The sequence below is a fragment of the Coregonus clupeaformis genome, chromosome 15, assembly GCF_020615455.1.
Source record: "Coregonus clupeaformis isolate EN_2021a chromosome 15, ASM2061545v1, whole genome shotgun sequence".
Classification (NCBI taxonomy): Eukaryota; Metazoa; Chordata; class Actinopteri; order Salmoniformes; family Salmonidae; genus Coregonus; species Coregonus clupeaformis.
In genome coordinates, this window is record NC_059206.1 from 10,219,713 (window position 1) to 10,363,891 (window position 144,179).

The following is a 144,179-nucleotide window of genomic DNA, read 5'->3' on the forward strand; positions in this document are numbered from 1 at the left end:
ATAGGTTAATATCTGGTTAGGCTTGAGTTAACTGGATAGGTTAATATCTGGTCAGATTTGAGTTAACTGGATAGGTTAATATCTGGTTAGGCTTGAGTTAACTGGATAGGTTAATATCTGGTCAGATTTGAGTTAACTGGATAGGTTAATATCTGGTTAGGCTTGAGTTAACTGGATAGGACATCATCTGGATACGTTTGGGTTAAAGGAGTCATGCCTTGTATGTTGGGAATATCATTTTAGATAATTTGGTAAATTGATGAAAAAAGGAATCATTGATAATTTTGCCAGTGATGTGATGAGGGATTGTCCTCTTTCTGCCTTGTAATTTCTATATAATATCTATTATGTAAGTATTATATTATATTATATAGTATATTATATAGTATATTATATAGTAAATAATAAAAATAATAAAAAATATATAGTATATAGTATTATATTAATATTATCTAGTATATTATCTAGTATTATATTAATATCTAACCTATTATAATACCTTATAATATCTCCCCATGTTTGGTTTGAATGGGAAAGCTATTATTAAAGTATCGTCTATCACCATGGCGATGTATTGTTACATTAATGTGTGATATGTGGTGTGGATTTACAGTTTAATTGGCTGTTGTTGTTGATATGGTTAACTTTTCTGTTCCCTATATCATTCTATAGGCATATTTTCATAAGATGATCATGTCAACATTTCAAGTTGAGCGGATCAAGTCCTGTAATTTAATGAGATATATATAAACTCAGCAAGAAAAGAAACGTCCTCTCACCGTCAACTGCGTTTATTTTCAGCAAACTTAACATGTGTAAATATTTGTATGAACATAACAAGATTCAACAACTGAGACATAAACTGAACAAGTTCCACAGACATGTGACTAACAGAAATTGAATAATGTGTCCCTGAACAAAGGGGGGGGTCAAAAGTAACAGTCAGTATCTGGTGTGGCCACCAGCTGCATTAAGTACTGCAGTGCATCTCCTCCTCATGGACTGCACCAGATTTGCCAGTTCTTGCTGTGAGATGTTACCCCACTCTTCCACCAAGGCACCTGCAAGTTCCCGGATATTTCTGGGGGGAATGGCCCTAGCCCTCACCCTCCGATCCAACAGGTCCTAGACGTGTTCAATGGGATTGAGATCCGGGCTCTTCGCTGGCCATGGCAGAACACTGACATTCCTGTCTTGCAGGAAATCACGCACAGAACGAGCAGTATGGCTGATGGCATTGTCATGCTGGAGGGTCATGTCAGGATGAGCCTGCAGGAAGGGTACTACATGAGGGAAGAGGATGTCTTCCCTGTAACGCACAGCGTTGAGATTCCCTGCAATGACAACAAGCTCAGTCCGATGATGCTGTGACACACCGCCCCAGACCATGACGGACCCTCCACCTCCAAATCGATCCCGCTCCAGAGTACAGGCCTCGGTGTAATGCTCATTCCTTCGACGATAAACGCGAATCCGACCATCACCCCTGGTGAGACAAAACCGCGACTCGTCAGTGAAGAGCACTTTTTGCCAGTCCTGTCTGGTCCAGCGACGGTGGGTTTGTGCCCATAGGTGACGTTGTTGCCGGTGATGTCTGGTGAGGACCTGCCTTACAACAGGCCTACAAGCCCCAAGTTCAGCCTTTCTCAGCCTGTTGCGGACAGTCTGAGCACTGATGGAGGGATTGTGCGTTCCTGGTGTAACTCGGGCAGTTGTTGTTGCCATCCTGTACCTGTCCCGCAGGTGTGATGTTCGGATGTACCGATCCTGTGCAGGTGTTGTTACACGTGGTCTGCCACTGCGAGGACGATCAGCTGTCCGTCCTGTCTCCCTGTAGCGCTGTCTTAGGCGTCTCACAGTACGGACATTGCAATTTATTGCCCTGGCCACATCTGCAGTCTTCATGCCTCCTTGCAGCATGCCTAAGGCACGCAGATGAGCAAGGACCCTGGGCATCTTTCTTTTGGTGTTTTCCAGAGTCAGTAGAAAGGCCTCTTTAGTGTCCTAAGTTTTCATAACTGTGACCTTAATTGCCCACCGTCTGTAAGCTGTTAGTGTCTTAACGACCGTTCCACAGGAGCATGTTCATTAATTGTTTATGGTTCATTGAACAAGCATGGGAAACAGTGTTTTAAACCCTTTACAATGAAGATCTGTGAAGTTATTTGGATTTTTACCAATTCTCTTTGAAAGACAGGGTCCTGAAAAAGGGACGTTTCTTTTTTTCCGAGTTTATATGGACACATAATATACAGTAGGATTTTCACATATAATATAAGGGGCATGGAGTTGTCGTATTTGCCTTTAAAAAGTGGATATTAATAATTAGTGTCGAATAACCGAACCAGAACCCAAGACATGATTCATATTTTCATAAAATGATCATGTCAACATTTCAAGTTGAGCGGATCAAGTCCTGTAATTTAATGAGAAATATATACAGTATATGGACACATAATACACAGTAGGATTTTCACATATAATATAAGGAGCATCGAGTTGTTGTGTTTGCCTTTAAAAGGTGGAATAACCAAACCAGAACCCAAGACATGATGCTCACCATTCTATTCTCATTAGGCCTACATATAGCCTGTGTTGCACAACTTTGATATGCAATACTCTTAGAAAATAATTAAACAAATTCATGTTTGATTCAAAAAGCTACAATAAGCAACTTCAAAACATGCCAAAATTGATATCCAGGGCCGCTCCTGGCTGTTCCGCCGCCCTAGGCGAGACAACAAAATGGCCGCCCCCTGCAAAACTAGAGTAGTCCCAGTAAGCAAAATGACATTGAAAATATGTGGACACTTGTCTCCCGAGTGGCGCAGTGGTCTAAGGCACTGCATCGCAGTGTTAGCTGTGTCACTAGAGATCCTGGTTTGAATCCAGGCTCTGTCGTATCTGGCTGCGACCGGGAGACTCATGGGGTGGCGCACAATTGGTCAAGGGTAGGGGAGGGAATGGCCGGCAGGGATGTAGCTCAGTTGGTAGAGCATGGTGTTTGCAACACCAGGGTTGTGGGTTTGTTTCCCATGGGGGGCCAGTATTAAAAATAAAAGGTATGCACTCACTAACTGTAAGTCACTCTGGATAAGAGTGTCTGCTAAATGTAAATGTCTAAAATATTTATTTTCCAGACATTGAAGTTAGGTTCTATTTAGGTTCTGAATGAAAGGTGAAAATACATATTTTCCGGACGTTGAAATCAGGTTCATTTTCATGTCCATCTATGTGGTAGGCCCACCGTTTGTAAAACAGCAAAAAAAGACGTGGAAAAGACGTCGGTGTCGGTCCGTGCTTACTGGGGTGTAGCCTACCATGTCAGCCCACAGTGGAATGTTACGAATGCCCATCCACGTGGTAGGTCCACTGGAATGTTACGAATGCCCATCCACGTGGTAGGTCCACTGGAATGTTACGAATGCCCATCCACGTGGTAGGTCCACTGGAATGTTACGAATGCCCATCCACGTGGTAGGTCCACTGGAATGTTACGAATGCCCATCCACGTGGTAGGTCCACCGTTTGGAAAACAGGCCGTTACATTGGCTTTACTAGTCCTGATTCCTGTAACTAATCAATTTGGCTATTTAAGCTCTGAATACCAGCTACCCAACTTTATCAGGAGGAGTTATCCTGAGCATATTTGCAATGTGTTTACACAGCGGGAAATGCAGGAGTATTTAATTTTTTACTATGATCAGCTCGTAAGAAATGTACGGATACAAACTTGAAACCACTGATCATGACAATTTAGCCCACTGGATGAATCTCCTGGACAGCAGTTGTGAGTAGCCTGATTGCCCATCCCATACTGCCCATGTTACTTTGACCTGTCCTGTTTTTAGGATATGGTGTTAACATGTCAGCGCTTTTTTTATTTGATTGGACGCCATTTATGTTAGGCTATTTGATCGGCAAAACCGTAAAAAGTTTCTGTCTCATTACATTGTCATACATTTTATCTCCAGCCCGTAGGCTTCAGAAAAGGCCACATACTCTTTCTACCATATCCTAGATATGCTACATGATTTATGTTAGAAGATTTATTTTGACGGAATGTTAGTGGAGCGCCGCAGCAATGAATCTCTCCAACAGCACCCTGGAGAGGCGTGCTGGGAATGGATAAGATACATATTTTGTGTCCCTGCCTTTGACAAAGTGGGCACTGCTTATCACAGGGCGGCATCAGTGCTCACCTAAAAAGCCCATATGCCACTGGTTGAGAGAAATTGTCAATGTTTTTGGGCAGAATTATGTGAGGCTTTATGTGTTGTTGGAGGTGCGTCTCGTCAGTTTAGCTCAGAAAATGCCGCCCTCGTCAATCTGCTGCCACAGGCAGCCGCCTAATCCTGCCTAACGAGCTGGCCGGCCCTGCTGACAGCTCTGCTGCCTAATAAGTGGGCCGGCCCTGCTGACATCTCTGCTGCCTACCGAGCTGGCCGGCCCTGCTGACAGCTCTGCTGCCTAACGAGCTGGCCGGTCCTGCTGACAGCTCTGCTGCCTAACGAGTGGGCCGGCCCTGCTGACAGCTCTGCTGCCTAACGAGCGGGCCGGCCCTGCTGACAGCTCTGCTGCCTAACGGGAGGACCGGCCCTGCTGACAGCTCTGCTGCCTAACGAGCGGGCCGGCCCTGTTGACAGCTCTGCTGCCTAACGAGCGGACCGGCCCTGCTGACAGCTCTGCTGCCTAACGAGCTGGCCGACCCTGCTGACAGCTCTGCTGCCTAACGAGCTGGCCGGTCCTGCTGACAGCTCTGCTGCCTAACGAGCTGGCCGGCCCTGCTGACAGCTCTGCTGCCTAACGAGCGGACCGGCCCTGCTGACAGCTCTGCTGCCTAATAAGTGGGCCGGCCCTGCTGACAGCTCTGCTGCCTAATGAGCTGGCCGGTCCTGCTGACAGCTCTGCTGCCTAACGAGCTGGCCGGCCCTGCTGACAGCTCTGCTGCCTAACGAGCGGGCCGGCCCTGCTGACAGCTCTGCTGCCTAACGAGCTGGCTGGCCCTGCTGACAGCTCTGCTGCCTAACGAGCTGGCCGGCCCTGCTGACAGCTCTGCTGCCTAACGAGCTGGCCGGCCCTGCTGACAGCTCTGCTGCCTAATGAACTGGCCGGCCCTGCTGACAGCTCTGCTGCCTAACGAGCTGGCCGGCCCTGCTGACAGCTCTGCTGCCTAACGGGAGGACCGGCCCTGCTGACAGCTCTGCTGCCTAACGGGAGGACCGGCCCTGCTGACAGCTCTGCTGCCTAACGGGAGGACCAGCCCTGCTGACAGCTCTGCTGCCTAATGAGCTGGCCGGCCCTGCTGACAGCTCTGCTGCCTAACGAGCTGGCCGGCCCTGCTGACAGTTCTGCTGCCTAACGGGAGGACCAGCCCTGCTGACAGCTCTGCTGCCTAACGAGCGGGCCGGCCCTGCTGACAGCTCTGCTGCCTAACGAGCTGGCCGGCCCTGCTGACAGCTCTGCTGCCTAACGAGCTGGCCGGCCCTGCTGACAGCTCTGCTGCCTAACGGGAGGACCGGCCCTGCTGACAGCTCTGCTGCCTAATAAGTGGGCCGGCCCTGCTGACAGCTCTGCTGCCTAACGAGCTGGCCGGCCCTGCTGACAGCTCTGCTGCCTAATGAACTGGCCGGCCCTGCTGACAGCTCTGCTGCCTAACGAGCTGGCCGGCCCTGCTGACAGCTCTGCTGCCTAACGGGAGGACCGGCCCTGCTGACAGCTCTGCTGCCTAACGGGAGGACCGGCCCTGCTGACAGCTCTGCTGCCTAACGGGAGGACCAGCCCTGCTGACAGCTCTGCTGCCTAACGAGCTGGCCGGCCCTGCTGACAGCTCTGCTGCCTAACGGGAGGACCGGCCCTGCTGACAGCTCTGCTGCCTAACGGGAGGACCAGCCCTGCTGACAGCTCTGCTGCCTAACGAGCTGGCCGGCCCTGCTGACAGCTCTGCTGCCTAACGAGCTGGCCGGCCCTGCTGACAGTTCTGCTGCCTAACGGGAGGACCGGCCCTGCTGACAGCTCTGCTGCCTAACGGGAGGACCGGCCCTGCTGACAGCTCTGCTGCCTAATGGGAGGACCAGCCCTGCTGACAGCTCTGCTGCCTAACGAGCTGGCCGGCCCTGCTGACAGCTCTGCTGCCTAATGAGCGGACAGGCCCTGCTGACAGCTCTGCTGCCTAACGGGAGGACCAGCCCTGCTGACAGTTCTGCTGCCTAACGGGAGGACCAGCCCTGCTGACAGTTCTGCTGTGCAGTTAATGCATTCCAACTTCCAACGGGTGCATCTCCCTATGCGCTTGGCAGTGTGCCAGTAGAAATGCATCACATCCTGATGTACACTGACTGTACAAAACCTTAAGAACCCCTGCTCTTTCCATGATGTAGACTGACCAGGTGAATCCAGGTGAAAGCTATGATCCCTTATTGATGTCACCTGTTAAATCCACTTCAATCAGTGTAGGTGAAGGGGAGGAGACGGGGTTAAAGAAGGATTTTTATGCCTTGAGACAATTGAGACATGGATTGTGTATGTGTGCCATTCAGAGGGTGAATGGGCAAGACAAAAGATTTAAGTGCCTTTAAACGGGGTATGGTAGTAGGTGCCAGGAACACCGGTTTGAGGGTGTCAAGAACTGCAACGCTGCTGAGTGTTTCACGCTCAACAGTTTCCCGTGTGTATCAAGAATGGTCCACCACCCAAAGGACATCCAGCCAACTTGTGGGAAGCATTGGAGTCAACATGGGCCAGCATCCCTATGGAACGCTTTCGACACCTTGTAGAGTCCATGCCCCGACGAATTGAGGCTGTTCTGAGGGTGCAACTCAGTAATAGGAAGGTGTTCTTAACCATGGATTAGAAGGGCTGTTATCCCTCTGATAAAAGAGAGGGGGAAGCCTACTTTATCGATCGTAGGCTATTGATTGAACCTTATAAAGAACCCCCCCAAAGTTAACTCCTCCTTTCCCTCTCCTCTGGAAACGGAAAATCCTCCTCTGAATAATATAATTGGGTGTTTGATACTACTGTAACCTGTCCTTTGTGGAAAGAAACCTTGATTGAATCACTGGAGCGTGGACTTTCATTGTCAGGGGAGATTGCTCCTTTTACATGTAGATGTGTAGGCAGTTTTTATGCGTCCTGGGTTAGCGATTGCTCTGGGGGGGTTTCGGCGACTGTAGCCTAAGTATAATAGAAAAGTATGAGAGATAATTTCATCATCACACGAAGGTGTTGGCCTTGATGTTGTGGTTATATCAGGAAGCCTTGTTGATGTTGTTTTTATCAGTAATCTGAAGGAAATCTAGCCAATAGTAGCCTCTTGTAGTAACATCGTTCATGTGACATCATTTATGGCCATGAAATTTAAATGGAGATTTGTTTGATGGGATAGTTAGAATAGCAATAACCAATAGGCTACGGTCCCATTTCTAATATTTAAGATTAATTATAATGACGAAATGTTGCAGCCACAGTGTGAATAGCGTTTGTAAAAAGGAAGTGAAAGCCTTGACGCTCGTCAGGCAGTGGCGTGTATTCATGGATGCCAAGGGAAGCCAGGCTTCCCCAAAATATTGCCCAAGAAAAATATATTTTATCCTTCGTCTGTCTGTGTTTCATAATTTTCCTTCAATTCGCAAGAGGCTGTATGTCTCTCACAAGAGAAAGCATCTGAGCGAACGAAACAGCGCGGCTCTGTCTCTCTACGTGTAGGCCATCTATCTGACGCTGTCTGGTAATAGCGCCGCTCCGTCTCTCTACGTGTAGGCCATCTATCTGACGCTGTCTGGTAACAGCGCCGCTCCTTCTCTCTACGTGTAGGCCATCTATCTGACGCTGTCTGGTAACAGCGCCGCTCCGTCTCTCTACGTGTAGGCCATCTATCTGACGCTGTCTGGTAACAGCGCCGCTCCGTCTCTCTACGTGTAGGCCATCTATCTGACGCTGTCTGGTAACAGCGTCTCTCTACGTGTAGGCCATCTATCTGACGCTGTCTGGTAACAGCGCCGCTCCGTCTCTCTACGTGTAGGCCATCTATCTGACGCTGTCTGGTAACAGCGCCGCTCCGTCTCTCTACGTGTAGGCCATCTATCTGATGCTGTCTGGTAACAGCACCTCTCTACGTGTAGGCCAACTATCTGATGCTGTCTGGTCCAAAAAGTGTCAAGGGAAGCCAGCTTGGATTTGGCGTCACTCCTATCAAATCCCATTGAGAGCAAACGTCATTGACAGAAAAACTTGAATTGTTACATCAAGTTGTGGTGTTGTCCTCCGGTGGCTAGCTAGCCTGCTAGCTAAAACTGGCCTTTTCCTAAATTAGACATGGATGGAGATAGGGATTTGGACTTGTGGTTTTACTTAATTATCCTTACTGGCCAATGATTATAACAGCGATTCTGATCCAACCATTAATTCATACATTGTTGTGCCGCTGGCCTGAGAGGATGGAAGTTCAATATGTAGCTAGATGTAGAAGGCTAATGTTAATTATCTAACGTTGCCCATGAATGGAAGTTAGGCTAGGAGCAAGTATTTTAGCCGGGTAGCCTGAGACAACAACAAACTAAAAGCGTGTACTGTATGACAGAGTGATAGTTAGTAGGATGGCATTGGCGTTTCTCTACAAGTAGGGCGAGTCAACATGTTTTTCTACTTGCACGAACGTGCACGCACACACACAGAAATCAGAACCATGGACAGCCACATCATATTTAGCTTACGTTGATTGGACTAAATTGTTTTTGGTATCTTTTAGTTGTCACTGTATTAGACTAAGCAGAGGTGATTTGATGATGTTGAAATGGTGCTGGAATAGTGGAGGCAGCTCCTGTTTTCTTTGCGACTTGCGGTAACTCTCCATGGTTCTAAATCAATAGTTGTTTAGTGGTCCGAAAATGTCGGAAACATTAACTTGCTTGACCCTGCTGTAGGTCATGTAACTGTCTGTTACTGTACATGCAATATGCGTTGTGGACTTCACTGGACAGAGGTTGCTATCCGGTTTTGTCATTTAAAAAAAGGTGATTTTACACACGCACCGTTACTGTCGTCATGTTATGTGCAGCTTTATATAACAAATTATAAACTAAACTGCAACTCTGCACAAAAAGATGTAGATTGAATACAACAAAAAAATTTTATTTTTTTATTTTTTATTTTTATTTTTTTTCGGGGGGAATGGATCAGCTTAATATTGCAGATAGATTGTATCTTCTATCAATGTAATTGTCTGCATCACTTCCAATCCCCCATGTTTTATTTTTTATTTTTTATATATATATATTCCCCTTTATTACTTTTCAACCCCACCATCCTTTCCCTACTTGGAGTAAATTAGTGAACAACAACGCCCAGGCCTCTACTTCCGGTCTATACTTACTATCTACACCTTATGGACAGAGTTAATTTTACAATAATTCTATATATATATATATATATATATTTATTTATTTTTTTGCTCCTGAACTTCTTCTACTCTCAACCTCTCCGATCATTTTCATGATGTCCATCCGGTTTGCTTCTAAATGCCATATCTTTCTAACTGTGCTCTTTCCCAAAAGCTCCCAACATACAACCTATATACTTATTATGGACACAGTAATACAACAATTAAAGACAACAATCACTGCAACAAGCTTAATTGTTTTTATTCACTATTAGATATGTCAGTTTCTATATCCTGATAATATATATTGTCTGGACATTTTCTGTTATCGATTATAATTACTACCTTTCTTCTACCTAATAACTGGCCTAGGCTACCTACCCTAAATTGTGTTATTGTGAAACGTGAATGACGTCTAAAGATTGTGAAATAATCTATCATATCCAGATCGAATGGGGCGTTTGTTTTTTTATGTTTTAATGAAGCCCTCTAGGCAGAAGACCCGGTTAGCAAGAAGACACTCACTATTACGGTTGCAAGCATATCGCTGGTGTCAGTCTGAGAGAATATTGTCAGTGAATACTGCCACCTTCTGGTAGGATCTTGTAAGTTCCGTTTTTAGTTTCACATTTCACCGCAAGAGTGACGGGCGTGGAACAGACATACAGAGAGAGAGAGAGAGAGAGAGAGCCCGGTGGTCTGTCTCAAAGAATCGACATACGAATGTGTATTTCTATGAACGGTGTAATATGCTATCCCTTTGTAATAGACCTATTAAGTAAACTGGTATCATGTTGTTGTTTCTCATTCTTTAGTCGTGCTTTGTTTACATTTTAGTTTACATGTAAGTCGCTCTTATCCAGAGCGACTTACAGGAGCAATTAGGGTTAAGTGCCTTGCTCAAGGGCACATCGACAGATTTTTCACCTAGTCGGCTCGGGGATTAGAACCAGCGACCTTTCAGTTACTGGCACAACGCTCTTAACCACTAAGCTACCTGCCGCCTCAAGTTTAATAGCCTACTGTTTACTAGCTGTATATTCAGTGGGCCTACATACTTTTGCCATCGTGTGAGCAGTATACTAATGTCAAGAGCTAGGTATAAGCTAGGCTTATATGTTTGAGTTAACTCAGAACTAAGATGTGTTGCACATAGGGCCTACAAGTACAGAAATAAATCTGATTCCGGTGGTCGCTCAATGGTAGCCTTGTTTCAGCACAATGTACAGACAGAGCCACAGCGTTCTGAATGGGGCCGATGTTACCAGACAATCTGCTATAAACTTGACCAGTTTTTCAAATTGAAGAAAGACTTTCAGAAATATTAACATGCACAGATATGAGTATAGCCCTACGTGATCGTGTCATGGCAGCGGAGAGGGTGGTGGAGAGTATGTGACGTTGTTTGGTGCGTTTCAGAACAGGTGTAGCAGTGCCATATTATCAGTGTCCTCTTTTTAGGGTGTTACTTGTATTAATTCCTCAAAATGTGATTATTTAACTAGAGAAAGAGGACACTGATAATATTCTATCAAGGCCCTGGGCAGTCCATGTCTCCCTATGTGTTGGCGATAAGGATCGGAGGATAGGAGATGGGGATAGATGTTTTCGAGGAGGATAGAGATGCCGGATAGATGGGCAGTCATTAGGATCAGAGGATAGGAGATGCCGGGATAGACCTGGGCAGTCCATGTCTCCCTATGTGTTGGCGATAAGGATCGGAGGATAGGAGATGGCGGGATAGACCTGGGCAGTAGTGTTGGGAAAGGAGGATAGGAGATGCCGGGATAGACCTGGGCAGTCCATGTCTCCCTATGTGTTGGCGATAAGGATCGGAGGATAGGAGATGCCGGGATAGACCTGGGCAGTCCATGTCTCCCTATGTGTTGGCGATAAGGATCGGAGGATAGGAGATGGCGGGATAGACCCTGTGTTTATTTGCAATCAGCTCTCTTGGATAGTTTCCCCTTACAAAATAGGTTTTGTACTAAATTGAGTTCTTAACCTGATTCATATTGATCTCTCTGGGTCTCAATTGTGCATACTTAATTCAGGGAGGTAATCAAATCAACCCAGGCCGGCGGTGCTGAGTGCCAGGGATACAGTGCCAAACACGTACAGGGTCTCAATCCGTTTCTGTCTCCAATGGGAGGTTATATTGTATAAACAGATATATACAGAATAGTGGTTATATACAGAATAATGGTAAGATAATAATGGTTAGATACAAGAATAATGGTTATATACAGAATAATAAGCATGATGGTTATATGCAGAATAATGGCTATATACAGAATAATGGTTATATACAGAATAATGGTTATATACAGAATAATGGTTATATACAGAATAATGGTTATATACAGAATAATGGCTATATACAGAATAATGGTTATATACAGAATAATGGTTATATACAGAATAATGGTTATATACAGAATAATGGTTATATACAGAATAATGGTTATATACAGAATAATGGTTATATACAGAATAATGGCTATATACAGAATAATGGTTATATACAGAATAATGGTTATATAAAGAATAATTGTTATATACAGAATAATGGTTATATACAGAATAATGGCTATATACATAATAATGGTTATATACAGAATAATGGCTATATACAGAATAATGGTTATATACAGAATAATGGCTATATACAGAATAATGGTTATATACAGAATAATGGTTATATACAGAATAATGGTTATATACAGAATAATGGCTATATACAGAATAATGGTTATATACAGAATAATGGTTATATAAAGAATAATGGTTATATACAGAATAATGGTTATATACAGAATAATGGCTATATACAGAATAATGGTTATATACAGAATCATTGTTATATACAGAATGAAGGGCTATCAATGGATAAAGCACATGATTCATTCATGTCAGCAGGTCTATGAAAAAAAAAGAGCAAATACTACATTGAAATGATTTGTTCCATACGAAGCGTTGTGATTTCAGGCAGCATATTTAATGATAGTGTGTTGACGGCACATTATGAGTAATGATATGTGTGTTTTGTCTAGTGTCTGTCCACTAGTCTGCCTGTGCATTACGAGGTTGCATGGGTTCTAGAGAGCTGTGTGTGGGAGGCGCGGCAGCCATCTTGCAACGGAATGTTGACATTTGATGACATACTTCTTCTGTCAACAAAGAAGGGCTGTTTCTTTCTCCTTTATCCTCCACCTCATTCCCACTGACTGAAGACTACTGTGTGGTTACTGTGAGGGCAGAGTGACTTTTCCACAACAAATCTTGTAGCCCAGACAAATGGTTACTCTGAAAGTGTCTTGACACATTGGTCAAATATTGTTGTTGTTGGTGTGTACTACATTTAAAGGTGATTTTGACTTCAGATTTAATAATGATAGAAATATATATATTTTTTGACTCTGCAGGTTTTACGTCAATAATAATGTTGCTATTTATAGCACATACAGTGCATTCGGAAAGTATTCAGACCACTCAAGGACATTCAGAGACTTGTCTCGAAGCCACTCCTGCGTTGTCTTGGCTGTGTGCTTAGGGTCGTTGTCTTGTTGGAAGGTGAACCTTCGCCCCAGTCTGAGGTCCTGAGCGCTCTGGAGCAGGTTTTTATCAAGGATCTCTCTGTACTTTGCTCCGTTCATCTTTCCCTCGATCCTGACTAGTCTCCCAGTCCCTGCCGCTGAAAAACATCCCCACAGCATGATGCTGCCACCACCATGCTTCACCGTAGGGATGGTGCCAGGTTTCCTCCAGACGTGACGCTTGGCATTCAGGCCAAAGAGTTCAATCTTGGTTTCATCAGACCAGAGAATCTTATTTCTCATGGTCTGAGAGTCCTTTAGGTGCCTTTTGGCAAACTCCAAGCGGGGTCATGTGCCTTTTACTGAGGAGTGGCTTCCGTCTGGCCACTCTACCATAAAGGCCTGATTGGTGGAGTGCTGCAGAGATGGTTGTCCTTCTGGAAGGTTCTCCCATCTCCACAGAGGATCTCTGGAGCTCTGTCAGAGTGACCATCTGGTTCTTGGTCACCTCCCTGACCAAGGCCCTTCTCCCCCCGTTGATAAGTTTGTTCGGGCGGCCAGCTCTCGGAAGAGTCTTGGTGGTTCCAAACTTCTTCCATTTAAGAATGATGGAGGCCACTGTGTTCTTGGGGACCTTCAATGCTGCAGACATTTTTTGGTACCCTTCCCCAGATCTGTGCCTCGACACAATCCTGTCTCTGAGCTCTACGGACAATTCCTTCGACCTCATGGCTTGGTTTTTGCTCTGACATGCACTCTCAATTGTGGGACCTTACATAGACAGGTGTGTGCCTTTCCAAATCATGTCCAATCAATTCAATTTACCACATGTGGACTCCAATCAAGTTGTAGAAACATCTCAAGGATGATCAATGGAAACAGGACCTGAGCTCAATTTCTAGTCTCATAGCAAAGGGTGTGAATACTTATGTAAATAAGGTATATTATTTTATTTTATTTTGTATTCTATTTTATTTTTTGTGCAAACAAATCTAAAAACCTGTTTTCACTCTGTCATTATGGGGTATTGTGTGTAGATTGATGAGGGAAAAAAAACAATTTAATCCATTTTAGAATAAGGCTGTAACGTAATAAAATGTGGAAAAAGTCAAGGGGTCTGAATACTTTCCGAATGCCCTGTAGAAATGCTTGACTTGTATGGCACAAATTATGTAAACATGCAGAAAACCTTAACAAGACTGACACATGCACGCACACACATACACACACACACACACACACACACACACACACACACACACACACACACACATTAGTCATATAGGGTCTGTTGTAAGTTTATAAGTTGAGACTGACCTAAGACAGGTACACATGTTTACCTCACCCAAGATCACACTGCATCACATCTTCACCTCTCTCTCAGTAGGATCATTCCTATGTATGACTACTAACATATTCTCTCTCTTCTTCCTCACTCTACCCTGTCTCTCTGTGTTGTCTTCCCTCCCTCCCTCCCTCCCTCCCTCCCTCCCTCCCTCCCTCCCTCCCTCCCTCCTAAAGCGTGCAAAAGAAAAGAACAAGACCCAAGCAAGGAAAGGAACAATACACCAAAGAAATCCCGCCTGGTTTTTACTGACCTGCAGCGTCGCACCCTGCTGGCCATCTTCAAGGAGAACAAGCGTCCGTCCAAAGAGATGCAGATGACCATCTCTCAGCAGCTGGGACTGGAACTCACCACCGTTAGCAACTTCTTCATGAACGCCCGCAGGCGCAGCCTGGACAAATGGATGGACGAGGGGAGTCCAGGAGGAGCCTCCTCAGCCTCCAGCACTTGTACCAAAGTGTGATCGATGGGGGGGTGGGGTGGGGGGGGAGTTAGGGTTCGGGGAAGGTTAAGTGAGGGTTGGGGTTGACGGGTGGGGCGAGGGGATGAGGGAGGGGCGGGGCCAGCTGGTCAGTGCACCAAGGAGGGGCGTTTTACATTTTGCTTTTTGAGGATGAGTTAAAAAGGAAAGGGGCTGTTTACTGGCTGATTTAGCAAAAATTAATCAGATCCATTTATAGAACATTGATGCATTGATGAAGCACTATAGGGTAATCCAACCCCCTGCACACTGCCTGAATGATACCACCAGTCCAAGGATATTCATGACTAATGTCTATCTGAAAACTATAGCTTTATTATAATGACACACAGTTAATCTGCTCTAGTTTTATATAATGTCCCTCAAAACATTTAGCCCAAAAACCAAAGACCAAGTATAATATGCTAATATATATATATTATGTAAATTATCTATATGCGGTATTGTATTGAAACCACAGGGTTAGCTAACCCACCAAAGAATTAACCACAGAATGTCCTAGCAATCTCCCGGTGCAGGACTTCCTTGAGATCATCATATAGAATACTTACATTAACAATCAGAATTTGGCTCCAAATACCTAGTATTATCTTTTCTAAACTCCAATGATGCAGACAAGTTGTGATATATTTCGGATGAATGTTGTTGACACAAGTCCAGGTCAAAAATGCCAAAAGCAGAAAAGACTGACTATATACAGCTATTTATCTTACCCATTTCAAAGGAATAATAGTTAGGTCAATATCCATGTTTATATGCCAGCTTTACAATTTAGTTGTGCAATCCTTTCCCCAGGAACTCAGAACAGAAGCAGAGAAATCCTGTATAGATGTGATCTACCTCTAGTTAGTCTGCTAATTCCCTGTTTTTCCCAGAAAACCTGGTTAGAACTTCCCCTGAATCAGGAGGGAATTAGCAGGAAATCCGGAACCCTCCAACCAGGATTTCTGGAAAACCTGAGAACTTTGAGAAAGCAACCCTAGTCTGATTTTATAACTGGAGAACAGACCAATAGACAGCAGGTAGAGACATGATATTAGAGAGGATGCTGAAACATCATCAACATCATCAGATAATCTTATGAGGGGAGTATACGACTTAGAGAGACCTTTCCACAACCAGCTACTGGCAAGTATGCAAGCACAACACACGACAGACACACACACACACGACCGACTCACACACACACACACACACACACACACACACGACCGACTCACACACACACACACACACACACACACACACACACACACACACACCATTGACTCTTTACAGTGTAAAGCAACTACTACACGTAGCTCTCTCTCAACATTTGTAGCGGTCTGCAAAGTATGTGAGCACAATCTTGAAGCACATTTTCTTTGCAATAGAACTGGAGCTGCAGCTCAATGTAGAATGTTCTTCACATATTAGAAAACTCAGGATGCCATTTCTAAACAGCGGCTGATGAACACCGACTACTACTACTACTACTACTACTACTACTACTACTACTACTACTACTACTACTACTACTACTATACTACCCACTCTTGCACACACACAGTATAGTACTATGCTCTCTATAGTGTAATCACGACCAAACCACAGTAGGACAGTGGAACACACCCATGAGGAGCCATTTCCCCTGTTTCCTAACTTTGTATTATAGAAGGTTTCTGGTAAGACTAAAATTATTATTCTACCCTAGCTTAACATGGTTTATCTAAACATAGTAACCATCAATTCTATTTTAATGACAATATCAATCAGCTCCATGCAAGCCTCCACTAGCCTCCACTAGAGTCCACTAGTCTCCACTAGCCTCCACTAGCCTCCACTAGCCTCCACTAGAGTCCACTAGCCTTCACTAGCCTTCACTAGCCTCCACTAGCCTCCACTAGCCTCCACTAGAGTCCACTAGTCTCCACTAGCCTTCACTAGCCTCCACTAACCTCCACTAGTCTCCACTAGCCTCCACTAACCTCCACTAACCTCCACTAGTCTCCACTAGCCTCCACTAACCTCCACTAGCCTCCACTAGCCTCCACTAACCTCCACTAACCTCCACTAGCCTCCATTAGCCTCCACTAGCCTTCACTAGCCTCCACTAACCTCCACTAGCCTCCACTAACCTCCACTAGTCTCCACTAGCCTCCACTAGCCTCCACTAGTCTTCACTAGCCTCCACTAGTCTTCACTAGCCTCCACTAACCTCCACTAGTCTCCACTAGCCTCCACTAGTCTTCACTAGCCTCCACTAACCTCCACTAGTCTCCACTAGCCTCCACTAACCCCCACTAGTCTTCACTAGCCTCCACTAACCTCCACTAACCTCCACTAGCCTCCATTAGCCTCCACTAGCCTCCACTAGCCTCCACTAACCTCCACTAGTCTTCACTAGCCTCCACTAACCTCCACTAGCCTCCACTAGCCTCCACTAGCCTCCACTAACCTCCACTAGCCTCCACTAACCTCCACTAGCCTCCACTAACCTCCACTAGCCTCCACTCGCCTCCACTAGCCTCCACTAACCTCCACTAGCCTCCACTAGTCTCCACTAGCCTCCACTAACCTCCACTAGCCTCCACTAACCTCCACTAGCCTCCACTAGCCTCCACTAACCTCCACTAGCCTCCACTAACCTCCACTAGCCTCCACTAGTCTCCACTAGCCTCCACTAACCTCCACTAGCCTCCACTAACCTCCACTAGCCTCCACTAGTCTCCACCAGCCTCCACTAACCTCCACTAGCCTCCACTAGCCTCCACTAGCCTCCACTAACCTCCACTAGCCTCCACTAGCCTCCACTAGCCTCCACTAGCCTCCACTAGCCTCCACTAGCCTCCACTAGCCTCCACTAGCCTCCACTAACCCATGTCCTCATCACTAACATACTAGTAGGACTCTGGACCAGTCAGCGGTCTGTGACCTCTGTGAACCAGTCAGCAGTCTGTGACCTCTGTGAACCAGTCAGCGGTCCGTGACCTCTGTGAGATGAACTGGCTTGGCTGATCAGGGCCTTTGTAATAGAAAAAGAGGACAATCTCAAAGACGGTGCCTGTCGGTTCCATCTCTTGACAAGGTTCAGACGCTGATATGGAAGATGGATGCTCAGCATGTTATAGACGGCAGACAGACAACCTTAGCCTGGGTCCCAGATCAGATGGATGCTCAGCATGTTATAGACGGCAGACAGACAACCTTAGCCTGGGTCCCAGATCAGATGGATGCTCAGCATGTTATAGACGACAGACAGACAACCTTAGCCTGGGTCCCAGATCAGATGGATGCTCAGCATGTTATAGACGGCAGACAGACAACCTTAGCCTGGGTCCCAGATCAGATGGATGCTCAGCATGTTATAGACGACAGACAGACAACCTTAGCCTGGGTCCCAGATCAGATGGATGCTCAGCATGTTATAGACGACAGACAGACAACCTTAGCCTGGGTCCCAGATCAGATGGATGCTCAGCATGTTATAGACGGCAGACAGACAACCTTAGCCTGGGTCCCAGATCTGGTTGTGCTGTCTTGTACAGCCAACACCCTGGGAGCCAGGCTAAGAAAGAAACAGACCAGGAAGAGTGTGGCTTTGTCCCAATGGCACCCTATTCCCTACATAGTGCACTACTTTTAGTGTGCTATATAGGGAATAGGGTGCAGTTTGGGACACTGTCCAAGTCTGCTTCTTACCTGCTCTGCTGATCCTCCACCTGTATGGTACACCAATGATTATTATATACACATGCCTGTGTTGAGGACTCCATTCAACACACAATAGTAATCATGCATTATATTACACATTCTGTTAATATACAACCTCCTCCCTATCAAGTCAACCCCTTACATAAGATCTTTAGAGTTCAATCATGTCAAACTCGGCCATCGATCAAACAACCAAAGCTAAGAGTCCGGTGAGCAGCCCCTTGTCCCATAGAACACAGGTTTTCGTGATACAGAAGCAAGCCAAAGGCTTGAAGGACCATAAATGGACACTTGAGACTTTTTCTATTTATTGACAAATCAAACCAAAGAAACTTTTTCTGCACCTAACTGTTCTACAGAGGATGATAATTATAAATGTGAGCAGCGATGATGATGAGGAAGAAGAAGAAGGAAGAGGAGGAGGAGGAGGAGGACAGACATCAGGGGGGACGGAGAAGTAGCTTTGTTCTGTTCTGATTGGTCAGGACATTTTTTTTTAAGGGGAAGCAGGATAGGAGTGAAAGGGAAAGGTGTGGGAGCTATGCCGTCTCCCAAGGCAGCTGTCTCCCAAGGCAGAATGATGTGTCTCTGAAAGTTGAAGGTTGTCTTTAACGTGTGCCTATGCAGTTTTTCAACAAACAATGGAAAACAACAACGAAAACCTCATCAGCTACAAAACCAAAGATTCAGAATTATTCCCACAGAAGTTTTCCCCCCCAACGCTTATTTTCCCGACAATGTCTACCATATATACAGTCACATAGGTATACATGCATCCATACTGTATAGATTCCACTACCCAGTACATGCATGTATATTCCTGCATGTATGTATGATTTTTTTTTTGAGTACGCTCCTTCTCCAACATGAGACTGTGTGATTCAGTAGGTATGATACATTCTCTCCATCTCCCCCCTTCACTGGACACTGACTACCTCGGTTCTCAATCTGTCCACGCCACTAGGGAACGTCATGCCAGGGGGGGATTCAGGTGTACCTGGCACTGCAGTCTGTAGAGAAACATGATTCTGTGAAACTATGTGAAACTACACACCAAAGATAACTGCTGTACAGCACACCACAATCCTTCCAGTTACACTAACTACCATGCCGTTGTACTCAGATCCTTTCAGTTCCACTAACTACCATGCTGTTGTACTCAGATCCTTTCAGTTCCACTAACTACCATGCTGTTGTATTCAAGACTTACAATCAGTCACACTGCACACGTCTGTCTGTCTCTCTCCCTCTCTCTCTCATCTCATCTGTTCTCCTCTCTCTCCAGTCCACTGCTGAATCCCGGCGTCCATGTTAGTGAAGCAGGGTACATTAGGGGACCGAGGGATTGGGTGCTCATAGGCACATCCTGTATGACTTCACTTCTTTTTTGGGGAAAACAAACAAACTCTACTACTCCTCACAATAAGCAAAATCAAAAATACAAAACAGAATAGTAGTTCAACCTGTTGAGAGAAACTGCTCAAATATCGGTCAAATAGCTTTATCCTTTCCTAGTTGTCTCTCTGTAAGGCTTCTAGTACAAAGATGCTCCGCCACGGTCCTCGTGGTCCTGGTTCTAGCCCTGGTCTTGAGGCTTGGAGCCTGGCGGAGTCCACTTCCATACTCACTACAGTCTGGTCTTCAGAAACATGTACCAACCATGGGTATGAAACCAAAATCCAAAGAGGTTTTCATTGCTTGTCTTTAGTACTTACGTTCGTTTGCCAGTGCCTAATGTACAATTATGTTGTCTTTCCTAGGTTTATGTAATATATGATTTTATTTATGTAATTTATATTTGTTTTAATTAATTGAGAATTCATTTAAATTGCCAAATCTCCCGTGGAACCCTTTACCATGATTAGCTTGCCAAAGTTTACATTGTTTGTCCTGTTTTCGTTTGATGACGCTTGTCAAACTATTTATTTAAGAGGTGTGTTAGTACACATGACAGTTTTTTTTACTTAATGATTTAATGTTATTTAATTAGATGTAATTGTTTGGATGAATATTTATGGTATTTAAGAATGTTAGAGCATCAAAGATGCAGTGCTTATGTCTTACCCCCATTCATTTATGATTAGTTAGCGTGACTTTAAAAAGCCACAGAGGGTGTTTAATTGTTTAGTTGATAATGACAGAACAATGTTTAAAAAATGTAGTAATGTCAGTAGTTGTAATGATGAATATCGCCACTATATTATTATAACTAATTTAGTTAAATCTCTTTCCTATATAGATTTTTTTCTTTAACTTTATTCTTCCTGATGAAAACAATCTGTTGATGAAAAGATAATGAATGAGCACTGCATCGGTTTTTTCTTCTGTGATTTATTATTAATTATTTATTTGCATTATTCTGCTTACCATGATGGACAAGCAATGCATTTCAGACTGATGTTTGTGCCACTGATAGGACAGGGCCACACGTTGATTGAGACAGACAGACTCACCAAAGATAACTGGAACATTTGAGAGGTTGATCGTTGTTTTACTTGTTAGAAGGAAAACAGAGGATTCCCTTAAACAAGCTGCTTCCAAGACTGACTTGTGTGTGTGTAAAAATTGTTCTATTTCTATAGTGAGAACCAAAGAGGCTACCTCACTGACCTTTCCATTTGTCATTTTAATCGTCTTGATGAAACCAAAGATACCAAAGATTTTTTTTTCTCTAGTACGGTCTGCGCTTGGCTCATGCTTTCATTTTGATATTGTCTCTCGCTCTCTTTCTCCTTCCCTCTCCCGTCTTTTCTCTTGCTCTCTCCAGCGCATGCCTTCTCCTCCCATACACTAACAGGTGTAAGGGGGAAGGTGAAGGTGTGTGTTGTGGTTAGGGAAGGTGAGGGTGTGTGTTGGGGATGTATGATCAGTGCTGTGTTTCAGAAAGCCCTTCACCAGATCACAGTACACATGTGTCAAAACCAACGCCGTTTTGCACTAAAGCATTGAGGCAGCCTAGGGGCTGGTTACTCTGATGGACAAAATACATCTACATACTCTGCATAAAGAACATATATACACTACTATATTTCCCAGACATCTTGGGATTGACGTTTCGCCTTGATTTAAAAAAAATGTAACGACCAAATAAGCATTGCCGGAAAAACAAATGTTTCTGAATCTACAACCACAGAAGAGTCAGAATGATTAGCCAAAAACACGGTGTCCATCTTATCAAACTGAAATTATATATTAAGTTATATAATATTTAATAAATATTTCCTGTGAAATTCCTAGTTCCTGAGAAAAGAAGGTTACAGTCCATACGTTTGAAATGCTTCCCTCAATCCCCAAGTATCAATCCTAACAATCAGACTTAATGGAAATAAAGCAATGAAAATATACTGTAAATGGACATCCAAAGCCACAATCCTCCTCCCTGCCTATTGTTTCAGTGCAACGTTGTGATTTAAACCAAACCAAACCAAAGAAACCTCAATACAAAGAAACCAAAGGCACTGGTGAAAGGCCTCTCTGAAAGATGCATACCAAAATGTAACCCTGATGCATTCTGGTTCGACAAAACAGAACACCTGTAATAATAATTATAGCAGTAGTGTACTCCTTGGGACTAATTGTGTGTTCGTAACCAAGTGGGAGGTGGGAATTTACCAGTTGTTAAGTCGTAAATACCAGTTGGATGCGTTCACGTGCTTTGAACTCGTTGAGAAACGCAGATTGGCTAATGGCCAACAAGCTACGTAAATTATAGTGTTCAAAAACCATATTAATAGATAGCTTTTTATAAATAATGTTTTGTTGTTGCATTTAACTGCCGGAAATGCTGTTATAGAGGCCATTCTCTTAGTAGGTGATGTCAGAGGTCACCATGTGGGAGAAGTGTAAGTCGCTCTGGATAAGAGCGTCTGCTAAATGACTAAAATGTAAAATGTAAATGTAAGTGGGAACTCAGGGACGAGTTTGGTTCCCAATAGTAATTAACAGTTGGAAGGGGCCTTCAAATGGAGTTTTCCCAGTTGTATGTAAGAAAATTCCCACTTCCCACTTGGTTACGAACACAGCATTATACTAATCATTGTCTAGCTCCTGTTTGGAAAAAATAATATGGAGTAGAAATGAGAGAGAGAAATAATGTTCAATCTAGTTGGAACTTGGGACAATTGTCAGTTATGAAAGTACAGGAGGTCATCTACGTGTAGCCTATACAATGTAGCATATATTACATGATGACATCTATATATGCAAATAGACTTAAGAGATGGGAGTGGCAGCAGTTGATGTGAGACTCCTGGAACCATATGACAATACTGAGTCCAATGGATTCTCTCTCTAGAGTTGATATGATAGGCTTATAGGCCTATATTACTAATAGGGTTAGAGGCCTATATTCAGCCAGCTATATTACTTTTCCAAATGGGGCTGCTTTAACAAAGACGTAAAAACAGGCGTTTGTTGCAAAGTATGAGATAACCATGAGACGAGTGCCTTGCTTGAACCAAAGCGAAGTCTAGACTTTTATTCCTGTGAATACCTCAGCGTCTAGCCGGCCGTCACGTTGTTGACTAGTGGACAGTGTATTAGTCCGGCTCTGTGGTGCTTTGCAATGCAATCACTAAGCGAACGACAAAGAGAAATGATACCAAAGGCTTTCCAAATCTATCTGTTTCCCCTCCTCTTCTATCCTTCTTACTCTACCAAATGGTTGCAAAGCTTTAAATAAAAAATAAATAAAAAGTTGTGGCATGTCAACAGCGCAGACCGTGCTCTCCTTAATGTTCTCAGATATACCTCAGAGATACTAGTGGTTAGGGTAATGTTATTCTAGCGTATGTAATAAATTATTCACTTTGCTCTTCTTTTGGTTCTTTTCTGTGACTTTACGAGACAAACAAAACAAAAAAAGCTTTATACATTTTAAGTTGTGATTTTCGTAATAGTTGAAGAGGTGCGCTTACCAAAAACAAATGCTTGTCTTATGCTCTCTTGTTAAATGTGACCATTTTTTTCATCTTTTGTGGTTTGAGTTTTTAATTGTTTCTATTTTTATTTTTGTTGTTGGAGGGGCTCCGGTTATTCGCTCAGCTTTCTGGATTGGGGATAGTTGCAGAATGAGCCCACAGTTTACATGTTACAATGTAAAAAAAAAAGAAAAAAAAAAGAAAAACTGTTATTCTGTTCTAGTTTCTCACCACCATTTTGTAAATGTTTCCTTCTTTGTCTTATGACCTATTCTTCTGTGTTGAAGTGTAGCATTACAATTAGCAACTGCCAAACAACAGTGCTATAGCCCAGATTTTATGCATGAATATATTTACAATTAGTTAGCAGTGTAATGCATTGTGACTTAATTACTTTTTCAGTTCAGAATCCGTACCACTCTATGGACTGCATGTGGTTTCTGAGAGTGTGGCTCAGTTGTGTATATATCCCCCCCACCCCCACATAGAGGACCCTCTGGGTAATAGGTGAATAAGCTGAAGGGTCCATATTCAGAGTAGAAGGTTATGAACACAAGGCGAACTGTTAACATGCTGCACAAGGCTAACTGTTAACATACTGTAAGGGTGACAGATACATAGAATTTGTTAGAAACCTGTTTTGAGGCCGATTTGAGACAGTAGTCCACAACTCTGATATAGCCATGTGTAGCAACTTACACAGCGTAGAATTTGACATCGATGGACAAACCATGTAGTATTTAACCAACAACAACAGACCTGAAAACACAGCAGAATAATCATCTTTCAAACGATGTTACAGAAAAGCCTCAACTTCATGACGTCACAGAAGATACTGTGCCAGACAATCTATGCCTCTGTTTCAACTTCCGGCTTAGCTGACTGACAAATAAAACCCTATTATCCGACCACAAATGAGTTTAGGATGAAGTGATTATACTCTACTCTGGTCCTAACTGGGTAAAAACCACCACGTAGACAGATCAACAGCAAGGCCACTAGCCTACCTCAGGGGTCGGAGGTGAAGGGTCAGACAGTCTGATGACCGCAGGGGTTAGAGGTCAGAGGTCAGTCTACACTCGTTAATTTAGCAGAACATGAGAATGTTGAACAATAACTTTTCAGAACACTTTCGATCAATCAATCTCCCTGTCCACCGTTGGATTCTCTCTATGTATCTATGCGTGATGGAACGTAACATACATTGGCTCAGTAAGGGTCCTTTTGTAAGCATTTTCACACAACTGAGCCGAACCGAACTGAGCCCGAGTTGTACTGGCCTGGTTGGTTTAGGTCGGCGTGACAGTGTGAAAAGGGTACTAGAGAGCAGTGTGGTCAGACCAAAGGCATGGTGGTGTTACAATCTGATGATACCAGGAACTACACCTGGAAAGGATGACCTCACAGGAGGTGACTGAGAAGCCCGGTTCCAGGTCTGTTTGTGACAACCACCATAGGAGTTGAATATAGAACACAAACAGACCTGGAACCAGGCTAGCCTGAGTGGTAGTGGTTGAATATTCTAACTAAGCAAAAGCTTAATTCCAAAGATCAAAACAAAGCCAATATGCTGTCTATCCCAAAGTACAATTATACAGTATGCATTTTACATTTTCTGTAGATTTCTACTGATTTGTTTATGTTGGTGTTTTTGTTTTTGTAAAACAAAATCATGATTTTTTCTTTATTTTAATTGGTTGGAACACAAATGGGAACTGGTATTAAATTGTGGTGTTGTATTGGAGTCGTATGGATAACCTATTGATAAGCAATTAAATGATGATCAAAATGAAGGAAATATTCAGTTAATGTTGTTCCGCTTACCCTGTCTGTGTAAAGACAAAATAAACCCTGTCTGTGTAAAGACAAAATAAAGAAATCACAATGGTCTTATCCATATGATTTGTCCTCATGACTTGAAAACCAAAAAGCATTTTTCAGATGATAATTATTGTATACATGTTTTGTTCCATGTCTCAAATAGAGATGCTCAAATCAGACTGAAACGTTTCAGTTTACATTTTAGCAGACGCTCTGGGAGCGACTTACAGGAGCAATTAGGGGTAAGTGCCTTGCTCAAGGGCACATCGACATATTTTTCACCTAGTCGGCTTGGGGATTAGAACCAGCGACCTTTCGGTTACTGGCACAACGCTCTTAACCACTAAGCTACCTGCCGCCCAAATTCTGCAGTTTACTTCTCAAGACAAGGAGAAAAGATAAGACTGTTTAAAATAATCCATTAGTTTTCTTTCTTTCCTTTGAATTTAAGCATTTTGAACAAAGAGATAGCAAGAATGTATTGGGCCTGAATCACCGGACTACCGTAGAACAATTCAACTGCTTTAAAACACACATCATTCACTCCACCTGTGTCGATGAGACCACAGCATTTATAATAATCTGGTGTCATGGATACTGACAGATTGCTGGGCAGGGAGTGTCCTACTGCCTAATATTGCTAGAAGTGATTTCTGTAGTGGGACATAAAGACTGAGGCAGTGATCTCAAATCCATGCCCTTTGATACAGTACGGCCTAATGAAAAGGAACAACTAATGTGATATTAACAAGTCAAATAAATACTCTAGCATGATGTGCATTGACGGGGTAATATTTTGTTTTATACATTTATACCTTTATTTTACCAGGTAAGACTGAGATGAGTCGATGTGATGAAGACCAATACCAAAAAACCTAAATACATTATGGCTAAATTAATTTATATGGAGCAAGTCTGGAAGGTAACAGCACAGCTATCTTATAATATAATATGCCATTTAGCAGACGCTTTTATCCAAAGCGACTTACAGTCATGTGTGCATATATTTGTACGTATGGGTGGTCCCGGGGATCGAACCCACTACACTGGCGTTACAAGCGCCGTGCTCTATCAGCTGAGCTACAGAGGACCACAATCTTCACATTCACCTACAGATACTATACATTCATCTGGAGTTCTAGAGTTGTTTCATGTTCTCGATCATCTGACTGGTCACTCAACTCAACTCAACTCAAAATAACTTCCCAACACAGTTTAAATCTGTGAAATATTTACACAACTGAGAAGAGCCATACGTTCAGATTGTCATACTTATATCTGTTTGCATGTATTTCAGTAGTTTCCCTTTTCAATTTGAGCAAACAATACATATAGGGTCTGGATTCTTTCTGAACCTTGGTATATGATCCCTACCCTACAAAATAGGTAGGACTTCAAAATAGTATTTGTGCCTCTCATCTGTGCAATATTATTAGGTGTAAAAAAACAAAAAAACAAAAAACAGGTAAAAGGTAATGATGAAAATACCAACTATCCGTATCAGTGTCACGTGTACGACTGCATACATTGGAGCTTTAATCATGTTCAAGTTGTCGATGTAATGGGCACTTTAAAACATTTGACCAACATCCCAGTCCTTTCTCAGATGATTCATCTGTGTGTTTGTGTGCTGTTTATATTTGCTGCTTTACATTGCATTCGTGTTTTGTAGGCATCATGCTAAATACTTTTTTTTTTCTCCCGGTATCTCAGTTTTAGTTTTTTATCCCCACTATCATCAAATGGTAGTGTTGTATATTCTGCTATTAATATCAAATAAACTGCTTTGATTTCTTCACATTCAGTCTCTGCCGCCTGTCTTTGATTTCTTCACATTCAGTCTCTGCCGCCTGTCTTTCGTATATTCGTCTGAGTGTGCCAGAGCGCAAAATAACTGATGAATTTACGAACGCTCAACACCAGTCGGCAAAAAAGCGTAATTAAATTGTTGCCAGCAGCACAGTTATAGTCACCAACGCTCTGGATAACATGAAAACAGCTTAACCAGCTCTGCTTGGAAGAGTAAAATGATCAGAGTGAGGTGTTCTTTCTGGAAGTAGCTAGAAAGCTAGCCAACGTTAGCCAGTTAGCTTGTGTGCTTGACTGCCGTTGTGAGGTCAGAACGGCTCGGATCAACCCTACTCCTCCGCCAGAGCGTCCGGTAGCGCTCTGAACGCTCCGAGAGCGAAACGCTCTGAATTTATGAACGCCCTGAGAGCACTCTGAGCCACTCTGCCACTCCAGATTGAATTTACGAACACACCCTTTGATTTCTTCACATTCAGTCTCTGCCTCCTGTCTTTCTACGAGGGTCCATGGAGATCCACACACAGTACAATATGATATTATATCAACATATTATATATCATACATTAGTGTTCTATTTAATTCTTGTCCATGTGAGATGGCCTTTTGAAAACAGTTGAGGTCGTTAAGGGGACTATTATTAGGGTCTTTCCACCAATTGGGTGCCTTTTGATCAGTGTAACTTGGTGAGAAAAAAACGTTTTGTTTCACCTAATTTTAACACTGTCATGTTCAACTTAATAAAAAACATGTTTTCCCATCTCAAGAAGTTAAATAATGACTATAGTAAGAGCCAAGTAAAATAAGAGGGTTGACCATAACAGGGTTGACCGTAACAGTGTTGACAGTAACAGGGTTGACGATTTAATCTTAAATCAGCTATAAATCCCCTTGTGACAGGAGGAATGGAAGCTTGTTGTGTGCAACAGGATAGGGGCAATTGAATGCAAGCATCACCCCAAAAAAACTACATTGTTTAAACATTTCTAGCCAGTCTATCTAGAAATATAGCTATCTCAATTACCTCGTACCCCTGCACATGGACTCGGTACTGGTACTCCCTGTATATAGCCATGTTATTTTTTTACTCGTTATATTTATTAATTATTCACTGTGTGTTTATTCCTCGTGTCACTATTTCTATTGTATCTTTAACTCTGCAAAAAAGACCCGTACTGTAAGTCAGCATTTCACCGTTAGTCTACACCTGTAGTTTTACGAAGCACGTGACAAATAACATTTGATTTGATTGTGATTTCTATGGGTAACAGGGTTGACAATGTTAAGCTCGATTTTCCACCACAAACACCAGAAAATGGCCATAGAGAGTCAAACCAGCTCACCTGGTTTTACGCTAGGGGTTGAACTGTAAGACGTTCAATGTTTATTTTGAAACAAAAATCTTTAAAAAAGGAATAGTTTCACCGTATTAAAACGAGAGTTCAGTTCACGTAACAGGGTTGACTTTAAAATGAGGGACTTTTTTTGGGGGGATAAACCTTTAAATGAATCACTAATCACATTAAAATAAATCATAATCGCCAGAAATGACTTCAACATAATAACTAGGGCTTTACAATGATGGTGAAAACTTGGGAGAAATGTTGGGGTTAAGTCTTTCTCCATATGAAAAATCAGATTGATTGAATTTTCCATGTGATCTATGTTAAAGGGAACTTCATTTAATATAACAGGCTTTAAAATTCAATATTGATGAATCATTTCTACTTAAAATATCAAAGGGTGCAAAAGGCCCTCATTTCGTGGAATGACCCACACAGTACTGTATCTACAATGCACTTACATAAAAACGTATCCTCTCATCCAGACGGTGACCTGCATTGAACAAAAAATTACAACAGCAATGCCCAAGAATAGCACAACGAAAAAGGTCAAAGGTCAAGCACAAGCAGTTAAAAAACACCTGGCTGACTACGTGGGCACAGCACTGAGAGAACCTAGAACCATCTCTCTGTATCCTTTACGGCACCTCAAACATACAAATCTGCAACCTTTTCTTAAACTGACACATTGTTTTATTTGTTAATTTAATTATTTGTTTAGATGGACTGTACACTGCAATTCAGCCCTTAGCTGCCAATGTTGTACACAACTAAACCTTAAATATATACAGTGCATTCGGAAAGTATTCAGACCCCTTGACTTTTTCCACATTTTGTTACGTTACAGCCTTATTCTAAAATTGATTAAATTACTTTTTTTCCTCATCAATCTACACGCAATACCTCATAATGACGAAGCGAAAACAGGTTTTTAGAAATGTTTGAAAATGTATTAAAAATAAAAACCTGAAATACCTTATTTGCATAAGTATTCAGACCCTTTGCTATGAGACTCGAAATTGAGCTCAGGTGCATCCTGTTTCCGTTGATCATCCTTGAGATGTTTCTACAACTTGATTGGAGTCCACCTGTGGTCAATTCAATTGATTTGACATGATCTGGAAAGGCACACACCTGTCTATATAAAGTCCCACAGTTGGGAACTGGTATTAAATTGTGGTGTTGTATTGGAGTCGTATGGATAACCTATTGATAAGCAATTAAATGATTATCAAAATGAAGGAAATATTCAGAGTTAATGTTGTTCCGCTTCACCCTGTCCGTGTAAAGACAAAATAAACCTTGTCTGTGTAAAGACAAAATAAAGAAATCACAATGCAAAAACCAAGCCATTAATTCGAAGGAATTGTCTGTAGAGCTCAGAGACAGGATTGCGTCGAGGCACAGATCTGGGGAAGGGTACCAAAATATTTCTGCAGCATTGAAGGTCCCCAAGAACACAGTGGCCTCCCTCATTAAATGGAAGATGTTCGGAAACACCAAGACTCTTCATAGAGCTGGCCGCCCGACCGAACTGAGCAATCGGGGGAGAAGGGCCTTGGTCAGGGAGGTGACCAAGAACCAGATGGTCACTCTGACAGAGCTCCAGAGATCCTCTGTGGAGATGGGAGAACCTTCCAGAAGGACAACCATCTCTGCAGCACTCCACCAATCAGGCCTTTATGGTAGAGTGGCCAGACGGAAGCCACTTCTCAGTAAAAGGCACATGACAGCCCGCTTGGAGTTTGTCAAAAGGCACCTAAAGGACTCTCAGACCATGAGAAACAAGATCCTCTGGTCTGATGAAACCAAGATTTAACTCTTTGGCCTGAATGCCAAGCGTCACGTCTGGAGGAAACCTGGCACCATCTCTACGGTGAAGCATTGTGGTGACAGCATCATGCTGTGGGGATGTTTTTCAGCGGCAGGGACTGGGAGACTAGTTAGGAGCGAGGGAAAGATGAACGGAGCAAAGTACAGAGAGATCCTTGATGAAAACCTGCTCCAGAGCGCTCAGGACCGACTGGGGCGAAGGTTCACCTTCCAACAGGACAACTACCCTAAGCACACAGCCAAGACAACGCAGGAGTGGCTTCAGGACAAGTCTCTGAATGTCCTTGAGTGGCCCAGCCAGAGCCCGGACTTGAACCCGATCGAACATCTCTGGAGAGACCTGAAAATAACTGTGCAGCGACGCTCCCCATCCAACCTGACAGAGCTTGAGAGGATCTGCAGAGAAGAATGGGAGAACCTCCACAAAATACAGGTGTGCCAAGCTTGTAGCGTCATACCCAAGAAGACTCGAGGCTGTAATCGCTGCCAAAGGTGCTTCAACAAAGTACTGAGTAAAGGGTCTGAATACTTATGTAAATGTAATATTTCCGTTTTTTATTTTTTAATAAATTAGCAAACATTTCTAAAAACCTGTTTTTGCTCTTTCATTATGGGGTACTGTGTGTAGATTGATGAGAAGACAAAAATAAAAAATATATTTTAGAATAAGACTGTAACGTAACAAAATGTGGAAAAAGTCAAGGGGTCTGATTACTTTCTGAATGCACTGTATATTCCTGTCAATTCCACAATCACATTAGCTTAAGGCCTTGCTTCTAGGCTCCTGGTTACTAGGGCAACATCCACCCTTCACCTTATCAGGCGACATAGTCTTTTTATTACCTGATGGGTAGAACACAGGTAAGATGGGGTGGTAGGAAAATATGTATCTGTTTATACCAGGGCTCTCCAACCCTGTTCTTGGAGAGCTACGGTCCTGTAGGTTTTCACTCCAACCGTAATTTAGTGCACCTGATTCTAATAATTAGCTGGTTGGTAAGCTGAATCAGGTTAGTTACAACTGGGGTTGGAGTTATCTCTCAGGAACAGGGTTGGAGTTAAAACCTACAGGACCCTAATCTAGCACTCCTGATTCTAACAATTAGCTGGTTGATAAACTGAATCAGGTTAGTTACAACTGGGGTTGGAGTGAAAAGGAGGGTATCTCTCCAGGAACAGCGTTGGAGTTAAAAGCGACACAGTCATGTGGGTAGATTTTATATATGGGTAGTCCCAGGAATCAAACCCTCTCCCTCTCTCTCTCTCCCTCTCTGCCGCACCTGCTGTCTCGACCTCTGAACGTTTGGCTATGAAAAGCCAACTGACATTTACTCCTGAGGTACTGACCTGTTGCACCCTCTACAACCACTGTGATTATTATTTGACCCTGCTGGTCATCTATGAACATTTGAACATCTTGAAGAAGGATCTGGCCTTAATGGCCATGTACTCTTATAATCTCCACCGGCACAGCCAGAAGAGGACTGGCCACCCCTCAGTACCTGGTTCCTCTCTAGGTTTCTAAGTAGGTTCCTGCCTTTCTAGGGAGTTTTTCCTAGCAACCGTGCTCCTACAGTGGCTTGCGAAAGTATTCACCCCCCTTGGCATTTATCCTATTTTGTTGCCTTACAACCTGGAATTAAAATGGATTTTGGGGTGGTTTGTATCATTTGATTTACACAACATACCTACCACAAGAAATAAGACAAAAAAACAGAAAACTTGAGCGTGCATAACTATTCACCCCCCCCCCCAAAGTCAATACTTTGTAGAGCCACGTTTTGCAGCAATTACAGCTGCAAGTTCTTGGGGTATGCCTCCTGAGTGGCGCAGTGGTCTAAGGCACTGCATTGCAGTGCTAACTGTGCCACTAGAGATTCTGGTTCGAATCCAGGCTCTGTCGCAGCCGGCCGCGACCGGGAGACTCATGGGCGGCGCACAATTGGCCCAGGGTAGGGGAGGGAATGGCCGGCAGGGATGTAGCTCTGTTGATAGAGCATGGCGTTTGCAACGCCAGGGTTGTGGGTTCGATTCCCACGGGGGGCCAGTATAAATAAAAAAATTACAAAAATAATATGTATTCACTGTAAGTCGCTCTGGATAAGTGCGTCTGCTGAATGACTAAAATGTAAATGTATAAGCTTGGCACATCTGGCCACTGGAATTTTGCCCATTCTTCAAGGCAAAACTGCTCCAGCTCCTTCAAGTTGGATGGGTTCCACTGGTGTACAGCAATCTTTAAGTCATACCCCAGATTCTCAATTGGATTGAGGTCTGGGCTTTGACTAGGCCATTCCAAGACATTTAAATGTTTCCCCTTAAACCACTCAAGTGTTGCTTTAGCAGTGTGCTTAGGGTCATTGTCCTGCTGGAAGATGAACCTCCGTCCCAGTCTCAATTCTCTGGAAGACTGAAACAGGTTTCCCTCAAGAATTTCCTTTTATTTTGCGCCATCCATCATTCCTTCAATTCTGACCAGGTTCCCAGTCCCTGCTGATGAAAAACATCCCCACAGCATGATGCTGCCACCATCATGCTTCACTGTGGGGATGGTGTTCTTGGGGTGATGAGAGGTGTTGGATTTGCGCCAGACATAACGTTTTCCTTGATGGCCAGAAAGCTCAATTTTAGTCTCATCTGACCAGAGTACCTTCTTCCATATGTTTGGGGAGTCTCCCACATGCCTTTTGGCGAACACCAAACGTGTTTGCTTATTTTTTTCTTTAAGCAATGGCTTTTTTCTCGCCACTCTTCCGTAAAGCCCAGCTCTGTGGAGTGTACCGCTTAAAGTGGTCCTATGGACAGATACTCCAATCTCCGCTGTGGAGCTTTGCAGCTCCTTCAGGGTTATCTTTGGTCTCTTTGTTGCCTCTCTGATTAATGCCCTCCTTGCCTGGTCTGTGAGTTTTGGTGGGCGGCCCTCTCTTGGCAGGTTTGTTGTGGTGCCATATTCTTTCAATTTTTTAATAATGGATTTAATGGTGCTCCGTGGGATGTTCAAAGTTTCTGATCTTTTTTTATAACCCAACCCTGATCTGTACTTCTCCACAACTTCGTCCCTGACCTGTTTGGAGATCTCCTTGGTCATCATGGTGCTTCTTTCTTGGTGGTGCCTCTTGCATAGTGGTGTTGCAGACTCTGGGGCCTTTCAGAACAGGTGTATATATATACTGAGATCATGTGACAGATTTATTATTATTATTATTATTATTATTATCATGTGACACTTAGATTGCACACAGGTGGACTTTATTTATCTAATTATGTGACTTCTGAAGGTAATTGGTTGCACCAGATCTTATTTAGGGGCTTCATAGCAAAGGGGGTGAACACATATGCACGCACCACTTTTCCGTTATTTATTTTTTTGAAAAAAAAATTACTAGTTATTTTTTTCATTTCACTTCACCAATTTGGACTATTTTGCGTATGTCCATTACATGAAATCCAAATAAAAAACCATTTAAATTATAGGTTGTAATGCAACAAAATAGGAAATACGCCAAGGGAGATGAATACTTTTGCAAGGCACTGTACATCTGCATTGCTTGCTGTTTGGGGTTATAGGCTGGGTTTCTGTATAAGCACTTTGTGACATCTGCTGATGTAATATAATAATAATATATTCCATTTAGCAGACACTTTTATCCAATGTGACTTACAGTCGTGTGCATAGATTTTATATATGGGTGGTCCCAGGAATCAAGTCCACTACACTGGTGTTGCAAGCGCCATGCTCTACCAACTGAATTACAGAAGACTACGTAAAAAGGGCTTTATAAATACATTTGATTGATTGATCTGCATTGACCCTTCTATTTTATTTTTGTCTCTATGCACACTCACACACACACACACATTCATACTGCCTCTACACACACTCACATACAATCATCATATATGTTGCTGCTACTCTGTTTATCATATTTTCTGATGCCTAGTCACCTTACCCCTATACATACAGTATCTACCTCTATCACTCCAGTATCCCTGCACATTGTAAATATGGTTTTGGAACTGACCCCCGTATTTAACATCTTACATTCTCGTGTTCTTAATTCTATTTCTTGTGTTGTTCTACTTGACTTTACTATTATTTTTTTATAGTACTACTGATATTGATTACTGCATTGTTGGGAAAGAGCAAGCTAGAAGGGCATTTCACTGTCCTAGTGCACACGACAAAAACTTGAAACATTTGACAAATGCATCAAACATTTATTTTCAAATAAACATAGATAACACATGAATGAATGTCTACATATGTACCGAAACATCCATCAGAATAACTGAACAAATGTTAGCCCTGCCTGCTTCCTCCACGGTGACTCAGTCTGTACCCAGAGAAGAATCAACAGTCTCCAATCTGGCAATCAAGAGGCTCCAATCTGGCAACCAAGAGGCTCCAATCTGGCAATCAAGAGGCTCCAATCTAGCAATCAAGAGGCTCCAATCTGGCAATCAAGAGGCTCCAATCTAGCAATCAACAGTCTCCAATCTGGCAATCAAGAGGCTCCAATCTGGCAATCAAGAGGCTCCAATCTGGCAATCAAGAGGCTCCAATCTGGCAATCAAGAGGCTCCAATCTGGCAATCAAGAGGCTCCAATCTGGCAACATCCCTCCACTATTCACAGTCGAAAAAACGCCAAGAGAACTTGGAAATATTAGAGAAGCAGCTCTCTGTTCACAGTTGGAGGCTGTTCCGTTGTAAAGTCTTTATATGAACAATCCCTTATGGTTTCCAAGGCTACAGCAGATCCCAAAGTCTAGACGGTTAACAGCGATACTAGCATTTGTTGAGTCTATGGAAGTCCTGTTGAATACACTGTACAATGGACACACATTATTTAGAAGCTTGTTTGTCTCAGTGTCAGAGTGATGGTCAGTCCAGTGATGGTGAACCACTTCCATAGAACAGGAGAAGGATAGCTCCTTCTTAGCTCTGGTCCATGGGGTTTATGTGCAGCTCAGCATCACAAAGACACACCTAAACGCCCTGGACCAGAGCTAGACCATTGTTGCATAAAAGGTGACATGTTATTACAAGCATTCAATCTATCACGAAGAATCAATCCCATATGTTACGGGTGAAATGGAGAACCATGAAATGCATGTCTGGCACATCTTCTCCCTGTTATCGTTGTAACTCCTAATCTCATAACCTCCCCTCCTTTCCTCCCCTCCTTTCCTCCCCTCCTCGGCCGGGTCCACCTCCCCTCCTTTCCTCCCCTCCTCGGCCGGGTCCACCACCCCCTTTACTCCCCTACTCGGCCGGGTCCACCACCCCCTTTCCTCCCCTCCTCGGCCGGGTCCACCACCCCCTTTACTCCCCTACTCGGCCGGGTCCACCACCCCCTTTCCTCCCCTCTCGGCCGGGTCCACCACCCCCCTTCCTCCCTCCTCGGCCGGGTCCACCACCCCGTTTCCTCTCCCCTCCTCGGGCCGGGTCCACCACCCCCCTTTACTCCCTACTCGGCCGGGTCCACCACCCCCTTTCCTCCCCTCCTCGGCCGGGTCCACCACCCCCTTTCCTCCCCTACTCGGCCGGGTCCACCACCCCCTTTCCTCCCCTACTCGGCCGGGTCCACCACCCCCTTTCCTCCCCTACTCGGCCGGGTCCACCACCCCGTTTCCTCCCCCTACTCGGCCGGGTCCACCACCCTTTACTCCCCTACTCGGGCGGGTCCACCACCCCCTTTCTCCCCTCCTCGGCCGGGTCCACCACCCCCTTTACTCCCCTACTCGGCCGGGTCCACCACCCCCCTTTCCTCCCCTCCTCGGCCGGGTCCACCACCCCCTTTCCTCCCCTCCTCGGCCGGGTCCACCACCCCTTTACTCCCCTACTCGGCCGGGTCCACCTCCCCTCCTTTACTCCCCTACTCGGCCGGGTCCACCACCCCCTTTACTCCCCTCCTCGGCCGGGTCCACCTCCCCTCCTTTACTCCCCTACTCGGGCCGGGTCCACCACCCCCTTTCCTCCCCTACTCGGCCGGGTCCACCACCCCCTTTCCTCCCCTACTCGGCCGGGTCCACCACCCCCTTTCCTCCCCTCCTCGGCCGGGTCCACCACCCCCTTTCCTCCCCTACTCGGCCGGGTCCACCACCCCCTTTCCTCCCCTACTCGGCCGGGTCCACCACCTCCTTTACTCCCCTACTCGGCCGGGTCCACCACCCCCTTTACTCCCCTACTCGGCCGGGTCCACCACCCCGTTTTCTCCAATCCCACCTTAAGTCAATCCACTCTGGCCTGGACACTCATTCTCTCATTTCATTCCTCCTCACCTCTCAATACCCTGCTGCTGAACACACACACACACTTCCTCATCCACCTCTCCCCCCCTCTAATAGCCCATCCCCCCCTCCTCTAATAGCCCCCCCCCCTCCTCTAATAGCCCATCCCCCCCTCCCTCCTCTAATAGCCCATCCCCCCTCCCTCCTCTAATAGCCCATCCCCCTCCCTCCTCTAATAGCCCATCCCCCTCCCTCCTCTAATAGCCCATCCCCCCTCCCTCCTCTAATAGCCCATCCCCCTCCCCTCCTCTAATAGCCCATCCCCCCTCCCTCCTCTAATAGCCCACCCCCCTCCCTCCTCTAATAGCCCATCCCCCTCCCTCCTCTAATAGCCCACCCCCTCCCTCCTCTAATAGCCCATCCCCCTCCTCTAATAGCCCATCCCCTCCCTCCTCTAATAGCCCATCCCCCTCCCTCCTCTAATAGCCCATCCCCCCTCCCTCCTCTAATAGCCCATCCCCCCCTCCCTCCTCTAACAGCCCATCCCCCCTCCCTCCTCTAATAGCCCATCCCCCCTCCCTCCTCTAATAGCCCACCCCCGCCCTCCTCTAATAGCCCACCCCCTCCCTCCTCTAATAGCCCACCCCCTCCCTCCTCTAATAGCCCACCCCTCCCTCCTCTAATAGCCCATCCCCCTCCCTCCTCTAATAGCCCACCCCCTCCCTCCTCTAATAGCCCATCCCCTTCCCTCCTCTAATAGCCCCCCTCCCTCCTCTAATAGCCCATCCCCCTCCTCCTCTAATAGCCCACCCCCTCCTCTAATAGCCCACCCCCCTCCTCTAATAGCCCCACCCTCCTCTAATAGCCCATCCCCCCTCCTCTAATAGCCCATCCCCCTCCCTCCTCTAATAGCCCATCCCTCCCTCCTCTAATAGCCCACCCCCTCCTCTAATAGCCCATCCCCCCTCCCTCTTCTAATAGCCCATCCCTCCTCTAATAGCCCCCCTCCTCTAATAGCCCATCCCCCCCTCCTCTAATAGCCCACCCCCCTCCTCTAATAGCCCATCCCCACTCCCTCCTCTAATAGCCCATCCCCCCTCCTCTAATAGTCCATCCCCATCCCTCCTCTAATAGCCCCCCTCCCTCCTCTAATAGCCCATCCCCCCTCCTCTAATAGCCCACCCCCCTCCCTCTAATAGCCCCCCCTCTAATAGCCCACCCCCCCCCTTCTCTAATATCAATCAATTTCAATCAATTTTATTTTATATAGCCCTTCTTACATCAGCTAATATCTCGAAGTGCTGTACAGAAACCCAGCCTAAAACCCCAAACAGCTAGTAATGCAGGTGTAGAAGCACGGTGGCTAGGAAAAACTCCCTAGAAAGGCAAAACCTAGGAAGAAACCTAGAGAGGAACCAGGCTATGAGGGGTGGCCAGTCCTCTTCTGGCTGTGCCGAGTGGAGATTATAACAGAACCATGCCAAGATGTTCAAAAATGTTCATAAGTGACAAGCATGGTCAAATAATAATCAGGAATAAATCTCAGTTGGCTTTTCATAGCCGATCATTAGAGTTTAAAACAGCAGGTCTGGGACAGGTAGGGGTTCCATAACCGCAGGCAGAACAGTTTAAACTGGAATAGCAGCAAGGCCAGGCGGACTGGGGACAGCAAGGAGTCACCACGGCCGGTAGTCCCGACGTATGGTCCTAGGGCTCAGGTCTCTCAGTTGGCTTTTCATAGCCGATCATTTGGAGTTGAAAACAGCAGGTCTGGGACAGGTAGGGGTTTCGTAGCCGCAGGCAGAACAGTTGAAACTGGAATAGCAGCAAGGCCAGGCGGACTGGGGACAGCAAGGTGTCATCATGCCCGGTAGTCCTGACGTATGGTCCTAGGGCTCAGGTTCTCAGAGAGAAAGAGAGAACGAGAGAATTAGAGAGAGCATACTTAAATTCCCCCTCCCTCCTCTAATAGCCCACCCCCCTCCCTCCTCTAATAGCCCACCCCCCTCCCTCCTCTAATGGCCCACCCCCCTCCCTCCTCTAATAGCCCATCCCCCTCCCCTCCTCTAATAGCCCACCCCCCTCCCTCCTCTAATAGCCCATCCCCCTCCCTCCTCTAATAGCCCCCCCACCCCCCTCCCTCCTCTAATAGCCCATCCACCTCCCTCCTCTAATAGCCCATCCCTCCCTCCTCTAATAGCCCACCCCCTCCCTCCTCTAATAGCCCATCCCCCTCTCCTCTAATAGCCCACCCCCTCCCTCCTCTAATAGCCCCCCCCCCTCCCTCCTCTAATAGCCCACCCCCTCCCTCCTCTAATAGCCCACCCCCTCCCTCCTCTAATGGCCCACCCCCTCCCTCCTCTAATAGCCCATCCCCCCTCCCTCCCTCTAATAGCCCACCCCCCTCCCTCCTCTAATAGCCCATCCCCCTCCCTCCTCTAATAGCCCATCCCCCTCCCTCCTCTAATAGCCCACCCCACTCCCTCCTCTAATAGCCCATCCCCTCCCTCCTCTAATAGCCCATCCCCCTCCCTCCTCTAATAGCCCCCCCTCCTCTAATAGCCCATCCCCATCTCCTCTAATAGCCCATCCCCACCCTCCTCTAATAGCCCACCCTCCCTCCTCTAATAGCCCATCCCCCCACCCTCCTCTAATAGCCCACCCCTCCCTCCTCCAATAGCCCATCCCCCTCCCTCACCCTAATAGCCCACCCCCTCCTCTAATAGCCCCCCTCCCCTAATAGCCCACCCCCCTCCTCTAATAGCCCCCCCTCCTCTAATATCCCCCCTCCCCCTAATAGCCCATCCCCCTCCCTCCTCTAATAGCCCCCCACCCCTCCCTCCTCTAATAGCCCCCTCCCCCCCTCCTCTAATAGCCCCCCCTCCCTCCTCTAATAGCCCCCCCTCCCTCCTCTAATAGCCCATCCCCATCTCCTCTAATAGCCCATCCCCCTCCCTCCTCTAATAGCCCACCCCCTCCCTCCTATAATAGCCCATCCCCCTCCCTCCTCTAATAGCCCACCCCCTCCTCTAATAGCCCCCCTCCTCTAATAGCCCCCCCCTCCTCTAATAGCCCCTCCCCTAATAGCCCATCCCCCCTCCCTCCTCTAATAGCCCCCCCACCCCCTCCCTCCTCTAATAGCCCCCCCTCCCTCCTCTAATAGCCCCCCTCCCTCCTCTAATAGCCCATCCCCCCTCCTCTAATAGCCCACCCCCTCCCTCCTCTAATAGCCCATCCCCCCTCCCTCCTCTAATAGCCCATCCCCCTCCCTCCTCTAATAGCCCATCCCCCTCCCTCCTCTAATAGCCCACCCCCCCTCCTCTAATAGCCCATCCCCCTCCCTCCTCTAATAGCCCATCCCCCCTCCTCTAATAGCCCATCCCCCTCCCACTCCTCTAATAGCTCCCCCTCCTCTAATAGCCCACCCCCTCCTCTAATAGCCCACCCCCTCCTCTAATAGCCCACCCCCCTCCTCTAATAGCCCACCCCCTCCCTCCTCTAATAGCCCATCCCCCCTCCTCTAATAGCCCATCCCCCCTCCCTCCTCTAATAGCTCCCCCCCTCCTCTAATAGCCCACCCCCTCCTCTAATAGCCCACCCCCCTCCTCTAATAGCCCACCCCCCTCCCTCCTCTAATAGCCCATCACCCCCTCCCTCCTCTAATAGCCCATCACCCTCCCTCCTCTAATAGCCCATCCCCCCTCCCTCCTCTAATAGCCCCTCCCCCTCCCTCCTCTAATAGCCCATCCCCTCCCTCCTCTAATAGCCCCCCCTCCTCTAATAGCCCCCCCTCCCTCCTCTAATAGCCCACCCCTCCCTCCTCTAATAGCCCACCCCCCTCCCTCCTCTAATAGCCCACCCCCCTCCCTCCTCTAATAGCCCACCCCCTCCCTCCTCTAATAGCCCATCCCCCTCCCTCCTCTAATAGCCCATCCCCCCTCCCTCCTCTAATAGCCCGCCCCCCTCCCTCCTCTAATAGCCCATCCCCCTCCCTCCTCTAATAGCCCGCCCCCTCCCTCCTCTAATAGCCCATCCCCCTCCCTCCTCTAATAGCCCACCCCTCCCTCCTCTAATAGCCCATCCCCCTCCCTCCTCTAATAGCCCACCCCTCCCTCCTCTAATAGCCCACCCCCCCTCCCCCTAATAGCCCACCCCCCTCCCTCCTCTAATAGCCCATCCCCCCTCCCTCCTCTAATAGCCCATCATCCCCCTCCCTCCTCTAATAGCCCACCCCCCTCCCTCCTCTAATAGCCCACCCCCTCCCTCCTCTAATAGCCCATCCCCTCCCTCCTCTAATAGCCCACCCCCCTCCCTCCTCTAATAGCCCATCCCCCTCCCTCCTCTAATAGCCCATCCCCCCTCCCTCCTCTAATAGCCCACCCCCTCCCTCCTCTAATAGCCCACCCCCTCCCTCCTCTAATAGCCCATCCCCCCTCCCTCCTCTAATAGCCCATCCCCCTCCCTCCTCTAATAGCCCACCCCCCTCCCTCCTCTAATAGCCCACCCCTCCCTCCTCTAATAGCCCACCCCCTCTCAAAGCACCCTCCTCTAATAGCCCACCCCTCCCTCCTCACCCCCCCCTCTAATAGCCCATCCCCCCTCTAATAGCCCACCCCCCTCCTCTAATAGCCCACCCCCTCCCTCCTCTAATAGCCCATCCCCTCCCTCCTCTAATAGCCCATCCCCCCTCCCCTCCTCTAATAGCTCACCCCCTCCTCCTCTAATAGCCCATCCCCCTCCCTCCTCTAATAGTCCATCCCCCCTCCCTCCTCTAATAGCCCATCCCCCCTCCCTCCTCTAATAGCCCATCCCCCCTCCCTCCTCTAATAGCCCATCCCCCTCCCTCCTCTAATAGCCCATCCCCCTCCCTCCTCTAATAGCTCACCCCCTCCCTCCTCTAATAGCCCACCCCCTCCCTCCTCTAATAGTCCATCCCCCCTCCCTCCTCTAATAGCCCATCCCCCTCCCTCCTCTAATAGCCCATCCCCCCCCCTCCTCTAATAGCCCACCCCCCTCCTCTAATAGCCCATCCCCCTCCCTCCTCTAATAGCCCATCCCCCTCCCTCCTCTAATAGCCCATCCCCCTCCCTCCTCTAATAGCCCATCCCCTCCAGATGTAGGACTGGGTTGCTGAAGATCTTTGATGAAATGATGCAAATGTTTTCATGTTGTCCATTTTATTAGATTTGATGGAAGACTTGTTGTTAATGTTGTATTCCAGTAAAAATATATGACAAATAAATAAAACAACCACAAAAAAATGACAATGATGTAACATGAAGTGGCATCTCATACATATACACATCATATCTGTAAGGGATAATCAACGAGGGCTATGCGATCTACGGAAAATAATGACGTGGAAGGTGTGTTACAGTAGTTGCCGTGGTAACCAAACAAACAGACTTCCTCCTTTAGCTAACCAAACCATCAGTTCTAACTTGCTATTATGAAAATAGAATTCAACACTGCCAATGTTTTAAAATCGACTTTTGCTTTCAAAAGCAAACTCAAACATATAGAACATGTAAGAATGAACTAAAGCCATTGAATTCTACCGTGCTGATACGCCATGCGTTATAGGGAAATAATGCACGCTCTAGAATGTCCTTCAAGCCAAATCAGACACGAGTATTCAACAATGCCATTGTATAATGTCTTATTACACTATGGTATCCACACATCTAAAAACAAACCTCAATTCGTACACATCAAGATTCTTCAACATGGTTGATGACTTCTTAAATACATTAGAATCTGGATTGTGTTCAGCAGGCACGTTAACGGAAGAATATGCCCGAAACAGAGGCGTACTCTCCGAACTCGTCCAATATGAAACACTCATTTTCTTGTTTAGTTACGGTGTGCCCTGATGAACACGACCCTGGTAATTATCACATTTTAGTAAATTACATATAAAGCACAGAGTTGAATCCATAATGTTCAAAGAGAAAGTGTAAAAAGGCACGTTATGTCATGTTACTCTGAGTGCTTGACCGACCGAGGACAAAGGAGAAGCATGCTAGTCGCTAAGCATCTGTCTGTGTCTGTCTAAACAGCAGCAGCTATAACACAGTGCTATCAGCTCAGGTTAGGTGGACAAGGCCATGGAGACCATAGTTAGACTTTGACCGGTAGCAGGTTCAGAGCTGAGTGAGGCGAGGTGAGAGGCCGGCCGGGGAGAGACAGGGATGGGGGACCCTGCAGCACCGAAGCAGGGAGGTGAGAGGCCGGCCGGGGAGAGACAGGAATGGAGGACCCTGCAGCACCGAAGCAGGGAGGTGAGAGGCCGGCCGGGGATAGACAGGGACTCATGCAGGGGCAAGATGTGCAGCAGCACTTTGTAGAAGTGGTGCCAGGGGTGATGGTGCCCTATAAGAGATTAGAGGTCAGAGGAGAGGTAAGAGGAGGTTGCTGGGTGGGAGAGGTAAGAGCATCAACTCTGGATGAGAGGCTCTACAAGGATGGATGCAGGGATACTCTAAAGACAGAGAGGAGATACTAGAGGGTCTCAAAGCAGGGGACAGTCCTCCAGACTACAGAGAGGGTCTCAAAGCAGGGGACAGTCCTCCAGACACCAGAGAGGGTCTCAAAGCAGGGGACAGTCCTTCAGACACCAGAGAGGGTCTCAAAGCAGGGGACAGTCCTCCAGACACCAGAGAGGGTCTCAAAGCAGGGGACAGTCCTCCAGACTACAGAAAGGGTCTCAAAGAGACACTGTGGATGACATACCAAAATGGAGGGGGAGCACGCTTCACAACTGTCCCAGAGCATTGGCGTACAACCAACTGGACAAGCACCAGGTGAGAAAGGATACAGTTTCTCTTCATCTTTGAAAGGATTCTAGTTTTCCAGGGATTCAACGGATGGAATGTAAGCGAGCGGCTGGGGGACAAAATAAGTGCAACTCCTCTTCTCGTCACTGTGCGTACTGACAGCTTGTTTACTAGTTTGTCTGCTTCTTCTTATGGTGGTTACTTAGAAACGTGTGCTTGGTCCCGTAGTAACAGTTGGATGGAGAGTAGGGTGCCACAATTCTGGTGACTTTCTCAGAACTCCCAGCTTTTCCAGAAATCCCGGTTGGAAGAATCCAGGAATCAGGAAGAAATAAACAGGAAATTCAGAATCATCCAAGTAGGATTTCAGGGAAACCAGGACTTTTGAGATAGTAACCTGCAGTTTGCAACACTAGTAGATGGTTGAGGAGGAGGAGGGTCATTTCTGATTGGCGAAGAAGGCCTTGGTTTCTCCGCAGGTGGGGTTGGTACACAGTGGGCAGCGCAGGGTGAGCTGACGGGAGCAGGGCTCGTCTGACTTCAGGTGGGTTTGGACCAGGTCAGCGAGAGCCTGAGAGAGGAAGGCAAGGGTCAAAGTTTGGTTTATTTGTCATATATATATATATATATATATACACACAGTGAGGGAAAAAAGTTGTTGATCCCCTGCTGATTTTGTACGTTTGCCCACTGACAAAGACATGATCAGTCTATAATTTTAATGGTAGGTTTATTTGAACAGTAAGAAACAGAATAACAACAAAAAAATCCTGAAAAACGCATGTCAGAAATGTTATTAATTGATTTGCATTTTAATGAGGGAAATAAGTATTTGACCCCTCTGCAAAACATGACTTAGTACTTGGTGGCAAAACCCTTGTTGGCAATCACAGAGGTCAGACGTTTCTTGTAGTTGGCCACCAGGTTTGCACACATCTCAGGAGGGATTTTGTCGCACTCCTCTTTGCAGATCTTCTCCAAGTCATTAAGGTTGAGGCTGACGTTTGGCAACTTGAACCTTCAGCTCCCTCCACAGATTTTCTATGGGATTAAGGTCTGGAGACTGGCTAGGCCACTCCAGGACCTTAATGTGCTTCTTCTTGAGCCACTCCTTTGTTGCCTTGGCCGTGTGTTTTGGGTCATTGTCATGCTGGAATACCCATCCACGACCCATTTTCAATGCCCTGGCTGAGGGAAGGAGGTTCTCACCCAAGATTTGACGGTACATGGCGCCGTCCATCGTCCCTTTGATGCGGTGAAGTTGTCCTGTCCCTTTAGCAGAAAAACACCCCCAAAGCATAATGTTTCCACCTCCATGTTTGACGGTGCGGATGGTGTTCTTGGGGTCATAGGCAGCATTCCTCCTCCTCCAAACACGGCGAGTTGAGTTGATGCCAAAGAGTTCCATTTGGTCTCATCTGACCACAACACTTTCACCCAGTTCTCCTCTGAATCATTCAGATGTTCATTGGCAAACTTCAGATGGCCCTGTATATGTGCTTTCTTGAGCAGGGGGACCTTGCTTCGCTGCAGGATTTCAGTCCTTCACGGCGTAGTGTGTTACCAATTCTTTTCTTGGTGACTATGGTCCCAGCTGCCTTGATTGATTGCCTTCATTGACAAGATCCTCCCATGTAGTTCTGGGCTGATTCCTCACCGTTCTCATGATCATTGCAACTCCACGAGGTGAGATCTTGCATGGAGCCCCAGGCCGAGGGAGATTGACAGTTCTTTTGTGTTTCTTCCATTTGCGAATAATCGCACCAACTGTTGTCACCTTCTCACCAAGCTGCTTGGCTATGGTCTTGTAGCCCATTCCAGCCTTGTGTAGGTCTACAATCTTGTCCCTGACATCCTTGGAGAGCTCTTTGGTCTTGGCCATGGTGGAGAGTTTGGAATCTGATTGATTGATTGCTTCTGTGGACAGGTGTCTTTTATACAGGTAACAAGCTGAGATTAGGTGCACTCCCTTTAAGAGTGTGCTCCTAATCTCAGCTCGTTACCTGTATAAAAAGACACCTGGGAGCCAGAAATCTTTCTGATTGAGAATTAAATTGAAATGCAAATCAATTTATAACATTTTTGACATGCGTTTTTCTGGATTTTGTTGTTGTTATTCTGTCTCTCACTGTTCAAATAAACCTACCATTAAAATTATAGAGTGATCATTTCTTTGTCAGTTGGCAAATGTACAAAATCAGCAGGGGATCAAATACTTTTTTCTCTCACTGTATATAAAAAAAATACATTGAATTGCTTACCCATAAGCAACTTCACCATAAACAAAATGAACACCTCCAAAAAATAAATACACATTATAAATACATAGTACACAGAGTAGCCTAGAGAGTACACAGAGTAGCCTAGAGAGTACACAGAGTAGCCTAGAGAGTACACAGAGTAGCCTAGAGAGAAAGAAAGAGGGGGAGAGACAGAAAGAGAGCGAGACGGCCTTGTAGGAGCACTGAGTGTGGCCAGAGAGAGGGATGGTGAGGAGGGATAGGGCAATCCCTTTCTTAAACAGCTGTTCCCCGGGGCTTTCTTCCCAGCTCAGCTAGCTAGCTGGGGTCTGGTAGTGCTGCTCAGACCAACCACCCACAGTCCCCCTCTCTAAAACGAACCCCTCACAGAGAGTTAGAAGTCAGAGATCATGGAGGGGCTGCTGCGTCAAACGGCTCTCTGGACTGAACATCTTTGATCCCAGCGCCAATGTTTAAGTCTCACCATCTCTCCGAGTCCGAAGCGAGAAGCAGCACATGCTTGGAACTTACACTGGGGATATTGAATGAGCAACACTGCAACACTGACTGACTGCTTTATCCCATTGCTTGGGCTGTCTAGACATCCATTTTAAAAACGCAGGTCGCTAGAGCCATTTTGATGTAAGAAATAAACTGTATTCACCTTATTTTGGCTGATTTATGAGAGATATAGAAATGTATAGAAAATTCTTATTATTGTAGAGGAATGTATGTAAACGTCATTATGTTAAATATGTATATTAGAAGCCTTTTACAGCTGCTATTGTGACAACTGGTGGAAACCTACGGTTTACCTGTAAGAATATAGAATGAAGGGTTATGGGTAAAGATGGTGTCAGTAACGCATGAGGACAGCTGATTGACCTGATGGAAGACACCTAGCAGAGCAACAGTTTTCTACCATTTCTTTTGGATTTAAATTTGCACGTTGCTACTTATCATTTTGTACTTTGGGATTTGACCCTTTTGCTGTTCATACCACTTGGAACCCGTTTAACATTTTACATTTTAGTCATTTAGCAGACGCTCTTATCCAGAGCGACTTACAGTTAGTGAATACATATATATTTTTTTATACTGGCCCCCCCCCTGGGAAACGAACCCACAACCCTGGCGTTGCAAACGCCATGCTCTATCAACTGAGCTACATCCCTGCCGGCCATTCCCTCCCCTACCCTGGACCAATTGTGCGCCGCCCATGAGTCTCCCGGTCGCGGCCGGCTGCGACAGAGCCTGGATTCGAACCAGGATCTCTAGTGGCACAGTTTGCACTGCGATGCAGTGCCTTAGACCACTGCGCCACTCAGGAGTACAATGGATTACAATGCAGTCTTTTACCACAACGGACAATTAACTTGAGTGAGTAATAAATACATTTGAACTGCAACAGCAAAATCTCCTTTCATCTATGGAAACGTGTAAAGGAACCAAACCCGTATTAAAGGCGTTTACAGAAGAGGCCTTTCAGCATCTGGACCCTCAGTCACTACGTTAGATAACGCTACAAATCCTTTAACAGCTTCTAATTGAAGGCGGAAGCGGTTAACGGAATTAACAATCTGAGAATGACCAAGCCAAAAAACACCTGGAGTAGTTTCCACAGAAGAAGATTTACATGTAGGACCAGGCAGGGCTGGGCAAGTTCACAAAATGTAAGTTGGTGCTTTTGATAAGGACGCTTAGGCCCCCCTATGTACTGTGAAGAAAGCATTTCAGATATGTCCGTTTCCTCTCTTACCTGGAAAAAGATTGGGTTTCCATTCAGAGATTCAGCCCTTCGGATGTTTTCCACACCACACTGTGAGAGAACATATGACTTGGTTAACTCAGCACCACAACAAGCAGGAAGGTAAAACAACAGTCAGACATTGAATTCTCCTGTACAGTCAGTAATATTCTTGAGACTTTAGCCTGGTGGACGGGACAGTCTACTTTAAACTTCTATAGTGGTAGAATAAGGGTCCACAGACAAACACAACTCAATTCAACCTACAGAAACCATGTCCTCCTTTAATGACTCGGAAGAGTACCGTATTTTCCGCACCGGAGTATAAGCCGCAGCAGCTAAATTGAATGATATTGAATGATGTGTACATATATAAACCGCACTGGACTATAAGCCGCAGGTGTTTTAATGTTTAATTACCATATGTAAGGGTTCGTGCACAGAGGGGATTGTCGGGAAAGAGACAAACTGTCTCGCTCTCGTAATGTCTGTCTGTCTTGCTCTCGTTCTGTCTCTCGACCACTCTCGGTTCCACTTTTTACTATTTGCGCGCTACCTGTCTCACTCTTTTTCCGGCCTCCAGCTTTTCCTGCTGGAGCCCGCCGCTAAAGGTGGGGGGCGCGGACCGGTCATAGAGCCCATAGAGTTAAAGTTGGTGGACTGTAACCTGTAAAATCCATAGATTTAGGAGGTCTTCTAGTGGCCGTTAGCTGTAAAAATCCATAGATTAGCCGCACCGTTATATAAGCCGCAGGGTCGAAAAATTGGAAAAAAGGCGCGGCTTATAGTCCGAAAATTACGGTACACAGTCTACTGTAATATCAGTGACAGGTCTGGGATCAGTCTACTGTAATATCAGTGACAGGTCTGGGATCAGTCTACTGTAATATCAGTGACAGGTCTGGGATCAGTCTACTGTAATATCAGTGACAGGTCTGGGATCAGTCTACTGTAATATCAGTGACAGGTCTGGGATCAGTCTACTGTAATATCAGTGACAGGTCTGGGATCAGTCTACTGTAATATCAGTGACAGGTCTGGGATCAGTCTACTGTAATATCAGTGACAGGTCTGGGATCAGTCTACTGTAATATCAGTGACAGGTCTGGGATGAGTCTACTGTAATATCAGTGACAGGTCTGGGATGAGTCTACTGTAATATCAGTGACAGGTCTGGGATCAGTCTACTGTAATATCAGTGACAGGTCTGGGATGAGTCTACTGTAATATCAGTGACAGGTCTGGGATCAGTCTACTGTAATATCAGTGACAGGTCTGGGGATCAGTCTACTGTAATATCAGTGACAGGTCTGGGATGAGTCTACTGTAATATCAGTGACAGGTCTGGGATGAGTCTACTGTAATATCAGTGACAGGTCTGGGATCAGTCTACTGTAATATCAGTGACAGGTCTGGGATGAGTCTACTGTAATATCAGTGACAGGTCTGGGATCAGTCTACTGTAATATCAGTGACAGGTCTGGGATCAGTCTACTGTAATATCAGTGACAGGTCTGGGATCAGTCTACTGTAATATCAGTGACAGGTCTGGGATCAGTCTACTGTAATATCAGTGACAGGTCTGGCTACATACAGGGGCTCTGAGATCAGAAGCAGAGATAAACAACAAGTGGCTCCAGCTTTAGGGTTGGCCCTCAGGGAGGATGGGGTTCAAAAACCACTAGCTAGTCAAAGGAGAAGAGAGCCCTAGCAGGGACATCGCAGAGACTGATGACAGGGAGAGAGAGAGACGGAGAGAGACGAGAGAGAGACGGAGAGAGAGAGAGACGGCGAGAGAGAGACGGGGAGAAACGAGAGAGACGGAGAGAGAGAGACGGCGAGAGAGAGAGAGACGGAGAGAGAGAGAGAGACGGAGAGAGAGAGAGACGGAGAGAGACGAGAGAGACGGAGAGAGAGACGAGAGAGACGGAGAGAGAGAGACAGAGAGAGAGAGACAGAGACGGAGAGACGGAGACAGAGAGAGAGACGGAGAGAGAGAGAGACGAGAGAGAGAGAGAGACGGAGAGAGAGAGACGGAGAGAGAGAGACGGAGAGAGAGAGAGACGGAGAGAGAGAGAGACGGAGAGAGATGAGAGAGAGAAGGCGAGAGAGAGAAGGCGAGAGAGAGACGAGAGAGAGAGAGACGGGGAGAGACGGAGAGAGAGAGAGACGGCGAGAGAGAGACGGGGAGAGACGAGAGAGACTACGAGAGAGAGACGGAGAGAGAGAGAGACGGAGAGAGAGAGAGACGGAGAGAGACGGGGAGAGACTACGAGAGAGAGAGACGGGGAGAGACGAGACAGAGAGAGAGAGACGGGGAGAGACGAGACAGAGAGAGACGGGGAGAGAGAGAGAGACAGGGAGAGACGGCGAGAGAGAGAGAGACACGGAGAGAGACACGGGGAGAGAGGAGAGAAAGCCTAAAATGAACACCCGCCAAATGCAGGTAGATTTTGGCATTGGTAGGGTACGCACACACACACACTCTTCAGGACACTCTACTATTCTGCTTATATGTCAGAATCTTTGATGTAAGGACACTCTTTTCTAGATAACATCCGTCACGTATAATCTTCACTTCTCAGTTTTCCACATCATAATAACGTTATGGCATCGTCTTGTTAGGCAAGTAGTTAGGTAAGGAACACTCACTGACCTCACCCATCAAGAGGGAGTCTAGCTCACACAGACACATACCTCCTCTCCCAGCACCTGAGAGTACTCCATGTCCAGTTCACTCACACCTCAGTACAGTACCACATACCTCCTCTCCCAGCACCTGAGAGTACTCGACGTCCAGTTCACTCACACCTCAGTACAGTACCACATACCTCCTCTCCCAGCACCTGAGAGTACTCGACGTCCAGTTCACTCACACCTCAGTACAGTACCACATACCTCCTCTCCCAGCACCTGAGAGTACTCGACGTCCAGTTCACTCACACCTCAGTACAGTACCACATACCTCCTCTCCCAGCACCTGAGAGTACTCGACGTCCAGTTCACTCACACCTCAGTACAGTACCACATACCTCCTCTCCCAGCACCTGAGAGTACTCGACGTCCAGTTCACTCACACCTCAGTACAGTACCACATACCTCCTCTCCCAGCACCTGAGAGTACTCGATGTCCAGTTCATGCAGCGTCTCGATGTGGTCGCTGGTGAAGGCGATGGGGACCAGCAGAAGGTTCTTCTTCCCCCGCTCACACAGACCCTTGATGACATCGTCTGTCTGAGGGCCCAGCCATGGCATAGGACCCACCTAGGGAGGACAGAGACACAATCAAGTCAGATTTATTTGAAAAAGGGTTGCGACACCTAGAATTTCTCACGTATGTGGAAGCTAGGTGAATTTGCAACAGCACTAGGCTGCATTCAAAACATAATCTCCCCCTCGCCCACTTCTCCGTAACATGGTGGAGACTGACGCTCGAGTCTTTAACTTTCGGTTTTGGTCCACCAGCTTCAAACAGCAGGAAAAACTATATTTTGTGTTATTGAAAATATATTTCACAGCGATTTAGATGGTACAATGATTCCCTATACTATTCGGTGTTTGTTTTCTCACAAACTGAAATTGAGCGAACAGTGAAACATTTTCACAACCAGGAAATGACAGAGCGATTTCTACATTGGCCACTTGACCCGATTTCTACTAGATAAACACAGCTAAAGTTGAAACATCTTTCCCATTATGACAACAGACACCGCTCCGGCATCTGTTGTCATAGAAATCAATAGGCGAATATTACAGCCAATCACAACACTGGTGGGTAAGTAATACTGTGAAACACTATCATTCCACTATCACTGCAGATATATTACGGACATTTTCTGAAATGACAACGCAAAAAAAATTAAATTCACCTAAGTGCATTTCACATGGGTCACAACACACTTTCCATAATTAAAAAGGAATTAAATAATTCAGGCTTTTCAATTAAGACAGAGCATTAGATATGTGAATACATTAAGAGTTCTAATCAAATTGATAATATAGTATTTAAAAGATCCTTGCTGTTAAACTGCTGTGGCTGACCTAATTATTATGTGATGTGTCAGTTATGAAACCTGGTGAGGCCAGGGTTAGGGCCAGGGTTAGGGCCAGGGTTAGGGCCAGGGTTAGGGCCAGGGTTAGGGCCAGGGTTAGGGCCAGGGTTAGGGCCAGGGTTAGGGCCAGGGTTAGGGCCAGGGTTAGGGCCAGGGTTAGGGCCAGGGTTAGGGCCAGGGTTAGGGCCAGGGTTAGGGCCAGGGCCACCACATATAGACTGGCATTACATACTGATCACCACAGGTTTGGGTCTACATGTATCACATCAGATGCTGTCGGTCTGCTCTGTCTCAGCCCTGCGTTTAAACATCAATAATATCAATGATCTCAGCCCTGCGTTTAAACATCAATAATATAAATGATCTCAGCCCTGCGTTTAAATATCAATAATATCAATGATCTCAGCCCTGCGTTTAAACATCAATAATATCAATGATCTCAGCCATGTGACCACAGTGTAGTGTCCAATCAAAATGACATATTTTCACCAAATGGGTAAAATAAGTTAATTGTGCAGGTAATCCTCTAAGAAAACCAACGGTCCAATCCGCACGTCTCCATCATAATCCGTTCAGCAGTTATTTAAAGTTTTTACCCTTTCAGGATGGCCACAACTAGGCCAGAGGAACAAAGTCAGTCAAAAACCTGGAAGAATGTATTGCGTCAGCTAGGCTGGATGCGGTGTTAAGGCTACAGGACACCAGACAGGCTCACCTTCCTGTTGAACCCGTCCTCGTTCTTCTCCAATCAGCAGAACATAAAAACAATATAGGAGGTCAGATGGATATGGATTCATTTGGATTTTTTACCCGTTTTTCCTCCCCAATTTCGTGATATCCAATTAGCGGTTACAGTCTTGTCCCATCGCTGCAACTCCCGTACGGACTCGGGAGAGGCGAAGGTCGAGAGCCATGCGTCCTCCGAAACGCGATCCCTGCCAAGCCGCACTGCTTCTTGACACACTGCTCGCTTAGCCTGGAAGCCAGCCGCACCAATGTGTCGGAGGAAACGCCGTCCAGCAGGCTTGGCCCGCCACAAGGAGTCGCTAGAGCGCGACGGGACAAGGGAATCCCGGCCGGCCAAACCCTCCCCTAACACGGACGACGCTGGGCCAAATTGTGCGCCGCCTCATGGGTCTCCCGGTCGCGGCCGACTGCGACACAGCCTGGGATCGAACCCGGGTCTGTAGTGACGCCTCTATGGATACAGATTTTGAGACGACATGTAGCATTTTCATATTTTAGTACACGCTTTTCATACCAATTCAAAACTCCTGTTCTTTTTTCGAAGATTCCTCACAAAAACAAGCGCATCTCTGAAAATGTCAACGGAGCACTGAGCGTATAACCAAGCTTTTATTTTCAAAGCCTTTTACGTTTAATTCAGCTCGTGTCATGCTCATTTCGCTTTTTACGACCCGCGGAAACAACTTTGAAGACAACGACCGCAAAACGTAACATTCGTCTTGGTAAAATGTATTTTATAACAAAAGGAAGTACGATTTCATCACCAAAGCGCCTTTTCACTCATTCTGGGTTGAGTGGACCCCCTACACAGTGTTGTATCATGGATGGAGAAGCCTTTTCACTACAGTACAACAATACAGTCCTGAGCCAATGGCTCCGTGTGGTAGAGGTAACCATGAGGGTAGAAGTCATCTTAGCTTTGGGGCTGTAATTCTCTGCACCACAGATGAAAGACAGCATAGTGTGTGTTGGTGTGTGTGTGGTCCTTACCCTGGACTGCCAGACCAGACGGTAGGGGTTACAGTGTGTGGGGTCCTTACCCTGGACTGCCAGACCAGACGGTAGGGGTTACAGTGTGTGGGGTCCTTACCCTGGACTGCCAGACCAGACGGTAGGGGTTACAGTGTGGGGTCCTTACCCTGGACTGCCAGACCAGACGGTAGGGGTTACAGTGTGGGGTCCTTACCCTGGACTGCCAGACCAGACGGTAGGGGTTACAGTGTGGGGTCCTTACCCTGGACTGCCAGACCAGACGGTAGGGGTTACAGTGTGTGGTCCCTTACCCTGGACTGCCAGACCAGACGGTAGGGGTTACAGTGTGGGGTCCTTACCCTGGACTGCCAGACCAGACGGTAGGGGGTTACAGTGTGGGGTCCTTACCCTGGACTGCCAGACCAGACGGTAGGGGTTACAGTGTGGGGTCCTTACCCTGGACTGCCAGACCAGACGGTAGGGGGTTACAGTGTGGGGTCCTTACCCTGGACTGCCAGACCAGACGGTAGGGGTTACAGTGTGGGGTCCTTACCCTGGACTGCCAGACCAGACGGTAGGGGTTACAGTGTGTGGGGTCCTTTCCCTGGACTGCCAGACCAGACGGTAGGGGTTACAGTGTGGGGTCCTTACCCTGGACTGCCAGACCAGACGGTAGGGGTTACAGTGTGTGTGGTCCTTACCCTGGACTGCCAGACCAGACGGTAGGGGTTACAGTGTGGGGTCCTTACCTGGACTGCCAGACCAGACGGTAGGGGTTACAGTGTGGGGTCCTTACCCTGGACTGCCAGACCAGACGGTAGGGGTTACAGTGTGTGTGGTCCTTACCCTGGACTGCCAGACCAGACGGTAGGGGTTACAGTGTGGGGGTCCTTACCCTGGACTGCCAGACCAGACGGTAGGGGTTACAGTGTGTGTGGTCCTTACCCTGGACTGCCAGACCAGACGGTAGGGGTTACAGTGTGGGGTCCTTACCCTGGACTGCCAGACCAGACGGTAGGGGTTACAGTGTGTGTGGTCCTTACCCTGGACTGCCAGACCAGACGGTAGGGGTTACAGTGTGGGGTCCTTACCCTGGACTGCCAGACCAGACGGTAGGGGTTACAGTGTGTGGTCCTTACCCTGGACTGCCAGACCAGACGGTAGGGGTTACAGTGTGGGGTCCTTACCCTGGACTGCCAGACCAGACGGTAGGGGTTACAGTGTGGGGTCCTTACCCTGGACTGCCAGACCAGATGGTAGGGGTTACAGTGTGTGGTCCTTACCCTGGACTGCCAGACCAGACGGTAGGGGTTACAGTGTGGGGTCCTTACCCTGGACTGCCAGACCAGACGGTAGGGGTTACAGTGTGTGGGGGTCCTTACCCTGGACTGCCAGACCAGACGGTAGGGGTTACAGTGTGGGGTCCTTACCCTGGACTGCCAGACCAGACGGTAGGGGTTACAGTGTGTGGTCCTTACCCTGGACTGCCAGACCAGACGGTAGGGGTTACAGTGTGTGTGGTCCTTACCCTGGACTGCCAGACCAGACGGTAGGGGTTACAGTGTGGGGTCCTTACCCTGGACTGCCAGACCAGACGGTAGGGGTTACAGTGCTGTAGTCTTTCCATGACTCTCTGCACCGTGGCTCCAACCTCCTGAGGGTACGGATCTCCCCTGTTCACCACCTAGAGAGAGACAAGAATGAGACGGAAAACTAGCCTGGTTGACCATCTACACAGACAACTAGCCTGGTTGACAATCTATACAGACAACACTGAAAACTAGCCTGGTTGACCATCTACACAGAAAACTAGCCTGGTTGACAATCTACACAGACAACACTGAAAACTAGCCTGGTTGACCATCTACACAGACAACACTGAAAACTAGCCTGGTTGACCATCTTCACAGACAACACAGACAACTAGCCTGGTTGACAATCTACACAGACATTTACATTACATTTTAGTCATTTAGCAGACGCTCTTATCCAGAGCGACTTACAGTTAGTGAGTGCATACATTTTCATATTGGCCCCCCCCCCGTGGGAAACGAACCCACAACCCTGGCGTTGCAAGCGCCATGCTCTACCAACTGAGCTACAGGGGAGTACAGACAACAACACTTCTTTCTCAAGGAAATGTTGAAAGGAAAATGTATCAAATAAAATAAAATATATTTATGCATCCTTTTTCACGTCAACATAAAGTGCTTTTACTTATCAATGTTTATTTTTAGTAAAACACGTATCATGAATCTTCAAATGAAATCCTCAATTAGTAACGTCCTGATAACGTCTTAGAGGAATATGTATTCTACGAATGGTCAGTACTGTACTCACGAATACAGAGAGTACAACAAGACTGAACCATCAGACCTTTCTACTACAAAAAGTATCCATGTTTAATCTCCACTGATAACGTCTTGCATAAGAGTAGCTCCTCCCCCCTAGTAGGTCTAGCGTTCAAGAAATGCTGATGTCATGTGTAATGCTGATGTCATGAGTAATGCTGATGTCATGTGTAATGCTGATGTCATGTGTAATGCTGATGTCATGTGTAATGCTGATGTCATGTGTAATGCTGATGTCATGTGTAATGCTGATGTCATGTGTAATGCTGATGTCATGATTAGATGTCTGTCCTTAGCATGTAAAAAACAGGATTCTTTTTCTAATTCACTTGAACATGAATGGTCAGTAGTCCTGTACTCACAGACAAGGGTAGTGAGTGAGCTGAGAACAGGATCACCACATCCTCCCTCTTCTCTGGGGGAAACTTCTTCAGCTCGTTGAGGACATGCTGGGAGAAACACTGCAGGAGACAATACAGATACATTATTAGATATTTATGTCGTTATCAATAAAAAAGGTGCAGCATGTTCAAATTGGCTGCTGAGGTGCAAGGAGACCCCCAGCTCCGCTAAACCATTGACAACTACATGCCGTTTTCAAGGTATTGTTAAATAAATTTTATAACTAGTTGGTTTTAATATCATCACCTCTTTAAGAGTATAGTCAGAACTACACAATTCTGATTATTCCACATTTAGCTCTAACATCAGAATTATACAGAAAGTAACAGCATGTTTTTCATGACCAGTAAACTTCAATTGATCATGTATTTTCAGACACGTGAGGGAAGCCAGATCCATTTGGCATGTACAGTGCCTTACGAAAGTATTCGTAGCCCTTGACCTATTCCACATTGAACCTGAATTCAAAATTGATTAAATATGTCCCCCCCCCTCCCCTCCCCTCCCCCATCTACAAACAATAACCCATGATACCAATGTGAAAACATGTTTTTAGAAAATGTGGGGAATTGAAATACAGAAATCTCATTTACATAAGTATTCACACCCAAGTCAATAATTTGGAAGCGATTACAGCCGTTAGTCTTTCTGGGTAAGTCTATAAGAGCTTTCAACAACTGGATTGTGCAACATTTGCCCATTATTATTATTTTCAAAATTAACCAAGCTCTGTCAAATTGGTTGTTGATGATTGCTAGACAACCATTTTTCAAGTCATGCCATAGATTTCCAAGTATATTTAAGTCAAAACTGTAACTCGGCCACTCAGTAACATTCACCGTCTTCTTGCTAAGCAACTCCAGTGTAGATTTGGCCTTGTGTTTTAGGTTATTGTCCTGCTGAAAGGTGAATTCATCTCCCAGTGTCTGGTGGAAAGCAGAGTGAATCAGGTTTTCCTCTAGAATTTTGCCTGTGCTTAGCTCCATTTAGTTTATTTTTATCCTGAAAAACTCCCCAGTCGTTAATGATTACAAGCATACCCATAACATGATGCAGCCACCAATATGCATGAAAATATGGAGAGTGGTCCTAAGTAACGTGTTGTATTGGATTTGCCCGAAACATAACACTTTGGTATTCAGGACGAAAAGTGAATTGCTTTGTCACATTTCTTGCAGTATTGCTTTAGTGCCTTGTTGCAAACAGGATGCATGTTTTGAAATATTTTTATTCTGTACAGGCTTCCTTCTTTTCACTCTATCAATTAAGTTAGTATTGTGGAATAACTTCAATGTTGTTGATCCATCTTCAGTTTTCTCCTATCACAGCCATTAAACTCTAATTGTTTTAAAGTCACCATTGGCCTCATGGTGAAATCCCTGAGCGGTTTCCTTCCTCTCCGGCAACTGAGTTAGGAAGGACACCTGTATCTTTGTAATGACTGGGTGTATTGATACACCATCCAACGTGTAATTAATAACTTCCCCATGCTCAAAGGGTCAATGTCTGCTTTCTTATTTTGACCCATCTACATTGTAGTCATTTAGCAGAGGCTCTTATCCAGAGCGACTTACAGTTAGTGAGTGCATACTTATTTTTATTTTATTTTAATCTACCAATAGGTGCCCTTCTTTGCAAGGCATTGGAAAACCTCCCTGGTCTTTGTGGTTGAATTTGTGTTTGAAATTCACTGCTCGACTGAGGGACCGTACAGATAATTGTATATGTGGGGTACAGAGATGAGGTAGTCATTCAAAATTCATGTTAAACACTATTATTGTACACAAAATCTAATTTGATTGGTCACATACACATATTTAGCAGATGTTATTGCGGGGTGTAGCGAAAGGAGGCTTGCAAGAGTGAGTCCATGCAACTTATTACGTGACTTGTTAAGCAAATATTTACTCCTGAACTTATTTAGGCATGCCATAACAAAGGGATTGAATACTTATTGACTTAAGACATTTCAGCTTTTCATTTTTTATTAATTTGTAAATATTTCGAAAAACATAATTCCATTTTGACATTAGGGGGCATTATTTGTAGGCCAGTGACAATAAATCTCAATTTAATCCATTTTAAATTCAGGCTGTAACCCCTTTACATTTTCCACATGATGTGTATGAACACTTTCTGAAGGCACTGTAGCTAGCTAGCTAGCTAAGCAAACAACGTGTAATTTAGCTGGCTTCATCAGAGATCACGCTTTTGGAAAGAGCTTGACATCGCCAAATCCTCATCCGACTGGCATCTTTACCAGGACTACTGTCACCAACACTATAGCTGGCAAGCAAATCAAACAATATTTGGATATAGCCATCTAGTTTATCCCCTGAAAGTTAGCTCGTTAACTAGCCATATTGAAGTGATCGGTTATCTAGCTAGTCAATTTGACGTGGTCCATCAATCAATGTAGCCCATCATGTCTGTCAGCAGCAATCGTGATTAAACACTTAAAGACAATGTTGAAAAGGGGATAAAGTTAGCTAACTTCGCTAGGTAGCCCTACGTTGGTTGGAGAACAAAGTACATTAGGTCTACTTACCACTATATGTTTAGCCAACTGTACAAAGCTTCTACCGGAAGCTTGCAAAGTAAACATTATCGGCAAATGCGCCCTTCTGCTGCTTGACAGGCAGAGCCCACAAAGGATTGGAAACTAACCTAAACCACTCATACTTGTCAGGGATAGTTCACTTTTATTTTATATCACTCAAATTTCCAATTAATGTTGGCCGATATTGTGAGGCTACCGTCACGCATCTGAAATTACATGATCAATTGATGTTTACGGATCATGAAAAGCATGCGCTTACTTGCTGTTGTGTAGCCTATAACTCTGATGATGATGATAGAGCTAAAATGTGAGCAATTGCGTTGCGTGGAAAAATCTGAAATGTGTAGTTCTGACTATACTCTTCAAGAGGTGACGATATTACGACCAAATAGTTAAAACATTTATTTAACAATCCCTTGAAAACGGCACACAGTTGTCAATGGTTTTAGCCGAGCTGCAGGTAGAAGAAACATGTTGGACAAAAGTTCTGGAAGTCCCTCCTTGTTTCAGTCAGTTTTCTTCCCATTTGGTGCCTAGTGAACACCTTTCTGGCGTAGGACGAGATGTCCTAGAGATGCTCTTTTTAACCTCGCTCGTTAATTCGGACTCAAGTTTTCACTTTCGTTTCCACTAGAACAGAAACGGAGTCTGTGAAATAGTTACATGAACTATCTATACTAGGACTGCCTCGGACTTCACCGCTAGGCTTTTTAAAAAACGACACCGGGCTGATATCTGGAGAGAACAGGTGTATGTCACAAATAGCACCCTATCCCCTACAGTGCATTACTTTAGACCAGAGCCCTGTTGACCCTGTTAAAACTAGTGGACTATATAGAGAATAGGATACCATCCCGGAAGCAAGCAACATGGCCGCCTAGCGACTGCTTTTGACCAGAGCCCTATGGGTACCATGTAACGGAATAGGGTTCTATTGCAGACACAGCTAAATTACAAGGCAGGAAGGGAATCACATTATTGTCCAGATATATCCATGACATCACGTTCTGTTCTGGCCTTAAAAATGCTGATTTAACTGCGACTACAGTTCAAATTAACCTAGAGTAACATCATGGACTTAAGTGCAGACTCTTCAATGAGGGCAATGGGTGACTCCAGAAATAGCAATGCGTCTTCCCATTTAGGAGTTAACCCTGATTCAAGTTAGTCGTTGTTCTTTCTTAACCTCAGAGATTACAACATTCTGATAATGTGAGTGGATTTGCCATCCAAAATGTAAAAAAAACAAAAAAAAAACACATTGAGGTTATCAGTCAGAGCGAATTGAGACCCCTGCAACTTCCGTGCGGAATCATTTTGAATGTTGACAGTTAGAGTGTCTCACCTCGACCAGCAGGGGGTGTGTGGGCCAGCGGTCGATGACGCTCCACCTCATCTTAGGCCTGTCTGCTCTGCCGCTGTAGTACCGGTAGATAGCATTCAGACTACTGCCTGTCAGATACAGAACACACCATTCCAATGAGATTACATATTTTCACTGCGACCCCCTGTTCACTGCGACCCCCTGTTCACTGCGGCCCCCTGTTCACTGCGGCCCCCTGTTCACTGCGGCCCCCTGTTCACTGCGGCCCCCTGTTCACTGCGGCCCCCTGTTCACTGCGGCCCCCTGTTCACTGCGGCCCCCTGTTCACTGCGGCCCCCCTGTTCACTCGGCCCCCCTGTTCACTGCGACCCCCTGTTCACTGCGACCCCCTGTTCACTGCGACCCCCTGTTCACTGCGACCCCCTGTTCACTGCGACCAAGTCAGAGAATGGGGAAAGGGCATAGAGACAAAACGTCGGTTGAGAAATCAAATCAATCACATGTATTTATAAAACCTCTCAACAGTTTTACACAGTACTTTACAAAAGTAATACTAAGTGGATGGGATGCAGGGTGTGGCGTGTTCAGTCACCCTGTGGTCTTTTTGTATTGATAAGAACAAGACTAGGTCAGCTTATCAGTAACTCCCAGGCCAAGACTAACTACACTCATAATAGCTGAAAGACTCAAGATGTGAGAGGGGTGACAGGTCCAGAACAGGGACCGTAGTGGATGAGATGAGATGAGATGCCCCTTGACAATGTGAAGCACTATGAGGACATGGAAAAGAGCTATGTAAATCCAACTTATATTAGGGAAGGTGGGGCCCAGTCTTACCTGTGGTAGAGCAGCTGTACTGTGGGTACTGGGTGAAGGAAGGTGGGGCCCAGTCTTACCTGTGGTAGAGCAGCTGTACTGTGGGTACTGGGTGAAGGAAGGTGGGGCCCAGTCTTACCTGTGGTAGAGCAGCTGTACTGTGGGTACTGGGTGAAGGAAGGTGGGGCCCAGTCTTACCTGTGGTAGAGCAGCTGTACTGTGGGTACTGGGTGAAGGAAGGTGGGGCCCAGTCTTACCTGTGGTAGAGCAGCTGTACTGTGGGTACTGGGTGAAGGAAGGTGGGGCCCAGTCTTACCTGTGGTAGAGCAGCTGTACTGTGGTTACTGGGTGAAGGAAGGTGGGGCCCAGTCTTACCTGTGGTAGAGCAGCTGTACTGTGGGTACTGGGTGAGGGAAGGTGGGGCCCAGTCTTACCTGTGGTAGAGCAGCTGTACTGTGGGTACTGGGTGAAGGAAGGTGGGGCCCAGTCTTACCTGTGGTAGAGCAGCTGTACTGTGGGTACAGGGTGAAGGAAGGTGGGGCCCAGTCTTACCTGTGGTAGAGCAGCTGTACTGTGGGTACTGGGTGAAGGAAGGTGGGGCCCAGTCTTACCTGTGGTAGAGCAGCTGTACTGTGGGTACTGGGTGAAGGAAGGTGGGGCCCAGTCTTACCTGTGGTAGAGCAGCTGTACTGTGGGTACTGGGTGAAGGCCACTGCTCTCTCAACCCCATCCTTCTCCATCTCCTCGATAGCCTCCTCGGTCAGAGGATGCACGTAGCGGAACCCTATGTAGAACTTGTGAGGAGCTGTAGACAAACAAACAAACAAACAAACAAACATACATAAGCGAGTGCTGTAAAGTTGATTATATGGCAGCCCTTATTCCACATCTACCATCTAAGCATTAGTCAAATGGATAATAGACTTACACTTAGGGAATAGAATTTGAATTAGGCCATCTATGAGCTATCCAAGTTACACAAGACCACTCTGTTTGGCCTAAGACGGGCCTCCGTAAAGCCTTATCAGTAAGGTGTGGTGTAGGGGTGTGGCGAAAACACGCCACTCTATCTCCCCACCACACCCAGCCAGAGTCAACGACTGTTACGACACGACAGTGGTGAGACATAAAGTAACCAGCACATCTTAACACTACAAAGTCAACTTCTCAGCCTGTTTGTTTTGGGGACTGTGGCCACTTGTGTAGCCCAGGGTCAGTGCTGCTGCCTAAAACATATCAAAGCTAGCTAGCGGTGTTTGTGAGTTTGAATGTGACACGCTCTCCTTCCACTCACACCCATCTGCAGGCACATTATGGGACAGGCCAGGTAATCAGCAATTATTAAAATACAAACTTTTTTTTTTTTTTTAAGGGTGCGACCAATCAGCCACGAGCTCTGGGCATGCTCTGCCAAAGCATTTTTAATTTCCTTCATCACGGTTCTTTTAATTAGGCTTTAATTATTCTGTTGTATTTATTTAGCCGACCCCACCACTAATGATATGAGTCCAAGAAAAAGGTCACAGCCCGTTTGATTGATGTCAAGACAACCAATAAGCCCATGCAGCAGCACCAGAGACTTTGATTTCTATTTTACATTTTAGTCATTTAGCAGACGCTCTTATCCAGAGCGACTTACAGGAGCAATTAGGGTTAAGTGCCTTGCTTAAGGGCACATCGACAGATTTTTCACCTAGTCGGCTCAGGGATTAGAACCAGCGACCTTTCGGTTACTGGCACAACGCTCTTACCCACTAAGCTACCTGAGAAGTTTGTAACTGTACCTAAAGTTGCTCGATCAACTCTAAAATGTGAGCGCAACAGAGCCAGTTACAATTGAAGTATCTGATCATCAATAGATTAGAGAAAAACAAAAAGGTATTTTGTTTTTTTAAACACAGAAACTGCCTATCATCAGCTAGGTCCTTCACCTACGACAGTGTTCCCCAACTGGCGGCCCACGGGCGGTTTTATTTCGTTTTCTGAGCAAAAATAAATACTTTACCAAAAACATTGTTGGACATAAAAGACTAAAGTAAACAGGAAGTCAGCACCAAGTGATTTTAATTTAGGAAATCTGTTCCAAAGTATTCCCTCGCATAAGAGAGAGATATGTGATCATATACAAATGTAAGCAAGGTTTGAAAATATTGTTTTAGTCAAATATTATTTCTGTTTGGGCTTCTTGCAGTCAACAAGTTATTTGTAATTATGTTCCGGCCCCATGACCATCCACACAAGAAAATAAATAAAAATCGGCCCGCGTCTGAATCTAGTTGATGATCTCTGGCCTACGACATGTTGGGTCAATGTTAAAGCTTCCTACGATAGCCTACTTCAAAACCAAATGGTATACAGTCACTAATGTAGATGGGGTGTTTATGAAATGATACTTTTAAATAAAACAATGTATGGAGCCAATTTGGATAGGCAGTTTCTTTTCCTGTGAACGTCGAGCGAATTTTAGTGGAGCAGGGGAAAGGACATTGAGCTTCGGAGCGATGCACAAAGACTGAGTGCTGAGTGGGATTTCCGACTGCTCAACTCTGCTCACATACTCTGGACCAAATCATGTGCTGGTGCCACCAACTGAAAAAGTTAGCAGCACCAGAACCCTTATGTATGGGCTATGAAGTGTTATGTATGGGCTATGAAGTGTTACGTATGGGCTATGAAGTGTTACGTATGGGCTATGAAGTGTTACGTATGGGCTATGAAGTGTTACGTATGGGCTATGAAGTGTTACGTATGGGCTATGAAGTGTTACGTATGGGCTATGAAGTGTTACGTATGGGCTATGAAGTGTTACGTATGGGCTATGAAGTGTTACGTATGGGCTATGAAGTGTTACGTATGGGCTATGAAGTGTTACGTATGGGCTATGAAGTGTTACGTATGGGCTATGAAGTGTTACGTATGGGCTATGAAGTGTTACGTATGGGCTATGAAGTGTTACGTATGGGATATGAAGTGTTACGTATGGGCTATGAAGTGTTACGTATGGGCTATGAAGTGTTACGTATGGGCTATGAAGTGTTACGTATGGGATATGAAGTGTTACGTATGGGATATGAAGTGTTACGTATGGGATATGAAGTGTTACGTATGGGATATGAAGTGTTACGTATGGGATATGAAGTGTTACGTATGGTATATGAAGTGTTACGTATGGGATATGAAGTGTTACGTATGGGATATGAAGTGTTACGTATGGGATATGAAGTGTTATGTATGGGATATGAAGTGTTATGGTCTGACCCGTTTCCGGACACATCTCATCCAGCAGTTTGACCATGCCCTCTCCTTGCATGGTGGTCCAGGCCTTGATGGGGGAGCCTCCTCCGATCCGGCTGTACTGCTCCTGGATCTTAGGGGTACGCCGTTTCGCTATGAACGGCCCCAGTCGACTGAGGAGGAAGAGAGAGATTCACATCGTCATAAATCACGTCAACTCTTGGAGTAATAAATGAAGCCTGGTCCATTTGGAAAGTATTCAGACCCCTTGACTTTTTCTACATTTTGTTACGTTACAGCCTTATTCTAAAATGGATTAAATAGTTTCCCCCCCCCTCATCAATCTACACACAATAAATGACAGTTTTTGCAAATAAAAAAACAAATAAAATAAATACTGAAATATTACATTTACATAAGTATTCAGACCCTTTACTCAGTACTTTGTTGAAGCACCTTTGGCAGCGATTACAGCCTAGAGTCTTCTTGGGTATGACACTACAAGGTTGGCACACCTGTATTTGGGGAGATTCTCCCATTCTTCTCTGCAGATCCTCTCAAGCTCTGTCAGGTTGGATGTGGAGCGTCGCTGCACAGCTATTTTCAGGTCTCTCCAGAGATGTTAGATCGGGTTCAAGTCCGGGCTCTTGCTGGGCCACTCAAGGACATTCAGAGACTTGTCCCGAAGCCACTCCTGCGTTGTCTTGGCTGTGTGCTTAGGGTCGTTGTCCTGTTGGAAGGTGAACCTTCACCCCAGTCTGAGGTCCTGAGTGCACTATAGCAGGTTTTCATCAAGGATCTCTCTGTACTTTGCTCCGTTCATCTTTCCCTCGATCCTGACTAGTCTCCCAGTCCCTGCCGCTGAAAAACATCCCCACAGCATGATGCTGCCACCACCATGCTTCACCGTAGGGATGGTGCCAGGTTTCCTCCAGACGTGACGCTTGGCATTCAGGCCAAAGAGTTCAATCTTGGTTTCATCAGACCAGAGGATCTTGTTTCTCATGGTCTGAGAGTCCTTTAGGTGCCTTTTGGCAAACCCCAAGCGAGCTGTCATGTGCCTTTTACTGAGGAGTGGCTTCCGTCTGGCCACTCTACCATAAAGGCCTGATTGGTGGAGTGCTGCAGAGATGGTTGTCCTTCTGGAAGTTTCTCCCATCTCCACAGAGGAATTCTGGAGCTTTGTCAAAGTGACCATTAGGTTCTTGGTCACCTCCCTGACTAAGGCCCTTCTCCCCCGATTGCTCAGTTTGGCCGGGCGGCCAGCTCTAGGAAGAGTCTTGGTGGTTCCAAACTCCTTCTTCCATTTCAAGACATTTCAGCTTTACATTACAACTATTTTCTAAAAATGTTCTACAAACAAAATTCCACTTTGACATTATGGGGTATTGTGTGTAGGTCAGCGTCAGGTCAATTTAATAACATTTTTAAATGAATGCTTTAACACAACAAAATGTGGAAAAAGTATAAGGGTGTCAATACTTTCTGAAGGCGCTGTATGTATGCATGCATTACATTTTGTTTGTAGAACATTTTAGAAATGAATTAAATATGTAAAGCTGAAATGTCTTGAGTCAATAAGTATTCAACCCCTTTGATATGGCAAGCCTAAATAAGTTGAGGAGTACAAATGTGCTTAACAAGTCACATAAGTTGCATGGACTCATTCCGTGTTCAATAATCGTGTTTAACATGATCTTTGAACGACTACCTTCTCTGTACTTCACACATACAATTATCTGCAAGGTCCCTCAATAATCAAGTAATGAATTTATGGGCACCTATTGGTAGATGTGTGTACCTTTTTTTTTTTTTAAACAAATATTTCCCCCCAAAAAAAACACAACAGACATTGAATAACCCTTTGAGCATGGTGAAGTTATTAAATCAGGCTTTGGATGGGGTATCGGTACACCCAGTCACTGCAAAGATACAGGCATCCTTCCTAACTCAGTTGCCGGAGAGGAAGGAAACTGTTCAGGAATTTCACCAATGAGAGTTTTATGGCTGTGATATGAAAAAACAGGGACGTAAATGAATTTGTGCACAACATTTGAGAGAAATAAGCTTTTTGTGCGTATGGAACATTTCTATCTATCTATCTATCCATGGCAAGACGGCACAATCAGATCTTGGGCCAGGCAAACATAAATGTACTTGAGCACTCAAAACCTTAATCCCAGGCCAAACAGAGCTGACAAATATCTCCCCTTTGCTGTACAATGATCTGCTTTGTGTTGTTGCTCTTGAATGTGTGTGTGTGTGTTTGTGTGAGTACACTTACTTCTGAACAGGAAGCTTCATCAGATCGGTGTCGGAGAAGAGGCGCAGCAGGAAATCATGAACATCGTCCAGTTTCTCAGGTCCTCCCATGTTCATCATCAGAATCCCTGTTTTGGGCTTTCTGCAAGGATATGTATAGTACTACATTAATACTGTATCATTATTTAGAATTGAAACAGCCATGCAGATATATATATCCCTTGTATAACTCTGATATCTAGGCATGTATCCAGAAAGAGCTGCTGTGCCATTGGAAGACATGGAGCAAGGCCGTATGAAGGATCTACCACATACATAACCAACTGGTACGCATCAGTCTTTGTCCCAAAATTAGGCCTATACTACTATACTATACTGTGGACCAGAGTAGGTATTTCCCCAGGCACACACAAACTTAGATGGCACACACAAACTTCTAGTTTGTTCTTGCTCAGTCTTACATTTATTGAATCCAATAAAGCTCAGCGTGGCCTTACGTTTTGGCTGCTGCCTTTTTTAAAAGAGACCCCCATCTCTTCATTGGACTTCAGTCTGCAATACTTTTTTTGGGTGTAATCAATGCAGCTCACATACACAGCTTTATGCATCTGCGTTTGTTTTGCTTGGTGCAGGGCTCCCGACCTCAATATAGTCCTTTCATCGACATAGAAGAATAGGCTTGTGTCTACATGCAGAGGAGTTACTCACTCAACACATTTGGTTATGAATGATGACAGGGTACGAGAGATAACTTGAATCAAAGGGATATTTAGTCCCTCTATCTAGTCTATTGTACTGGACCTGCTTTCCACAGCTTCTGGGGTTGCAGTGGAGGCTGGCTGGGCGAAGGCTGCAGCGGTTGCAGTAGACTGTCTTCTGAGAGATGTCGTAACACACATCCTTATGGTATTACTGCACCTGGCAACTGAAGGGGAGAGAGGTGGCAAGATGAAAGTCAATCAGATGATTCAATTGATCTGCTTCCTTCTAAGCCTAAAACAGATAGGAAAAACATGACATTTTAGAATCATATTGAAAAAACATTATTTCTAGAATTATTTCTAGCCATTAGCAACATGTATTATCTGTCAAGCTTGGGAGCAGCAACTTTAGTATTTGTTATTAAGAATAGCTTTAGTAGACTAACAGTAACTACCACGGGGGACCAGTTTGAAAAAAACAAAAAATTACACAAATATATATATATATATATATATATATATTCACTAACTGTAAGTCGCTCTGGATAAGAGCGTCTGCTAAATGACTAAAATGTAAATGTACCAATATACATTTATAATTGGCTGCAGTAACAATCAGAGGACACTAAGTGGCGCATGGTTATGCAAGTTGACAAATGTCAGTTGTGTAACTTTGAATTGCATTAGCTGACGACAGCCTAAATTTTAGCCGAACCATGGTCATGAATAGCCTTTTTTTCACAATTAAATAGTAACTCCAGTTAAAGCTCAATAATATTATCTAAAACAGTTTGACAAAGGTTTACTAAACATTAGTTAGATGTGGTTAGTCCTCAAGCAAGCCAGCTACGGTTAGAAGCACTAACGTTCCTAGCTAGTTAGCTATCGACTTGTCGACTGGGCATATTATTGCAATTAAATTAAATATGATTTACTTAAATAAATAGTGCTAGTGTAACGCTATATCTTGAGGCATCAGTGAAGTTCGGTCTCTCACGAAATACCTTACTCATTCACAACCTGAAGGTTAAAAAGGCAATGCTAGTTAGTGGACTAGCTAGCGAGTGTGGTAAAGGGCATGTTAGTGGGCAATAGAAGTTAGCTTGCTAGCATTTGGCTGTTAGCCGGCCAGCAAATGCATGTCAAAGACACTAGTAACTTTTGTTTGTGTTCATGTTTCTCGTGCTGCTGCTGCTGCTAACTTGCTAGCTAACCAACAACTTCTGCATTACCAGTTAGTTATCTGTATAGCTAGCTCGCTAACATTAGCAAAAAGTTGCTAGCTACCATCCACTTACGTTGAATGAGCCGACTCGCGCTTCCCAAAACTGACATCATGTTTCGTTAGCGTCCCTTTCACACGTTCAAATGGACGAGTGCTTTGATCCAGTCGGCGGATCCTATTTCTTGTCTTTCTAACAAATTGCGTGCTCGCTAACTAAATTCCTTCCAGCCTCTACACCCGAGGATTGACACTAACAGCCCTCGTCATGCGTGTTTACAAGCTACGCCCAGTGCTCTTTTCCCCGCCCAGTTAAGCCAAAACCACGCCCCGTTATTCAGAGGGGCGTTCTACTACGCTCCCATTGGCTAGCATTTGTTGGCTCGCGACAGCTGTTGAGCCTGTTGAGAGACAAGATAATAATAATAATAATAAGCCATTTAGCAGACGCTTTTCTCCAAAGCGACTTACAGTCATGCGTGCATACATTATTTTTTTTGTTATATCGAAACCACTACCTTGGCGTTACAAGCGCCGTGCTCTATCAGCTGAGCTACAGAGGACCACACACAAGGATGAACACACACCCATGAGAGACAGTGACCTTCCAAGGTAAGGATGGAGAGTGTCATTTAACAATTAGCTGCCTACCGTACTGCAGGCCTATTATTAACAGGTTTGGTAACATTTGCCCATGTATTTATTTTCAGAGTTTCAATGATCAGCTAAGTTAACCTAGGCTACTTAATGTTACTAGCTCGGTATTTAAAGTTGTTATATTATCATTAGTAGTCTATTATCAGGTAAAAGCATATGCTTACTATTCATAATTTCTCAAATATTTATTAGCTAATCATTTCTATAAAATTGTTTAAATTGCTCTGACTATAGCACACAACACATCAAGTTACATTGTTTTCCTATTTAGAGTTGGCAACCCCCTGGGTACAAATATAATATTTGTTCACTTGTGGAGAGACCTACCCAGAGAGACCACTCAACTTTTGAATTGAGCCTACGCTGGGAGTGAATTCTGTTGAGGAGTTACAAGAGTGGCTTCTAAAGACTAGAGACACTGGAGTGACATGGAGGGTCAGCGTAACTAGACCCAGGAAAGGACATACACTTATTTTCAAGGTAATGATTGAAGTGGGTAAAATGACATTTAGTTGGTGGGATAGAGCAAATGTAAGGCATTAGACATTCAGATAATAAATACAATACACCTTCTGTTTAGGCTTGTTACAGGTGCCAACACAAGATCCCCCACTGCGGACAATTTAATTTAATATGCCAAAGCGACTTGCAGTCATGTGCGCATACATTTTTACGTATGGGTGGTCCCGGGGATCGAACCCACTACCCTGGCGTTACAAGCGCCATGCTCTACCAATTGAGCTACAGAGGACCAAGGGAACATTACATTACATTACATTTTAGTCATTTAGCAGACGCTCTTATCCAGAGCGACTTACAGTTAGTGCATACATTTTTATACTGGCCCCCCGTGGGAATTGAACCCACAACCCTGGCGTTGCAAACGCCATGCTCTACCAACTGAGCTACATCCCTGCCGGCCATTCCCTCCCCTACCCTGGACGACGCTGGGCCAATTGTGCGCCGTCCCCATGGGGTCTCCCGGTCGCGGCCGACTACGACAGAGCCTGGATTCGAACCAGGATCTCTAGTGGCACATCAAACAACACTTGCTGTCCATCCAAAATGGGAATCACTCTGATACGCTGTGTCACGGGAAAGGGGAGGCTGAGCAGGTGTGTGAAGCTCAGTTGGTAGAGCATGGCGTTTGCAACGCCAGGGTTGTGGGTTCGATTCCCACGGGGGGCCAGTATGAAAAATAAAAAAATAAAATAAAAGAATAATGTATGCACTAACTGTAAGTCGCTCTGGATAAGAGCGTCTGCTAAATGACGTAAATGTAAATAAATGAATGGTTTATTTACAAATACAAGCCTGCCCATTGTGGTTAATCGTTCTCTAACTTTGATTTAGCTGAAGACAATCAAATGTTTGTTCTAGGAGCAAGGACCCACATCTTCCTATGTATCCAGCCATGGTGCGTGTGTCCAGACGCCGATGTCCACAACCACAATCTCTTTGTGGCTGATGCACTTAAACATTGGGATGTTGGGGCCAAAGCCACAGACACATTGTCAAGGCTATTTGAGATTGGGCACTCCCCTTCATCAGCTTTGGATGTGCTAAAAAGACCAAATGCTCAAGGGGAGTGGTTAGCACTGGCATAGAAAAAATATGTATGTATTAAGGATTTAGGCAAATGTTAATAATCAGTGACTGAAATATTTTTCAATCTTGAAATACAAGGGCAAATGTTATCAATCAGTGACAGAAATTTCGCGCTACGTGATATTCACTTCCGGACTTGGAGAGCGCTCAGTGTTGTAGAACGCCTCTTTGAATAACGGGGCGTGGTTTCGCTTAACCGCGTTGGGAAAAAGAAAGACGAGCTCTCACGTAGAAAGCTGTGCGCTCCCATCCCTAGCCTTGCCGGACAGTAAGTAGCCCATGGTGTTCTCGTAATTTTGGGCAGTGGTGGAAAAAGTACCCAATTGTCATACTTGAGTAAAAGTATAGATACCTTAATATTAAGTTACTCAAGTAAAAGTCACCCAGTAAAATAGTACTTGAGTAAAAGTCTAAAAGTATTTGGTTTAAAATATACTTAAGTATCAAAAAGTACATGTAATTGCTAAAATATACTTAAGTATCAAAAGTATAAATAATTTCAAATTCCTTATATTAAGCAAAGCAGACGGCGCCATTTTCTTGTTTTTACACTCCTACACTCAGACATTATTTACAAAAGATGCATTTGTGTTTAGTGAGTCCGCCAGACCATAGGCAGTAGGGATGACCACATGTTATCTTGATGAGTGCGTGAATTTTACAATTTAACGAGTACTTTTGAGTTGTCAGGAAAAATGTATTGAGTAAAAAGTACAATATTTTCTTTAGGAATGTAGTGAAGTAAAAGTTGTCAAGAATATAAATAGTAAAGTAAAGTATAGATACCCCCCAAAACTACTTAAGTAGTACTTTAAAGTATTTTTACTTAAGTACTTTACACCACTGTTATTTGGTGCTGTTGTGTTTGTTCCATAAACCACCAAACCTTTGACTAGCAGTCAAAAGTTTGGACACACCTACTCATTCAAGGGTTTTTCTTTATTTTTACTATTTTCTACATTGTAGAATAATAGTGAAGACATCAAAAATATGACATAACACATATGGAATCATGTAGTAACCAAAAAAGTGTTAAACAAATCAAAATATATTTTATATTTGAGATTCTTCAAAGTAGCCACCCTTTGCCTTGATGACAGCTTTGTACACTCTTGGCATTCTCTCAACCAGCTTCATGAGGTAGTCACCTGGAATGTGTGGGGGTCCGGATTGACTGACCTTCATGTCTTAAAGTAATGATGGACTGTTGTTTCTCTTTGCTTATTTGAGCTGTTTTTACCATAATATGGACTTGGTCTTTTACCAAATAGGGCTATCTTCTGTATACCCCCCCTATCTTGTCACAACACAACTGATTGGCTCAAACACATTAAGGAAAGAAATTCCACAAATTAACTTTTAAGAAGGGACACCTGTTAATTGAAATGCATTCCAGGTGACTACCTCATGAAGCTGGTTGAGAGAATGCCAAGAGTGTGCAAAGCTGTCATCAAGGCAAAGGGTGGCTACTTTGAAGAATCTCAAATATAAAATATTTTGATTTGTTAAACACCTTTTTGGTTACTACATGATTCCATATGTGTTATTTCATAGTTTTGATGTCTTCACTATTATTCTACAATGTAGAAAATAATAAAAAATAAATAAAAACCCTGGAATGAGTAGGTGTGTCCAAACTTGACTGGTACTGTACATAGTGAGATTTCGATACATATTCAATTTTCTTTGGTGTACAAGGAAATGTATCTGTACAAAAACACAAGGAAGTCTAGAGAAGGAAGTTACTCAAGGAAATATCTGCCTTATTCTAACCCTCGTCTTTCACTTCCTTGTTTAACAGGATTATTGCAACAGTTGTGGATCAGTAATTGGTTACAATATACAAGAGATGTAACAGAATGCGTGTCCCCACTCTCCACAGAACATTTCAGACAGACATTGTAGCACACATACAGTATACATTTATTGGCAGACAAAATAGTATTTGCTGAACAGCATGAATTTCACAACTGAAAACACATTTCAAATCTTACATTTGCAGAGATTTGTTACTGTCGTTTCCTGAACGTAATTAAGTGATCTTAGTTCTCAAGCCTCGTATGTTGGCCACCTTGCAGTGCAGTAGGATGATTACTTCTGGTTATACAGGGATAGCGCTCTGGTCAGAAATAGGTAGCCATTTGATGTGCAGCCTTGGTCTCTTGAAATGCAGGGGGCAGGGTGGGTAGTTGGTGGTTTAGGGTCGGCAGCGCTGGATGAAGCGGGGGTAGAGGCACACGTCTCTGATGTGGTGTCTGTTCAGCAGCCAGGTCAGGAACCTCTCCAGGCCCAGCCCATAGCCACCATGGGGACAGGTCCCATACTTCCTCTGGAAGACACAACGTTGGCATTATTAAGGCAACACACAAATAAAAAAAAATCTACTAACAGATTCTCTATTTCTTTTCATAAAACACTTAGTTCCGGAAACGCTAGGGTGTCAACCTATGACCCCAGCAGCCATACTAAAATCGCAATGAAGCACGCCCCCTTGTGTATTATTGCTTACATTAATAAGATCTACAGATCTACATACCTGGTCCGTGTACCAGTATTAGAGGGTTGGGTAGATGTACATACCTGGTCAGTGTACCAGTATTAGAGGGTTGGGTAGATCTACATACCTGGTCCGTGTACCAGTATTAGAGGGTTGGGTAGATCTACATACCTGGTCCGTGTACCAGTATTAGAGGGTTGGGTAGATGTACATACCTGGTCCGTGTACCAGTATTAGAGGGTTGGGTAGATCTACATACCTGGTCAGTGTACCAGTATTAGAGGGTTGGGTAGATGTACATACCTGGTCCGTGTACCAGTATTAGAGGGTTGGGTAGATGTACATACCTGGTCCGTGTACCAGTATTAGAGGGTTGGGTAGATCTACATACCTGGTCCGTGTACCAGTATTAGAGGGTTGGGTAGATGTACATACCTGGTCCGTGTACCAGTATTAGAGGGTTGGGTAGATCTACATACCTGGTCCGTGTACCAGTATTAGAGGGTTGGGTAGATCTACATACCTGGTCCGTGTACCAGTATTAGAGGGTTGGGTAGATCTACATGCCTGGTCCGTGTACCAGTATTAGAGGGTTGGGTAGATCTACATACCTGGTCCGTGTACCAGTATTAGAGGGTTGGGTAGATCTACATACCTGGTCCGTGTACCAGTATTAGAGGGTTGGGTAGATCTACATACCTGGTCCGTGTACCAGTATTAGAGGGTTGGGTAGATCTACATACCTGGTCCGTGTACCAGTATTAGAGGGTTGGGTAGATGTACATACCTGGTCCGTGTACCAGTATTAGAGGGTTGGGTAGATCTACATACCTGGTCAGTGTACCAGTATTAGAGGGTTGGGTAGATGTACATACCTGGTCCGTGTACCAGTATTAGAGGGTTGGGTAGATCTACATACCTGGTCCGTGTACCAGTATTAGAGGGTTGGGTAGATCTACATACCTGGTCCGTGTACCAGTATTAGAGGGTTGGGTAGATCTACATACCTGGTCCGTGTACCAGTATTAGAGGGTTGGGTAGATCTACATACCTGGTCCGTGTACCAGTATTAGAGGGTTGGGTAGATCTACATACCTGGTCCGTGTACCAGTAGTAGGGGGTTGGGTAGATCTACATACCTGGTCCGTGTACCAGTATTAGAGGGTTGGGTAGATCTACATACCTGGTCCGTGTACCAGTATTAGAGGGTTGGGTAGATCTACATACCTGGTCCAAGTGTACCAGTATTAGAGGGTTGGGTAGATGTACATACCTGGTCCGTGTACCAGTATTAGAGGGTTGGGTAGATCTACATACCTGGTCCGTGTACCAGTATTAGAGGGTTGGGTAGATCTACATACCTGGTCCGTGTACCAGTATTAGAGGGTTGGGTAGATCTACATACCTGGTCCGTGTACCAGTATTAGAGGGTTGGGTAGATCTACATACCTGGTCCGTGTACCAGTATTAGAGGGTTGGGTAGATCTACATACCTGGTCCGTGTACCAGTAGTAGGGGGTTGGGTAGATGTACATACCTGGTCCGTGTACCAGTATTAGAGGGTTGGGCAGATCTACATACCTGGTCCGTGTACCAGTATTAGAGGGTTGGGTAGATCTACATACCTGGTCCGTGTACCAGTATTAGAGGGTTGGGTAGATCTACATACCTGGTCCGTGTACCAGTATTAGGGGGTTGGGTAGATGTACATACCTGGTCCGTGTACCAGTATTAGAGGGTTGGGTAGATCTACATACCTGGTCCGTGTACCAGTATTAGAGGGTTGGGTAGATCTACATACCTGGTCCGTGTACCAGTATTAGAGGGTTGGGTAGATCTACATACCTGGTCCGTGTACCAGTATTAGAGGGTTGGGTAGATCTACATACCTGGTCCGTGTACCAGTATTAGAGGGTTGGGTAGATGTACATACCTGGTCAGTATACCAGTATTAGAGGGTTGGGTAGATGCTACATACCTGGTCCGTGTACCAGTATTAGAGGGTTGGGTAGATCTACATACCTGGTCCGTGTACCAGTATTAGAGGGTTGGGTAGATCTACATACCTGGTCCGTGTACCAGTATTAGAGGGTTGGGTAGATGTACATACCTGGTCCGTGTACCAGTATTAGAGGGTTGGGTAGATCTACATACCTGGTCCGTGTACCAGTATTAGAGGGTTGGGTAGATCTACATACCTGGTCCGTGTACCAGTATTAGAGGGTTGGGTAGATCTACATACCTGGTCCGTGTACCAGTATTAGAGGGTTGGGTAGATCTACATACCTGGTCCGTGTACCAGTATTAGAGGGTTGGGTAGATCTACATACCTGGTCCGTGTACCAGTATTAGAGGGTTGGGTAGATCTACATACCTGGTCCGTGTACCAGTATTAGAGGGTTGGGTAGATCTACATACCTGGTCCGTGTACCAGTATTAGAGGGTTGGGTAGATCTACATACCTGGTCCGTGTACCAGTATTAGAGGGTTGGGTAGATCTACATACCTGGTCCGTGTACCAGTATTAGAGGGTTGGGTAGATCTACATACCTGGTCCGTGTACCAGTATTAGAGGGTTGGGTAGATCTACATACCTGGTCCGTGTACCAGTATTAGAGGGTTGGGTAGATCTACATACCTGGTCCGTGTACCAGTATTAGAGGGTTGGGTAGATCTACATACCTGGTCCGTGTACCAGTATTAGAGGGTTGGGTAGATCTACATACCTGGTCCGTGTACCAGTATTAGAGGGTTGGGTAGATCTACATACCTGGTCCGTGTACCAGTATTAGAGGGTTGGGTAGATCTACATACCTGGTCCGTGTACCAGTATTAGAGGGTTGGGTAGATCTACATACCTGGTCCGTGTACCAGTATTAGAGGGTTGGGTAGATCTACATACCTGGTCCGTGTACCAGTATTAGAGGGTTGGGTAGATCTACATACCTGGTCCGTGTACCAGTATTAGAGGGTTGGGTAGATCTACATACCTGGTCAGTGTACCAGTATTAGAGGGTTGGGTAGATCTACATACCTGGTCCGTGTACCAGTATTAGAGGGTTGGGTAGATCTACATACCTGGTCCGTGTACCAGTATTAGAGGGTTGGGTAGATCTACATACCTGGTCCGTGTACCAGTATTAGAGGGTTGGGTAGATGTACATACCTGGTCCGTGTACCAGTATTAGAGGGTTGGGTAGATGTACATACCTGGTCCGTGTACCAGTATTAGAGGGTTGGGTAGATCTACATACCTGGTCCGTGTACCAGTAGTAGGGGGTTGGGTAGATCTACATACCTGGTCCGTGTACCAGTATTAGAGGGTTGGGTAGATCTACATACCTGGTCCGTGTACCAGTATTAGAGGGTTGGGTAGATGTACATACCTGGTCCGTGTACCAGTATTAGAGGGTTGGGTAGATGTACATACCTGGTCCGTGTACCAGTATTAGAGGGTTGGGTAGATCTACATACCTGGTCCGTGTACCAGTAGTAGGGGGTTGGGTAGATCTACATACCTGGTCCGTGTACCAGTATTAGAGGGTTGGGTAGATCTACATACCTGGTCCGTGTACCAGTAGTAGGGGTTGGGTAGATGTACATACCTGGTCCGTGTACCAGTATTAGAGGGTTGGGTAGATCTACATACCTGGTCCGTGTACCAGTATTAGAGGGTTGGGTAGATCTACATACCTGGTCCGTGTACCAGTATTAGAGGGTTGGGTAGATGTACATACCTGGTCCGTGTACCAGTATTAGAGGGTTGGGTAGATGTACATACCTGGTCCGTGTACCAGTATTAGAGGGTTGGGTAGATCTACATACCTGGTCCGTGTACCAGTATTAGAGGGTTGGGTAGATCTACATACCTGGTCCGTGTACCAGTATTAGAGGGTTGGGTAGATGTACATACCTGGTCCGTGTACCAGTATTAGAGGGTTGGGTAGATGTACATACCTGGTCCGTGTACCAGTATTAGAGGGTTGGGTAGATGTACATACCTGGTCCGTGTACCAGTATTAGAGGGTTGGGTAGATCTACATACCTGGTCCGTGTACCAGTATTAGAGGGTTGGGTAGATGTACATACCTGGTCCGTGTACCAGTATTAGAGGGTTGGGTAGATGTACATACCTGGTCCGTGTACCAGTATTAGAGGGTTGGGTAGATGTACATACCTGGTCCGTGTACCAGTATTAGAGGGTTGGGTAGATCTACATACCTGGTCCGTGTACCAGTATTAGAGGGTTGGGTAGATCTACATACCTGGTCCGTGTACCAGTATTAGAGGGTTGGGTAGATCTACATACCTGGTCCGTGTACCAGTATTAGAGGGTTGGGTAGATGTACATACCTGGTCCGTGTACCAGTAGTAAGGGGTTGGGTCAATGCCTTCCCTCTTGTATCCCTCCAGCAGTTCCTCAGCATCCCAGATCCTCATAGACCCTCCTACGATCTCTCCAACGTTAGGCATCAGCACATCCACCTGGGGAGAGGAGCAGCAGGGACTACAATGAGGAGGAGGTATTTCACTGGGGAGAGGAGCAGCAGGGACTACAATGAGGAGGAGGTATTTCACTGGGGAGAGGAGCAGCAGGGACTACAATGAGGAGGAGGTATTTCACTGGGGAGAGGAGCAGCAGGGACTACAATGAGGATGAGGTATTTCACTGGGGAGAGGAGCAGCAGGGACTACAATGAGGATGAGGTATTTCACTGGGGAGAGGAGCATCAGGGACTACAATGAGGATGAGGTATTTCACTGGGGAGAGGAGCATCAGGGACTACAATGAGGATGAGGTATTTCACTGGGGAGAGGAGCATCAGGGACTACAATGAGGATGAGGTATTTCACTGGGGAGAGGAGCATCAGGGACTACAATGAGGATGAGGTATTTCACTGGGGAGAGGAGCATCAGGGACTACAATGAGGATGAGGTATTTCACTGGGGAGAGGAGCATCAGGGACTACAATGAGGATGAGGTATTTCACTGGGGAGAGGAGCAACAGGGACTACAATGAGGATGAGGTATTTCACTGGGGAGAGGAGCATCGGGGACTACAATGAGGATGAGGTATTTCACTGGGGAGAGGAGCATCGGGGACTACAATGAGGATGAGGTATTTCACTGGGGAGAGGAGCAACAGGGACTACAATGAGGATGAGGTATTTCACTGGGGAGAGGAGCATCGGGGACTACAATGAGGATGTCTTTCAGGGAAAATATCCAAAAAGCCTCTCAGAATCAGCTCCCCACATTCTTATTCATTATGATCTAAAAGACTAAACTGATCAGAACTCAATTTTTTTTTGAATGAGGCCCTGGTAAGGGTCATGATGGCTTCTCTGAGGTGTGGTTTTTCAGGTCATGGTTTCCGTGATGTAAGCTCTCTGCTGGTCAGGGACTCACCGACTCAGTGAGGCGTCGGTCCTCAGGACAGCGCTGCATGTAGAAGGATTTGATCTCAGCAGGGAAGCGACACAGCAGGATGGTCTCACCGATGGCATCAGTCATCAGCCTCTCTGGCGCCTCTGGGATGTCCTGAAACACAGGAGGGAAAAGGGTTTCATAACACACATCCACAATAACAACAGGAGCTGGACAAAGAGAAGGTCCACTGAACAATACATCGATGGAGTAGGTGAAAAGCTTCCTCGGCGTACACATCACTGACAAACTGAAATGGTCCACCCACACAGACATTGTGGTGAAGAAGGCGCAACAGAGCCTCTTCAACCTCAGGAGGCTGAAGAAATTTGGCTTTGCACCTAAAACCCTCACAAACTTTTACAGATGCACAATTGAGAGCATCCTGTCGGGCTGTATCACCGCCTGGTACGGCAACTGCACCGCTCGCAACCGCAGGGCTCTCCAGAGGCATTACCGGGGGCAAACTACCCGCCCTCCAGGGCACCTACAGCACCCGATGTCACAGGAAGGCCAAAAATATCATTAAGGACATCAACCACCCGAGCCACTGCCTGTTCACACCGCTATCATCCAGAAGTTGGGGTCAGTACAGGTGCATCAAAGCTGGGACCGAGAGAATGAAAAACAGCTTCTATCTCAAGGCCATCAGACTGTTAAATAGCCATCACTAGCACATTAGAGGCTGCTGCTGCCTATTGAAATCACTGGCCACTTTAAGAAATGGAACACTAGTCACTTTAATAATGTTTACATATCTTGCACTACTCATCTCATATGTATATACTGTATTCTAGAATATTCTACTGTATCTTAGTCCATGCTGCTCTGACATCGCTCGTCCATATATGTATATTTTCTTAATTATATTCCTTACTTAGATTTGTGTGTATTGGGTATATGTTACCTCAACTAGCCGGTGCCCCCGCACATTGACTCTGCACCGGTACCCCCCCTGTATATACAGTGGGGAGAACAAGTATTTGATACACTGCCGATTTTGCAGGTTTTCCTACTTACAAAGCATGTAGAGATCTGTACTTTTTATCATAGGTACACTTCAACTGTGAGAGACGGAATCTAAAACAAAAATCCAGAAAATCACATTGTATGATTTTTAAGTAATTAATTTGCATTTTATTGCATGACATAAGTATTTGATCACCTACCAACCAGTAAGAATTCCAGCTCTCACAGACCTGTTAGTTTTTCTTTAAGAAGCCCTCCTGTTCCCCACTCATTACCTGTATTAACTGCACCTGTTTGAACTCGTTACCTGTATAAAAGACACCTGTCCACACACTCAATCAAACAGACTCCAACCTCTCCACAATGGCCAAGACCAGAGAGCTGTGTAAGGACATCAGGGATAAAATTGTAGACCTGCACAAAGCTGGGATGGGCTACAGGACAATAGGCAAGCAGCTTGGTGAGAAGGCAACAACTGTTGACGCAATTATTAGAAAATGGAATAAGTTCAAGATGACGGTCAATCACCCTCGGTCTGGGGCTCCATACAAGATCTCACCTCGTGGGGCATCAATGATCATGAGGAAGGTGAGGGATCAGCCCAGAACTACACGGCAGGACCTGGTCAATGACCTGAAGAGAGCTGGGACCACAGTCTCAAAGAAAACCATTAGTAACACACTATGCCATCATGGATTAAAATCCTGCAGCGCACGCAAGGTCCCCCTGCTCAAGCCAGCGCATGTCCAGGCCCGTCTGAAGTTTGCCAATGACCATCTGGATGATCCAGATGAGGAATGGGAGAAGGTCATGTGGTCTGATGAGACAAAAATAGAGCTTTTTGGTCTAAACTCCACTCGCCGTGTTTGGAGGAAGAAGAAGGATGAGTACAACCCCAAGAACACCATCCCAACGTGAAGCATGGAGGTGGAAACATCATTCTTTGGGGATGCTTTTCTGCAAAGGGGACAGGACGACTGCACCGTATTGAGGGGAGGATGGATGGGGCCATGTATCGCGAGATCTTGGCCAACAACCTCCTTCCCTCAGTAAGAGCATTGAAGATGGGTCGTGGCTGGGTCTTCCAGCATGACAACGACCCAAAACACACAGCCAGGGCAACTAAGGAGTGGCTCTGTAAGAAGCATCTCAAGGTCCTGGAGTGGCCTAGCCAGTCTCCAGACCTGAACCCAATAGAAAATCTTTGGAGGGAGCTGAAAGTCCGTATTGCCCAGCGACAGCCCCGAAACCTGAAGGATCTGGAGAAGGTCTGTATGGAGGAGTGGGCCAAAATCCCTACTACAGTGTGTGCAAACCTGGTCAAGACCTACAGGAAACGTATGATCTCTGTAATTGCAAACAAAGGTTTCTGTACCAAATATTAAGTTCTGCTTTTCTGATGTATCAAATACTTATGTCATGCAATAAATTGCAAATGAATTACTTAAAAATCATACAATGTGATTTTCTGGATCTTTGTTTTAGATTCCGTCTCTCACAGTTGAAGTGTACCTATGATAAAAATTACAAACCTCTACATGCTTTGTAAGTAGGAAAACCTGCAAAATCGGCAGTGTATCAAATACTTGTTCTCCCCCCTGTATATACAGCCTCCCTACTGTTATTTTATTTTACTTCTGCTCTTTTTTTCTCAACACTTTTTTGTTGTTGTTGTTGTTTTATTTTACTTTTTTATAAAGAAATAAATGCATTGTTGGTTAAGGGCTGTAAGTAAGCATTTCACGGTAATGTCTACACATGTTGTATTCGGCACATGTGGCAAATAAAATTTGAATTGTTTTAATTTGATTTGTTGTGAAATTGTTAGATGTTACTTGTTAGATATTACTGCACTGTCAGAGCTAGAATCACAAGCATTTCGCTACACCCGCTATAACATCTGCTAAACACGTGTATGTGACCAATAAAATGTGATTTAATTTGTTTTAAACATTCCTTTTTTCTCTTTATGTCAGTTTTCTGGACACAGATTAAGTTATGGACTAGCATGTTCAATAGAGATTCTCCATTGAAAGTAATATGTAGTCCAGATCGACACTATCCAAATATTATTTCTGAGGGAGATAGTGATTAGATGGAGTGATTATAATTGACTGCGGTATATGTCGACCCTAAACCATTTATCAAATGGCATTTATTCATAGTCAAATGTACCTCTCCAAACTCATAGTAGGTCCCATCGTCCTTTTTGATGTCATGCTCCTTGAGCCAGATGATGGCATCAGAGTAGTTCATCCTCTTGAAGGGCCTCTTGGGGGGCTTGAAGTCCTGGGGTGGGTGGAGAGGAAAGTGACAGGCCACATTAGTACTGTGTTATCCTCATGTTTAGCCTTTCACCACAAAACAAGGATTTGAAGGAGGTATTTTGAATGAGCTCAAAAAAGGTCAAGGAAACTTGAATCTCAAATAGGAAACATTATAGAGAGAGAGGGAGATACAGAGAGAGAGGGAGATACAGAGAGCGAGAGGGAGATACAGAGAGCGAGAGGGAGAGAGAGAAATACAGAGAGACAGGGAAAGAGGGAGATACAGAGAGAGAGAGAGAGAGAGATACAAGAGAGAGAGAGAGAGATACAGAGAGAGAGAGAGATACAGAGAGAGAGGGAGATACAGAGAGCGAGAGAGAGATACAGAGAGAGAGGGAGATACAGAGAGCGAGAGGGAGAGAGAGAGAAATACAGAGAGACAGGGAAAGAGGGAGATACAGAGAGAGAGAGAGAAACATACAGATAGAGCGTGCAAGTGAGACGGCCAGACAGACATAGTGAGAACTAATAGCTGCCAATGAAACATCAGACGTACAGGGTTGACTTGGTAGAGGAGAGGAGCAGCAGGAGACTCCAGGACTCTGTCCACCACATCACACACCAGGTCCTCCAGCCTGCTCAGTAGGTCTTCATAGGTCATGAAGGGGCACTCTGCCTCTATATGAGTGTACCTACAGAGGGAGGGCACATAGGTTAATAGGGCACTCTGCCTCTATATGAGTGTCCCTACAGAGGGAGGGCACATAGGTTAATAGGGCACTCTGCCTCTATATGAGTGTACCTACAGAGGGAGAGCACATAGGTTAATAGGGCACTCTGCCTCTATATGAGTGTACCTACAGAGGGAGGGCACATAGGTTAATAGGGCACTCTGCCTCTATATGAGTGTACCTACAGAGGGAGGGCACATAGGTTAATAGGGCACTCTGCCTCTATATGAGTGTACCTACAGAGGGAGGGCACATAGGTTAATAGGGCACTCTGCCTCTATATGAGTGTACCTAGAGGGAGGGCACATAGGTTAATAGGGCACTCTGCCTCTATATGAGTGTACCTAGAGGGAGGGAGGGCACATAGGTTAATAGGGCACTCTGCCTCTATATGAGTGTCCCTACAGAGGGAGGGCACATAGGTTAATAGGGCACTCTGCCTCTATATGAGTGTCCCTACAGAGGGAGGGAGGGCACATAGGTTAATAGGGCACTCTGCCTCTATATGAGTGTCCCTACAGAGGGAGGGCATATAGGTTAATAGGGCACTCTGCCTCTATATGAGTGTACCTACAGAGGGAGGACACATAGGTTAATAGGGCACTCTGCCTCTATATGAGTGTACCTACAGAGGGAGGGCACATAGGTTAATAGGGCACTCTGCCTCTATATGAGTGTACCTACAGAGGGAGGGCACATAGGTTAATAGGGCACTCTGCCTCTATATGAGTGTACCTACAGAGGGAGGGCACATAGGTTAATAGGGCACTCTGCCTCTATATGAGTGTCCCTACAGAGGGAGGTAGGGCACATAGGTTAATAGGGCACTCTGCCTCTATATGAGTGTACCTACAGAGGGAGGGAGGGCACATAGGTTAATAGGGCACTCTGCCTCTATATGAGTGTACCTACAGAGGGAGGGAGGGCACATAGGTTAATAGGGCACTCTGCCTCTATATGAGTGTCCCTACAGAGGGAGGGGAGGGCACATAGGTTAATAGGGCACTCTGCCTCTATATGAGTGTCCCTACAGAGGGAGGGCACATAGGTTAATAGGGCACTCTGCCTCTATATGAGTGTCCCTACAGAGGGAGGGCACATAGGTTAATAGGGCACTCTGCCTCTATATGAGTGTCCCTACAGAGGGAGGGAGGGCACATAGGTTAATAGGGCATTCTGCCTCTATATGAGTGTCCCTACAGAGGGAGGGCACATAGGTTAATAGGGCACTCTGCCTCTATATGAGTGTCCCTACAGAGGGAGGGAGGGCACATAGGTTAATAGGGCACTCTGCCTCTATATGAGTGTACCTACAGAGGGAGGGAGGGCACATAGGTTAATAGGGCACTCTGCCTCTATATGAGTGTCCCTACAGAGGGAGGGCACATAGGTTAATAGGGCACTCTGCCTCTATATGAGTGTCCCTACAGAGGGAGGGAGGGCACATAGGTTAATAGGGCACTCTGCCTCTATATGAGTGTACCTACAGAGGTAGGGCACATAGGTTAATAGGGCACTCTGCCTCTATATGAGTGTCCCTACAGAGGGAGGGCACATAGGTTAATAGGGCACTCTGCCTCTATATGAGTGTCCCTACAGAGGGAGGGCACATAGGTTAATAGGGCACTCTGCCTCTATATGAGTGTCCCTACAGAGGGAGGGCACATAGGTTAATAGGGCACTCTGCCTCTATATGAGTGTCCCTACAGAGGGAGGGAGGGCACATAGGTTAATAGGGCACTCTGCCTCTATATGAGTGTCCCTATAGAGGGAGGGCACATAGGTTAATAGGGCACTCTGCCTCTATATGAGTGTCCCTACAGAGGGAGGGCACATAGGTTAATAGGGCACTCTGCCTCTATATGAGTGTCCCTACAGAGGGAGGGAGGGCACATAGGTTAATAGGGCACTCTGCCTCTATATGAGTGTACCTACAGAGGGAGGGCACATGGGTTAATAGGGCACTCTGCCTCTATATGAGTGTCCCTACAGAGGGAGGGCACATAGGTTAATAGGGCACTCTGCCTCTATATGAGTGTACCTACAGAGGGAGGGAGGGCACATAGGTTAATAGGGCACTCTGCCTCTATATGAGTGTACCTACAGAGGGAGGGCACATAGGTTAATAGGGCACTCTGCCTCTATATGAGTGTCCCTACAGAGGGAGGGCACATAGGTTAATAGGGCACTCTGCCTCTATATGAGTGTCCCTACAGAGGGAGGGCACATAGGTTAATAGGGCACTCTGCCTCTTTATGAGTGTCCCTACAGAGGGAGGGCACATAGGTTAATAGGGCACTCTGCCTCTATATGAGTGTCCCTACAGAGGGAGGGCACATAGGTTAATAGGGCACTCTGCCTCTATATGAGTGTACCTACAGAGGTAGGGCACATAGGTTAATAGGGCACTCTGCCTCTATATGAGTGTACCTACAGAGGGAGGGCACATAGGTTAATAGGGCACTCTGCCTCTATATGAGTGTCCCTACAGAGGGAGGGCACATAGGTTAATAGGGCACTCTGCCTCTATATGAGTGTCCCTATAGAGGGAGGGCACATAGGTTAATAGGGCACTCTGCCTCTATATGAGTGTACCTACAGAGGGAGGGAGGGCACATAGGTTAATAGGGCACTCTGCCTCTATATGAGTGTCCCTACAGAGGGAGGGCACATAGGTTAATAGGGCACTCTGCCTCTATATGAGTGTCCCTACAGAGGGAAGGAGGGCACATAGGTTAATAGGGCACTCTGCCTCTATATGAGTGTCCCTATAGAGGGAGGGCACATAGGTTAATAGGGCACTCTGCCTCTATATGAGTGTCCCTACAGAGGGAGGGCACATAGGTTAATAGGGCACTCTGCCTCTATATGAGTGTACCTACAGAGGGAGGGCACATAGGTTAATAGGGCACTCTGCCTCTATATGAGTGTACCTACAGAGGGAGGGCACATAGGTTAATAGGGCACTCTGCCTCTATATGAGTGTCCCTACAGAGGGAGGGCACATAGGTTAATAGGGCACTCTGCCTCTATATGAGTGTCCCTACAGAGGGAGGGCACATAGGTTAATAGGGCACTCTGCCTCTATATGAGTGTCCCTACAGAGGGAGGGCACATAGGTTAATAGGGCACTCTGCCTCTATATGAGTGTCCCTACAGAGGGAGGGAGGGCACATAGGTTAATAGGGCACTCTGCCTCTATATGAGTGTCCCTACAGAGGGAGGGCACATAGGTTAATAGGGCACTCTGCCTCTATATGAGTGTCCCTACAGAGGGAGGGAGGGCACATAGGTTAATAGGGCACTCTGCCTCTATATGAGTGTCCCTACAGAGGGAGGGCACATAGGTTAATAGGGCACTCTGCCTCTATATGAGTGTACCTACAGAGGGAGGGCACATAGGTTAATAGGGCACTCTGCCTCTATATGAGTGTACCTACAGAGGGAGGGAGGGCACATAGGTTAATAGGGCACTCTGCCTCTATATGAGTGTCCCTACAGAGGGAGGGCACATAGGTTAATAGGGCACTCTGCCTCTTATGAGTGTACCTACAGAGGGAGGGAGGGCACATAGGTTAATAGGGCACTCTGCCTCTATATGAGTGTCCCTACAGAGGGAGGGAGGGCACATAGGTTAATAGGGCACTCTGCCTCTATATGAGTGTCCCTACAGAGGGAGGGCACATAGGTTAATAGGGCACTCTGCCTCTATATGAGTGTACCTACAGAGGGAGGGAGGGCACATAGGTTAATAGGGCACTCTGCCTCTATATGAGTGTCCCTACAGAGGGAGGGAGGGCACATAGGTTAATAGGGCACTCTGCCTCTATATGAGTGTCCCTACAGAGGGAGGGCACATAGGTTAATAGGGCACTCTGCCTCTATATGAGTGTACCTACAGAGGGAGGGCACATAGGTTAATAGGGCACTCTGCCTCTATATGAGTGTACCTACAGAGGGAGGGAGGGCACATAGGTTAATAGGGCACTCTGCCTCTATATGAGTGTACCTACAGAGGGAGGTAGGGCACATAGGTTAATAGGGCACTCTGCCTCTATATGAGTGTACCTACAGAGGGAGGGAGGGCACATAGGTTAATAGGGCACTCTGCCTCTATATGAGTGTCCCTACAGAGGGAGGGCACATAGGTTAATAGGGCACTCTGCCTCTATATGAGTGTCCCTACAGAGGGAGGTAGGGCACATAGGTTAATAGGGCACTCTGCCTCTATATGAGTGTACCTACAGAGGGAGGGAGGGCACATAGGTTAATAGGGCACTCTGCCTCTATATGAGTGTCCCTACAGAGGGAGGGCACATAGGTTAATAGGGCACTCTGCCTCTATATGAGTGTCCCTACAGAGGGAGGGAGGGCACATAGGTTAATAGGGCACTCTGCCTCTATATGAGTGTACCTACAGAGGGAGGGCACATAGGTTAATAGGGCACTCTGCCTCTATATGAGTGTCCCTACAGAGGGAGGGCACATAGGTTAATAGGGCACTCTGCCTCTATATGAGTGTACCTACAGAGGGAGGGAGGGCACATAGGTTAATAGGGCACTCTGCCTCTATATGAGTGTACCTACAGAGGGAGGGAGGGCACATAGGTTAATAGGGCACTCTGCCTCTATATGAGTGTACCTACAGAGGGAGGTAGGGCACATAGGTTAATAGGGCACTCTGCCTCTATATGAGTGTACCTAGAGGGAGGGCACATAGGTTAATAGGGCACTCTGCCTCTATATGAGTGTCCCTATAGAGGGAGGACACATAGGTTAATAGGGCACTCTGCCTCTATATGAGTGTACCTATAGAGGGAGGGAGGGCACATAGGTTATGTTCCCTCCCTCTGTAGGTACTCACATAGAGGCAGAGGGCCCTATACTATGTAGTTATGTTAAACACTAGAAAGTGTCTCTTGAAAAATAGGTTTTATGTCAGTGAAACTAACCCGTATCAATAAAAGTTAAATACAAATAGAGGATTTCCTAAGGTAATGTTTTTGCTATTTGAAAACAGGAAGGGAAAACAACAGCAATTCCACTACTCACTCAGACAGATGCCTGCGGGTGCGGGACTGCTCAGCGCGGTAGGACTGTGCGATACAGAAGGTGTCTCCCAGGGCAGGGATGCAGGTCTCCAGGTAGAGCTGAGAGGACTGGGTCAGGAACGCCTCCTCCCCAAAGTAGTTCAGGTTGAACAGGGTGGAACCTCCCTCCACCTGGGTCTGCACCAGGGTGGGTGGGGTGATCTGTGGAAGAACCAAATACAAAAAAACAGAGATTTAGACAGAAGCGTAGACATACATGGAAAAAGGGTGAAAATATACAACAATTCAAGATTCAAAGCTTATCATGTTTCCTTCCAGTTTTTATACGACTATAGTCGTACCACATAAAATAAAAAAGTCTCGATGAGCCCTTAAGCAAAGCACTTAACCCTAATTGCTCATGTAAGTCGCTCTGGATAAGAACGTCTGCTAAATGACTAAAAATTTAAATGTAAAATGTGACAAATATATTCGACTGCATCTGTATATTACTATTCTATGTTTTATTAATGTGTTCAATTTATTTTTGTGGTTTTATGCTTCAAAGAGCTCAAACAGAGGACGTTTGTACAGTGTATCCGCTCTTACTGTACCTCATGGTATCCGCGGTTGAAGAAGTGATCCCTGAAGCACTGTGTGACAGTGGAGCGGATCCGGAGGATCTTGGACACGTTCTCCCCACGGATCATCATGTGTCTGTTGTTGAGCTGAACGTCCACATCAGACTCCTCGTTCAGCAGGTTGTCAGCTCCTCCAGCCGGGGCCAGACCCACCAGCTCCCAGAAGTCACAGTGCAGCTCATGACCACCTGGGGCCTGGAGAAAGAGGAGGAAGAGAGGAAAGGACGAGATGAGAGAGGAGGGGAGAGAACATCCTAGTCAGTCATAGCTCTAATAATAAAATAACAAACAATCTAATACATTAATTAAATTAATAGTTAAAGGGACAGTTTTCCCAGAACCAGATTGGGCCTATTCCTGGTCTAAAAATAAGGTTTGAGGGAAAATATCACAGTTTAATCTGGGCAATTAAAGTATGTAAGTAATTGAAGAATCTGTACCTGCTTTCCCTCGGGTACTTGCTTCACTGTCCCATACAGAGCCACTGTGCTTTCAGTGGACAGCACCAGGGCATTATAGCACTGACACTATAGTGGTGACAACAAAAAAAAGTATTAAAAAAAACATTATTTTTTTTAAATAGAGGGACCATAAATAAATAAAAATAGAATAAATGTGTTTTAAATACTAAAAAATAAAGAAGTACCAATTTATTGTTGAGAACACACTGCAGGAAACCAGTTCCATCTCTCAGCACAATGAACAGCAGGTTCTTTCCTAGCAAGAGAATGAGAATGTGTTCTCAGTCAACTTCCCTGGTAAAATAAATACTAAATAATGCTAACAATAAACACACTATGAGCCATGAAGCCCCTCTCTTCTCATCCAGTTGCCCACAAAGCACTCAAAATAAGTATGTTGTGCAGGGTTCCCTAACTGATGGACCAGTGGTTTTATTTGGCCCCCCAAGTTAGTTTTCGGGGTGGGGGGATTTTCATTGTTGGACATATAAGCCTGTAAAAAACACCAGGAAATCAGCTCCAAGTGATTAATTTTGGAAATCTGTTTCTAAGTATTCGCACGCATAATAGAGACGTGACTGTATCCAAATGTAAGCAAGGTTTTAAATATTTAGTAAAATATTATATCTGTTTGGGATTCTTGCGTTCAATTTGCAGTCTACAAATTATTTGTAATTATGTTCCGGCCCCGACCATTCGCTCAAGAAAAAAATCCTCCCGCAGCTGAATCTAGTTGATGATCCCTGCTGCGGTGCATCATGTAAAGTAAATAGGAAACCCGGAGGGTGGTTTTGATTGTATCATGCATTGGAATCATGAGCGTAAACTGTTAAAAAAACAACTTGCATGTTATAAACTAGTTACAGTGTTGTGGCATGCTGACAACTGGCGGGTCAGACACACATTAACCAAACGTTCTGCAATCCTCACCTTGTTTTCTCATTCGGTGCACCCAGCCAAACACCTTCACTCTCTCCCCCCGGAGAGGCTCCAGCTGATAGACTTTAACCTGTTGGGAAAGGGTTGATTCAATTTCAATATTTCAACACAAAGGAAGACAAAAATGATATTCTTATTTCCAAAGATGAGGAGTTGTTTTTAAACAGTACAAAACATACAAAAGATGAGTTTGACTAAAGAGAATATAGTGGATCTGACCGTTTTGGGCTCTGGAAGGCTTGAGTCATTCTCAATGGTGATTTTCTTAGCTTCTTCCAGGTTCTTCTCTCGTCTCTCAGAATCCTCTGCCTTTAAATCAAAGTTGAAAAAAACTTACATAAATTGCAGCTTACATAGGCTACTGCTGCCTGTGAATATATTGCACTGATAGCCACAACTATTTATTGCCCAAGACGATATTGCGTGAATAATTATAAAATGGTAGCATCCCAAATGGCATCCTATCCCCTATATAGTGCACTACTTTTGACCAGAGGTAGTGCACTATATAGGGAATAGGGTTCCATTCGGGATGCCGCAGCAGCCTCTGACTATTTCCCCACACTGCCGCCTCTCCCACGCACCTCCTTTTTGTCTATAGAGTCGCTCTTCATCTGCTCTCTAGCAAATAACTTCTTCACATTTTTCATCTGCGTCTTGGAGATCACTGCCCACCGCTAGAATAATAGGGGGAAACAAAATCTGAAAGTGAACCCAAATGAAAGTGAAACCAAACGACTTAGTTTTCATTGCTTGTAACTACGTACCTCTCCTTCCTTCTGAGAGTCCACATAGATGGTTGGGAATGGCTCCTTTCCAGCAAATGTCAAAGCCTTTGAAATCAAATAGTTGTTGTTATAGCAATTAACTTAACTGTGATTGATTCAAAAACGCCTAGACGTATCAGTTCTGTTGGATGGCGTCGTAATGAAACAGAAATAGGGGTACACAAAAACAGATTCTTCTTACCCTCAATGAGGTCTTGAAAGGCTTCTGCGTTGTTCCATCACCATCCTGGTCATCTCCCGCTTTGTCAGACACATACAGCTCACCTGGAAAAAGTGAAAGCACTCAACACTTGATTTTGAATGTATGTTATTTCAGCTAGCTAAACCTAGTTTGACATGTTCATGGTCATTCATGATGAAAACTCCCGTATTCGACACCCCACCCCACTATGTAGCCTATTTCACCCCACCCAAAAGTTGGAGATCTGATGGCATGACAGTGATTATGCTAGTTAGGCAAGATAAGGTCGTCGGCTAGATAACTGGAGCGTGACACAGACATTTTACCATATGCTTAGCTACAGGATTGACAGAAATGAAAAAAGCCCTAAAACAAAACAAAAGCACAGAGCTCACACCGATGCGTAGTAAACTTAGCTAGCTTGTTTTAGCTAACTAGACAGTCAAGATAAGCTTGTGCTATGCAATGATTTATTTAAATGTCATCATTGGTGCTATGAAAGCTAGCTAGCAACACCGGTCTGATGCAACACATCGCATGATTTCAATAGCTACAATGATTGTAAATTAGCTAGCTAATAACACGAGCTAGTCATGTTATCTACTTACCCACTGAGAGTTTACCTATGGTTTTCGTTACCTGCTCCGCCATACCCACGTAGGAATTGTATAAAATGTGTATATTTTAATGGATTACTAATACTAAAATGAATCGTCCCTCACGTCCGTCGTTGGTGTTTGTGCTCGTGTGTAGGGTTATCTGTGCATACAACTTCCGGATAGATCGTGAACGGTGATTGGTTGCAGTGTCCAGCAAATTGAACGTGGATTGGTTCCCAGTCCCTGCCATTCATTGTAGTACCGCCCTGAAACGATGAAAGGACCGTTATATGATGTGGTGTACGGAGCAAGAGATGTGGCTACATATGATTCATGCTTATTTCATTATTAATTCAACCCATTGCATCATGTAGAGCTCGCAAGTTAAGCATTTCACTGTACTGTTTTAAACCTACGGTATCCTGTGCATGTGACAACTACAAAAGAAAAGACAAAAACGTTGCTTCCATTTTTAATCAATAAAAAATGTAATAATGCTTGAAATATTATAGAACCAATCTTCCAATGGAAAAATGCCTATGTGGCTGTGAAAAAATAATTCATCTCATAATTCATCCGCACTGGATGAACACATCAGCACTGGATCACTTTGAGAAGTTCACATTTTTGGAATTGGTCTCGTTCATTTCAAAGTCTTCAGTCATGTGATCAGTGGGCTGTGGTTCAACTTTACCCTTGTGCAGTTTCTCATACAGCTGTATCACAAAAAGAAGAAAGAGTAGAATAAATCAGCTCAAGTATGTATTTCCTATCAGAGCCACCAGAAATAAACTCAGAAATTCAGTCAAATACATTTCCCCTTCTCGAAGCAACTGTTTTCATCATTAATAAAACATATGAAACTGCATACATTAAGAAGAAGTACTTACAGTGACCCAAATGGGTAAATGTAGTATTCCATACACTACAACAAAGCAAAAGAAGAATGTTTCGATGTAGATGGTGTTTTCAAAGAGCATGGAGTACCTCAGCGGCATTTCATCTTCGTACTGAAATTTAGAAAAGTGAATGCCTTAGAAAGGGCTTACAATGTTTTCATAAATGCATCAGTTGAAAAGGCACTCGCACACCTGAGCTATCTTTGTTGCAGGTGCATGGTAACAGTTGAATAAGATGAGAAAAAAAAGAAGAAACCTGTACACTGCTCTTGCTAGTATCACTGCTCTTTATTAAGCTTTACGTATCGGCGTCAAGGCCTTCGTCAGAGCTTTTGTGAGTTAAAATAAATAAATAGCACCCTTACGTAGACATAGCTCCACGCACATCCGTTCAATGTATCGAATGGGATTGGATTCGAGGGAAAATAAGTGTTACCAAATATAACAATGTGCATTTCATTAATATTCTAATACAGTTTGTACATAAAACGTATTAAACACGTCTGTAAAACCACAATGAGGACATCGACCCATCAAGCAAGTTTTCATAAATAATTGGGTACAGCCCAAGAAAAACGTAATCTGAAATGGTGGCATTAATTCATGTTCACATTTACAACATAACATACAGTCTTGGTCAAAAGTTTTGAGAATGACACAAGTATTGGTCTTCACAAAGTTCGCTGCTTCAGTGTTATGAGATATTTTTGTCAGATGTTACTATGGTATACTGAAGTATAATTACAAGCATTCCATAAGTGTCAAAGGCTTTTATTGACAATTGCATTAAGTTTATGCAAAGAGTCAATATTTGCAGTGTTGACCCTTCTTTTTCAAGACCTCTGCAATCCGCCCTGGCATACTGTCAATTAACTTCTGGGCCACATCCTGACAGATGGCAGCCCATTCTTTCATAATCAATGCTTGGAGTTTGTGGGTTTTTGTTTGTCCACCCGCCTCTTGAGGATCGACCACAAATTCTCAATGGGATTAAGGTCTGGGGAGTTTCCTGGCCATGGACCCAAAATGTCGATGTTTTGTTCCCCGAGCCACTTAGTTATCACTTTTGCCTTATGGCAAGGTGCTCCATCATGCTGGAAAAGGCATTGGTCGTCACCAAACTGTTCTTGGATGGTTGGGAGAAGTTGCTCTCTGAGGATGTGTTGGTACCCTTCTTTATTCATGGCTGTGTTCTTAGGCAAAATTGTGAGTGAGCCCACTCCCTTGGCTGAGAAGCAACCCCACACATGAATGGTCTCAGGATGCTTTACTGTTGGCATGACACAGGACTGATGGTAGCGCTCACCTTGTCTTCTCCGGACAAGTTTTCCGGATGCCCCAAACAATCGGAAAAGGGATTCATCAGAGAAAATGACTTTACCCCAGTCCTCAGCAGTCCAATCCCTGTACCTTTTGCAGAATATCAGTCTGTCCCTGATGTTTTCCTGGAGAGAAGTGGCTTCTTTGCTGCCCTTCTTGACACCAGGCCATCCTCCAAAAGTCTTCGCCTCACTGTGCGTGCAGATGCACTCACACCTGCCTGCTGGCATTTCTGAGCAAGTTCTGCACTGGTGGTGCCCCGATCCCGCAGCTGAATCAACTTTAGGAGACGGCATTGGCGCTTGCTGGACTTTCTTGGGTGCCCTGACACCTTCTTCACAACAATTGAACCGCTCTCCTTGAAGTTCTTGATGATCCGATAAATGGTCGATTTAGGTGCAATCTTACTAGCAGCAATATCCTTGCCTGTGAAGCCCTTTTTGTGCAAAGCAATGATGACGGCACGTGTACTGCGACTGGATAATCCCTGTCGTTTCTCCTGATTGAACTTTTGTTAACTAATTCTCTGTTTGAGAGAACGAGAGGTTTTACCTACATAACACAGCCCACATGGACATTTAATCATGTCGATAACATGGGGTGGTGGAACACATAATACTGTCATTTATTTGGAACCGTTTTCCTGTATGTGGGTGGCAGGAATATTCACACTTCATCATAATGTTGCACTGTGCGCAGCCTCTGCATTTATAGCTACAATTCGGAAGAGGGCGTAAAAGAGCATGTCTCATTTTCTTTTGTGGCTGGCAGTTGGCATGGACCAATTTATCTCGTAAATTGTGACCTCTCCTATATACAATAAGTAGTGGATTCTTAAATTCAGCTGGCAAAGCTGGGTCCGATGATACAACATATAGAACATGCCAGTGTTTCTTGACAGCATCTTGTAGTGTCTGTAGTGTCTATGACTTTGCTGACGTTTGCAAAAAGTGTGTTAGAGGAACTTGGCTCTGCTTGCGGAAACATCTGGAAAGCATTACTACATAGGCTTCTTGGACTAGAGGATATGGGGAGATATGTGGAAAGCCAGGGATTGGTTTATTAAAATCACGCCATATTATGTCACATAGGATATAAATACCATGTCTTGAACAAAGGACTGGGAGAATAGCATATTACAGATCGGGTCCGGCTGTTCTCCAGATATCTGCAGATATCTGTAAATCGACGCTGTAACCCTTTGATATAAATAAACCTTTATAATCAAAGTACAGTGTCAGCGGACTTCTTATCATCACAGCATAATTAGCAGCATATTTTCAGACACAACAGAATGGCAACGAGGTATTGGGGCGTCTTGCATCTTTTCTTTTCTCAGCGTTCCATTCATGGGCTACGAAGTGACTCCCGCTCAAGAGGGAACTGGGGATTGTAGAAAGATATATTCAATTGTATGTTACCTCTCGGAATATGGTTGACGAATTATATGTCCGAAGTAACCTCTCATTGAATGTCTACAACTCGAGGTAGCAGAAATTTAGAAGGAACAAGAGGAATAAGGAGCGACGGTAGCATGCTTAGTGTATTGTATGAACGGATGCATTCCTCTTGAACTGTGTGTGTGAGAGGAACAGAGCCTGTGTGTGTGTGCATGTGTGAAGGAGAGCCGATGCATGTGTGTACATGGAGAGGTCTCTGATGTGTTCCAGCTGTGTGTCGACTCATGTTAGGATAAGATTTATGTTAGAGATATATACATATATATATATGTTTTGGTTGAGAACAGGGATTTTAGTTTTTGTAAGGAAATATGAGCCCCTGAAGTTAAGGTTAAAAATCTTATGAGTCTCGTATAAAAGAGAACGTTTATTAACTATTAACAAATAATGTGCCTACAGGGAGGAGTTTTTAAGAGTATATAGTGATGTCTTTGTAATTGATAACAACATAACTATAAATCTGGAGATTACGTATAAGTGAAGATTAAGAAACTCTAAAGTAGAGATGTGTTCTATGTTCTGTGCTTGTTAGTGAGTTTTGTTAAGTGTTAGCTGTTTGTCTATGGGGGAGAGAACGACGCGACTAGCGGGTCTGTCGATTCATGTTGTTTAGCTGGGAGAGAGCTGCTTGGGAGAGCTCTGTTCACTCTGAAATCGCATTGGTGACTGAACTACGCATGCGTGGGATTTTATGAGTTTAGAGTTACGTAGAACAAATGTGCCACTCCACTGCCTACACTGAACTGCTGGCAGACGCAGTCTCAGAGCAGACAAAGAGGGAGGGGGAGACTTGCACGAATGTTCTGTTTGTTGAATTAACTGTTGCTTGGCTGTGGAACTGTTTGGTTGACATCGGTTGAGTTGATGAATGAGAGATATGTTGATGGATTAAAAAATAATAATAATTAAATAAATAAATAAAATAAAATGTTATTGCGCTATTTATAATATTCCTGAGTTAAGCTGTTTGCTTATTTCTTAGCGTGAATGTGAACATAAGTATGCATAAAATACTAAATTGTTGTCTGTTCCTTTGTTCTTCTGTCATGTGAGAGACGAGAAGGAGGAGACAGAGAGAGAGAGAGGAGCTGCTGACGAGTACATCAAGCGACAACAATCAAGTCCAATTAAGGCCAGTACTGTTCTTATCCACAAAACCACTCTCCCTTACAGGATATAATAGATACATTGTGTATGCATAGAATATTTCATGTTGTGACCATTTCGCAGGAACTTGGCAACAGACTGATGAATTGATGTAATTGATAATTGCACATTAGAGTTTTTGTGAATGACTTGTTTTGATTAGAGTTGTGTTGGAAATCCAGCACTGACATTATTCTGTAAAATTAAGGTAATTGGGTGATTATTAAGCAATTGGTTTGTGAGTGCTGTAGTGTTGCTGGATTACAGGTCTTTCCTTTTTGGATTGCTCTGAAGTTGACTACTTTCCTTTACTTTTCCTGATCGGATGTGGTAAGATTGCCACTAATCAATAATTTGGTAAAATAAAATAAATAAAATAAATAAATTAATTAATTAATTTTAATTAATTAAAAAAAAACAAAAAAGAGGGAAACATATAAAAGAGTCGTTACAATGGGGAAAAAGGACATCAAAACTACAAAATGAATTACTCCTCTTAATGTAGTACAGAATAGCAATCCTCTAGTTAATGGTATTGCAAGGTTATCTGAAAAATGGAATAAATGTTGGCCTGACATTGAACAACCATGGCCGGTGGAAGGGACTCTCAACCCAGACGTCATCAAGATAATGCAAGTGCTTGTATCCACGTATAAGGCAGATCAAAAGAAGGGGAAAAAAGGAGAGCAACGTAAAGAAAAGAGACAAAGAGAGCTGGGTGTTCTTAAGCTGTTTGAAAATGAAGGACAAAAACTGATAAAAGATACAAAAGATAAAAGAGACAGAGGTACAGAGAAAATGGCAAAAGAGGTGAAGGTAACAGAAAAACTAATGGCAGAAGTCAATACACCTTTCTCACATATGGATTCAGCAAAAACACCCCCACCTTATGAGGAAGAAGTAGAGTTTAAGGACGTCTATCCTCAGCTTCCAGTGATCATTCAGGAGGGTGATTATTGCATCAGAGATGAAGATGAACGAATAATAGAGAGAGGACAAGCAGAAATGACCATAAAGATGAATCCAAACTCCAAAAGTCAGAAGAGAACGAGATGTCTGGAAACTAAGGGTAGAGTGAGGTTCAGGAGGATGGAACTTGAAGATGATGATGATGATGATGATGATCAGAGTGATTCAGAAGAGATCATGGGTGGATATGACCCTGTGATCAGACAGAGGTTGGCCAGAGCAGAAAGAAGGGGTGATGGAAGTTGGAAGAAGAAGAATACAAGAGATTCGAGTTATGATGAAAATGAAGATGGAGACAGCGATGAAGATTTGAAGATTAAAGGTGCTTCATATTCAAGAGGATTTTATCCTACAATGACTAGCACAGAAGAAATAGAAAAAGATATAGATCGATGCATATCATGCCTGGATAAGGCCAATAATTTAGAAGAAGCAAGAGAATTGGAAGAACATCTCAAGAAGCTGAAGATAAAGAAGAAAGAACTGCTGAAAAAAGGATCCCAAGAATTGGAGAAGAAGTATACATTGAGGCCAAGACAAGGGAGCACAAGTAAGAAGATGATGCCAGTGATCATTCGAGGACAAAACCTAGAATATAAGCCTTTGCAGAATACCGATATGTCAGATATACTTGAGAAGCAGCCTACTCTTCAAGATGGAGCATATCCTTGGATTTCAAAGTTGGAAGAAATTACATTGGGAACACAGTCTGCCATAGGAGACATTAAGAGACTTTTGGCTAATCTCCTTGGGATTCCAGGTATGGAAGACATTTTTCAGAGAGCTGGACTTCATAGATATGTGGGGACTGCAGTGAATGACCCTGAATTGTTGGCTGCAAGTAGAAATCGGCTGTGGAGAGCACTAAAAGATACGTTTCCAACAAATGTGCATCCTGACAACATTCTGATTGACCCACTAGGACAACAAGAAAATCCGAGAGCCTATGTGTCAAGAGTTCATCAAGTGTGGAGAAATATTACCGGAAATGATCCAGATGTGAGTCAAATTGAGCAGTCAATTTTGAGAGCTAAACTACAGATGGGACTGCCCTCACCAGTAAGGAGCAAACTGGCAGAGGTGGTTGGACTTGGAAGCATGACAAAAGGTGTCTATACAGATCATATAGCCCATCAAGTGGATATGTACAGGAAAAAGGAACACAACCAGAAAGAACAGGACCAAGAAACTCTCAGAAAACTCAATCAAATACAACTGGTGCAGAATAAGACGGAAAAGAAACAAGCTTTGGTTATGCAGAATCAGTGTGCACCAAATCAACAATCACTGTCACAGCTTCAACCGAACCAGTTCCAACCGCCATTGTACCAGCCACCAATAGCGGTACCAGTTGTTTCATATCCACAGCCAGTTTCTGGGCAGACACAGAATTGGAGAGGAAGAGGATGAGAAGGAAGAGGAAGAGGAGGAAGATTCAAGCCATACTTCCAGCAATCTTCAGAAGTGTGTTATAATTGTGGACAGGTTGGTCACTTTGCCCGTGAGTGTAATGGGCCAGGAGGAAACACCAGAGGGAATTTCAGAGGAAGATACAGGGGCCAGTCAAGATCATCTGGAGGACCGGTGAACCCTTATAGGGGCCAGGAGCAAGGATTCTAGAGGTGCCCAGAAGATCTGAAAGGGGGGTGTCAGCTGGTAGCATCAGGACCAGAAAAAGATCCAACAATTGAGGTGAAAGTAAACAAACGACTATTGGAAGTGATGGCGGATAGCGGAGCTGCTTTTACCTGTGTTCGGCCTGAAGATGCTACACATCTCCCTATGTCCAATCAACTAATTAGGACAATCGGATTTGAGGGAGTGAAACAGCTGATTCCTCTTACGGAACCAATTGAGCTCTGCTATGAAAATCGGAAAATTATAATACCCATACTGGTATCAGAACATACACCTATTGCATTGTTGGGAAGAGATGCATTGTGTAAATTGAACTGTACAATGAAATGTACACCAGACGGCTGTCTGGTAGAAGTGCCAAAGGAAAAGGTTTATCAATTGTTGATGACGACAGAGATGGATTCTTCTTCAGTATTCTGGATTGGAAACCTCAGTGAAGATTTTTTGAGGCAGGCTAAGATATGGGAGAAATTCATTGTAACAAACATGCCAGATGCGAGGCTTCCGGAATATCCATTTCATTGTACGCTCAAGTATTTCAAGAATGCTGCTCAATTGGACTCAGAGGAATGGTTGAGTCATCAACCAAAGAAAGTTCAACTCAGCTCATGTTGCATAATTTTAGGACCACAAGGAGCAGCTATGAAGATAAACACAGACGATTATCTGGATAAAGAATTTGAGATTGAGAAGAGTGTGCCACATTGTTAGTTTCGGAAGGCTATGAGCAGAAGCAAATAGGAGAAATGATGACAGAAGCAGAGAAAGCTGTTTTCGTACCGATTAAAGAGAATTTGCGATTTGGAGGAGTGAAGATCACCGATTTCTCAAAATCATGATTTCGGCTCAAGGACAAGGAGAGCCACAAGCTGTACGGATGACACATAAATCTATTTGCAGTGTGAAGATGGATTCAGACCCTTTGAAAGAGGAGATGTTGCAACAAGTTCCAGAATGTTTGTGGTCTCAACACAGTACCGATATTGGACTTGTGAAATCAGCCCAACCGGTGAAAGTTGAACTTCGACCAGGAGCCAGACCTCCTTGGAAGAATCAGTATCCATTGAAAGATGAAGCAATCCAAGGGATCGAACCACAAATTGAAGGACTTTCGAAAGCAGGTGTTTTAAGGACAACAAAAAATCCTCAGAGTAACACACCTTTGTTGCCTGTGAAAAAACCAGATGGAACTTATCGTGTGGTTCATGATTTGAGAGCGGTGAATGAGGTAGTGACTGACTTTCCAGCGGAAGTGCCAGACCCGCATACCTTGTTAGCCCAAATTCCTCCTGATGCGACACATTTTACGGTGTTAGACTTATGTGGTGCATTTTTTAGTGTTCCACTTAGTGTAGAAAGTCAGGGTTTATTTGGGTTCACATATAAGGGACAGTTATATGAGTACAATCGTTTGCCACAGGGCTACAGGCACAGCCCTCACATTTTCAATAAAGTACTGAAGGAAGATTAGGTAGGGATAGATCAGATATTGCAAAGCACTGTCATTCAGTACGTAGATGATATAATTATCTGCTCACAGGATAAGGAAACATGTCATAGAGACTCAATTAAATTGCTACAGGTATTGGCAGAAAAGGGACATAAGGTTTCACAGAAAAAGTAGCAATATTGCCAGGAGAAGGTTGTTTATTTGGGTCAGAAAATAACGCACGGACACAGAAGCATTTCGGATAGTCAATTGGAAGCTATTCGTAAGGCTCCGAAGCCTAGAACTGTCAGAGAGATGATGACATTTCTTGGTATTGCTGGTTATTCTTCAGCTTGGGTTGAGAGCTATGCTAGTTTGACAGGACCTTTGAGAGCTATGGTTAAGGATACTGGAAATGGTCAACTCCATAGCAATCTTTCCTGGACACAGGAAGGCCTTGTGGCATTTGAAACGATCAAACAGAGGTTGCAGGAGGCACCTGCACTCACACTACCGGACTACTCTAAGAATTTTGTGTCTACTTCTACTGGAGGTAAATATGCATGTGCAGTTCTTTGTCAGCCGACAGGCACAAGGATGAATCCTCAGCCTATTTCCTACTACTATACTGCCTATTCAGAAGTAGAACTAGGGCTACCACTGTGCTACAGAGCAATGGTGGGAGTATATTCAATGTATGACAAAGCATCATCTGTTACGATGGGTTACCCAGTAACAATTCTTACCCATCATAGTCTCAGAAATCTTCTGAACTTTGGAAAATATACATTGACTATGCCTAGGCTCAGAGACTATCATAGGCTCTTAGAGCAGGAAGATGTCACCCTAGTGAGGTGTGATACAGTGAATCCAGCCGAGAATTTGCCAACTTCAGAGGATGGTGAGCCACATGATTGTGTCCAAGAAGCAGAGAAATACTCGAGACTTAGATCAGATTTGCAAGCCTTTCCATTACGTGAGGCAGACCTGGAGTATTGGACTGATGGGTCTTGTTATCGTGTGGGAGATAAATTGTGTGCTGGCTATGCAGTAGTTAAAGCCCAAGGAACTGGATTTGTTGTTGAAAAGGCTGAAGTAATACCACAGCCTGCGTCTGCACAACTTGCTGAACTTGTGGGGCTAACAGAAGCATGTTTGTTAGCAGAAGGAAAGCGAGTGACGATATACACTGATTCAGCATATGCACATAGTGTATGTCATTTGTTTGGAGCAGTGTGGAAAGGTCGAGGGTTTAAGAAAACGGATGGTTCCCCGATACAACATCATGCGCAAATAATGAAACTGTTGCATGCTATGATGAAGCCTAAAGAGATAGCGATAGCTAAGTGTGCAGCTCATAAAACAGATGTGTCAAAAGTCACACAAGGGAACAAAGCTGCTGATGAAGCTGCAAAAGCCGTCACAGGAGCGGACAAATTGGGCAAAGTTTTTCTGGTCACTCATGGAGTGGACTTGGAAGACAAAATTACGCTTAAGGATGTGATTTTGATGCAGGAAGCTGCTTCTACGATCGACAAATAGTTATGGCTAGACCGAGGTGCCGTCAAAGATGCTACTGGTCTTTGGAGAAACCATGAGGGGTTGATAGTAGCGCCTCCGGACCTATTAGGTCTGATGATTCAGGAAGCACATGGGTTAGCTCATGTTGCAAGCGGGGAGGTTAGGAGAAAGATCACAAAGGAGTATGGTTTTTGGGCACCATATTTGCTTGAACAGGTTGACTATGTCATAGGCAAGTGCACAATTTGTCTGAAAAATTATGTTCGCAGGGGTGTGACTGTTCTTCCTGGTCACATTCCTACACCGAGAGGTCCTATGCTTGAGTTGGTTATCGACTTTGTTGATATGATACAACCAGTTGATGGGAAAAGATACATGTTGGTGGTTGTAGATAGATTTTCACGATGGCCGGAGGCCTGTCCAACCAAGCGAAAAGATGCTCAGTCGGTTGCTAAGTTCTTGTGTAAAGAAGTCATAAGCAGGTGGGGACTTCCCGATCGAATATCCTCAGACAATGGGAAAGAATTTGTGGATAAATCAGGGAAATTGATGTTGCAAAAATTGGGAATTAAGCAACGTCTTGGAGCAGTTTATCACCCACAAAGTCAAGGGATTTGTAAAAAAATGAACGGTGTCTTGAAAAATCGCATTGTCAAAATTTGCCAGCATACGGGTCTGAACTGGATAGCGGCGCTTCCTTTAGCATTAATGGTGTGTCGCTCAAGTGAGTTGCGTGATCTACATATGACACCCCATGAACTGGTCACAGGAAGAAGGATGCCTACGCCTTGTTTGCGAACAAGCGGAAAGGGTCCAAGCTTGGCTCTTTTGGAAGATGAAATGAGAGCGTACGTTACATATATGGCCAATTTTCATAAAAAACTGTCCACATATGTTTCTGACAGGCAAAGAAAAGAAGAGGTGCAGGAGAAGCTTGATGAGCAAAAAAGGAGTACAGTGCAACCTGGGGACAAGGTGTTTGTGAAGGTATTTAGAAGGAAGTGGTATAACGAACGTCGTGAAGGACCATTTGAAGTTGTTCGTAGTACTGGAACAGCTGTCCAGGTTAAAGGGTCTCCAACGTGGTATCATTTGTCACATTGTGTTAAAGCGCCTGGAGAAGAGGTGCCACGCACAGAGAGACAGGATGTTGAAGGCTCAAGAGAGCAGGATAAAGATAGGGAAGAACAGGCAGAAGGAGAGATGCATGACAATATCCAGAGTCAAAACCCAGAAGGAGAGATTCTCCATGTTGTGGACAACGTTGATGATAGTGTGTACACTTCTGATAGTGTCAGAGATGACTCTACAATGGATGGAAGGGAAAGGAGATTTGGGGACATTGATTTTCAATACGTCCCAGAAACAACAGGGAATATTTCAGGCGGAATGTGAAGCAGCGGAGATCACCAAGGGCAACTCTGTTACAGGAGAAGCTGGTGATTCAGTTAGACAAAGTAGGCCCAGACCAGCTAGGAGAAAAGTCAGACCAAAATGTTACGAAAACTAGGGTTGAAGTAACTCTAGGAAAGTCAGCTCAGCTTCCATGCCAGTGCACGAGAGAGAACAGTGGTGAAGGGAAATTTAGAGTTCAGTGGGAAGATAGATATGGCAGGAGTTTAGATCTGTTAGGAGCAGTTGCATTGAGAAAATATGTGTTGCTGAATGATAAGAGAAGACTGAAGATTGAGGGTGATTGCAGTCTCTATGTGTACAATTCCCAGCAGGAGGATCAAGGTGGTTATAAATGTATTTTTTATAATCCACAGTTTGAAAGTGAGGGATTAGAGTTGGGACTGAGAGTTAATGTAGTGACACTAGTGGTGATAGATGGAAATACAAGTAAAGAGCTCCAAGTTGTAGGGAAAATAGATGAATCAACAACAATGACATCAACACTTCAGCCTAATACAACAACAGTGAGAAGCAATTCAACTCTTTCAACATTGACAGTTTTTAAAGCTATAAATGTATCACATTTCATTACAATGGCGCCTCAAAACTCGCTCCAACACCAATTTTACAAGAAAAAACTGTCATTAGGGTTAGGATGGGTGGTACAGCTCATCTTCCTTGTAGATGTGAGAGACGGAGTGTGGGTGGTGATATTCCTCCCACGTGGAGAGATAATTACGGAAAATAAGTGTTGTTATCAGGACCAGAAGCAGAAGCTGTGCCACCTAGTCAAAGGAAGTATATTTTATACAACGATATGAAGTGGAAGAGGGTTATGAGTGATTGCTCACTTATTTTGCGTAATGTTACATGGGAAGATCAGGGAGAATCTACTTGTACTTATTTAGAGCCAGTGTTACAATTTGTTCCGGTTAAGAATTACTGGTTAGAAGGCTATGTAACCCGTAAGGTGACGCTTATGATGGAAGATTTAAAGTTTGTTGAAGTTTACACAGTCACCAAAGAAGTTCAGGAGCAGTATATTACAGTAGCCACTCCAACAGTAAATAATACACAGAGGACATCTGTAACTTTGCCACTGGAAACTATTAAGACTGTTAATACATCAACTAAAGCCACTATTTTAACAGTAACTTTGGAAGAAATTAATGTTACGACGGCGACAACACATTTCGGAAATGTGACACAGACACCAACAACAACTTTTATGAAACTAAAGGATGTAGTAAACGTGACTCAGAAGTCTATGATACAGATGGAGAGTGCTGTAGATGGTGGTAAGGATACTGTTGAAATAGGAGAGCAGATGGTAGCAGAGAATTATGTACATTCATCTGAAATAGTGCAGAATACTATCCCGGAGGTACAGGATGAGTTCTTTAATTTTGATGGAACACCAGAAGATATATCTGTTCAATACCGCTCGTTAGGGAAGAGAGAAACTAAATGGAAGGCATATGGATTTGATTCTTCTGTTTTGCAAATTAAAGATGGATGGGCAGGTAGAAATCTATGGTTCCAGCAGTTAACTCATTCTGTAAGATCAGTGAGGAATCTTGAGGGTCCATGTCTGTTGAGAATTCCAGCACCAGGCACATGGGGTTCAATCTTAGAAACGGTGGCTCAACCTCTATCAACTGCGTGTCAATCTTATGCTTTATCGTGGTTGTTGTATCAGCAACAATCATTAACAGATACAATGATGTCGTTGTCAAAGCATTTGTTTAGGCCTAGGTTTAATTGTTCTTGGTTAAATGAATTACCCTATGTGAATTTGTTAGATCGGAAGGAAAATCAGTTAACAGCGATTCCTGAAGCATTGGAGGTGAAACCCGTGAGGGCTAAAAGCTGTTTTTGTTCAAATAAAACATATGATGGACCGGGTGTGTTTATGGGAACATCAGATTGTGGTGATTATATGATGACTTTGGGTAAGCATGAACGTAAGGTTAGTGATGAGACATATAAAGTAACTTTTTATGTTCCATTTAGTAAGAAGAGCAGGACTTTGATGGTAAAAGATCAGCTTTTGCCTGGCAATGTGACTATTGGGAATTTTCGAGATATTTGGTGGGTTTGTGGTGATAAAGCATATATATTCTTACCCTATGGATGGACAGGATGTTGTTACATGTCGACGCTGAAGCTTCAATATGAGGTTTATACCATTCAAAAGGGGAAGGCACCGGACACTGCTAAATCTGATTCTAGGTCTGGAAATAGGGTGAAAAGGGAAATGGCGCAATTTCATAATTTGGAAGCCTACCATTGGAGGATAAGTCTAGGAGAGAAGTGGGGACTTGGTCTTTTCCATGGTATGGTGTAACATTTTTTGGCAGATCACATTGATAATATTACCTATACTTTGCAGGGTTTTGCAAATGAAACGATACGAGGGTATAATCTTCTGTCAAATACTCAAAGAAGTCACAGACTGACGCTGTTGAAACATGACATGGCTCTTGACTATATTTTAGCCAAACAAGGTGGCTTATGCTTGGCTATGAATTTGACGGGGGATGATTGTTATACTTTGATCCCCGATAGTGCCGATAATATCACTAGTGTTATAGATGCATTGAAGAGTATAAGGGATGTGTTTGGTAGATCTGAAGGAGCTGGATGGTCAGCGAAGGCTTGGTTGCAAGATCAGTTGGGCCCAGTGGGAGCAGTGATAGTTCAGATTTTAGTAGCAGCTCTTATAGCGCTGTGTGTAATGTTTTGTTTTTGTACTCTGTTATTGACTTTTGCGAAGGCTATGATATTGAGATGGGTTGGAGTTGTGATGCCTGGGGACAACACTCAGATGCCGTTGTTAACTGTTACTGATCTAGAACAAGGAAGGTGTGGAAATGTTCAGATTCCATCATCGACGTCGCATTGAAAGTCGACACTGTGGAGGAGATGAAGTGTAGTGGACTACATTCCAGTGTTATATTCTTTCTGTGTTAATTTTTTGAAGAATTATGTTTTCTGTTGTTGGGTACATGTGGGGATCTCAGATGTTTTTGTTTATTTCGTTGAAGCTTAGGGATATTGGGTCTAGGCAGGGATAGAGAGAATCCACAGGAGGGTCCGATGGGTCGACCAGCTTGAATGTGGACATTTTTGATTGTATTTTGTTTTGCTGGGGTTTTCATGTGTATTCAATTGCATCATAGCTTAAAATGCATTGATAAAGATTTATGAATTGATCTGGAGTACTTAGGTGGTCGCCTGGGGCAGAGGGGCCGTGAGAGAATTTTCCTGTCTTGATTGACTGATGGATATTTGGAATGAAAGCTGCCAGACAGGTTTTTCGCTCTTACACTCCATAACAATTTATTTACACTCCATAACAATTTATTTACACTCCATAACAATTTATTTACACTCCATAACAATTTATTTACACTCCATAACAATTTATTTACACTCCATAACAATGTATTTACACTACATACAAAAATGTGTCTATATAAACATGTGTTTACTCTCCATAAATGTTGGTTTATTGCTAAAGTTACTCAAGAACAAGAATTGTTATTTGCCATAATCCTATTCTTTTTGTTTTCGAGACTTAATTAGTCTCGAAGGGGGGAAATATGTAGTGTCTGAGAGTTTATGACTTTGCTGACGTTTGCAAAAAGTGTGTTAGAGGAACTTGGCTCTGCTTGCGGAAACATCTGGAAAGCATTACTACATAGGTTTCTTGGAATAGAGGATATGGGGAGATATGTGGAAAGCCACGGATTGGTTTATTAAAATCACGCCATATTATGTCACATAGGATATAAATACCATATCTTGAACAAAGGACTGGGAGAATAGCATATTACAGATCGGGTCCGGCTGTTCTCCAGATATCTGCAGATATCTGTAAATCGACGCTGTAACCCTTTGATATAAATAAACCTTTATAATCAAAGTACAGTGTCAGCGGACTTCTTATCATCACAGCATAATTAGTAGCATATTTTCAGACACAACAATCTCCCACTTTACGCGAGTTAAAAGTATATGTGGTGGTGAACATTACAGTGTCCTTCAGCTCTAGTGGGTATTTTTGTAGGAGTTCATCCTACGTTTCCCTAATGTCAAATCAAGAGCTTCATCCACACATGGTCGAGAGTAGCCTCTTCTTAGAAACCTATTGCGCATCTCCTCTGCTTTTTCTAGATAGTCCTCTGCGGAGTGGCATACACGGCGCAGACTGAAAAACGGGCTTCTTGGAAGCCCTCTTTTTAATTGCTCAGGGTGGAAGCTGTCCCCCTGTAATAGAGTATTTCTTTCCGTTTCTTTATTATACACGTTTTACAGACGTGTTTAATACGTTTCATGTACACACTTTATTAGAATATTTATGAAATGCACATTGTTATATTTGGTAACACTTACTTATTTCCCTTGACTCCAACCCCATTCAATACATTGAACGGATGTGGGAGGGTGCTATTTTTTATTTAATTTTTTTACTCACAAAAGCTCTGATGAAGGCCTTGAGGCCGATACGTAAAACTTAATAAAGAGCAGTGATACTAGCAAGAGCAGTGTGCGGGTTTCTTCTTTTTTTCTCATAAATGTATCACTAATAATAATAATTTGCCATTTAGCAGACACTTTTATCCAAAGCGACTTACAGTCATGTGTGCATACATTTTTACGTATGGGTGGTCCCGGGGATCGAACCCACTACCCTGGCGTTACAACCGCCATGCTCTACCAATTGAGCTACAGAGGACCACAGTAAAATGTACTTAACCCGGCTAAGTAGACCGCTAATCAGAGTGAGCAAAGAATCTACAAATGAAGTGTGTAATAGGCATAATTTGAAATTGAGAAAAAACGGAGTGTTTTCTAAGTGATAGAACATTTCAAAATGGTGATGCCCCATACTCAATGACAATATATGAAGCCCCCTACCAGCACCATGTTTTATATAGCCTAAGTCATAACAAAGATGCCCTACAAATAACTTACACCACCGGCTTCCTTTCCTTTTACATTAGTTGCAGGATCCTTTTTAAGGATACAAGAGAATTTCAACAACTCCTGTCTTTCTCCTTGCCACCTCTTCTTCAATTCTTGGACCGTTGGGTCTGTGAAACCAAAACCAAAAGCATGATGGATATTTGGTATGACACTGAACAACTTTTGAACAATGCAGGATGGTGATCGAAGGCATGATCTGTAATCTGTAAGATTCCCTGTTGTTCAATGGTCATTCATGTATGTGAAATATATACCCAGAAACTGTTTAACCCTATCATGACCTCGAAAAGTCTCAAGGTCAGACCAAATTAGTAAGGGCCTTTGATGGTCAAAATACATAGCTAGCAGTGGAGGCTGGTGGGAGAAGCTATAGGAGGACAGGCTCATTGTAACGGTTGGAATGGAATAAATTTAATGGTATCAAATAGCTCAAACATATGGAAACCACATGCTTGACTCCATTCCATTGATTCCATTCCAGCCGTTAAAATGAGCCCCTCCTCCTATAGCTCCTCCCATCAGCCTCCACTGATAGCCAGAGTCAAAAGCCAACTTACCATCATAGTCTTTGGAGTCAGTTGTTTTCGGAGGATCTGTTAGAATAGAATAGAATACTTTGACATGGAAAGCTTGGTTATGAGTATTTAGCTAGAAAACGAATCTAAGGTCAGCTTTGTCTTTGTTACTCCCTGGTTTCTATGGAACGCGTTTGGGTCTTTGCGTGCCAAAAAAGATTCACATCAACTAACACTATTTGATGCATCAAATAAGCTTGTTGACCGATCAGGACCTGAATATATGACTGCAATTCACATAATAATTTAAGATGTTCATACTTTTTTTTACGTAGTTATAGACGGGTTGGTTGTTTAGCAACAAAACCGACGTGTGTGCAATTATGGGGCAAAACAGACGGGATTGGCTTAGAATGTTGAAAACCTGTAACCGATATTTAGTCTCCAATGTTTATTGAAAACATAAATGTGCAACATGAGCACTTGTTGTCTCTCAAAGACATCGTTACAGTTGTTGTTTAATGGCAGAACGTTAGCTAGCTGGCTATCTCTACTTACCCTTTGCTCTCAGGTTCACGAAAACATTTGTTAAAAATACAAGTGAAATTAGTATTTTTGACACCTTCATCTTGACAGTTATCAAACGTGTTGAGCAGCTTAGCTTTAGCTAACTAGGTTAGCTGGCTAGCTATGCTGTGGGAAGAATAGTTTCCCAGCTGGCTGGTGTGGACTGAGAGGAAATAACAAAATAAAAATCCGTTAGCCAGTTACATTTTTTTTTGAATGACAAGTCTCGTGTGGGACATTCGATCTGAATGTTCTGTAGACGCTCATGTGTTTTAGCTCTTTCTGGGTCAGATGGATTGGAAAATATGTAATAACTAGCCACCCGTTCTGTTTTTTTAGCCAGATCCCGCACTTTCGATAGATTCACGTTAAGTAAAAACGGACATTGGTAGAGCACGGCGCTTGTAACGCCAGGGTAGTGGGTTCGATCCCCGGGACCACCCATACGTAAAAATGTATGCACACATGACTGTAAGTCGCTTTGGATAAAAGCGTCTGCTAAATGGCATATTATTATTATTATAAGTAAAAACTGACATTGGATCAGTACTTATTTGAGTGTGGAGTCACTTGACCACGCCCTGCTTGATTTTCATTGGTTAATGGCCAACTTTCGTCAAGGAACTCAGGAAAGCGTGTGATTCGAGAGAGGAGTTGAGTTTGGACACTGTTTTGTATATAATCGGACATAAATAAAATACATATTTACAGCTGTATTCTGTAAAATGGTCGGGGTAAAAGTAATCGGGAATGATTCAGAATTCCAACCTGAGCTAGCAGCCGCCGGCTCAAGGCTTGCGGTAGTGAAGTTCACAATGGCAGGGTAAGGTTCAACATATATTCCCAGGCCTTATGTACCGGTTAGCTAGCTAGATGGGATCTAAACTGAAATGGGTTATCCAATTTCATTGGCAAATGTATAGTTACCTAGTAGGTCAATTGGTGTCTGATTTCACAGTGTATCGGTTGTTGAATCCTTTCAAACAAGCTACTTAAATGCGGGAGAAAATAACTCCGACAACTCCACGCTGTTGTTAGCTACGCGAACGTTGGCTAACTAGCTAGTTAGCTTAGCCAGCTATGACTTAGCAATATCAGACAGGCTAAACTAGCTAACTCCACGGAAGAGTTGCGATACTTGGCAACCCATTAGTCTGATACTAGCTAGCAATACAGTCAAATGTTTTCTGTATAATTTGTGGTACAATGTTAGCTAGCTATCTATCTGGTGATTTTGATAGGCATCTACAATGTACTTCCCTGTGAAGGGGACACATACATCTCTTTTAGCTAGCTAGCTCTGGGGTGTATTCATTCCGCCAAACAGTTGCAAACTAAAACGATCGTTTCTATTGGACAAAGTCAGGGGTGTATTCATTACGCACATTCTGTTAAAAACATTTCGTCTGTTCCAAAACGTGTAACAGACACAGTTTACTTAAAACGGAAAACGCAAAGAAGAGTTTCAATTGGACAAATTCATGTAGGCCCCTCCCCGGTTGTTCTGTTTGCTTCCGGTTTTGCGTAATGAATGCACTCCAGGGAGGCCTGTTTCGTTTGCTTCCGTTTAAGAAACGTTTTGCAACAGAAAAGCCTGAATGAATACACCCCTGGTGAAGAACCTTAGAATAGTAGTTTACCTAGCTACTATTTTAGCTTTAGTTGATCCATGTGTATGGTTTACAACTTTTGAGTTACAGTTTTGTTCATAACAGCCCATTTTGATGATCGCTAACGTCAAACTAAACTTCCAGTTTAGGCGACAATACCAGCTTCCCAATGAACTCCTTCTCTCCCCAGGTGTCGACCCTGTGTCAGAATATCCCCTGCTTTCAACATGTTGAGTAACAAGTACCCACATGTGATTTTTCTTGAAGTAGATGTACACGTCTGTCAGGTGAGGTTCTTTTTGCGTAAAGAGTTTTAATAATACAGCCTACCGTATCGTAATCAAAACACCAGGTACTCCATTGTTCATGTTGTCATAGGAGACGTTGTAAACAATACATTATTTATTTAAACATGTCAACATCCTCTCATGTAATTCATTGAGCAATACAGATACATACATCTGGTATGTGTGGGTAGGCATGTGACTTCAATGTCAATCTCCCTCTTTTCTCTCTCAGGCAACGGCTGCCGCTAACAACATCTCTGCAACGCCAACATTTTTGTTTTTCCGTAACAAAGTGCGCATTGACCAGTATCAGGGTGCAGATGCCTCGGGTCTAGAGGAGAAGATCAAGCAGCATGTAGAAAACGACCCTGGAAGCAACGAGGATTCCGATATTCCCAAGGGATATGTGAGTATATGATGAATTGTATCCCTCAGATATTCCCAAGGGAATGTGAGAGAGAATAATAGATATTCCCAAGGGATATGTGAGTATATGATGAATTGTATCACTCAGATATTCCCAAGGGATATGTGAGTATATGATGAATTGTATCCCTCAGATATTCCAAGAGATATGTGAGCATATGATGAATTGTATCTTATGGATTCTGGAGAGGTCGTTTTTGAGATCAGTGTAGCAATACAAATCTCCAGGGGGTGGGTGTGGCTGGTTTGGAGATGGCATAACCTTATATAATAATAATAATAATAATAATAATAATAATATTATACAGAAGCATGTCTCTTCAGACTCAGACAGCTGTGTGTAGCCTACTGTAGCTGCTGGTAAAGACTCAGACAGCTGTGTGTAGCCTACTGTAGCTGCTGGTAAAGACTCAGACAGCTGTGTGTAGCCTACTGTAGCTGCTGGTAAAGACTCAGACAGCTGTGTGTGGCCTACTGTAGCTGCTGGTAAAGACTCAGACAGCTGTGTGTAGCCTACTGTAGCTGCTGGTAAAGACTCAGACAGCTGTGTGTAGCCTACTGTAGCTGCTGGTAAAGACTCAGAGAGCTGTGTGTAGCCTACTGTAGCTGCTGGTAAAGACTCGGACAGCTGTGTGTAACCTACTGTAGCTGCTGGTAAAGCCTCAGATAGCTGTGTGTAGCCTACTGTAGCTGCTGGTGAAGACTCAGACAGCTGTGTGTAGCCTACTGTAGCTGCTGGTAAAGACTCAGACAGCTGTGTGTAGCCTACTGTAGCTGCTGGTAAAGACTCAGACAGCTGTGTGTAGCCTACTGTAGCTGCTGGTAAAGACTCAGAGAGCTGTGTGTAGCTGCTGGTAAAGACTCAGAGAGCTGTGTGTAGCCTACTGTAGCTGCTGGTGAAGACTCAGACAGCTGTGTGTAGCCTACTGTAGCTGCTGGTAAAGACTCAGACAGCTGTGTGTAGCCTACTGTAGCTGCTGGTAAAGACTCAGACAGCTGTGTGTAACCTACTGTAGCTGCTGGTAAAGACTCAGCCAGCTGTGTGTAACCTACTGTAGCTGCTGGTAAAGACTCAGAGAGCTGTGTGTAGCTGCTGGTAAAGACTCAGAGAGCTGTGTGTAGCCTACTGTAGCTGCTGGTGAAGACTCAGAGAGCCTTGTGTAGCCTACTGTAGCTGCTGGTAAAGACTCAGCCAGCTGTGTGTAGCCTACTGTAGCTGCTGGTAAAGACTCAGCCAGCTGTGTGTAGCCTACTGTAGCTGCTGGTAAAGACTCAGACATCTGTGTGTAGCCTACTGTAGCTGCTGGTAAAGACTCAGAGAGCTGTGTGTGGCCTACTGTAGCTGCTGGTAAAGACTCAGACAGCTGTGTGTAGCCTACTGTAGCTGCTGGTAAAGACTCAGACAGCTGTGTGTAGCCTACTGTAGCTGCTGGTAAAGACTCAGACAGCTGTGTGTAGCCTACTGTAGCTGCTGGTAAAGACTCAGCCAGCTGTGTGTAGCCTACTGTAGCTGCTGGTAAAGACTCAGCCAGCTGTGTGTAGCCTACTGTAGCTGCTGGTAAAGACTCAGAGAGCTGTGTGTAGCCTACTGTAGCTGCTGGTAAAGACTCGGACAGCTGTGTGTAGCCTACTGTAGCTGCTGGTAAAGACTCAGACAGCTGTGTGTAGCCTACTGTAGCTGCTGGTAAAGACTCAGACAGCTGTGTGTAGCCTACTGTAGCTGCTGGTAAAGACTCAGACAGCTGTGTGTAGCCTACTGTAGCTGCTGGTAAAGACTCAGACAGCTGTGTGTAGCCTACTGTAGCTGCTGGTAAAGACTCAGAGAGCTGTGTGTAGCCTACTGTAGCTGCTGGTAAAGACTCGGACAGCTGTGTGTAGCCTACTGTAGCTGCTGGTAAAGACTCAGACAGCTGTGTGTAGCCTACTGTAGCTGCTGGTAAAGACTCAGACAGCTGTGTGTAGCCTACTGTAGCTGCTGGTAAAGACTCAGCCAGCTGTGTGTAGCCTACTGTAGCTGCTGGTAAAGACTCGGACAGCTGTGTGTAGCCTACTGTAGTTGCTGGTAAAGACTCGGACAGCTGTGTGTAGCCTACTGTAGCTGCTGGTAAAGTATACTGAACAAAAATATAAACGCAACGATTTCAACAATTTTACTGAGTTACAGTTCATATAAGGAGATCAATAAATTCATTAGGCCCTAATCTATGGATTTCACATGACTGGGCAGGGGTGCAGCCATGGGTGGGCCTGGGAGGGCATAGGCCCACCTACTTGGGAGCCAGACCCAGCCAATCAAAATCAGTTTTTCCCCAGAAAAGGGCTTTATTGCAGACAGAAATACTCCTCAGTTTCATCAGCTGTCCGGGTGGCTGGTCTCAGACGATCCCGCAAGTGAAGAAGCTGGATGTGGAGGTCCTGGGCTGGCGTGTTTACACATTTTCTGCGGTTGTGAGACCGGTTGGACATACTGCCATGTTCTCTAAAATGACGTTGGAGGCGGCTTATGGTAGAGAAATTAACATTAAATTATCTGGCAACAGCTCTGGTGGACATTTCTGCAGTCAGCAGAAAGGTCTATATTATCAGATGTGCTATTAGCAGTAAGCATCATCATCTGTAGCCCAACTGATGTAGCATAGTGGCTATAAAATGTACATGGGCTGAAGCATGGGGAAGTGAAGGAAAAGCAGCCAACAAGTGCTCAGCATATGTGGGAACTCCTTCAAGACTGTTAGAAAAGCATTCCAGGTGAAGCTGGTTGAGAGAATGCCAAGTGTGTGCAAAGCTGTCATCAAGGCAAAGGGTGGCTACTTTGAAGAATCTCAAATATAAAATATATTTTGATTTGTGTAACACTTTCTTTGGTTACTACATGATTCCATATGTGTTATTTCATAGTTTTGATGTCTTCACTATTATTCTACAATGTAGGAAATAGTAAAAATAAAGAAACTCTGGAATGAGTAGGTGTGTTCAAACTTTTAACTGGTAGTGTATGTACAAAATTATCCTCTTTCCCTAAAAGCATGATGCTTGTGACTTTCTTACATGAAAGGAGAGGTTAACAGCCCTAATGTTGGAGTCACATTTATTTTCCAAGCCATATTTTACATATAGCACGTTTTTAAGGATCAAACAGTTTGGTCTGCTTCGGGTTTTCATTTTTGCCATTTAATACAAAATACTGGGATCGTCCCTGCCCTACTTACTATGGCTTAGCTAGGTTGGACAACCACACATCTATCTTAAGATGAATGCACATAACTGTAAGTGGCTCTGGATAAGAACGTCTGCTAAATGACTAAAATGTAGATGGTCTCAGAAAAGGCAAAAGCAAAGCTAACCATCCACTACATAAGGATGCTCTATTTCTCTAAAGCAATGTCAACATTTCAGGTGGTGCTGCCTTCTGTGAAGCTGCTCATGGGCTTGTAATGTGGACTTAACATGGGCTTGTAATGTGGACTTAACATGGGCTTGTAATGTGGACTTAACATGGGCTTGTAATGTGGACTTAACATGGGCTTGTAATGTGGACTTAACATGGGCTTGTAATGTGGACTTAATATGGGCTTGTAATGTGGACTTAACATGTGCTTGTAATGTGGACTTAACATGGGCTTGTAATGTGGACTTAACATGGGCTTGTAATGTGGACTTAACATGGGCTTGTAATGTGGACTTAATATGGGCTTGTAATGTGGACTTAACATGGGCTTGTAATGTGGACTTAACATGGGCTTGTAATGTGGACTTAACATGGGCTTGTAATGTGGACTTAACATGGGCTTGTAATGTGGACTTAACATGGGCTTGTAATGTGGACTTAACATGGGCTTGTAATGTGGACTTAACATGGGCCTGTAATGTGGACTTAACATGGGCTTGCCTTGTCTGAATAATTGTGATACTGTGTCCGTGTGTTCAGATGGACCTGATGCCGTTTGTGAACAAAGCTGGCTGTGAGTGCCTAAATGAGAGCGATGAGAGCGGTTTTGACAACTGCTTGGTCAAGGACACCACCTACCTGGAGTCTGACTGTGACGAGCAGGTGAGTCTGAGGATGGGTGGACATCAGTGTCTCCTTCATTAGTTCAGAGCGATCTGAATGTGTTGAAATTCTTCACTTCGGTGTGCGTACTTCTAGTAGACCTTACAGGTGGGAACTTGCATCTGTTGTCCTTTTTCTATATTTACAAGGATAAAATCTCACTCACCTGGTTAAAACAATGTATTGTCTTTTTAGGGTAACTTTTTCGTATCTACAGTTTAAGTCTGAAGTTTACATACACTTAGGTTGGAGTCATTCAAACTCGTTTTTTCAACCACTCCACACATTTCTTGTTAACAAACTATAGTTTTGGCAAGTCGGTTAGGACATCTCCTTTGTGCATGACACAAGTAATTTTTCCAACAATTGTTTACAGACAGATTATTTCACTTATAATTCACTGTATCACAATTCCAGTGGGTCAGAAGTTTACATTCACTATGTTGACTGTGCCTTTTAAACAGCTTGGAAAAGTCCAGAAAATGATGTCATGGCTTTAGAGGCTTCTGATAGGCTAATTTACATAATTTGAGTCAATTGGAGGTGTACCTGTGGATGTATTTCAAGGCCTACCTTCAAACTCAGTGCCTCTTTGCTTGACATCATGGGAAAAAATTGTAGAACTCCACAAGTCTGGTTCATCATTGGGAGCAATTTCCAAATGCCTGAAGGTACCATGTTCATCTGTTCAAACAATAGTAAGCAAGTATAAACACCATGGGACCACGCAGCTGTCATACCGCTCAGGAAGGATACGCGTTCTGTCTCCTAGAGATTAACGTACTTTGGTGCGAAAAGTGCAAATCAATCCCAGAACAACAGCAAAGGACCTTGTGAAGATGCTGGAGGAAACGGGTACAAAAGTATCTATATCCACAGTAAAACGAGTCCTATATCGATATAACCTGAAAGGCCGCTCAGCAAGGAAGAAGCCACTGCTCCAAAACCTTCATAAAAAAGCCAGACTACGGTTTGCAACTGCACATGGGGACAAAGATCGTACTTTTTGGAGAAAAGTCCTCTGGTCTGATGAAACAAAGAGAGAACTGTTTGGCCATAATGACCATCGTTATGTTTGGAGGAAAAAGGGGGGTCTTGCAAGCCGAAGAACACCATCCCAACCGTGAAGCACGGGGGTGGCAGCATCATGCTGTGGGGGTGCTTTGCTGCAGGAGGGACTGGTGCACTTCACAAATAGATGGCATCATGAGGAAGGGAAATTATGTGGATATATATGAAGCAACATCTCAAGACATCAGTCAGGAAGTTAAAGCTTGGTCGCAAATGGGTCTTCTAAATGGACAATGACCCCAAGCATACTTCCAAAGTTGTGGCAAAATGGCTTAAGGACAACAAAGTCAAGGTATTTGAGTGGCCATCACAAAGCCCTGACCTCAATCCTATAGAACATTTGTGGGCAGAACTGAAAAAGCGTGTGCGATCAAGGAGGCCTACAAACCTGACTCAGTTACACCAGCTCTGTCAGGAGGAATGGGCTAAAATTCACCCAACTTATTGTGGGAAGCTTGTGGAAGGCTACCCGAAACATTTGACCCAAGTTAAACAATTTAAAGGCAACGCTACCAAATACTAATTGAGTGTATGTAAACTTCTGACCCACTGGGAATGTGATGAAATAAATAAATCATTCTCTCTACTATTATTCTGACATTTCACATTCTTTAAATAAAGTGGTGATCCTAACTGACCTAAGACAATTTTTACTAGGATTAAATGTCAGGAATTGTGAAAAACAGAGTTTTTAAATGTATTTGGCTAAGGTGTATGTAAACCTCCGACTTCAACTGTATGCTTCTCCTGACTGGTGTTACCTCAGGCCAACCTGCAGGCTAAACCGTCTTCCTGGCTGGTGTTACCTCAGGCCAACCTGCAGGCTAAACCGTCTTCCTGGCTGGTGTTACCTCAGGCCAACCTGCAGGCTAAACCGTCTTCCTGGCTGGTGTTACCTCAGGCCAACCTGCAGGCTAAACCGTCTTCCTGGCTGGTGTTACCTCAGGCCAACCTGCAGGCTAAACCGTCTTCCTGGCTGGTGTTACCTCAGGCCAACCTGCAGGCTAAACCGTCGTAGTAGATTTACGTGTCAGTGTGGAGTAATGGGTTTGTAGTAACACTCCTCACTAAACCCATATTTTCCCCCCTTCAGCTCCTCATCACGATGGCCTTTAACCAACCTGTCAAGCTGTACTCAATGAAGCTCCAGTCCTCTGACTTCGGTGAGTCCTTACTCTTCCTGGGTGCACCTAAATGTTGCTCAGGTCCTAGTAAAACACCTGTACTAGGCTAGTTTTATTCAAGAAAAGGAAAGCCTTTGAAATGTCATCCTTTGCCCATGGAGTAGATGTTGGAATGATCACAGTCTATCATGTGTGTTGAGTTCCCATGCTTGCTTGTGTTGCCTTGTTGTCTCATACATACACACACACATACTGGACTTCCTTTACACCCTCCTACAGCCCAGGCACCTAAGTGTGTGAAGATCTTCATCAACCTGCCTCGCTCCATGGACTTTGACGATGCTGAACGGAGCGAGGCCACCCAGACCCTGGACCTGGCAGAGGAGGACTTCAAGGACGACGGGCTGATTCCACTGAGATACGTCAAATTCCAGAACGTTCAGAGCGTCACTGTAAGTCGCGAAACAATTTTTTTAAGGTGCTACTTTGTGATATACTTTGTGAAATGATCGGCAAACCTACTGAGTTCAATGCACTTGCTCGTTCGTAAGAGCATCTGCGAAATGACTACTTCGATTATCATTTAATGTTATGTTTTATGTTGTCTCCTGTGTAACCATGTGTATGCCGCTTACTTGGCCAGGGCTCACTTGAAAAAGAGATGTATGTTATCTTCTTAAATAAAGGATGAATAAAAATTTTTAATATAGTTGTAAACCTTTCAGAAAATTCCTTTCACTTGTCCCGGTTCTTAACTCTTGTGTGGATGGAGTAGAAGGAAGCCACTTTAGACTATTGAGTTGTAGCTCTGGTGTAATTAGTGGTGTAAATATAGGACAATACTGCCATCTAGTGGCAGAAAGTGGTAATACTTTCCTCTCCTGGTCAACTGCAACATTACACTCTAGCTGTGATTTATAGGGTGTTGCTATACTGCTTGATTTGCATTATAGGTTCCAACCGAAACCTGCGTGAAGTGAAATCCTTTTAGTTTCTACTGGTTATTATATTATGATTATATTATTATAATGATGAACCTGTGGTTCTTCCATGTGTCCTAACAGATGTTTGTGAAGAACAACCAAGGGGATGAGGAGACAACTAAAATCAAGTACCTTACTTTTATCGGGACCCCTGTACAGGCAACAAACATGAACGACTTCAAACGGGTAAGAACAGGCCTCAGGTCAGGTAAACAGAAATGATTCCTATGAGATGGAACAGGAATAGGGTTAATACGATACGTTCTGAATGTCCTTGTCAACTGCATAGAGAATTGGGAGATTGTTTTGAGGTCTGCAATGATATAAATTTGACTCTAACCACATTTCCATCCACAGTTTTTATGCGAGTAAAGTCATACCGTATAAAAAATAAATAAAATCACGGCAGCTGTGATAGAAACAGGACGTTTTTCAGTGCAATTTTATAAATGACGACAGATCATTTGTTCATTCGACATGGTGGGATGTTTTTGTGTCGGTAAAATTAATTATGCGAGAAATTGGGGGTGAAACGCCTTTATTTACATTTACGTTATTTAGCAGACGCTCTTATCCAGAGCGACTTACAGGAGCAATTAGGGTTGAGTGCCTTGCTCAAGGGCACATCGACAGATTTTTCACCTAGTCAGCTCGGGGATTAGAACCAGCGACCTTTCGATTACTGGCACAACGCTCTTAACCACTAAAGCTACCTGCCGCCCCCCCCTTTTATGTGCAAATATTGATATAATAACCATCATATCTAAGTCAACTTTTGTGTGTGTGGTCTTCACACTAGTACTCTGGAAACCATTCAGTTTATTAGGCTACAGATTAAATAAATTAGAAACTTTCCAATAAATATCGAGGGTCTTATTCTGGTGACATGATGATCGATGCTTGACTGCCGTTTTGACAAATACAAATATTCACGCTCTTATCCATAATAATCTCATCATGTAGACTAGTCTACCCACACTGTATCTGCGAGCTGTTGGCGACAGCGCACGTGCCAAGACCAGAGTGGGCACATTTGCTATTTAACGCAACATATTTTATTTTTTATTCGGTACATGAAAACTTTAGCGAAAAGTACATTTTGTGTGCACTACCTCATCACGCACTGATAAAAAAAAAATCTAAAAAAATATGCAACAAGTCTGTTTGTTGGAAACACCACTGGTTGGAAAATGTGATTTTAGAATATTCGCATGGAAAATCTGTCGCCAATTGGATGTTTGCATTTTTTTCACACGGCTGTGTTTTTTTTGACTAGGTTGTGGGCAAGAAAGGAGAGAGTCACTGAGAAAGAGGAGAGGAGAAGAGAAGACTGGCCATATTGCCGCGATGATCCCTCCCAGTACTTGCTTGTCTGTCTGCCAAACCTGCTGGGTGGGTCAGGGGTCAGGGGTCAGGGGTCAGCTCCACTGTAACGCAACACTGACAACCAACTCTGTGTCCCAAATGACAACATATTCCCTTTATAGTGCACTACTTTTGACCCTTTTATAGTGCACTACTTTTTGGACCTGGTATCCATCCTGAAGTAGCGCTTTGATCCAGGATCCAAAGACTTGTCTAAGATTAAAAGTAGTGCACTAGATGGGGGGAATAGGGTGCCGTTTTGGGACGCGACGTCTGTATGAGCTGTCCTCCATGTTCGCCTGTGAAATCACCAAGATGAGGCGACTCAATTCAATTCATTCAAACATTTTTATTGTAATTCAGACAAACACTGTAAATAAACACAATCCAAAGGCATGTTTTTGTATTTGATGTCTCTTGAAAAGAAAGGTAAGGTTGCTCCACACCACCTCACAAAGACAAGGAAAAGAGAGTTCCGGCACCCGACGTTCCCTCCAAAATTGTTTTGGCACTGAGCAAATTTCAGGTCTTGTCGAGCGCAAACTGGAACTGTTGTGAAAATTCTGTACAACTTCAAGCGCACGTTTACTGTGAACACTGAGGCTGTACCCGCTTTAAGTTACAGTTTTAACAGTGGCCAAGTAACCTACTGTGGCTATTTGATCATAACGTAGGCCTACCAGAGTGGCCTACCATCAAAAACTATGGAGATTACATGGAAATAGCTGTTCTATCACTCAGCCTACAGTAGCAGCCAATGTGTGGTGTTCGATGTAGGCCTACATTCCATGAGACTTTTGAAAGAAACATGCAGGGCTCGACATTAACCTGTTTATCCACTTGTTCTTCAGACAAGGAGGTGACTGAAAATGTTGTTGTGTTGTTTGATGCAAGAAACCACTTAAAATGCATTGTTATTCCCATACCATTATTACAGAGAATCAGACACATTTAGCTACCCTCTGCCTATTGGCTACTTAGCTTATTCAAGACCCTCTCAAAATACAACACTGCCCCTTTAAGACAAAAAAAAAAAAAAGCTCTTTAACTGACTTGTTTTTCCAAAGATGTCTAGAAATGTACACCTTTTGTGCTCTTGTAGGAAGCAATCACTCCCCTTTTGCTGACTATAAATGATCTATAACTGGGCTAATAACTCACTAACTAGCAAAGGATATTAACTAAATATGCACACGTGGCTACATGCAGCTGTTGCTTTGATCTGAATACAAACTAATCTACTCACGACCACAGCAGTAAACACAGTCCAGATCAAACATGCCAATGGTCTCTGCATATAGGCCTACTGCAGCTCTGATTGGTTATGCCGTCTCTTTGCATATAGGCCTACTGCAGCTCTGATTGGTTATGCCGTCTCTTTGCATATAGGCCTACTGCAGCTCTGATTGGTTATGCCGTCTCTTTGCATATAGGCCTACTGCAGCTCTGATTGGTTATGGCGCACAGGTCTCTGTAGAGTCAAGGCTGAGTCGTGGGCAATAGAATCCTACTCCTGATGTGTTTCTGCCTACAACAAAATCTCTTGCGTAGTTCGGTTTGTTTCGGGAATGTTGCATTGAAAGTGGCTAGTATTGCGTTGATTTCGATCGCAATTGCCACAGTAAAGGGAAACGTTGATAGTGTTAACTAACAGGGGAAAACTACAACGTTGAGTGAAGTTCAATCTCGTGCTTCTCTCTGGGCAGGTTAGAGGGAACATGGCCGGCACCTCACACTTCCTACTACTTTGAGTTCCTGTATCTCTTATAACATATTGCAGTTCCGGCACAGACATGTAAACTACCCGCACCTATTTCAGTTCACTTCAAGGACTGAGCATCCCTGTGGAAATACTTAGGACTAATTCCATGTTTACACTGCAAAAAGGGACGAATTCCCGATGAAGGAAATGGACGGTAGCAGCATCTCAACACCAGCAGGTGCGTGAGTCCACTTCTAAATGGGGATGAGATGTAATGCCGTTTGCGACCACATGATGTCACCAAAGCCTTTGTTATACCCTCTTACGCAATAGATGTAGCCTGCCTCACTTCAGAGAGCCCTTCTTTCCACTGAACGGTTGATTCCATCAGAAATCCACCTTCTCAGTTATATTGGTCCTTTTGGGCTATGTTATGAGTTTTTGGTAAACCAATATTTGCAAGAAGTGATTTCAGTTATTTGTGAGATATATTTACAGTAACCTTATTCAGTTTTTGTATAAACATAACATACGGAAAGTCCATGATTTAATTTAGCAATTACACAGGATCACTTTGGAATGAATTAAAATTTCTACTTTGAATTAAAGCAACAAATGTTGCTGGTCATTTTTCTGTCGATACCAAAAAATTATGTTCCTGGGGATATGCTTTCATTTGGTTTAAAGAACAAATATGAATATGTTTATATTACAAAAATATAATTATTGATGATATTTCTAGTAAAAAATGTTTCGGGTATAATTTTCTCTAAGACGGGAAAAATATAAAACATAGTAGTAATATTAAAGAGAATTGTTGACGACGCTTCTCCTATTCAAACCATTGTAAAACTGCCAGACGGCTACATATATATATTTTTGTTATAGGCGATTTTAGGCATGTGCATTTATTTTAATTCTTAGCTTGGCACTTTCTGTCTGTTAATTTATGATGAAGATAATTTACCGTTATGTGAAAAAGCCTTGTTATTTTGAATAATCGATCATCTGCCAATTGCATTGGCAGTCAAGGTCTATAGGCCTATTTTCTTTATCAAATACAATTTTCTCTGACAAATTTGTATGTGTACTATTCATATTTTTCCATTGTATTTAAACCTTTGAATGTGATTATAAATTGAGTGATTGAAGAGGACAGTAGTAGCCTATATTATCGAGGGTTTTCATAAATTGTGTTATGACAAAGCTCTTTGGTAGCTGTGGCTGTTGCCTGAAGACATACAGTGCGTTCAGAAAGTATTCACACCCCTTGACTTTTTCCCAATTTTTCTTGTGTACAGCCTGAATTCAAATTGGATTAAATTGAGATTTTGTGAAAGTGGATTTATGTTTCTAGACATTTTTACAAATGTAATTTAAAATGAAAAGCTGAAATCTCTTGAGTCAATAAGTATTCAACCCTTATGTTATGGCAAGCCTAAAGTTCAGGAGTAAAAATGTGCTTAACAAGTCACATAATAAGTTGCATGGACTCACTCTGTGTGCAATAAGTGTTTAACATGGTTTTTGAATGACTACCTCATCTCTGTACCCCACACATACAATTATCTGTAAGGTCCCTTAGTCGAGCAGTGAATTTCAAACACAGATTCAACCACAAAGACCAGGGAGGTTTTCCAATGCCTTGCAAAGAAGGACACCTATTGGTAGATAAGTAAAAATAAAATAAAGCAGACATTGAATATTTACATTTTAGTCATTTAGCAGACACTCTCATCCAGAGCGACTTAGAGTTAGTGAGTGCATACATTTTCATACTGGCCCCCTCGTGGGAAACGAACCCACAACCCTGGCGTTGCAAACGCCATGCTCTACCAACTGAGCTAAAACGGGGCTGTGATAGGAGAACTGAGGATGGATCAACAACATTGTAGTTACTCCACAATACTAACCTAAATGACAGTGAAAAGAAGGAAGCCTGTACAGAATAAAAAATATTCCAAAACATGCATTCTGTTTGCAATAAGGCACTAAAGTAAAACTGCAAAAAATGTGGCAAAGAAATTAACTTTATGTCCTGAATAGAAGGTGTTATGTTTGGGGCAAATCCAACAAATCACTGAGTACCACTCTTCATATTTTCAAGCATGGTGGCTGCATCATGTTATGGGTATGCTTGTCATCGGCAAGGATTAGGGAGTTTTTTTTAGGATAAAAAGGAGACAAATTCACCTCTCAGCAGGACAATAACCTAAAACACAAGGCCAAATATACAGTGGAGTTGCTTACCGCAACATTGAATGTTCCTGCAAATCTATGGCAAGACTTGAAAATGTCTGTCTAGCAATGATCAATAACCAACTGGAAAGAGCTTGAAGAATTTGTAAAATAATAATGTGCAAATATTGTACAATCCAGATGTGCAAAGCTCTTAGACTTACCTAGGAAGACTCACAACTGTAATCACTGGCAAAGGTGATTCTAACATGTATTGACTCAGGGGTGTGAATACTTACATAAATTAGATATTTCTGTATTTCATTTTCAAAACATTTTCAAAGATGTCTAAAAACATATTTTCACTTTGTTATTATGGGGTATTGTGTGTAAATGGGTGAGTGAAAAGGTCCCATCCCCAAACCATCACACCACCACCACAGGAGAATGTCAGACCATCCGTCTGTGAGCTGAAGCTGAAGCACAGCTGGGTCACGCAGCAAGACAATGATCCAAAACACACAATCAAGTCTACATGAAAATTGCTAAAAAGCAACAAATTGGAAGTTTTGGAATGGCCTAGTCAAAGTCCAGACCTAATCCCAATTGAGATGTTGTGGCAGGACTTGAAACGAGCAGTTCATGCTTGAAAACCCACACGTCACTGAGTTAAAGCAGTTCTGCATGGAAGAGTGGGCCAAAATTCCTCCACAGCGACGTGAGAGACTGATCAACAACTACAGGAAGCATTTGGTTGGAGTCATTGCAGCTAAAGGTGGCACAACCAGTTATTGAGTGTAAGGGGGGCAATTACTTTTTCACACAGGGGAATTGGGTGTTGCATAACTCTGTTTATGAAATAAATGAAATAAATATGTAATTGTTGTGTTATTTGTTCACTTATGTTCCCTTTATCTAATATCAGATTTTGGTTGAAGATCTGGTAACATTCAGTATCACAAATATGCAAAAGTAGAGAAAATTAGAAAGGGGGCAAATACTTTTTCACAGCACTGTACAGCATTAGTCCATTCATGTGGCATAATTTAGATATCCTAAAACAAAGTGAAAAGTATGGGGCATATGTTGGAGGCATATAATTCCATTGTTTAAGTCTAATCACATCATAAAGAAGAAATCCTAATGCACAGCAACATCCTCTCCTCACAGGTTGTACTGCGGTCTAATTGGGTGAGAGGAATATAACTTTGGTCAAAAGTATAGGATTTGGAATAAGATGCAAGCGAACTGGGTCATATGCATTAGTGCACACTGTAACAAAACATTTTGCAACGGAAAATGAAAATACGGGTTTCTTATTGGTCGAGTTCAGGCTTACCCTCCCTGTCTCGGGCCATTTTCTTCTGTTTGGTGCGTAATGAATGTGTCCATGGACATAAGGACCAGAGAGATACGTCTGAAGTTGGGAGGCAGCCAGCCATCAACAATCTACTGTCCTCTAGTGGTCTTGATGAATTCCTCAGATGGGGGTGATTGAGATTTATACACGGGATGGGATTTGTCTGAAACTGGTTGGTCAATTCAACGGCTGAATGGTGGGAATAAAAATATGTTTCATCCTGCAGCCATTAAGTAATGGTGTGACTCTGACCAGATTATTGCATCATGATTCATGTTCAACTGATTTTATTGATACTGAAACATTACTTTTTCATGTATCCATTTGAAATAAAAAATCTTCAGCTGCTACCATTTTCTTTTAACATTGAAAAACGTCGCCCTATCCAGAGAAATTGTGTTTCTCCACACCACAAGGTATGCGCACTGTCCGTTATACAGCCCGAGGGATCTAACAAGTCCCTTCCAACAAGACTATCCCTCGGACCTCAAAATGGAGCACCAAGACAAACACTCAAAACCAAGTTACCTTTTTGTCTCTACGGTTTGACACATCAGGAGCAGAACACTTTTTCTCCCTGCCACCGTTCCTCCCCCGCGTCTCTAGAGCTCTTTGTGTTGCTCTGAGAACATGGCCGCCCCTTTCACATCACTCTGTGTTTCTGTGTGCGTCTCTGCCTCTGCTCACAGAGGAGTCCGCTGGAATGAGTCCATGACAGGACCATGCACAGACCTTTCAGGGGGGGCAGGTGCTCAAAATGAAAAAAGGGCAACCCCCTCTCATTTTTTTTGAGCATAGGCCTACTGTTTTTCCGCCACAGCACACTCACTCACTCATCACTCACTCATCACTCACTCATCACTCACAAATTGTAAGCAAGCTAGTTGCAATGCCTCCTAAAAGAAGGTGCCCACTGGGTACAGACGTCAGTTCAACATCTATCTTTGATTTACATTCGGTTGAATTGTCGACCAATCCAATCCCTAGTCCAGAAATCCTAGAGGATTCCAATAAAATAAACAATCCTGTCAGATTTTAGAACCTATCCTATAAGATTGTATCGAGTACGTTAGTATCCTGTAGCTCAGTTGGTAGCGCATGGCGCTTGCAACGCCAGGGTTTGTGTGTTCGTTTCCCACGGGGGGCCAGTGTGAAAAATTTATGCGCTCACTAACTGTAATTCGCTCTGGATAAGAGCGTCTGCTAAATGACTAAAATGTAAATGTATCCTATATGATAGAATCCTATAGGACTGTTTCCAAAACCTGATAGGATTTTATTTTGAATTCTAATAGGATTTTTTTTATTGGAATCCTATTGGACATTTTTACTAGGGTACAATGTTATTTTGGGAGATCTGAGTCATTATTATTTTTATTTTTTTACAGGACAGATGTAAGTACAGATAGGGCGACATATAGAGAGAGGCACAGAACGTGTTTAACGGCACAGACAGTTGGCCGAGCCGGGGCTCGAACCCATGTTGCCAAGGAGGCATATGTAGCTTAGTGGAGGCAGGTGGCTTAGTGGGTAAGAGCGTTGTGCCAGTAACCGAAAGGTCGCTGGTTCAAATCCCAGAGCCGACTAGGTGAAAAATCTGTTGATGTGCCCTTGAGCAAGGCACTTAACCCTAATTGCTCTGGATAAGAGCGTCTGCTAAATGACAAATATGTTGTCAGGAGCTTAGATTGCTACAACAGCACACTGATATGATTTTTGTATATAAAATCCTATATGATAGAATCCTACAGGAGTTCAATAGGACTGGTTCTGAAATCTGATAGGATTTTTCTATTGGATTCTTGTATTGGAATTTTATAAGATCCTATAAGATAAAACATATAGGATAGAATCCAATAGGACTGGTTCCCAAAATCGGATAGGATTTTTCTATTGGATTCTAATTGGATCCTTGTATTGGGATACTATAGGATCCTATAGGATTTCAATGTTTTTTTTATTCTATAGGATTTATATTAATTTTGTCAATGGGAATTCAATAGATATTGGCATTACATTCTAAAGGATTTCTCCTCAAAACGTGGCTGTACACTATAGTTAACTTGGGTGCTTAACATATCGAGAACCCACCCTCCAAACCTAGACAATTACCTATGAAGGTGGACACATTAACTATAATAACATCATAAGCAACCAATATTCAACTGCCATCCTTGCCACTTGAGATGGGCACCCTATGGTGGGAAACAGCCGGCAATGTCCCCTCTACCCAGTAGCGATCTCATGCTGCCCCATCCCCCCCAAGGGACACATCGGGAGTAAACATTTGCATCTGGTGCATCTGCATCACACGTTAAAGTTGTTGTGCCACCTGCAACAAAAATAGCTGTGAAACCTACTGAGATTGTCCTGCAACGTTGTTTACGTTCGTGTCAACGAGGTGTTACATGTGGCATTACAGCCAAACAGCATAGAGCACGGTCCTCTGTAGCTCAGCTGGTAGAGCATGGCGCTTGTAACGCCAAGGTAGTGGGTTCGGGAGAGGGGGTGATACAACCCTGGGAGGGAGGGAGGGATGCAGGGGAAGGAGGCAGGTAGGGAGGGAGAGGGGGTGATACAACCCTGGGAGTGAGAGGGGGTCTCATTAATCAAATCAAATCAAATCAAATGTTATTGGCCACATGCGCCGAATACAACAGGTGCAGACATTACAGTGAAATGCTTACTTACAAGCCCTTAACCAACAGTGCATTTATTTTTAACAAAAAAGTAAAAACAACAACAAAAAAAGTGTTGAGAAAAAAAGAGCAGAAGTAAAATAAAATAACAGTAGGGAGGCTGTATATACAGGGGGGTACCGGTGCAGAGTCAATGTGCGGGGGCACCGGCTAGTTGAGATAGTTGAAGTAATATGTACATGTGGGTAGAAACCTTTAGGTTTTTTTATTTTCCTCTCCCTACATAAAGAGGGTAAAGGAAACATTATATTTGTATGCATAGCTGACTATTACATATTAAATTAAAGAAATGCTCATATCTTTGTGTTACTGTACCTAAAAATAGATTTTCTTTCTACTTTTTATTTGCATATAAGCAATGTAAAGATGCTGTGCATTCTGGGAAAAAACCCCAAAAATATTGTGTTATTTTAACAATGACTGTATACAGTGTTGTACGTAATATTGTAATGTCTTCTAATTCAAAGACAAGAAGTTGCATGAATAAGAATCAAATCAAATAACTCAAGTGAGTGTTTTGTTGAAAAGGGTGCAGTGTACTGGTGGTCATCCTGCAAAGAACTTGTAGCCTTCAATCACGCTCATATTTGGTGGTGAATATAAAACCGAAATGAATGTAGAACTGTTGTTTACGATCAACGAAAATGTTGTAATTAATGTTGTTTGTATTGTACCGGAACAAATGACAACAAACTATAATTTAATGGGTTCAATTAAGAAAAATGGTTCTAATAGGATTCTGATTGGGGTGACACAAAATCATATAAGGTTGTGAGAATCCTATAGGATCCAATAGGATTACTTAATTTGTCCCGATAGGATTTTGGTCGATTTTTTTTTTACTAGGGACGTGAATTCAACGTGAAATCAACAAAACATTTAATTGGATTTAGGTTCAAAGTTGGGTGAAAAAAAGACAATTCCCTTACGTTGATGACTTTTTGCAAGGAATACGTTTGTCCTAAATATTTAAAAAACTAAAAGCATTGTATTTGGGACATATCATTTACTAAACCCTAAACCTCAACTAAATCTTGTAATGAATAATGTGGAAATTGAGCAAGTTGAGGAGACTAAATAGCTTGGCGTAACCCTGGATTGTAAACTGTCATGGTCAAAACATATTGATGCAACAGTAGCTAGGATGGGGAGAAGTCTGTCCATAATAAAGCGCTGCTCTACCTTCTTAACAGCACTATCAACAAGGCAGGTCCTACAGGCCCTAGTTTTGTCGCACCTGGACTACTGTTCAGTCGTGTGGTCAGGTGCCACAAAAAGGGACTTAGAAAAATTGCAATTGGCTCAGAGCAGGGCAGCACGGCAGGCCCTTGGATGTACACAGAGAGCTAACATTATGGGGTCTTCTGTCAATTCTGAGGGTAGAACAGAGAATACTGTCAATAGATCATACTGTAAGAATACTGTAACATGTTATGTGAATTTACATGCATTACAATATGTCATTTACTGTAAATGTAATGGTAAAGCATAGTGCATGTCCTGCAGACTTACCGGTTTTCTTGGCGAAAAGTTCATGATATAATTGACAGTTGATCTTTTCAGATTGGGGTGAACTAATCTGGCCACATCACTGCCCTGTCCTGGTCCTGACAGTTGGACTGAGGCCATCACTGCCCTGTCCTGGTCCTGACAGTTGGACTGAGGCCATCACTGCCCTGTCCTGGTCCTGACAGTTGGACTGAGGCCATCACTGCCCTGTCCTGGTCCTGACAGTTGGACTGAGGCCATCACTGCCCTGTCCTGGTCCTGACAGTTGGACTGAGGCCATCACTGCCCTGTCCTGGTCCTGACAGTTGGACTGAGGCCATCACTGCCCTGTCCTGGTCCTGACAGTTGGACTGAGGCCATCACTGCCCTGTCCTGGTCCTGACAGTTGGACTGAGGCCATCACTGCCCTGTCCTGGTCCTGACAGTTGGACTGAGGCCATCACTGCCCTGTCCTGGTCCTGACAGTTGGACTGAGGCCATCACTGCCCTGTCCTGGTCCTGACAGTTGGACTGAGGCCATCACTGCCCTGTCCTGGTCCTGACAGTTGGACTGAGGCCATCACTGCCCTGTCCTGGTCCTGACAGTTGGACTGAGGCCATCACTGCCCTGTCCTGGTCCTGACAGTTGGACTGAGGCCATCACTGCCCTGTCCTGGTCCTGACAGTTGGACTGAGGCCATCACTGCCCTGTCCTGGTCCTGACAGTTGGACTGAGGCCATCACTGCCCTGTCCTGGTCCTGACAGTTGGACTGAGGCCATCACTGCCCTGTCCTGGTCCTGACAGTTGGACTGAGGCCATCACTGCCCTGTCCTGGTCCTGACAGTTGGACTGAGGCCATCACTGCCCTGTCCTGGTCCTGACAGTTGGACTGAGGCCATCACTGCCCTGTCCTGGTCCTGACAGTTGGACTGAGGCCATCACTGCCCTGTCCTGGTCCTGACAGTTGGACTGAGGCCATCACTGCCCTGTCCTGGTCCTGACAGTTGGACTGAGGCCATCACTGCCCTGTCCTGGTCCTGACAGTTGGACTGAGGCCATCACTGCCCTGTCCTGGTCCTGACAGTTGGACTGAGGCCATCACTGCCCTGTCCTGGTCCTGACAGTTGGACTGAGGCCATCACTGCCCTGTCCTGGTCCTGACAGTTGGACTGAGGCCATCACTGCCCTGTCCTGGTCCTGACAGTTGGACTGAGGCCATCACTGCCCTGTCCTGGTCCTGACAGTTGGACTGAGGCCATCACTGCCCTGTCCTGGTCCTGACAGTTGGACTGAGGCCATCACTGCCCTGTCCTGGTCCTGACAGTTGGACTGAGGCCATCACTGCCCTGTCCTGGTCCTGACAGTTGGACTGAGGCCATCACTGCCCTGTCCTGGTCCTGACAGTTGGACTGAGGCCATCACTGCCCTGTCCTGGTCCTGACAGTTGGACTGAGGCCATCACTGCCCTGTCCTGGTCCTGACAGTTGGACTGAGGCCATCACTGCCCTGTCCTGGTCCTGACAGTTGGACTGAGGCCATCACTGCCCTGTCCTGGTCCTGACAGTTGGACTGAGGCCATCACTGCCCTGTCCTGGTCCTGACAGTTGGACTGAGGCCATCACTGCCCTGTCCTGGTCCTGACAGTTGGACTGAGGCCATCACTGCCCTGTCCTGGTCCTGACAGTTGGACTGAGGCCATCACTGCCCTGTCCTGGTCCTGACAGTTGGACTGAGGCCATATGGACATCATGTCCTGTCCATGACTGACTGACTGACTCATGCCACAGTTACTGTGCCTGTATCCCAAATAGCACCCTATTCCCTATTTTGACCATGGTCCAGATTAGTGCACTGTATATGGAATAGGGTGCCTGTTACTCCATCGGATCTCTGAGAGGAGAGGGAAGCCAGATCTGAGCAGAGCAGCAGTCTGCTACAATATCTGTCATCTGTTCTAATGTGTTGTTCTCTTTTACAGAATATCACTGTGCTTTTTGGGTTTCCGTTTTGTGTTTCGGCCTATTTAATTGTTAGCTATGTGTTAAAGGGTAGTGGACTGCAATATGCCATCCCACATACTGACTGCTTCTGACTGATACTTGCTATGGAGATTCATACTAGCAATTCAATGACACCTTTTCCAGTCAAAATGAATTCATGATCTTGTCCGTGACTTAATTTGATAAGATATCTTATATTTCCATTTGGCCTCTCCTCCAGGTATCTTTCTGCCTGGAAGCCCTCTCCTCCAGGTATCTTTCTGCCTGGAAGCCCTCTCCTCCAGGTATCTTTCTGCCTGGAAGCCCTCTCCTCCAGGTATCTTTCTGCCTGGAAGCCCTCTCCTCCAGGTATCTTTCTGCCTGGAAGCCCTCTCCTCCAGGTATCTTTCTGGCTGGAAGCCCTCTCCTCCAGGTATCTTTCTGCCTGGAAGCCCCATCGGGCCCTGGGAGATACAGGGGTATTGTTGAACAAAAATATAAATGCAACATGTAAAGTGTTGGTTCCATGTTTCATGAGCTGAAATAAAAGATCTCAGAAATGTTCCTTACCCACAAAAAGCTTATTTCTCTCAAATGTTTTGCTCAAATGTATTTACATCCCTGTTAGTGAGCATTTGTCCTTTGTCAAGATAATCCATCCACTTGACAGGTGTGGCATATCAAGAAACTGATTAAACAGCATGATCATTACACAGGTGCACCTTGTGCTGGGGACAATAAAAGGCCACTCTAAAATGTGCAGTTTTGTCACACAACACAATGCCACAAATGTCTGAAGTTTTGAGGGAGCGTACAATTGGCATGCTGACTGCAGGAATGTCCACCAGAGCTGTTGCCAGAGAATGTAATCTTCATTTCTCTACCATAAGCTGCCGCCAACGTCGTTTTCGAAGATTTGGCAGTACATCCAATCATCCTCACAACCGCAGACCACATGTATGGCGTCGTGTGTGCGAGCGGTTTGCTGATGTCAACGTTATGAACAGAGTGCCCCATAGTGGCGGTGGGTTATGGTATGGGCAGGCATAAGCTATGGACAACAAACACAATTACATTTTCTCTATGGCAATTTCAATGCACAGAGATACCGTGACGAGATCCTGGGGCCAATTGTCGTGCCATTCATCTGCCGCCATCACCTCATGTTTCAGTATGATAATGCACGGCCCCATGTCGCAAGCTTCCTGGAAGCTGAAAATGTCCCAGTTCTTCCATGGCCTGCATACTCACCAGAAATGTCACTCATTGAGCATGTTTGGGATGCTCTGGATCGACGTGTACAACAGCTTGTTCCAGTTCCCGCCAATATCCAGCAACTTGGCACAGCCATTGAAGAGGAGTGGGACAATATTCCACAGGCCACAATCAACAGCCTGATCCTCTCTATGTGATCCAGGCCCCTACCTTTTTAAGGTGTCTGTGACCAACAGATGCATATCTGTATTCCCAGTCATGTGAAATCCATAGATTAGGGCCTAATGAAATTATTTCAATTGACTGATTTCCTCATATGAACTGTAACTCTGTCAAATCTTTTAAATTGTTGCATGTTGCATTTATATTTTTGTTCAGTATGTGTTTGGTATCAAACACAAAGACAGGGAACATAAATTAGATATTTAGCAGACCCATTGGGCAAAAACTGATTATCACTGTTTTCACATAATTTCAACCCCCAAAATCTATGTGATGACGTTGAATCAACATGTAAAACTGATCGGATTTGCAAAAAGTCATCAACGTAAGGGCATTTAGTCTCTTTTTCACCCAACTTTTAACCTAAATCCATTGACATGGTGAAATGTTTTGTTTGATTTCACGTTGAATTCACGTTAGTTGACAACTCAACCAAATGTAAATCAAAACTAGATGTTGAACTGACACCTGTGCCCAGTGGGCAGACACATTGTTAAGATGGATCTAGGGACCCGATGGATCTAGGGACCCGATGGATCTAGGGACCCGATCAGTGCTTTAGCTACCCCACTATGCTATTAAGATCTGCTCTGTATTTTGAGGGAGGAGGTGATTACCTACGTACCCTGAGAGAATACTACAGCTTCATTCATCTTTTTATACCGTTAAATAACAATACTGTATCTTGGTGACAATATGATAATATGCAGCAACAGTGCATTTTAAACAGATATCACTTGTATGTAAACAAAAACTGAATACGACATTGAACGTTTTACATAATGTGCATTATGTGGCAATGTGTTTCATACAATCGTATTTATTTTTTGATCTACAGTGTATCTAAGGACAACAGGGAATGACAGAGACATCTGTGGATTTAAGGAGTGATATTATCTCCTTCAAGTGATGAAATGCTCCTTCACAGTATGCCTCTCCTTCTCTCCGAGGGTACCGTACCCAGGCTATGAGAAGACATTTGGAAGGATGGCCTCGCGAGACTCATAATTACCAGCCTAGTAATTACCAGACTGATTACCGCTGAGCAGCGAACCATCCATGTAGGCTCACGAGATCAGGCGAGGCTATCGCGAGGCTATCGCGAGACTACCCGAGGGAGATACAAACCGCTGCCCTGCGCTGAAAGGCAGAGTCCCCCTTACTGTAAGTAGCTATATCATATAATATATAATATTAACAATATATAATATATAATATAATTATGAATTATTATGATTATTTACTGCTCACCAGAATGGGGCCAGATCCTATTTCTGTGAATCTATTAACAGTTCAGCCTTAATAGCCCTGTGAACTCCCTCTGATAGGCTGGTCAGATTCGACCCTGGCATTACTGTGAGAGGATAGGCCAGCACAGAGCAGTGAATACAACCAGCCATGCTGGATCCTCCTCCTCGCTGAAATCACAGGGGGTTTCGTCTCAAATGGCACCCTATGTAGTTCACCAGGGCCCATTTGGGCTTTTGGTCAAAAGAACTGCACTATATAGTGTAGGTAATAGTGTGCCATTTGGGATGCTGCCCGGTGCCCACTGTTGGTGTGGATCAGGGCTGGGTGATATTTTGTATTTGAAGGCATACCGGATATGGTTTTGTAAAATACTGTCTATAAAGGTATATTGATACATTGCTAAATAAATGAAAAGTTCTATAAATTGGACTACTTCACTGTCAGTTTTGTCCTGGTTCGGTTGAGGATAAAACCATCCGAATGGATAAAACTCATTAAAACCCACTTAGGATTAATTTGTTTGCTATTCAAGGGTCAGACACTAGTCATAAAATATATTTAGAACTTTTGTTATTCAGAAATTTAAAAAAAACTGTCACACTGCAAAAAAAATACGAAAGTATTATGATATTACATTGTGGCAATATCGCCCAGCCCTATTGAGGATGTTAACACATTGTCAACATAAAACATGGCTGAGTCTAGGACTCATATGGCTGCTTAACCCAGGCAACAGCTGCTCTCCATTCCCCTTTCTATAGGAATGTCAGTTGGAATCATAGAATAAGGAATTACAATACTTTAATGTAATTTAATAGGATCTCTATGGTTGGAATCCTATTTTATTATGAATGATTTAGGAACATGTTGAATGGTTAAGTGAGAAGATGAAAGTGACCCCACGGGTTTTAAACAAAATAACAAACAGATGTCTCGCCTGTTACTTTAATATATTACCAAAACCCCAGGAAGACCCCAGGTAGAATAGCTGCGGCTTTATGCAACAGCTAATGGGGATCCAAATAATCAAAACATTTATTGGGGCATTTATTTAGCAGAAAAGCAACCAATCACCAACATGGCTCTCTTAGATTATGCTATGTATATGCAACAGATTCTCATAAGCTGATACCGACGTACATTCTGAGTATGAAAACAGTCCTTTCTTTATGCTTTGACCATCATTGCTATAACTTTCTTTTTAATATGTACAGTATGTTGGCGAGATTAAGAAGAAAAAACATGATCTGTGTTTTCAGCTGAGGCCCTGGTAAAATGACGTTGTTTTGGGAAAACCTCTCTTGGTGGTGCAGTGCTGATCCAAGAGAGTACTTCTCCTTCACCCTATGAAAGAAAATATGCGTCCCAAATGGCAAGCATTTCCCTATGTAGTGCACTACTTCCATATAGGGCTTTGGTCAAAAGTAGTGCACTACTTCCCTATAGGGCTTTGGTCAAAAGTAGTGCACTACTTCAGTATAGAGCTTTGGTCAAAAGTAGTGCACTACTTCCCTATAGGGCTTTGGTCAAAAGTAGTGCACTACTTCAGTATAGGGCTTTGGTCAAAAGTAGTGCACTACTTCCCTATAGGGCTTTGGTCAAAAGTAGTGCACTACTTCAGTATAGAGCTTTGGTCAAAAGTAGTGCACTACTTCCCTATAGGGCTTTGGTCAAAAGTAGTGCACTACTTCCCTATAGGGCTTTGGTCAAAAGTAGTGCACTACTTCCCTATAGGGGCTTTGGTCAAAAGTAGTGCACTACTTCCCTATAGGGCTTTGGTCAAAAGTAGTGCACTACTTCCCTATAGGGCTTTGGTCAAAAGTAGTGCACTACTTCCCTATAGGGCTTTGGTCAAAAGTAGTGCACTACTTCCCTATAGGGCTTTGGTCAAAAGTAGTGCACTACTTCCCTATAGGGCTTTGGTCAAAAGTAGTGCACTACTTCCCTATAGGGCTTTGGTCAAAAGTAGTGCACTACTTCCCTATAGGGCTTTGGTCAAAAGTAGTGCACTACTTCCCTATAGGGCTTTGGTCAAAAGTAGTGCACTACTTCCCTATAGGGCTTTGGTCAAAAGTAGTGCACTACTTCCCTATAGGGCTTTGGTCAAAAGTAGTGCACTATCTAGGTAATACGTTTCCGTTTGGAATACACACTGTGTTTGGGGAAGCCACTCTTGCAACAACAATTTTGCTCCAAGAAAGTGTTGCTTTTTCACCCTCTGAAATGAAAATGTCTTGAGCGGAGGAAGGAACTGCAGCAGGCGTGAGATATAAGAATAGGTCCCATGGCAGAGAGAACCAACGCCATGCCATAATTTATGACTTAAAAAAAACATTCATTTTTTTATTCACTATACAATGTGGAATAGCACTTCGTGTTTACTGCAATCATTTCCTTAAATTATTTATCAAAGTAGACTTATGATTGTTTCATGGAACAAACGGTAACATAAAGGCTGAGGCCGAAGAACCCAGTTATCAGTTATGGTTTTAGACTTTACTCCCAACCACACTGGGTTTTAAACGCAGCCTCCTGGGTGATGTTGATGCGCCGTCACAATCCCCACATTTAACACAGAAGAAGAACAGAGCAATGTGGTTAAGATCTCAAAATGGCTACCGGAGTGGGTATACCTCACTTCTGATAGTTGTGGCCAAGTCCCAGTGACTGAAGTGAAAGTAAAGTATGAACACAGTTCAGCCATCCCTGGCTCCACTTTTCCCTTCCCACATTTCCTAGGCAGCAGTGGGATCATTGTTGTTCCGTTTAAAGCAGCCTTTGTGTTATCAGATTGAGTATTGAAATGTTTCTGTGTGTTCTGTGAAACATTATAACTGTCCTCTGTGTTTCTGAGCTAGCCAGTAGGGGTTCTAGTGACAGTAACACACACACACACACACACACACACACACGCGCACGCGCACACACACACACACACACAGACACACACACGCACACGCACAGGCACACACACACACACACACGCGCACACACAAGCACACGCACAGACACGCGCGCGCACACACAACACACACACACACACACACACACACTAGCTATTTATGACAACCCTGAAACCCCAAACTATAGCCTTTTAATGGCTGATTTCCTGTTTATTTTCTATCGTTCTGGAACCAAATAGAGAATCAAAAGAAAGCATGAGAGCTAATCATTGGCCAAAGCCTCCTGGACAGACCAACCTATGTAGTTATCTTGTTGCAGGGCATGAAATCTAATTGATTTCCAAGACATGATTCCCCCACTGCTTTTAAGCTTCTTTTAAGTGTCTCTTTTTTGTGCAAATGAAATGTAATTTGGGTTGAAAAATGCATTTGTCCCTAAAGGTTTCCAAATCATAGTCTAAATACTTAAAAGCAGGTGACAAAAAAACAACAACCTTGCATCATAAATCGTTTTTATGACATTTGACGGAAAACACAGACAAGCTGATACAAGAGCTCTCAGTGATTTCCAATTTCAAACACTGGTTCAGGGTTGAAGGGTTTCACAGAGAGACATCCACAGGGGAGAAAGGACAAAGAGCAGAGTCAGAGAGATGCGAGATATTCACAACAGATATCCTCCCTCCACACCTGTATGATAGGACGGACAGACCACAGAACTATTGTTTTGAGTTTTTATAAAAAAAATTAAACTCATACATTTGAATTTGTCAGCTTGGCCACCACAGTTTGAGGCCCTTTGGTCTGACTCTAGTCTAGTCGAATGCTTTGTTTCTATGTGTGATGTTGTTTCTGCAGTTAGAGCCTCACATCACCACTACTAACGTGTACATCTTAATCATCACTGGGACATCTCTGTTTATTGATGTATTCCTACTGAAAGAGAGAGGGGGGAGATAGAGGGGGAGAGGGGGGGAGGGAGAGAGGGGGGTGGAGCGAGAGGGGGAGAGAGAGAGGCCTTTGAAATGAATTGAATTGAGGGGGGAGAGGGGGGTGAGAGAGAGAGAGAGAGAGGGAGAGAGAGGGGGGGAGAGAGGGTAACACTTTATTTGGTAGATGCTCTTCAGACTATCAGTAACATTTCAACTGAGAGAGCGAGAGAGAGAGCTCTGTCTCTCTCCATTTCTCACTATCTCTCTCTCTCTGTCTCTGTCTCTGTCTCTCTCTGTTTCTCTCTGTCTCTCTCTGTCTCTCTCTCTCTCTCTCTCTCTCTCTCTCTCTCTCTCTCTCTCTCTCTCTCTGTCTCTCTCTCTCTCTGTCTCTCTCTGTCACTCTGTTGTTGTTGTCCTGGGGCTCTGTGGGGTCTGTTTGTGAACAGAGCCCCAGGACCAACTTACTTAGGGGACTCTTCTCCAAGTTCATCTCTTTGTAGGTGATGGCTTTTTTATGGAAAGTTTGGGAATCGCTTCCTTTTAAGTGATTATAGAATTTAACGGCTCTTTTCTGGATTTTGATAATTAGCGGCTATTGGCCTAATTCTGCTCTGCATGCATTATTGGGTGTTTTTCGTTGTACACGGAGGATATTTTTGCAGAATTCTGCATGCAGAGTCTCAATTTGGTGTTTGTCCCATTTTGTGAATTCTTGGTTGGTGAGCGGACCCCAGACCTCACAACCATAAAGGGCAATGGGTTCTATAACTGATTCAAGTATTTTTAGCCAGATCCTAATTGGTATGTCAAATTTTATGTTCCTTTTCATGTCATAGAAGGCCCTTCTTGCCTTGTCTCTCAGATCGTTCACAGCTTTGTGGAAGTTACCTGTGGCGCTGATGTTTAGGCCGAGGTATGTATAGTTTTTTGTGTGCTCTAGGGCAACGGTGTCTAGATGGAATTTGTATTTGTGGTCCTGGCAACTGGACCTTTTTTGGAACCCCATTATTTTTGTCTTACTGAGATTTACTGTCAGGGCCCAGGTCTGACATAATCTGCGCAGAAGATCTAGGTGCTGCTGTAGGCCCTCCTTGGTTGGTGACAGAAGCACCAGATCATCAGCAAACAGTAGACATTTGACTTCAGATTCTAGTAGGGTGAGGCTGGGTGCTGCAGACTGTTCTAGTGCCCTTGCCAATTTGTTGATATATATGTTGAAGAGGGTGGGGCTTGTATGTTTTTCCCCCAACCCCACTTTCCATCAATTTGTATAGCAGACCCTCATGCCAAATTGAGTCAAAAGCTTCTCTCTGAAGAAGACTTTGCCTTTGTTTTGGTTTGTTTGTTTGCCAATTCGGGTGTGCAGGGTGAATACGTGGTCTGTTGTACGGTAATTTGGTAAAAAGCCAATTTGACATTTGCTCAGTACATTGTTTTCACTGAGGAAATGAACTAGTCTGCTGTTAATAATAATGCAGAGGATTTTCCCAAGGTTGCTGTTGACGCATATCCAACGGTAGTTATTGGGGTCAAATTTGTCTCCACTTTTGTGGACTGGGGTTATCAGTACTTGGTTCAAAATATTGGGGAAGATGCCAGAGCTAAGGATGATGTTAAAAAGTTTAAGTATAGCCAATTGGAATTTGTGGTCTGTATATTTTTAACATTTCATTGAGGATACAATCACCACCACAGGCCTTTTTGGGTTGGAGGGTTTGTATTTTGTCCTGTAGTTCATTCAATGTAATTGGAGAATCCAGTGGTCTTTAATAGTTGATTCTAAGATTTACATTTGATCATGTATATTTTTTTGCTGTTTGTTCTTTGTTATAGGACCAAAAAGATTGGAGAAGTGGTTTACCCATACATCTCCGTTTTGGATAGATAGCTCTTCGTGTTGTTGTTTGTTTAGTGTTTTCCAATTTTCCCAGAAGTGGTTAGAGTCTATGGATTCTTCAATTACATTGAGCAGATTTCTGACATGCTGTTCCTTCTTTTTCCGTAGTGTATTTCTGTATTGTTTTAGTGATTCACCATAGTGAAGGCTCAGGTTTTCTGGGTCTCTATGTTTTTGGTTGGATAGGTTTCTCAATTTCTTTCTTAGGTTTTTGCATTCTTCATCAAACCATTTGGCACTGTTGTTACTTTTCTTCCGTTTTCTGTTAGAGATTTTTAGATTTGATAGGGAAGCTGAGAGGTCAAATATACTGTTTAGGTTTTCTACTGCCAAGTTTACACCTTCACTATTACAGTGGAACATTTTGTCCAGGAAGTTGTCTAAAAGGGATTGAATTTGTTGTTGCCTAATTGTTTTTTGGTAGGTTTCTACACTACTTTCCTGCCATCTATAGCATTTCTTAATATTATTCAGTTCCTTTGGCCTTGATGCCTCATGATTGAGTATTGCTCTGTTCAAGTAGACTGTGATTTTGCTGTGGTCTGATAGGGGTGTCAGTGGGCTGACTGTGAACGCTCTGAGAGACTCTGGGTTGAGGTCAGTGATAAAGTAGTCTACAGTACTACTGCCAAGAGATGAGCTATAGGTGTACCTACCATAGGAGTCCCCTCGAAGCCTACCATTGACTATGTACATACCCAGTGTGCGACAGAGCTGCAGGAGTTGTGACCCGTTTTTGTTGGTTATGTTGTCGTAGTTGTGCCTAGGGGGTCATATGGGGGAGGGAATGCTGTCACCTCCAGGTAGGTGTTTGTCCCCCTGTGTGCTGAGGGTGTCAGGTTATTGTCCAGTTCTGGCATTTAGGTCGCCACAGACTAGTCCATGTCCCTGGGTCTGGAAATGATTGATTTCCCCCTCCAGGATGGAGAAGCTGTCTCTCTCTGTCTCTCTCTCTCTGTCTCTCTGTCTCTCTGTCTCTCTCTGTCTCTCTCTGTCTCTCTCTGTCTCTCTGTCTGTCTGTGTCTCTCTGTCTCTCTGTCTCTCTGTCTCTCTGTCTCTATCTCTCTGTCTCTCTGTCTCTCTCTGTCTCTCTGTCTCCCTGTCTCTCTGTCTCTCTCTGTCTCTCTCTGTCTCTCTGTCTCTCTCTGTCTCTCTCTGTCTCTCTCTGTCTCTCTGTCTCTCTCTGTCTCTGTCTCTCTCTGTCTCTCTCTGTCTCTATCTGTCTCTCTGTCTCTCTCTGTCTCTCTCTGTCTCTCTCTGTCTCTCTCTGTCTCTCTCTGTCTCTCTCTGTCAATTCAATTCAATTCAAAGGCTTTATTGGCATGGAAACATGTTTACATTGTCAAAGCAAGTGAAATAAACAATAAAGTAAAGTGAGAAGATTTTTTTTTTTAATGTACAGTAAACAGTAAACATTGCACATTTCAAAAAAAGTACTGTAACAATCATGTCATAATGCTTAGTTTACCTACCCAGTACTGTAACAAGAATGTTATGATGCCAGTGAATGACAATGTACCGTACCATGTCAGTCACAGACTTTCATATACAAGACAGAAATTGTTATCATTGTAGAAAATAGAATCACGATAAAAATGTAATTGAAAAAAACCCTATCATGTTATGGTGGAATTGTTTATCTATTCTTTGACTGTGAAGTTGATTGTTATCTGGTGCATGATGTCACACTCAGACACATCAATGTCCCTCCTATCTAGCTCATGTTTTCTTCTTTATAATTTACATGAATATCATCTAATCTCAGAGACGGAGACAGTCAGTCCTCACTGTTGTGGTTGAACACAGTGTGAGGGCCAGACATCGGGACTATCCACAATCATCGGCCTCGTGTCTTTTCAAGGCCCTCCTGCGTAGCCGCTGAGCTCTAGTCTTTTGTTTGATTGTGTACAGAGCCATACAGCCATGATGAAACCATAGGCTTGGCTGCACCACCGCTTCAGTACAAAAGTGTGGCTGTAGTGTGGAGCAGAGCATCCTAGTTCACACGGTTCAGTTCCTGCAGTCCAAACAGCTGTTCCACATCGTCGTCCCCGCAGGTATCTGTTCAGGGATTAGCTCTGCCTCACATGCTCCTACATCACAAGAAGTCAATGTGTAATTATATTAAACATGCTCCATCTCCTAATCTGCAGTTATTTTTAAGGCGGGCGGGCGGTCGAGGCGGTCACGCTGGAGAGAGAGAGAGGGGAGGAAGGAGAGGAGAGAGAGAGAGAGAGGGGGGGGCGGAGAGGAGAGAGGAAAGTGAGGAGAATAAGTGCTCTGGGAGGGCAGGATAAGGCAGCGCGTCGGTTCCCAGAGCAAACCATCCGGAATGGGATCACGCCTCACGCATAATTTCCGTGCACCAGGGGGAGGCTGTGGAGAATAGCCCCCAGGGCTTAGCCTCCTTCTGACACCTACGGGATTCCTCCACCCCCAACCTCAATTCCCCACTATGGAGAGACTCTGGATCCTCTCCCCCTATGGAGGGGTGCATGGATCCTCTCCCCCTATGGAGAGACTCTGGATCCTCTCCCCCTATGGAGAGACTCTGGATCCTCTCCCCCTATGGAGAGACTCTGGATCCTCTCCCCCTATGGAGAGACTCTGGATCTCTCTCCCCTATGGGAGGGTGCATGGATCCTCTCCCCTATGGAGAGACTCTGGATCCTCTCCCCCTATGGAGGGGTGCATGGATCCTCTCCCCCTATGGACAGACTCTGGATCCTCTCCCCTATGGAGAGACTCTGGATCCTCTCCCCTATGGAGAGACTCTGGATCCTCTCCCCCTATGGAGGGGTGCATGGATCCTCTCCCCCTATGGAGAGACTCTGGATCCTCTCCCCCTATGGAGGGGTGCATGGATCCTCTCCCCCTATGGACAGACTCTGGATCCTCTCCCCCTATGGAGAGACTCTGGATCCTCTCCCCCTATGGAGAGACTCTGGATCCTCTCCCCTATGGAGGGGGTGCATGGATCCTCTCCCCTATGGAGGGGTGCATGGATCCTCTCCCCCTATGGACAGACTCTGGATCCTCTCCCCTATGGAGAGACTCTGGATCCTCTCCCCTATGGAGAGACTTCTGGATCTCTCTCCCCTATGGAGAGACTCTGGATCCCACTCTCCCCCTATGGACAGACTCTGGATCCTCTCTCCTATGGGAGACTCTGGATCCTCTCCCCTATGGACAGACTCTGGATCCTCTCCCCCTATGGAGAGACTCTGACTCCCCCATGGAGGGGTGCATGGATCCTCTCCCCTATGGAGAGACTCTGGATCCTCTCCCCTATGGAGGGTGCATGGATCCTCTCCCCTATGGACAGACTCTGGATCCTCTCCCCTATGGAGAGACTCTGGATCCTCTCCCCCTATGGAGAGACTCTGGATCCTCTCCCCCTATGGAGAGACTCTGGATCCTCTCCCCCTATGGACAGACTCTGGATCCTCTCCCCCTATGGACAGACTCTGGATCCTCTCCCCCTATGGACAGACTCTGGATCCTCTCCCCCTATGGAGAGACTCTGGATCCTCTCCCCCTATGGAGAGACTCTGGATCCTCTCCCCCTATGGAGAGACTCTGGATCCTCTCCCCCTATGGACAGACTCTGGATCCTCTCCCCCTATGGAGAGACTCTGGATCCTCTCCCCTATGGAGAGACTCTGGATCCTCTCCCCCTATGGACAGACTCTGGATCCTCTCCCCTATGGAGAGACTCTGGATCCTCTCCCCCTATGGAGAGACTCTGGATCCTCTCCCCCTATGGAGGGGTGCATGGATCCTCTCCCCCTATGGACAGACTCTGGATCCTCTCCCCCTATGGAGAGACTCTGGATCCTCTCCCCCTATGGAGAGACTCTGGATCCTCTCCCCCTACGGAGGGGTGCAGCAGAAAGCTGTCCTACAGTATGGGTGTAGGGTTGAAACATTTTAGTAACTTAAAATTCTGGTAACTTTCCCAAAATGTCCAGGTCTTCCAGAAATCTTGGTTGGAAGATTCCTGGAAGCAAGATGGAATAAGCAGGAAATCCAGGAATCTGAATTTTGCAACCCTATTCCAGTCATACTGTCCCCCACATACTCCAGACCCTGAACATAAAAGTTTTTATTCCTGCTTTTTATTTGACCTGATGTGGTGAGCAAAAGCTGCTGATCAGTGTCTTATCCAAGAGGAAGTTTATTCTACAATGAATAAATTAAATGGATAAGTATCATTATGTAAATTCAGATGTGACAGTGAAACTTTTCACAATACGTGTGTGAGTAGCATGCAGCATATGTACAGTTATTCCAGTTATCTGTTGTGCACAACAAGACACTATGCTGAAACTCATGGTTGTACTGCCAGCTGGGTCCCTCCCTCCTCCCTCCCTCCCTCCCTCCCTCCACCACCCCATCTTCCCCTCTCAAACTGTAGCTGCAGACTTCAAATTACCTTCCTCTCTTTCCTATCCTCCCCCCTCTCTCTCTCCCCCACTCTACCCTCTTCTCTCTCTCCCCCTCTCTACCATCTTCTCTCTCTCCCCCTCTCTACCTCTTCTCTCTCTCCCCCTCTCTACCCTCTTCTCTCTCTCCCCCTCTCTACCCTCTTCTCTCTCTCCCCTCTCTACCCTCTTCTCTCTCTCCCCCTCTCTACCCTCTTCTCTCTCTCCCCCTCTCTACCCTCTTCTCTCTCTCCCCCTCTCTACCCTCTTCTCTCTCCCCCTCTCTGCCCTCTTCTCCCCTCTCTCCCCCTCTCTACTCTCCTCTCTCTCTCCTCTCTCCTGTCTCTCTACTCTTCTCTCTCCCCCTCTCTACTCTCCTCTCTCCTGTCTCTACTCTTCTCTCTCCCCATCTCTACTCAACTCTCTCCCCCTCTCTACTCTCCTCTCTCCCCATCTCTACTCTCTTCTCTCCCCTCTCTACTCTCCTCTCTCCTGTCTCTCTCTCCCCCTCTCTCCCCCTCTCTCCCCCTCTCTCTCTCTTCCTCTCTAATATCCCCTCTCCCTCTCC

The 144,179-nt window shown here is 44.4% G+C and overlaps 4 protein-coding genes across 9 annotated transcripts in view; 2 read left to right on the forward strand and 2 right to left on the reverse strand.

Moving 5' to 3' along the window:
* The window catches only part of onecut2 (one cut homeobox 2), a 30,733-nt gene extending 16,008 nt beyond the window's left edge, over positions 1-14,725 (forward strand). For 2 of the 3 annotated variants that reach the window (XM_041897322.1, XM_041897323.1), the window contains one exon: positions 14,437-14,725. In XM_041897322.1, coding sequence (XP_041753256.1) covers positions 14,437-14,723 — 287 coding nt within the window. In that variant the 3' untranslated portion in view covers positions 14,724-14,725. The remainder of the gene's footprint in view (positions 1-14,436) is intronic. The other variant, XM_041897324.1, reaches the window with a different exon arrangement.
* A 26,823-nt stretch (positions 14,726-41,548) lies between these two features.
* fech (ferrochelatase) lies at positions 41,549-68,072 on the reverse strand. Of its 2 annotated transcripts, XM_041897327.2 has the most exons (12): positions 67,871-68,072; positions 66,673-66,796; positions 65,894-66,013; positions 63,634-63,782; positions 61,046-61,180; positions 59,581-59,687; positions 55,636-55,734; positions 54,499-54,606; positions 50,251-50,415; positions 47,164-47,223; positions 43,562-43,735; positions 41,549-42,760 (listed from the first exon to the last, which is right to left on the reverse strand). In XM_041897327.2, exons 1-11 carry the CDS (start codon positions 67,908-67,910, stop codon positions 43,604-43,606), a joined length of 1,239 nt encoding a protein of 412 aa, XP_041753261.1. In that variant the 5' UTR covers positions 67,911-68,072; the 3' UTR covers positions 41,549-42,760; positions 43,562-43,603. The 2 variants fall into 2 exon arrangements, with proteins under 2 accessions (XP_041753261.1, XP_041753260.1); XM_041897326.2 differs by having other exon boundaries at positions 41,549-43,735; positions 67,871-68,071.
* Positions 68,073-71,964: 3,892 nt separating this feature from the next.
* On the reverse strand, positions 71,965-90,738 carry LOC121581922 (asparagine--tRNA ligase, cytoplasmic-like). Of its 2 annotated transcripts, none has more exons than XM_045224975.1 (15): positions 90,616-90,738; positions 89,993-90,075; positions 89,791-89,856; positions 89,608-89,700; positions 89,243-89,332; positions 89,015-89,093; positions 88,270-88,340; positions 88,064-88,150; positions 87,597-87,818; positions 87,005-87,204; positions 81,778-81,913; positions 81,130-81,243; positions 77,968-78,099; positions 76,910-77,041; positions 71,965-72,388 (listed from the first exon to the last, which is right to left on the reverse strand). In XM_045224975.1, the coding sequence occupies exons 1-15, from the start codon at positions 90,641-90,643 to the stop codon at positions 72,257-72,259; spliced, it is 1,665 nt and encodes a 554-aa protein (XP_045080910.1). In that variant the 5' UTR covers positions 90,644-90,738; the 3' UTR covers positions 71,965-72,256. The 2 variants fall into 2 exon arrangements, with proteins under 2 accessions (XP_045080910.1, XP_045080909.1); XM_045224974.1 differs by having other exon boundaries at positions 90,601-90,738.
* A 17,195-nt stretch (positions 90,739-107,933) lies between these two features.
* Positions 107,934-119,755, forward strand: LOC121581923 (thioredoxin-like protein 1). Of its 2 annotated transcripts, none has more exons than XM_041897329.2 (8): positions 107,934-108,026; positions 110,243-110,339; positions 110,572-110,745; positions 114,694-114,816; positions 116,981-117,050; positions 117,291-117,463; positions 118,076-118,180; positions 119,271-119,755. In XM_041897329.2, the coding sequence occupies exons 2-8, from the start codon at positions 110,280-110,282 to the stop codon at positions 119,298-119,300; spliced, it is 735 nt and encodes a 244-aa protein (XP_041753263.1). In that variant the 5' UTR covers positions 107,934-108,026; positions 110,243-110,279; the 3' UTR covers positions 119,301-119,755. The 2 variants fall into 2 exon arrangements, with proteins under 2 accessions (XP_041753263.1, XP_041753262.1); XM_041897328.2 differs by lacking the exon at positions 107,934-108,026 and adding an exon at positions 109,013-109,265.
* Positions 119,756-144,179: the final 24,424 nt, after the last annotated feature.

What these genes read in the sequence shown, in the direction of transcription:
- LOC121581923 (XM_041897328.2), top strand. Translation starts at nt 109,168, where the DNA reads ATGGTCGGGGTAAAAGTAATCGGGAATGATTCAGAATTCCAACCTGAG. An exon ending in TAGATGTACACGTCTGTCAG is followed by an intron (nt 110,340 to 110,571) that starts GTGAGGTTCTTT and finishes TTTCTCTCTCAG; the next exon opens with GCAACGGCTGCCGCTAACAA. An exon ending in ACATGAACGACTTCAAACGG is followed by an intron (nt 118,181 to 119,270) that starts GTAAGAACAGGC and finishes TTTTTTGACTAG; the next exon opens with GTTGTGGGCAAGAAAGGAGA.
- fech (XM_041897327.2), bottom strand. Translation starts at nt 67,910, where the DNA reads ATGATGTCAGTTTTGGGAAGCGCGAGTCGGCTCATTCAAC. An exon ending in CACACCCCCTGCTGGTCGAG is followed by an intron (nt 55,735 to 59,580) that starts GTGAGACACTCT and finishes TGTCTCCTGCAG; the next exon opens with TGTTTCTCCCAGCATGTCCT. An exon ending in GAAACCCAATCTTTTTCCAG is followed by an intron (nt 43,736 to 47,163) that starts GTAAGAGAGGAA and finishes TTCCTCTCTCAG; the next exon opens with GCTCTCGCTGACCTGGTCCA.
- LOC121581922 (XM_045224974.1), bottom strand. Translation starts at nt 90,643, where the DNA reads ATGGCGGAGCAGGTAACGAAAACCATAGGTAAACTCTCAGTGG. An exon ending in GTGTTCTCAACAATAAATTG is followed by an intron (nt 88,151 to 88,269) that starts GTACTTCTTTAT and finishes TCACCACTATAG; the next exon opens with TGTCAGTGCTATAATGCCCT. An exon ending in ACCCGCAGGCATCTGTCTGA is followed by an intron (nt 81,914 to 87,004) that starts GTGAGTAGTGGA and finishes CTCCCTCTGTAG; the next exon opens with GTACACTCATATAGAGGCAG.